This window comes from Sinohyriopsis cumingii, chromosome 12 (genome assembly GCF_028554795.1).
Source record: "Sinohyriopsis cumingii isolate HCF-2022 chromosome 12, ASM2855479v2, whole genome shotgun sequence".
NCBI classification, from domain to species: Eukaryota; Metazoa; Mollusca; class Bivalvia; order Unionida; family Unionidae; genus Sinohyriopsis; species Sinohyriopsis cumingii.
Window position 1 is genome coordinate 43332608 of NC_142972.1, and position 144179 is coordinate 43476786.

At 37.1% G+C, this 144179-nt stretch overlaps 1 protein-coding gene and 1 pseudogene across 1 annotated transcript; one reads left to right on the forward strand and one right to left on the reverse strand.

Moving 5' to 3' along the window:
* The first annotated feature begins 13634 nt into the window (after positions 1-13634).
* LOC149786347 (uncharacterized) lies at positions 13635-92143 on the forward strand. Its single transcript, XM_089976762.1, has 13 exons — positions 13635-13722; positions 29443-29589; positions 32033-32077; positions 34068-34840; positions 40065-40318; positions 46571-46694; positions 47754-47848; positions 49513-49591; positions 50380-50532; positions 53460-53744; positions 60353-60523; positions 66643-66862; positions 80588-92143. The coding sequence occupies exons 2-13, from the start codon at positions 29508-29510 to the stop codon at positions 80785-80787; spliced, it is 2481 nt and encodes an 826-aa protein (XP_089832888.1). The 5' UTR covers positions 13635-13722; positions 29443-29507; the 3' UTR covers positions 80788-92143.
* A 16781-nt stretch (positions 92144-108924) lies between these two features.
* LOC149786348 (uncharacterized) lies at positions 108925-110790 on the reverse strand (annotated as a pseudogene).
* Positions 110791-144179: the final 33389 nt, after the last annotated feature.

Consider the following 144179-nt stretch of genomic DNA (forward strand, 5'->3'; position numbering starts at 1 on the left):
TATTGAAAAACAAAAAATACTGGGTGATGTTACAGTTAGATATTTATATGGACCGGGTGAACTTTAAGGTGGTAAAGCGAGAGCGACTGATCCTATTTGGAGTGTTACCACACATAAGATATCCACCGTGACAAGATCCCCAGGTAGACCCGCAATCTACAGGCTGGATTCAACTGCTCCTCAACGTGGATTTACACGTGAACAACTACAAGTAATTCACGAGGATACACAACTACCACCGCGATCACTTAACTAGCACCCAAGGCGCTGGCGCCTCTACGTCGATTACACTCGAGACAGGTCAACATTACATTCTCTCGTGTATGACCGCGACTACTATCTTTTCTGTCTACGGTAAATTGTCTTGAATCATTATTCGAGTACCTCCACAGCATTATACAATTACAACTTGCGCAATGATTATTCTGCTGCTGTTTTAACTCAATAATAAATTCAACATCAAGATCAAAGTCTCGTTTATTTTTTTTATCAGATTGTTTGTATCCGGTTAATTTTTTTCTTATTATATCACCGTCGATGATGATGCTGGTTTTATGAACGATTTCAGGAATTATAATTCTCCGTAACTGAGATATTTTTCTAACCCTTGATACCGCTAAATAAACTAAATTTGACTATTCGATACGATCCAAACTTGTGTATCAGAAATAGTTAATCCCTGAGACGAGTGGATCCTCATAGCGTATCCTAACACCCATGGAGATTTGTCAGCGCGTAATGCATCTTCGACAACGCTGATATCAACAGCGACAATATCATCTAATACGAGATTTTGTTTCTCAGTCTGCCCTGGAATATCAACATTAATATTCTGTTTTCGTGTATCTGATGGACTATAATATAACGGTACGGGCAATTCTGAGTATTTTTCTTTATGCAGCTTAAATAACTGCTGTTGTAAAGCGTCTTTGATTATTTTTCTGCTTGCTACTATTAAATCGTTGGGTCTCCATAAATTCAAAACATCGTTCATTGAGGTCTCTGAGATCACTCCGCATATTATTTCACACTGAATTTTGTTTGATTGTAATCTGATTAATGTTTTAAACTCCTTTAAATTTGCATCAAGAGCTCTATGATCATCATCTATTTCTTCGTAATAATCAACGAATTTTTCCGATCAATCCTTCAGTTAATCCGTTTCCACGCATCGCGTTTGTAAAGTGTTCTACTACTCGTTCGGCCACACGATTTAACCTTGAAAATTTCATGGGTGCCAATTTATCAACGCTGGGTTTTTTATTTATCTCATAGATTCCATAAATAACTGCTGTTACAGGGTACGCTCGTTCATAATGCGGTTTGTCAATACCGGTCAATAGACCTGGTTTGGAATTTCTACTTAGTATGACAGTTTTTTTATTACCATGGACAGGATCATATTTGTCACGGATAATCCAACTATCTGTTTCTGTTAACACAATAAATTTTATTCTGAAAAGATAACTTCTATAATCGAGCTGTTTAATAATAGCTGCTGCTCTTTTGTCATTCATCGTAGCGTCGACACCTTTGTCATTGTGAATAATCTTGAACGTTGACCAGACATGAAATGCACCATCTGCGTAAAATTCTTTCTTGGCGTCGTGAATTTTTTCCGATCAAACCTTCATTTTTTCCGATCAACCAGATCTCGTATTGGCACGTCAGGAGATATCCTATCAAGGTTGAATTTACTTGTTTTCCAGGGCTTTATTCGGTATAATCTCTCAAACTCATTCATATTATATTTCAGACAAGTATTTAAATGAAAAAGGTATTATATATACAATGTCTCAATGCAAATGGTTGATGATCGGATCATTAACTCGTTGTAATAAACCCTGCAGAAAGGAATTCTGCGGACAACACATGCAAAACGTTCACCGTGGAAGCTTAGGACCAATACCATGTCTGCGATGTGGTGTTGGAGTACGAGGAAAATACAGTTGTGTGCGTGTTGTGGTGGTAAAAGATACAGAGAGCTTAAAAGATATTATGACAAAAAAAAAGTAACGTCAGCGACAACGTTATAAAATCCGTGGAGGATTATCTAACTAAGTTTTCGGACAAATTATGATTTAAACAAATGATATTATTGTATAATGGAGGAAAATATGAACCACGAGTTTATAAAGCATCCTACAATAACAAACTACTTATCAAATATTGATGGTGTGATCAGAAATTGTCAGAAAAAATACCAGTTTGTTATATTAATAATCATGGTTATCTATTGTTTACTGCTGGGAAGAAAAATTATCTCTGTCAACGATTTGTGTATGAATGTCACAAGAGGATGATCAAAGATGGTTTAGTGATCGATCATATTGACGGGAATCCTTAAAATAATAGTTTATACACTCTTCAAACTGTTACACAGAGCAAGAACTCTGCACGGGGAAGACTGGTATATATGACAGAACAATTGTAAGAAGGGCGGTAAAATCCACAAACATAGAAACTGGCGAAGAAATTATATTTCAATCAATGTATTCAGCTGCGAAATACTTTGATATTAACTCGCGTGTGGTAAAATACGTCGCAGAAAATATAACCAAATCCACTCTTTCCAGTAAATATAAACAGAAAATCATGTTCCAATATTGTTAATGAGATAAACTATCACCACTACCTCGAATTATATTTATTAACTATTTATTAACTTTTTTTTGTCAGACATTCCCACTCGTAAACTACTTACCTGAAGGGGGATAACTCCGTTGAGCATACTCATGTAATTGAGTTACTTCCCTTTGACCGTGTTCACGATCGTAAGCGGAAAATTGCTGTAATACATCTATCTCAAACTTCGATGTCTTTTAAAAATCTACGTCGTAATTAATGCTCGTAGAAAGATATTTATGCTTTCTAACTTACATACAGAAAAAATAACTGCAGTTACATTGTATAATAGTAGATCTTTTGCAGAGTTATATATCATTTTGATGATGCCAAAAAAAACCTGAAAAATTCCCCAATTATGGGTTTTTCCCGGTTCCTCCACTATATATACTGGCCTTATACGCTGTGTTTTTGCCTCTAAACTTGCTAGTGTGCGGTGGCAGACTAGGAGTTATGGGGTTTAATGTTGTGTTTTATCTCTAAACTTGCTAGGTTGCGGTGGCAATCTATAAGTTATGGGGTTTAATGTTGTGTTTCGCCTCTAAACTTGCTAGTGTGCCGTGGCAGACTAGGAGTTATGGGGTTGTACTGTCTTTATATGTATCCTTGAACTTGCTCGGCAGCGGTGGCAGACTAGGAGTTATGGGATTTATATGTGTCCTCTAAACTTACTAGAATGCGATGGCAATCTAGGAGTTTATATGGGGATTTATGCCCTTGAACTCGTAGAATGCGGTGGCAAGCTAAGAGTTCTGGGTTGTGCTGTCCTTAATTAAGATATCATTCATTGTATATATTTCATGTCATTCATTGTATGTTTGTGCTGTCCTTAATTAAGATTTCATTCATTGTATATATTTCATGTCCTTCATTGTATGTTTGTGCTGTCCTTAATTAAGATTATATGCTCCATGTATCCTCTGAACATAGTAGAATGCGATGGCAAGCTAAGAGTTTAATAGGGGTTGTCTTCACCCTCTTGGGCCTCTAGACCCTTGTTTGACGGGTTAGGGGCTCTCATAGGGGGTAGTGTTTCGTGTGCCTGTTGAACTTTGGTAGAATGCGGTGGCAAGCTACGAGTTCTGGGTTGTAAATATGTAAATACTATATGTTGTGCTGTGCCCCTTCCTGAACCTGCTAAAAGACTCGAATAGAGGTTCATAGGGGATATATTTTTTCTTTTAAATATATATATATATACTAAATAATGAACCATGAAAATATCAATGATGCAATTGTTGCTATTAAAAAATTAGAAAAAGACAGTATTAATATATCTGTTGAACTGAATCCTGAAAAGATTATTTCTGATTTTGAAATCTTACAAGAACGTAAAAATGATGGTGCTTTTACACTGTCGTCTGAATACAAGTTCATAAAACGAATTCAGGCAGCGATGATCCGGTCATTAGCTGCAGTAAAAGATGATCAGGTCAAGGATTTCGTTCCTCTCTCTGCCGCAGTAGAAAAAATTAGATCAGAGTTATCCCACGAATACGAGGCAAATTAAACGATTAGTACTCGTATAAGACAATTAGAGAAGATCATGTTAGATCGTGAAATGACCGAATAAGTGTAATATTTTTATTTATATTTATTCTGAAATATTTTTATTTATTCTGAAATATTTTATTTTTTTGCAAATCTGATTGATTTGCACGATTTTGAGTACCCATTTACTAGTCAAAATTAACAAACTGATCGATTTGCATGATTTTGAGTAACTATTTACTAATCAAAATTAACAAACTGATCGATTTGCATGATTTTGAGCACTAAACTACCTTACCAATTTAAGATATTTCTGATAGAACAAAATATTTCTGATAAAATAAAAAGTATTTCAGAACAATAATAAAATATTTCTGATAAAATAAAAAATATTTCAGGATAATAATAAAATATTTTTGCAGTATTTTTTGCAAAACTGATTGATTTTGTTAATTTTGAGTACCTAAATACCCATCAGAATTACAAAACTGATTGATTTGTATAATTCTGAGTACCCATTTACTAGTCAAAATTAACAAACTGATAGATTTGTATGATTTTGAGTACCAATCACCATATCAATTTAATATATTTCTGATAAAATAAAAAAATATTTCAGAATAATAATAAAATATTTTTTTGCAGTATTTTTTGGAAAACTGGTTGATTTACACGAATTTGAGTACCAATCACCCCATCAGAATTACAAAACTGATTGATTTGTATAATTTTGAGTACCCATTTACTAGTCAAAATTAACAAACTGATTGATTTGTATGATTTTGAGTACCAATCACCATATCAATTTAATATATTTCTGATAAAATAAAAAAAATATTTCAGAATAATAATAAAATATTTTTTGTAGTATTTTTTGGAAAACTGATTGATTTACACGAATTTGAGTACCAATCACCCCATCAGAATTAAAAAACTGATTGATTTGTATAATTTTGAGTACCAACCACCCCATTAGAATTACAAAACTGATTAATTTGTATAATTTTGAGTACCAACCACCCCATCAGAGGCACAAACTGATCGAATTCATAAAAATAAAATATTTCAGAATAAAAATAAAATATTTCAGAATAATAATAAAATATTTCTTTTCAGAATAAATTGTTTCAGATTATAATAATTATTTACAAAACTGATTGATTTGTATCATTTACCCCATCAGAATCAACAATGTGATTAATTTACACGATTTTAAGTACCAATAACCCTATCAGACACACAATCTGATTAATTTGTATACTTTTTGAGTACCAATCACTATATCAGACACACAATCTGATTATTTTGCATAATTCTAAGTACCAATCACCATATCAATAATAAAAAATATTTTATTTATTTAGAAATATTTTATTTATTTAGAAATATTTTATTTATTTTGAATATTTTTATTTATTTTGAAATATTTTTATTTATTTTGAAATATTTTATTTTGAAATATTATTATTTATTTTGAAATATTTTATTTATTTTGAAATATTATTTTTTTTAAGTTGATCGAGTTTAATACAGGAGTGTGCATAATTTAGAATCTGATCTCTCTCTGTTACGAATGATCGCGACAATATGTTCTCGACGGAGCTCATCTAACTGTTCTTGTGTTAATAAGAAATCCTCGTTTCCGTATTCATCAATAACTAAATTGACGTTAAATTGCTCTATGTTTGGAGGTTGTGAAAACGCTGTCCTGGTGGCTTTTTCAAGTACTTCTTTGTCATGTATAAAACCCCTCACGTGCTGGTACATTATATAATATTTACTTGATTAATTTATGGATCTTTAAGATTTCACGTACATATTTATTACAAGCTCTTCTCCACGTAGGTCAATTAAGCGATTAAGGTGGTCAGTTAGTTTAAAATTTATTCGTGTTAACATATTATTGTGACACCGCAGATACACAGGATTAGTTGGTTCTTGCACGATTAAACTTCCAGGGGATACTTGTGGTGTAAATGTATATAAAATATATCCCTGTTGAGCCTGATTTGATTTTCCGAGATCTATTTGATAGCTACCATCAATTACGTCACAAACCAAATTGACGACGATCGTGCTGGTTATATTAACGATTCCCGGAGATACGTGTCTACTGCCTCCGTGTGGATCGTTATTGTATCTGAGAACAGTTGGAGGTGGTGCTAGTTTTCTCCATGCATCATGTATTTTAGGATAAAACTCATTGATGATGTCAATGAGGGATTTTCTTAATTTATCTGGATTATAATCAGGGAACTTAAACGTTGCAATATCAGCTTCGGGTATTTTGTATTTGGCTGCGAAGGATTTTTTTGTAATTGCTTGATGACTTAAGAACCATATCTCTTATTCTATTATAGATAATTTCAGAAGAATCAACTATAAAATTTAAAACTTCTATGTACCTAATGATATTATCGCGCGCAGATGTCAAATCAAATAAATACTCTTGAAAACTATCACGTAAACTATTTAACTGTATTTTATAGTCTGAGTTTATTGAAGAAAATATAGAATCAATATTCAAAGCAATAACACGTCTATTAAGATTATAAAAAATAGATCCAGGATCATAATAAAGTTCTCCCCTTTTCACCTCTGGTTTTACTTCTATGTAATCTAACCAATCTGAGTTCATTGTAACTTCGTGACGAGAGCTATTTGTTGACGTAAAATCAGCTCGTTTTGGTTCTGGTGGTCCTTCATGAACTGGGGGAACATCCGGCCAACCTAGTACGGATCTTATCGTGGACTGATAAATATCAACGGCATAATCAGGATAATGTATCTCAACCGTAGAAGATAGCGTCGGTTCATGAACGTTAATTGATATTTTCGCTTCTTTTCCTGTTATTGATTTTATTCTACGTTGAAATTCTTCATTGATTTGTTCTATCTCATAACAACCAGTGGGTATTCCAACATTTATCCAGTCAGGAGTACCATCTGGTTTGTTCTTGTTAGCAAATACAAATGAATTATTTGCTGGTGTACTATTAAATGATTTTGATCTGAAATTTGGCCAGCTGTAATATACCCGTAATTGAGCCAGTGCTATTTCCTTTACTGGAATTGCAGTAGGAAAGTTAATACTAAATTCAGGATTAGTTGAACTTACCGAGATCATCGTTATCTTTTGCGGAGTTGTATTAGTCACGATCTGCTGGAGTCATTCTGTCATTATTAGTACTTGTATCTTTAATACCGATACCTTCGTGATATATTTTAGTCATCATTGAAAACTCAAAATCAGATATAATTCCATCACTGAGACTCACTGATAACAACGAAGACAATTTCGAGTATGCTACCGTCGTTGTAATTTTATTATGTAATCGGATAATTTTTCATTCATGCAGGTGCATATTTTTTGTGATGATATTGAAAACACCTGTAATTGTTGTTGCTGCTGAAATACATATTGTTACGGCTACTGGTGCCATCATTGTCACCGCTGATAATATAACACCTGTTCCAGCAACAATAGCGGATACTGAATAAACAATCACATCAACGATAACTAATCGTCGTAAATATTTCTTTACTTTTACCGTGTATTGTTCGACTCGATCTTTTAACGTTGCCTGCCATTCACGCGCTTGATTGTACCTGTATTGTGCACCGTCCATATATTTTTATGCAGTAACCAATTGAGGTGTTTCAGCTACAAATTCCAAACACCACCAGTAAGATGTTGCGGTTAATTTCTTATCAGCTGCTTCCAGAATAAAAATTTCTTCGGTTCCGCTATTTAATATAACAGATACAACCCCGGAAAACTTGTCAGTTGAATGGCGCCATGGATGCGTTGTAAATATTTCAAATTTTGCAGCACTGAACACAGATAGCCTGTACACGCCAGTGACTGTTACGCTATATTTGATAGTTTTATGTTGCTGCGACCATGTTGCATATCCCGATGATACAGTGTATACGATGTTGGTAATATGCCCGGGAGTTATTCTGGTTGGAATTTTAATCAAATTGCTTTTATTAACGATCTCAGGAATCCCCGCTACGATGTTTTGCTGTGTTTGTTTGATCGTGTCTAGGTTAGTTTTGATATCAACGAGTTTTACGTCAGCGACCAACGGATTACCAAAAAATTCCTCTGCGGTTTCATTAATTTTTCTAAAATTTCTACGAAGATTTGTGAATGCGTTTACGTGAACGTCATACTCGGCCAGCAACGTGGATAGTTTACCATCTACGGTGTTGTAGTTGACGTCGACGTATTTTTTTGTTGCTGCGTCTTCGTAGGATGTTGGATCTCTTAAAACTACTATCTTATTCCCGTTCATGCTGAGTTCACTCGTCATTGTGTCACCGGTATTTTTTACGCGATTAGCAACACTTTTTGCAATTTCATCTCTGATGGTTGTAAACGATATACTTGAATCCCTGATTTTGCCGCTGTCAGTAAACACAGGGATATTATCCGTAACTGCACCGAGTACTCGTCGAACTATATCATTCCATCTGACTTGCTCGTTTTTAGTTTTCCGTATCGATCCTGAAAAATAACAACCTCATCTGGGTCAACTCCAGCAAGATTCATGATATCAGCGAGTTCATCTTTAGTCGCGTACTTTGACAGATCAACGTCGCTGGTTTTTTTTCTTAACGCGTGAAGATCTTCTTCCGTAAATATCAACCATCATATTTTAAGATTTGTTTAAAACGAATCGGTTGCTTGTATAATCATGCACGACTTTATGTGGCAGTTTGGATATTTTGATATAGCGCTAAGTACATTAATTGCCTCACGGCCACATATTGTCGGATCTGTCATTGTTTGTGTTGGTAGCGTTGAATACCAAACTTGCACGTGAAGTGGTGCACATACTTCATAAATTCAACTGGTGGAGCTAACCCGTATGAATTGAAATAAACGATTCCACGTGGATCAACCGCGTATGATACCCAATGAGTACCGGGTCCTGAATTCGAGTCGAGATTAATAATACCTGTTTCGAGTTTGTTCGGTTGTTTAGGTAATTGATCTCGCATAAAAACACCTCTAAAGGCTTTTATTTTTAATTTTTTGCAGCTTTTATCAAATCAAAATTTGATGCTGGAGAGTCTAACGTGGAAGGCTCAGACCTCTTCCCCAACGAGATCCCGGTAATCTTAGGCCGCGTCCCCTTTTTTTGTATCCCTTTCCTGTTGCTTTTTTTTAGAGCCATTCCAGGAGCTGTTCCAACAGCACCTAATGCGGCTGCTTTTACTACGGATGGAGCATCAGCAGCTATTAACGCTGGAATAGCCGCAAGAAGTGGAAATATACCACCTGTTTTAACCATGTCCTTGATGGCGCTCGGAGAAAGATGGAATTGAACTCCGGTTTTTGATTCTCGGGCTTTATTGAAATGTTTAATCTCATTATTTGTCAACGATAATTTGTTTGGACCACCACCAATCTGATCTCGTTTTAGTGATATTTTAGTTCCGCATTTGTTGGCGTTTTTTGATTGTAATTTGTTTACCTGACCGGGGGTCAGATCAACATTAACATGACTATACGACATTTTTATATAAATATATTTTTCTAAATAACATGATTAACGATTTTCCACTAGTGCATCAACGACTCTCATTCGACCACTACCACCTTCAAGTAACATCGCTTTGTCACTAAGTATAACCGCGATTGTTCTGTAGGTTCCGCGAATAAGGGGTGGACCAGCTATATCAGGAGGAGGGTCAGTAACACGAGCTCGAAAGTGTATATCAACGACAGATTGTTTGGATAAATCAAGATGTTCTAGTGAAAAATAATAAATCGGATATAATGTTGTAAAATCTAACTGTGATATTTGCAGCCCAGTATCCACGTTCTGATCACGTCCCATGAATGACATCAAACGATGATATACACGCGCTACATGATTTTGATCAAAATTTAGTTGTATATTCTCTACTGGTTCTTGTTGTCCGTTTATCCGCAAGAAAACTTCATTAACTCCAAGTTTGTCAAATATCATATGTGAACGTTCTTGATTATTCGTCCGAGCATTATCTTGCAGCGCAATAAAAATATGCCGTGGTGCAGAAACACCTTGTTGTACTGCTATATGCCATGTAAATAAACCATTAATAGAACTTTGAACAGCATCTGTGGTTACAGTCAACCATGATAACAATGATTTACCGCCTTGATCCATAAAAGAGAGCAATTTTTGTTCTTCAGCAATAGATGGAATCATTACTGGCATCCACAATGAAAGCTTCGTTATATTTACTTTACCAGCATCAGCAACACCAACACCTCGCCAGATTGTATCATTATCATCACCTTTTCTTGCAAGCACAACTCTGTGTTTAGCTCCAAAGATGACCTTTCTAACATTTCTGCAAAATTCAAAGATGTGAGATAATGGAATCGCACATGAGAAACTTCTATTATTTCCTGACAACGCTGCTCGGCGTGTTGCAAACCCTAAGTTGTAAGTCGCATTAACACTTCCTATAACATCAAAAGCAGCAACTGGTCTGGCTGCGTGTTCAAAATCAACCGGCTGTGGATCAGATGCAGTATCTTGTGGTGTCTGTATTTTAATATACTGAACATGATCAGCGTTGTTGGTAATATCTTTAGCAAACATCATTGTTGGACCAGCTGATCTTGTGTAATCATCAGAATATCTCGCTAGGCCAATTATTGTTGTAGCAACATCAACATCATTCTGAATTGATTCAATATTTTTTCCATCAATCATGTATGTGGCGCTACTAAACAGTGCTATAATCCCATTGTTGACAAAACCACCTCGGTCATTGATGCCGTAGTTAGTATCATCCACCTTTACAAGTTCACCTTCTACTTCAATAAACGCCTCAGCGGGCAAGAAATATCTACTTGTATCCTGAACCTGTAATTCGATTCTCCCCCGCTGATTTGGTTGTCTTGCGTCATAGGAATAAAACTGATAATCACGTACCGATTCATCTTTGAGGATCGGTTCATCCATTTTAAAAGCTGAGTCGGATATACGCTTAAACATTTTTATTATAATTACTATTTTTCCAAATGGTGATCTAAATTATCATCGTCGACGAAGACCGCTTCCTTCTATTAAATTTGCTGTTATATTTCTTTCTGCTTCTTCAGATAATTCCGTTAGTTTTTGATTTGCAGCCTGATTTATTATTTTGCTGACATTTGCTGGCATCACTTCAGTACTTGGTAATTTTACTGGTCGTGATCTTCGTCGCATTAGCATTGCTAGTCTATCTTTGATCGCCGAGAACGCCTTACCAGCACCATTGACAATTGCACCAGGAGCTTTTTCACGAACAATATCAATAGCTTTCATCGATAATTGTTTTGCAACAGGTGCTACTTTTGGAGCTATCCTTGTGAATAATCCCCGTACAACATCACCAAGTCCATCTCCGTAAATTGCTTCATAAATTGGTAATCGTGAGTTTACCGCTCTGACCGATACGGATTTACGATGATTATTGTGTACTATCATCTTATTTAATTTGTTATTTATCTAACAACTAGTCACTGTAATCATCAACAAGTTCATCGATAAGTTCTCGGTAAACGCCGATATCCATGATACCACCTTGAAATAATCGCCGACAAATATCAGCTGCTTCATTAATTATTTCTGGTGAATTATTCCCGGCACGTTTTCCTCCTATGAGAACTTCTAACCATGACACATCATTGAGGATAGCATCGGGACAAACAAAATTATTTCCCAGACCACTCCCCATTGCTCCTTCTTCTGTTGTTTTCTTAAATAGTCTTAAGGGTGATCTTTCTTCTTTTGATTTTTTAAGTAGCTCTTCAGACCTTTTAACTTCCGACAGAGGTGAAGAAGACTGTTTTTGTTTTGTTCGTTGCAGAGGTGGAGGAAGTTGATACTGGGAGAGTTGTTCCAGTCTCTCTCTATAAAGTCTTTTTACTTCTTCATAAAGATTTCTGTATTCCAAATCATTACCTCTAACTTGTCTTTTGTTTGCATATATGCGATGTATCCATTTAACAAGATTATCATCATTTGTCTTTTCATGAGGAGGGTTTAAAAAATCAGATTTGTTAAATATACAATATGATATTTTTTCATGTAATTTTTCTCTTTTAGTATTTCTAATATCTTCGACAAACCCTTCCTTAAATCTTGCAATCAATTTTATATTTTCTTTTACTAGTTCGGGTTCAGGTGTATGTTCTTCTCTCACGTCGGCGACTTCAGTACGAAGTTTTCCAATACCTTCAAGTATTTCTTCACCAACAGGTGGAGGTTGAGCCGCAGCTAAATCAGTTGGAAGATCTCGTAAAATCTTCTTTGTCTGTTTAGTTCTTCTTGCTATTTTTTTAGTCTGCGCTGCAGTTTCCTCTAATACCGGAAAAATACCTTTTTTTTGTCTTCTCATCTTCCTCCGCAATATCTCCCCATATAGTTTTTTCAACAGCCGCTGAAGCTTTCTCAGTAGCTGCAGTGACGGGTTTAAACAGTTTTTTAGTGTCTTCTTCGTACTCAACTTGTGATTGTTGCTGCGCTTGTAAGTTTTTTCTAAATGAGTCTCTGACAGGAAGAAATGTTTTGATTGCTTCTAATCGTTCTCGAGCTATCCTTCAAGTATGAGATTCCGGATGTACCATTATTTTGATAATATAATGATTTAATTAATAGCAGCAGAGAGGGCGCGACCTCAATAAAGTGTTCACGTGATAAAATAAACCATTCTACGAACAAAAAAAGACAACGACGGTAAAGTAACACCAATCTGAGAAATCTTTTTGGAAGATTTATTTTTGCTTCAATTTGTGTCGATGCTTTTGGTTAAATTTGTGTCGATGCTTTTTTTTTTTTGTTCGTAGGAAGGGTTATTTTTAGTTTTTCGACGCTTTTCGATCTTGGTCTGTTCGCCCTCTCTGCTGCTTAGGTATTGTCTAATGTTGTAAAGCGCTTAGAGCTTTTAAAGATATGGCGCTATACAAAGTCCTCATTATTATTATTATTATTATTATCTCTCCAGAACCAAACTCCATATCTCTAAACTGATATAAGGCAGACGCTGATTACAAGTACCAGTTACAATAAATCTGATTATTATATAATACACAGTGCTACTTTCATCCTTTCATTTCAAAGGTTCCACTTGAAATCGTATTTTATTTAACTACAACAGGCGCACCAAGTTAAAATAAATTAGGCAATTACAGTTTCATCTTTTGTGCGAAAATAAAGATACTTTTCTAAACAAATAAATTAATACATAATCAGTAAGGTTCGCAAATCAGGTACGTTAAGGTAGCGTGTCTTAAAGCTCACATGGCTCGATAAAGGTGAAGAGCAAGAAACGCGAATTAGTCCACAATTTTTCAATATGCACAGAATTTCGTATTTTTCATATTCTATTATAACAACATCAAGCAGAGCACCACTTTCAAAATCTTTTTAAGTCATTAGAAGGCAGCCGTACAAATTATCGGCGAGATATCCTCAGGCCTTATTTCGAGAACATTGAAGAGTTATCTACCCTCACCGGAAAGGCGATTAACCACCATGAATAGCAAGTTTTTGTCAGTAAAAACAAGTCTCTGATCCACTTATGCAATTATTTACGCTTCATGGCGCTGGTAAGGTAAGGTATTTTTAAAGTACTCAGTTAGTATTTATGTAATATTTGAGGATAATCTCTTTAATTTAAAAACTCGCTTATAGTCGAGAAAGTAGATTTCGCGTCTGAAAATAAAATAGATGATTTGATTTCCGAAATCATTTCGATGGTAACGAAAGTTACTTTCTTGAGCGGTTTTTACTGTGGTGTGGAGTCTCAAATTCTAATAAACGTTGTATAGTTAAAATAAGCTCTCAAACTGCGCTATTTTAGCTACAAGTTACAACAGTAACGTAGAAATTGTTTGAATTATTGAGAACGTTCTAAATCTATAATATATGCAGTAATATGTTTTCGAGGACACTTCCAATAGTTCACTGAAATGCATACGTAGAAGCAATCCTCGAATCATATGATCTTTCTACATATAAATGCATTGACGCAGACACACTTGACTATTAAGCGACGGGTGGTGCGTGGTCAAAGATAAAGTAAAGACGGAAGTGATAGGACAGTCAGAAGAGTAATAATAGGAAAGGCAGAAATAAGTAAAAGAGTGTCAGTGTACGTTTTCGTCCCTTCATACTCAGACCAATCCGGCCACCGTAGCGGCGATGGGATATGGAACCTCTAACGGCATAGCCCTGAGAATAACTAGGTCTTACTTGTAGCTGACTACTTCATTAGAATGTGATATTAATGCACCAGAAAGATGCTATAATAAAAAATAAACATATTATTTAATAAATAACCACGAAATAATGTAATTTATAACGTATTGTATATGAAATTACATAGTCCTACATGTAAGACCTCGATGCTGATATTTATGTTTTGGGCGTCAGGGTCTTACTGCCTAACTAACAGCGTTGTGTAGTGTGTTTTATATGTGGACTAATATCGTAATGAAAGTCAAGTGTTCAGGAATATCTCACACAACTGGCAACTAAAATAATAACACTTTTCTACAAAGTAAAGTCATAATGATTTAGTCAGACTTTACTTACTCTGATGTCTTTTCTCTAATAAATTCAAATCTTCACAAAAGAAATGGACCTGTTTTCAAGTTTTGTTGGACTGCATTTCATTTTGTTGGAAAGCAATGAAAGTCGGGAATGCCGAAATCGAGTTAACTTGAAACATTTTTCTTTAACGAAATGAATAAAAATATATTATGCCTATTGGAACTGTAAGCAATGTTTCATTTCCTTCAAGAAAAATATCCCCCACATGAACCTGCTTGAATATACTTCATCATACCTTGACTACCAATGAATTTCAACAAATTCAAATGTATGTCAATGGAACATGAAAATGCGTCCATTTGCTAGTGTCATATTTTGATTCCACCAGGACAAAAACGGCACATTAAGCATATTAATTACATATCAATTTGTGGAAGAGTGTTGATATGGGCTGCCAAGTGTGTGAGATATTTCTGAAACCTTGACTACTAGTTCCAATGTCAACTGACATACAAGCCCATTACTCAGGTAGTAAGACATGGCACTAGAACAAAAATAACATGTGCTATGTCTTACATTGTAGGACTTAGAAATTACAGTGTCATCCTCAAACCTGCCTAGCTTTCAAACTGACCATGGGGATGAGCCTCAAAAAGGTTTTTGTGTTCCCAAAGGAGGGGTTAGTGTATGTTACCTGAAAGAAAGGCATACAGAGTTCAGAAAAAGTATCTCAAGCTCTTGACCCTGGGACAAATTAGATGGAAGAGATACTCATCCCTGTCCTCATTTAGACCAAGTTGTTTTTGGCCTTTTCTTTTTTCCTCATATTGCCGGTGCAGAGACCAACTATCCAAGGCACAATTTGTGCCGGACCATCAAAAATTTAAATTACTGATGCATGCATGGAAGGCAACATCACTCCAAAGTAAGAGTAATGTAAATAAACTATCTTGAGAGAAAGGACTATGTCATTGTGAACTGGCTGATGCTTGGGATGGAGCTCATGTTTCTCTTACCTTGGGACAGTTGGTCTCGGCTAGCATTGGTATGTGAGAAAGCTTGCCGGTAGCTTCTCGTGGGTCAGTGGTTCTTCCCGAGGTTTTCCAGGGTTCTTCCTCCACCAGTTATACTGGCCGCCATGTATAGCCTATCCTGTGCTGAAAAATTGCGTTAAACCCTACAACAACAACCACCTTGGGACAGTGCTCAAAGACAGTTGTTTTAGACACAAACCCAGGGCTGGTGACTTTAAACAAACATGACAGTCCGTGTCTCAAATTCCTTAGGCCCTCCATATGCCCAAAATTTACTGAGTTTTAATATTAATTTGGCACACAACATTGCAATTGCTACACTTGAAATATAAATTCAGCAGGGTTTTTGAAGGTAATGCAAGTGTCTTTAGCATACATTACTACACTCGCCAGAGACCAGATGGTAGTGGTGTTCAGACTTTTCTGCTGGATTCTCTGAGCGAATGATGATCAGAACCAAGTTAATCTGGATGACCATGATATTAATAGGGGTGAAACGATTCATCGATATATCGATGCATCAATAATTTTGCTGTAACGAAACACCTATCGATACAAGAGAAGAAGAATCGATACAAAACAATACTTACCATATGTAAGTTAATTTTGTCTTCAGGAGTCATGAATAATTATTATTAGTTTGCCTTGTTATTTTATAAATTTAGAATTTACCTGAAACAGAATTTGCTGTCCTGGGCATTCATTTTTATCATTAAAAAACAAAAAAGACTATTGAGAATCCTTGCTGACTGCAAATTAAATAAAGTGGCAGGGTTTGTAATCTGCCCCAACCCATGCTAATTATCTTAATCCATTTGCATGTTCAGCATATAGGATACATTGAAAATGTGTTCCACGGGTATATGAAGTACTTTGCTCATCATATAATAACCACTTTTATACCAAAGTTTTTCCATCAAATTTTATTTTGTTAGCTTTGGTCAGTTTGAAAGCTACACTGTGACTAAAGGTGTGTCACGCGGTGAAATATGTTGCATTGAAATCTCACTGGTAGTTATTGCTTGTTCTGGTCCAGGTAAAATAATAATTGCCAATCAGGAACTAGCGTATCTTATTCCCAGCATGACAAACAGAAAGTACCAGCAAAGAAACAGAAACTTTAAGCTAAAACCATTGATATGTAGTATTTAAACAGATACTGTCAGGGTTGCAATTGCATGAATTGCGCAAAATTTGTACGAATTCATACACTTTGGAGAACAATGATGCACAAAAACTCCTGCAAATTAGTTGAAAGTCCTGCATATGAGAATGTGGTCGGTGAAGTAACAAGTTTTATGTGGGTTTTTTTAAACAAGTATTTTGGCATAGTTTGAACTTTCCATGATGGATGTTTTAGAAATGCATGTTTAAATTATGAGCTATATAGAAAACCCAAAATGTCTTATTCTCAGCATGGTGTTCATTGCGTTTTTGTTTGTCAGATACTGACTGGTGATTGTGAAGATGACAACAATTTTTAAAGTAGAAGTATATTGAATTATTGGAGCTGGGAAATTGGTAATGGAGATACCAGTTCAATACAATACATGTTGGAAGATCAAAAAACGATGGCATCATGGTTAATCTCCCTTTCTTTCAGAGCTATTTCTAAATTAAATTTCGAAAGGTCAGAATACCGAGCGTATTTAAACTACAGACAATTTAAAAAGTAGAATGCAAGTTTCATTTATTGATCAGTCAATTTAGCCCTGCGGATCATATGCTACAAAACCATATATCCATATCAGGGTTACAATAAACTGAAAAAAATAAGGATGAAAAAGTGAAATTAAGAAGTAAAGATGTTTATTTGAATAACTCTGTCTGTACAAGCACACTATGGCATTGATGGACTTAAAACCCTAATACAGCGTTATGGAACAGATAATAAATCTGGCATGGTAGTCAGTAAACTACTGATTCAAGAAAGTTTATGTTAGTGAAAAATTCTATTAATATCTGTGAACTCTAGAACATTTTAAGCCACAAAGATCAATGCCCCAACATCTTCAAGCTGACAAAGCAGATATGCATATGCCCTTTCAGCAGGAAGCAAAGAAGTATATTCATATACAGATAAGGAACAGAGTATGCTCAGAAATAAAACAGATTAATACTTATACAACTAGATTTTCAAGATTTCTGATTTCATTAGAGCTCAGAAAAAGTGGAGCAGGAAGAAATATAGACAAATATTGAAGTGTTAGGTAAATATTGAACAATGGCTGTTTCCTCCCCCTTCATTTCTACTCACCCCCTTCTTTCTGTGACAAAGGGTGAAGTCCTCCTTTAGATAAAATCTTGTGATATTTAACCTGTGAATGAAGGTGCTGATGGTATAAATAAAATTAGCACAGAATCAGCAAGGAGGCAGATTTTAAACTGCTCAAGTTTATCACCTTGTGTTTTAAAAAAGTTAAAATTATTGGATAAGGTGTAAATTTTTTTCTTCACTAACAGATACAAGTACTTTTGCCCACAGCAGTCTTTTACATTTACAGGAAGTACAATGTGACAGATTTTATTGGTATTCATTCTCATTCCCTTGCCTGGATTTATTCTAGATGAGGTTTTCTTTGCATGAGGAAATTGCTTTATTTCTTATGTTTTGAAGATAAGTTCCTAATGTCTTCCAAGTTTAAGTGAGACATGAAATTGGTAATAAGATGTTTCAGAGCAATTATGTCATGTAAAATTAAGGCCTGGTGGCTAAAGTGAGTTAAATGGAGCACCATCAAATAGCCCAAAACACTGAATAAAACTGACAACCAACATGTAGTCTGTTTTAAGGTGTTTTTGTTTTGCTGTCATTTATGAGAATTTCATGTATATATATATGATAAATTTATTTCTTTCTGTAATCTGCATACTGGAATTACAACCAGCATGCCAACATACATAAAGGGGCACCACATACCTTTCAAAGATGGAAAAGCCATCAAGTTCATACATGCATCGTATTGCAGGCTGTGTATCATGAATCGTATCGATACACAGCACATGTGTTATCATTTCAGCCCTAAGTATAAGCATTGCTAAAACTATCTGATGCTTGTCATTATAAAAAAATGAATATACATCACATTTGGTATTGACCATTAATTGGAGAACTGTTTGGGGGGACATAATATTTTCATGTGTAATTGTGTGTGGGTGGGTGGGTGGGGGGGGCTTTACAACCAAGACAGTAGTAATAACTGCTCAGTCCAATATGGATGGTACTGCTTTTTCAACACAAATCAACTTCAAACACAAGCATGTGCTTATTATTGTCTTTCAATCAATCTGTTTCATGGCAAAAATCATGCAGAAAAGTATAAGTCAGTTATTAGTTAGCATTTTAACAAGATTAAGATAGTGAATAACTATAAAAGGAGCTAATCAGAATGTACACAACAGAATGATGTACATCGATATATGTTTGCAGTATGTGCAAAGAATTGAATGGCTCTGGCCTCACTGTTTCACAAAGAAAAACTCAGTCAGCCAGGAGTTCTGAAATTTATTTTGCTTCCAAAATCACTTAAAAAAAATAATCAAACTTGAACATTATTACAACAATTGAAATAGTCATGCTTTGTGTTTTATATATGAAATAAAATTTCCAAATATGGCTATTTACTGTTTATATATGCTGCATGTAACAGGCACATAAAAGGTCACAAGCACTGACTCCATTTTCCATGTGCCCAAAATTGTCGGGTTTTAAAAAAAAAATTATTATATAACATTACAGTTGTGTTTGTGTGTGTGTGATTTGGATTTTTAACGTTTAACAATTTTTCAGTCATATCGCTACGATGTCTGCAGTGTGGCAGTTTATCGTTTTGTCTAGCACTGTGGCATCATGTCACAGACATGTAGCATGTTGTCCCACCCAGTCACATTATCCTGACACCAGGCCGACCAGTCCTAAACACTAACCCCTTAATGCTGAGTGCCAAGCGAGGTAGCCGCTGGTACCATTTTTATGTCTTTGGTATGACTCTGCTGGGGTACAAACCCATGACCTCTCACATCTGAGGCAGATGCTCTAACCACTAGGCCACTGGAGTGGTGCTGCATTGCAGTTGGTGAACTTCAATTATGAAATGAAATAAACAAAATCGTATTAAGTAAACCTGAGTGTTTTTATTGAAATCTTAAAATTTGTCACATAAAGCAATGTTTTTCTCATGGTTCTGATGTCAACCATTGTCCATTTGCTCTATCAGTGTCCTCCCATTGGATTGCAGTGTTGATGTTCATTAGCATCTGACGCATGTCTTGCTCTTTAAAGTTTATCTTTACACTGTTGATATTGTTCATAGGAACCACTTAATATGTTAAATCAGTGTTGCATTACACTTGCGTAAGCATGAGCAAGGGACACCTCAGTTATCATTAATTATACTATAACTTCAAACATCTTGAACAACACAATATTAATTTAAGGAGGCCAAATAGTTTGAAACAATGAAGTGTTTTCTCACATTATATTGGTTTTTCCTTTTTATCTTACCTTTGTCAAATGACAGCCAATTTTTAATCAAAGACTTAAAACCATTATGGACTGTATTTTCATCCCTTTCTTGCTTTTAGTCCCTCAAAAAAGTCCAGCATTATCCTCTAAATGACTGGCATTATGATGTTGTACATGTCTGATAATTACACATGCATGGAAATTGTTTTGATCAAAGAACTTGGCAGTGTTTTGTTAATTTGTGCCAGGTTCATTCTTTTATAACTGTTGGATGACCATAAAATTCTAAAACAAAACAGGTCCTTTTCCTATACTTCATTAAAGTAAACAATCATTAACATAAACTATGTCAATCGTGCTTTCTGTGAGGGTAATTTGTTATTGTTACTGTGTATTTATATAATAATAGGAGCACTAATTGTACATACCTTTTCATTTCACAGTATGGCTAGCTAAATACATTCTCTTCCTATATAGGCATAATAAATTTGGATATATTTGCATCATACAAATGAAGTCTTCTTTATTCAGACCTACAGTAGAGTGTGCATTACTATGCTTGATATTCTCTACCTGTGTTTTAGTTATAAAGAGTTAATGGAAGTATGGGCATATGCAAAAATCACAGTCACTGCATGCAATTCATATATACAATACATATTTCAAACCACATATATGTTTTAGTTGGCCTTGACAAAACTGCTGCTATTGTGCAAAGTCATGGGTCAGTTACTAACTTGAAACTACAACTTTTGTTCTGTTGTGCTTTGTAAATAGTTTTCAATCTAAACACTTTTGAGCATCAGCCTTTAAACTTCAAAGAATAACAAGGACTGGAGTGTACTGAAAATATACTGGTTGGAATTCAGATGTTTTGCTCGTCTCTTCTGTAATGGGTAGGTGCAGTATGTTGTATATTTTACTGTTTAGTGTTCATTTCAAATTAATTATGTCATTTGGAGGGAGGGACTTTATTTTTCATCTTAGCAATGGAAAGTTACTTCTATTGCACCTGTAGGGAACATAAAAAAATGTCCTAAGGAAATTAAGATAAAAGATAATTTTGGTAGATTTTACATTAGTTGAATCAAGTATGCCCCAAGTTGGGGTACTGAATAGAATGTGCTCATTGCCAAAGAAGAAGCATCTGATGAATGGTTTCATTGGCTGACATATGTATTGCTGATCTTATTAGCTTGGTACAAATTCGGAACACATGCTTAATTACAATGCATAGAAAACATAAAGGAGAAAATAATAAATCTTAAGCAAAAGTACCATACTGATGCATTTATTTTCAAAGTAATCATACAGTTTAGGAAGAAGTGTAGACTCAAGAGTCCATGTCAAGTGTAGCAGATTTGAATAATCAAAAGCATGTTGTGCACTGCATTTTTTTTGTTTAAAATTTAAGTATCTTCTATCAGCACAGACAAGTACTCCTGTAATTTATAATTGATATAATCATGTTTTTCATTTTTTTTAAAACGTCTGAGTAAAAATTTATTTTGGGACTCTCTATTGCTAAACATTTTTTTAAGTCAAGACACCCCTACCCCAAAGCAAATATTGAAGAAGAAGAGTTATTTGATGTTTTTTTAAATTTAGATTAACATCGCAGTCTTGCTTTTTGTCATATTAAAAGCCAAGAACAATTACTGTAAAATCTCCCAAAATATGTTATATTTTCAGAATTAAATTTTGGGATGAAAAAATGGAGACTCTTTCTTGGACAAATGCCATTAAGTTAGGTGTTGTCCTTTCAGTCAGTGCATATTTTTGCCATATCTTTGACAGTCATTGTTACTGACTTACATAAAGGCAGATTTAAGATTTTATGTTCAAGGTTGTGTTAAAGCTTGTACAAGTCGGATAGAGTAAGGTTAGGCCACAGCATTATCATGTGCAGGTAAGACACATTTATTTATATCTCATTTTGTTCAATGTTATCACTTGCTGCCTTAAATTCTCAAGCATTGAGAGCTTTTCAACAACACCATTTCTACATTGCTCCAAACAATTAGCTGATAGAAAAAAGCTGATAAAGACCTCTTGATAAGGTCTCTATTGGTGTAAGGTATAATTGTGAAACTACATAACATTCTTAACCTGTGTACCCTAAACACTTTGGTATGCTTCAAAGTAAGATTTAATACCATTATATTGCTCTGTAGTATTGATCCATGTCAAAAGTTACCTTTGGAACTATTTGACTTGTGGACAAAAGCCTAACAAAAGAAATACAAGTCAGTTTTAGTAAGTTATAATGCCTCCCCCAGAATGAAATTGTTAATTCAGATGGACCTGATAAAATGATAATTGAGTACTCAGACTTATTGACTGTCCTGTGACAGTTTGTGTGAGATTCAGTTACTTAATTGATCCGTTCTGAAAACATCTTAATTTCATTTCAATAAAGCATGGACTGTCTTGAAATTAAAAAAAATTGTGGTTAGATTACAATGTCTGTAGTGGCCATGTCATTAGATATGTATATAATCTGTCTACAGTCATAGGCCGTGAGCTTAGATACATTATACAATATATGTCTATAATACTGTAACCATGTGCTTGGATATAAATATAATCTTCTACAGTCATGGGCCATGAGCTTTAGATACATTATACAATATGTCTACAGTACTGTAACCATGTGCTTGGATTTAAATATAATCTTGTCTACAGTCATGGGCCATGAACTTAGATACAATATACAATATATGTCTACAGTACTGTAACCATGTGCTTGGATATAAATATAATCTTTCTACAGTCACAGGCCATGAGCTTAGATACATTATACAATATATGTCTATAATACTGTAACCATGTGCTTGGATTTAAATATAATCTGTCTACAGTCACAGGCCATGAGCTTAGATACATTATACAATATATGTCTACAGTACTGTAACCATGTGCTTGGATATAAATATAATCTTGTCTACAGTCATGGGCCATGAGCTTTAGATACATTATACAATATATGTCTACAGTACTGTAACCATGTGCTTGGATTTAAATATAATCTTGTCTACAGTCACAGGTCATGAGCTTAGATACATTATACAATATATGTCTACAGTACTGTAACCATGTGCTTGGATATAAATATAATCTTGTCTACAGTCACAGGCCATGAGCTTAGATACATTATACAATATATGTCTACAGTACTGTAACCATGTGCTTGGATATAAATATAATCTTGTCTACAGTCACAGGCCATGAGCTTAGATACATTATACAATAAATGTCTACAGTACTGTAACCATGTGCTTGGATATAAATATAATCTGTCTACAGTCACAGGCCATGAGCTTAGATACATTATACAATAAATGTCTACAGTACTGTAACCATGTGCTTGGATTTAAATATAATATGTCTATAGTCATGGGCCATGAGCTTAGATACATTATACAATATATGTCTACAGTACTGTAACCATGTGCTTGGATATAAATATAATCTGTCTACAGTCACAGGCCATGAGCTTAGATACATTATACAATATATGTCTACAGTACTGTAACCATGTGCTTGGATATAAATATAATCTGTCTACAGTCACAGGCCATGAGCTTAGATACATTATACAATAAATGTCTACAGTACTGTAACCATGTGCTTGGATTTAAATATAATATGTCTATAGTCATGGGCCATGAGCTTAGATACATTATACAATATATGTCTACAGTACTGTAACCATGTGCTTGGATATAAATATAATCTGTCTACAGTCACAGGCCATGAGCTTAGATACATTATACAATATATGTCTACAGTACTGTAACCATGTGCTTGGATATAAATATAATCTGTCTACAGTCACAGGCCATGAGCTTAGATACATTATACAATAAATGTCTACAGTACTGTAACCATGTGCTTGGATTTAAATATAATCTTGTCTACAGTCATGGGCCATGAGCTTAGATACAATATACAATATATGTCTACAGTACTGTAACCATGTGCTTGGATATAAATATAATCTTTCTACAGTCACAGGCCATGAGCTTAGATACATTATACAATATATGTCTATAATACTGTAACCATGTGCTTGGATTTAAATATAATCTGTCTACAGTCACAGGCCATGAGCTTAGATACATTATACAATATATGTCTACAGTACTGTAACCATGTGCTTGGATATAAATATAATCTTGTCTACAGTCATGGGCCATGAGCTTTAGATACATTATACAATATATGTCTACAGTACTGTAACCATGTGCTTGGATTTAAATATAATCTTGTCTACAGTCACAGGTCATGAGCTTAGATACATTATACAATATATGTCTACAGTACTGTAACCATGTGCTTGGATATAAATATAATCTGTCTACAGTCACAGGCCATGAGCTTAGATACATTATACAATAAATGTCTACAGTACTGTAACCATGTGCTTGGATTTAAATATAATATGTCTATAGTCATGGGCCATGAGCTTAGATACATTATACAATATATGTCTACAGTACTGTAACCATGTGCTTGGATATAAATATAATCTGTCTACAGTCACAGGCCATGAGCTTAGATACATTATACAATAAATGTCTACAGTACTGTAACCATGTGCTTGGATTTAAATATAATATGTCTATAGTCATGGGCCATGAGCTTAGATACATTATACAATATATGTCTACAGTACTGTAACCATGTGCTTGGATATAAATATAATCTGTCTACAGTCACAGGCCATGAGCTTAGATACATTATACAATATATGTCTACAGTACTGTAACCATGTGCTTGGATATAAATATAATCTGTCTACAGTCACAGGCCATGAGCTTAGATACATTATACAATAAATGTCTACAGTACTGTAACCATGTGCTTGGATTTAAATATAATATGTCTATAGTCATGGGCCATGAGCTTAGATACATTATACAATATATGTCTACAGTACTGTAACCATGTGCTTGGATATAAATATAATCTGTCTACAGTCACAGGCCATGAGCTTAGATACATTATACAATATATGTCTACAGTACTGTAACCATGTGCTTGGATATAAATATAATCTTGTCTACAGTCATGGGCCATGAGCTTTAGATACATTATACAATATATGTCTACAGTACTGTAACCATGTGCTTGGATTTAAATATAATCTTGTCTACAGTCACAGGTCATGAGCTTAGATACATTATACAATATATGTCTACAGTACTGTAACCATGTGCTTGGATATAAATATAATCTTGTCTACAGTCACAGGCCATGAGCTTAGATACATTATACAATAATCTATGTCAACAGTGGACATGAGCTTTGATGCAGTATTCAAATAATATATGTCTACAGTACCTTAACCATGTGCTTTAAGTTATACATACAATATATGTTTAATGTGGCCATGTCCTCAGATGTACATGTAATCAAGGCTTTCCTTATCAGCTGGAAGCCAGGTGTATAATTTACTTGGCTATTTTTACTTTACACATGGCTACTTTAAAAAGCCAAAAAGTAGTAATCATGTTTTTTTTTATTTTTTAAAGTGGCACAATTTTTTTCAGCTGAAATGAGAGCAATAGAAATTGCTCTGCAATATATTGAAAACATACGTATTTTAAACAGCATCATCTTCTCCGGCTCCCTATCAGAACTTCAGTTACAACACAGTAGAAAGCTGGAGAACCCATTATTAACCAATATTCTCGTCAAAAATACTTAGCTGAGTACCTCCCACAATATAGTATACTGTTGGTTACCTAGCCATATTGGTATTAAAGGTAATGAAAAAGCAGATCGCAGTGCTAAAATGACCCTATCCCAAGAACCATCTGATTTTAAAATACCATATACTCATTTTAAACCTAGCATCAAAGATACTTTATGTCAGAAGTGACAGGCATTGTGGAATGATGCAGTGAATAATAAACTTCATGCCATCAAGCCATCCATAGGAGAATGGACTCCATCCTTCAGAACCATGCGTAGGGAGGAGGTAGTCACTGCAAGAATTTGAATTGATCATACGCATATAACCCACTTCCACATACTAAAAGGCAAAGACCCACCAGAGTGCATTTCTTACAATGAACCATTCACTGTTAAGCACTTTATGAATGAATGTTTCGACCTGCAACCTATGCATGATCAGTATTATAATGTGCATGACATAAAGGAACTTTTTTGATACAATACATATCACTTGTATTATAGAATTCCTGAAAGAAGTAAACATTTACTTTAAGCTATAACTTTTATGCCATCACCATGAGCATTTTTATGTAATGTTTTTACTGACCCTTATTTCCAACAACTTTTTATCTGTCATTATTAACATATGCCATTTACATTCCCTGTTTTTTGGTAAGCTTTATATATTACACTTAACCATCTTATCGTTTTACTTTCAGCTGCTTGGTTTTAATATCGCTGGTTGATATAAAACCTTTTATCATTTTTAAATGATCATACATATAACCTTTTGTACAGTGCTAAATAGCCTAACAGTGCTGGTGCACCATAAAACGAACAATCAATCTTTTAGAAGGTTTGTATGCTCATTGATACTTTTTTGTTATGTAATAGCACATTTATTTGTATCCTGTACATGTACTTGATTATTAGGCACTGTCACTGCTGTATATGGGTGGTATAATGTACAGCATTATAACGAGAATGTACTGTTCCTATTCTTTAACTTTCAAATGACATGATACCAACAGTTGCTGCAGGTGAAATCTGTTGGAAACAATTTCCATCTGTAGTGGATACCTAGCTATGAACACCTACATAATATGATCTTATAAAGCTTTTGCAGATAGGATAGGATCTACATAATTTTTCTTAAAATTGTAAGTAAACCCAACCCCTCCCCCCGGATTCATGATTGTAGAATAGGTCTGATGCATTCTTGGTACATGTCATAAAGGGTCAGTTAGTGGAGGCAACCTGTTGGCAGTGGGTTGTGTCCAGTGTTGTTGGAAAAGAGGGACCTAGTAGTGGAGTAAAGGAGAGACCAATGGTCACCACTCTGGTGCAGCACATTTAGAACTTTGGCATCAGTTTTAGCTATATGGGTGGTCAGAAGGGCCTGAGGCCTGACTAACTGGCTGGTCATGCCAAGCTTTAACGGCTATGTTTAAGGTAGTCAGTCCCTCAACTTTTTGTGCCTACAGTTACATTACATTAGAGTTTAAAAAGAGTGGTGGGCATCAACCACTACTACAGTGCTTAAAAACTTTGATATGCCTTTGCATATACATAGCATCAATGTACCTTGTGATTTTATAATTGTAATGTATGTTCCCTACTCTTATTATGGTCTTCATTATTTATTATTAAGTGAAACAATTCAACTTTTGCTGCAGACTCGCATACTGATGTTCTGCTGTGCCACTTTTCCTGCATTGATCAAAGCGGAATTATTAAATATACCTATTGACCCTTCATTCCTAATCCTTTGTGGTGTTTCACCTGCCAAAAATATGGCCACAACAGCGATGCCTGTATTTAGGAAACCAGTCAGTCCCAGGTGCAGGCAGGAGGGTCACAATTGATTGTCAAGCTCAAAGAAAACATTTTGTTCAAAATGCCAGGCAGTCTGAGACCATTTCTCATACCATAGAGATTATTATGAGTAAAGAGGGAGATCCAGTATCTGAAGCAGGAGAAAGGTATGAGCTTTCCTGAAGTTGCCTAACACGGCTTGCAAATCCTATGCAAGCACGGCTAAAGTGGAAAAGAAACGTCCATAAATAGAGACAGACAATACATGACAAAAAGGTCAATTCAGCCACGACCCATTCTAGGAACTACCTAAACTAGCAGCGGAATCCTCTCATAAATACAAATTTCATCTAGAAAATGATGGTTGAGTAACATGACATATACAGCATTAAATGACATTTTATGGTATAGCATAGCATTTTACAGTATAATATGAAATTTTTCAGTATAACATTTTACAGTATAGCATGACATTTTATAGTATAACATGAAATTTTTCAGTATGACATTTTACAGTATAGCATGACATTTTATAGTATAACATGACATTTTATAGTATAACATGACATTTTTAGTATGACATTTTACAGTATAATGACATTTTAAGTATGACATTTTACAGTATAGCATGACCTTTTACAGTAAACTTGATGTTATGCTATATAACATGACATTAAACAGTATAACATGACATTTTATAGTATAGCATGAAATTTTTCAGTATAACATGACATTAAATAGTATCACATGACATTTTACAGTATGACATGAAATTTTTCAGTATGACATTTTACAGTATAACTTGATGTTATGCTATATAGCATCACATTAAACAGTATAACATGACATTTTATAGTATAGCATGAAATGTTTCAGTATAACATGACATTTTACAGTATAACTTGATGTTATGCTATATAACATGATATTAAACAGTATAACATGAAATTTATAGTATAGCATGAACTGACATTTTATTGTATAGGATGGACTTTTACAGTATAGAGTAATATTTTGCAATATAGAGTAATATTTTACAGTATATTGCTCTTTCAGTGGCTTCTTTGGAAACTGCTTCATCTCCATTGTTATTTATAGAATATTTATATTGCTGACTTGGAGCATGTTATTCAGAACTACTTCTTGTTTTGTTGACAATTCCTGAATTGTTCCTCTCCGGCATTAAGGTCTTTTATGGTTTTTATATTCTAATATTGGTTTTGGTCAGATAATTCCAGGCTAATAATTGTACCAGACAGCAAACACATGGTATAAACACAACAATTGTATGGTTAGCATTAAATGAATTTGCATGTGCAAGGAAATATTTATAAGTATTTTGGAAGCTGCTTCCAGAGTATAAGTATTTAAAACTATAAATGTTGAAGATAATTTCATTTGGATTACTTGCTGTGTTAGAATTTAGGGTTGGCATTCATGCCAATGATGTGAAAATTAATGTCACAATACTGTATCAACTTTTCATCACTCATTTTATCCTAGAGAGCTCCCTAAGTTTGTTTTAACTTCATGGTAAGTTGATTTAAAGTCATTTAGTTGCCCATGCAGTTTTTACTTTAAGGTGCTCCAAGCGTCTGAGCAATGAATTTTTGTTAACTTATAAAAAGGATATAATTCAGAATTAAAATACTGTAAATGAAGTGCTAGCTGTCAGGGTCCCAACAGGCTCATTATAACTATGTTTTACAGCATTGAATTTTGAATGTCAAAAATAAGCTATAATTATGGCATATAATTGACTTTGTATATTTAATATTTTCAGAAAAATGCAGGTGTTTTTAAAAGCTTCTGACTAGCAGACCTGACCTAATAATTAGAGAACAGTTTATGAGAGGTCAGTTGGTGACCAGTAACACTATGTCCTGGAAGAGATCTGGGCAGGGACAGCTTGCAGATGCCAATGTTCCAGGTAATTTGATTACAAATCAGTATAAGATACATGTATTTATACTTTTACCCTGTAGGCTCTAAATGATCATTAGTATAAATCATGGCAGACTCTTAGTCTGTGTTGTTAATCATTAGAAAATGTTTTGCACACTGGCCTTGTTCCTATTGTCCTATCATCGCTGACACCATTGACAGTCTTTACTGTTCGTTGTCACTTTTCAGGCACTGACTGAGCAGATTTGACTAAGTTTATCAGGGTGTCCTGTCATTGATGTCTCTTATAATCATGTCACTGATGCCATTGCACAATCCAGTATGATGATTATGTTAATATAGAAATTTGCATTTTTCTTCCAATGTTGATAAGCTGTAATGGTTCTGCTACAGCTTAATAGCAACTCATAGATTGTCAATACAGCTTCCTATCCCAGCTATACATTTCTAATTGGCCCTGGTACAGCTGTACAAACAGCCATCTACTTTTTGGTACTTTCCCATTCTTATGGGAAGGGTAATGTTTATACTGCCAAGTTAGTGTTTTAGTGCTTCTTCCTACCTCAGGTCTACAACAGCCAGTCAGAAAAGTTCCTTCCTGTTCAATGCAATACTTCATTGTTTCAAAATATACATTACCTCTTGAATGAAAATGTCACAAGATGTTACGAATCTATGGTCTTTAACTAAGTATTAGAAAAGAGAGAAAATCAACAAGTTTTGTTAAATTCAACAATTAATTTATTTCCTTAGAATAAAAAGTTAAAATTCAAAAAGAACTTAGTGATGCGAATAAAATCCCAAATAGTCCAAAAAAGTTCTATCATCAGACCTAATGAATAAAGTTGGGATTAAATTCCAGTGGACGTTTGAAAGAAGATCCAGCACTGAAGGCATTGATGTGCCTGTAGTCTTGAATGTACTAATGTATAGGTAGCCTGAAGTGTGATAATGTACTAACAGTCTTCCAGTTAATTGCGATAACATAGTCCAAGATGTATTTGTTGTCATAATATATTATTTATGTTGGTTATTGTTGTCATGTCTGAATAGTCCAGGTCAGTTGTTCATTTTTGGTAATTGTTAGTATGTCTGAATAGTCCAGATCAGCTCATCATGATGATTGTTATTTTGTCTGAATAGTCCAGGTTTTATTTTTCATGTTGGTAATTATTAGTATGTCAGTATACTGTTCCTGTTGGTAATTCTTAGTATCTCTGAATAGATCTGCTCTTATGTTCATTTTGGTAATTGTTAGTATGCTTAAATAGCCCGAATATATTGTTCATTTTGGTTGTGTAAGGCCTTCATTGCCGCTGTGCCATAAAACATAAATCAATCAATCTATTCATTTTGGTAATTGTTATTATATCTAAATAATCCTGATTTGCAGTTCATTTCGGTAAATGTTAGTTTGTCTGAATAGTCCAGATCAGCTCATCATGGTAATTGTTATTTTGTCTGAATAGACCTGCTCTTATGTTCATTTTGGTAAATTTAGTTTGCCTGAATAGTCCACATATCCTGTTCATTTAAGTAACTATTATTATGTCTGAACAGCCCCAATATACTGTTCAGTTTGGTAATTGGTATTATCCCCAAACTATGAATACTTCCAATCTGCAGTTTATTTTAATAATTGTTACTATCTCCATACAATGAATAGTCCTGATCTACTGTTCATTTTGGTAATTATTATGTTCATGTATGTCTAGTGGTATGTTTTGTCTATCACTTCATGGTTAAGTTATGCATTTAAATTTTATCATTGACTGTGATGGGGTATCCATGTTTCATGAACACATTTTTTGCTGAATTTTTGTTTTACCAAACTTAATAAACACTTTCACCGCTCTGGTGGCATAGTGGTTAGAGTGTCCGCCTTGGATGTGACAGGTTACAGTTTTGGACTCTGGTCGAGTCATAACACAGACTTATAAAATAAATGGTACTAGCAGCTGCTCAGCATTACAGGGTTAGGGTTAGGACTGGTCAGTCTTGTGTCAGGATAATTTGACTGGGTGGGACAAGATGCTATATGTCTGCAGCATGATGTCCCAGTGCTAGACATCACTATAAACTGCTACACTGCAGACATTGTAGTGATGACTGAATTGTTTTTAAAGCTATGTTAAAAATCGAAAGCACACACACACAAACATACAGATAAACACTTTCATTGTTGTGTGATATTTATGAAAACAATTTTAGATGTAATGAATTTTGGGTTTTGGACCTGGTTTGGGGGAGTACATGTAACAAGATAAGGCTGGGTTTTGCAGTGACAAATCTTAGAAGTTGCTCTATGCTGAGATGGGATTGAACACAGCTTTGATGCAAATAACAGTGCCATTCAATCAGTCTTCAGAAGGATATGTCAGATGAGTGATTTTGGTCCACTTAGGTCTTTTGTTTCAGATTGCGTATGCATTTACATTTCATAAATTTATGCATTTTTTCTTCTTCAGATTACGAGAAGATGCTCCACAGTAGGTATGCTGGCTCCTCAACAGGTGAGTCTATGTGTACCTTAAAGGAAAGTAACTTTAATGTATCATATTTACCCATCATAGCAAATACTCAACTGTAAATGCAATAGACCCTCATCTGCTATATCATAATGTGCTGACAGATGAAGGCCAACACTTGTTAGTAATTTGAATGTTTTTCACTTTTTCCGTTACATTGTAGATAAAGACCTCAGATGTCAGTAGTGTCCATTTTGAACTACTCTCTAGCCTGTGGCTGTTGATGCATCATGATAACAGGGACTTGACATGTCATAACCAATAGCATTATAAGCAGGATTTTGCGGCTGTTGAAACTGAATCTTCTTTGCAGTGCTTTCATTACAAAGTTGCAAGAATAACATTACAAATTAAAGGAGTATTTCAGGAATGGCAGAAACATTGACAGGTGTTTGTCTGGATGGTGGAAACATTGACAGGTGTTGTCTGGATGGTGGAAACATTGACAGGTGTTTGTATGGATGGTAGGAACATTGACAGGTGTTTGTATCGATGGTAAACATTGTCAGTTGTTTATATGGATGGTCAAACATTGACAGGTATTTTTATGGATTGTCAAACATTGACGTGTTTGTATGGATCTGTTCAACATGTAACCAGTTCATCTGCCAGATTCGAAGCAATTTTGGGTAGTATCAGATGAGAGATGAGAACATTCCAATTAGAACAAACTAGACAGACTCATACCTTCAGGTGCATTTTGTGACAGCAGATTTTTGAGCTCTTATTCCCAGCTGGTCACATGTTAAACAAAATCTTGTCTCCCTTGAGAACAAAGAAAGATATTCATATATCATTCTGCACCTAGAAATGTTCTTGTTCTGTCTGGGGTAGTAATAGTACAGAAAATTAGGAAGGATTACTGAAATTCCAAAAAAGAACAGCCTGAGTTGTTCTTGATGCTGATTTCCATTTTCAGCAGGGAATTCAGGTTCAAAAAGGTTTACTGATTTATAAGTCCTTACATGGGTTGGCTCCTGATTATCTTAAATCTAATTTTAAGTTTGTTGAAAATTTACATATCTATGAACTAAGATCTATCTCAAACAACAAGTTATATTTGCATAATCAAAATTCAGAATTTTATAAGTTTTGCTTTTTCTGCATCCAAACAATGGAATTCCATATCAGCTTATATGAAGTCACCTGACTCATGCCAAGCTTTCAAAAAGCTTCTTAGTCAACATCTACAGAACAATCATTTGTGTAATTTTGTTTAATTCAGCACTACTACTTTGTAAAACATTGTTATATCATGTACTTACCCATATAGTTTGTGTAAATCCTTTATGTACACTTTCTTGAAACCTTTATTATTGTTATTATTACTATTATTATAAACAAGAGTAAATGCAGTACCTATAGGACTGGTTCAGTCAGTTAGTGTTAAAACTAGTAATTGACATCAGTGTGTTAATTTAAATAACCACAGAAAAGTGGGTTATTCAAAGCAAATTTTACCCATGTTGTAGAACAGTATTAACTTTGCATGACTTAATCAGGCATGTCTTTCTGTATTTTACCATCAGAAGTCTGAACTTAAGTCTACATTCTAGTAATCCAACGGGCTGCATTTATGAGCTTGCTATAAGTTTACCAATCCAATGTCTAGATGTAACTTCTTGATTTATGTTAAAATTTGGGGACAGGTCTGGTGTTTAAGTGTGTGAAATTAAAAGTCATTATGCACTCTGTTTGCTAAGAATACATTTACATAATAAATATATCTAAAACATGCATGCAGAACATTTTATGCAAAGTGGGAAACTTATTGTGTATGTAAACATAATTTGCAACTGCCATTCATTATCACTCGATAATGGGTATTTTATTATGGAATATTTTTATGGATGGCATGAATAAGATATAAAGGTGGCCCAGGGAAGGCACATTAAAATTTAAATAATTGCCAGTAGATGCAGTTTAGATTTTAAATAGTACTGAGTTTGTCATTTTTCTTCTTTTCTTTTTCCAGGTTGGAGCAGCAGCCTTAACTCTCAGTATGGGTATCCCGCATATTCCCCACGGTCTTCTTCCAACAGTTACATGAGCCCCTCTCCACATAGGGGTGCATATGGAGAACCACGACCTCGCAGTGCATATTTGCAATACCAGCCATCAAAATATGGTCTGTCGTCAGAGTCATCACGATATGGTTCATTATCTCACCTTGGTGCTGACTTCCGACAACTTGGATTGGAGTCCAACTCCATTGATCGTGTCCCTGAAAATGGATATGAAAGCGAGTCAGCATATCGGCCCAAACCTAGATCTGGAGTCCTTAGTGAAATAAGTTATGATCTCACTAACCAGACAAGACCTGGTACAGACAATAGAGGTTATGCAAGTGACTCTGGATCATATCATCATCAGAGATTTAGGCAGAATTCTAGGGAGCAAGATTCTGGTGAATTTGATCTCGAAACACCAAATTTGTTGGGTAACTCACCCCCTAAATCACCTATAGGAGATAGATCTCTTGATAAATCTAACTCTGATATGTACATGTCTCCCACCAAAAGTCAAGTACCTATGTCAGACTTTTATAGGTATAGAAATGATAGTGCCAATTCTACAGACTCAGCAAATTTGAACACAGTTTCACATGATGATTACTTCAAGTCACCACCAATAGCCAAGGAGAGGTCTGTGTCCTCAAACATTTCTTCCCATAATTCCATAGGGGATCTGACTCGCTGGCAGCAGCATCAGAAGCAAAGGATGAATCCTGATGAACCGGAGTCAGAGGTATGCTATTACCAAATACTGTACATACAAATGTCACAGCCGTGGACTGCTGTAATTTCAATATAGCTTTCATTGAAAATTCCAAAAATATATGGTTCAGGGTACAGGATTACCACAGAATAAGGTCCATCACAACTCACTGAGGGTAATGTGTTTCATAAAATTGTTATGTTCGTAAACTGCAGAGATCTTTGTTTCAACAGCTCACAGCAGTGTGACCACTCACTGAACAGCATTTGAGAATAACAAACTTATTGATAAAAGCATCGTTGCTAAAAGTGCATTAAAGGTGCCCTCTCTGTACTGAAGGGGCCCTTTGTGTACTAAAGGGGTCTTCTGTTTATGGAAAGGGTCCTCTGTACTGTAGGTTCCCTCTGTGTGCTAAAGGGGCCCTCTCGAGACAGTGATTGCCATGCCTTGTACATATTTTGTAGGAAACACTATACTGTAAGGTCTCACTGTGGTGATATGCTCATGGCTTGTAGGGACATCAATATGATGAGGGAGATATTATGGGCAAAGTTAGTTTGTGCAAAATGCATTGTGCCAGTGATCTTTTTGTTGACATTCTTCAGCTCTATCATGGAAGTGCTTGAGAATGCTCCATTATATTCAGTCATCTGTACAATTTGAGTCTGTTGTCAGATATTATGAACAAATGACAGTTATTTTAAGCATTGGGATCTATGATTACTTGGATTATCAGATGTGATGGTCTTATTTGAAATAAAGATAAGCACCAAGCCAGACCATGCATCCTATAGCTGGTATCTGGTATAGAGGTAGCTCTCATTGAAGAATCAACTGTTATAAAAATAGCCATATGCATCCTTTGTGAAGTTTTTAACATGTTGATGATAAACCAGCTGACACTGTAAAGATGACAGACTACGGATAAGTTGCTATAATTACAGACAAGTCATTGACTAATTACTGATGGATGACAGACTATTGATAAGTTGCTATAATTACAGATAAGTCATTGTCTCATTACTGATGGACATCTGCCCTGTACAAGTCATACACAGCTGCAAACTCTATAGATCTGCCATTGTATAAAGTACTGAATGATCCGGCAAACTCTATAGATCTGCCATTGTATAAAGCACTGAATGATCCGGCAAACTCTATAGATCTGCCATTGTATAAAGCACTGAATGATCCGGCAAACTCTATAGATCTGCCATTGTATAAAGTACTGAATGATCTGGCAAACTCTATAGATCTGCCATCGTATAAAGCATTGAATGATCCGGCAAACTCTATAGATCTGCCATCATATAAAGCATTGAACGATCCGGCAAACTCTATAGATCTGCCAAAGTATAAAGCACTGAATGATCCGGCAAACTCTATAGATCTGCCATCATATAAAGCATTGAATGATCCGGCAAACTCTATAGATCTGCCAAAGTATAAAGCACTGAATGATCTGGCAAACTCTATAGATCTGCCATCATATAAAGCATTGAATGATCTGGCGAACTCTATAGATCTGCCAAAGTATAAAGCATTGAATGATCTGGCAAACTCTATAGATCTGCCAAAGTATAAAGCACAAAATGATCTGGTAATTTGGTGTTTCATTTTAAGATCTTCACTGAATAGTGTAGACATTTTTCTGTGTCACATTATGAGTTCACACCCAGGATTATGTGCAGCCTACACAGTTGATTAGGCAATATCCCAGAGGTTTTCCCAAGGATATATAAGGGCCAAAAAATGGATTAAAAATGGGTTATTACACATGTGAGTGTGATGGATGCAGCTTCTGGAAATTGTTGATATTTATACTGAGCATGACATTAAATGGCTTTAATGCTGTATTGGGTAATGATTTGTCCAGCCCTCCTTTGTGGAAACTGGACATGGCTGTCACTTTGGGATCCTTGTGCATGTTAATTGTTAATCAGCCTGTACTTCCATCCACACCCAAGATTATGGTATGCATTGCAAGTTTTTGATTATGCATAGTGATTTTTTTTCTCTTTTTAGCTCTGCTCTTCATAGACCAGAACAGCTTATGGAATGTCTGTTGTCTGTCATATGTTTGCCTTCTTCATTTTATGTCCATTTGTCCATTAGCACAAGTTTGTTATCTCAAGTACATTATTTGGAGGGATTGTCATGATGGTTTACACACACCTTCATCCTAAGGTCTAGTTGGTCCAAGATGCAAATGGTGCTGGTCAAACACCACTGACATATAACTCTTGCTTGTCTATTAGAATGAGGCTGAATTTTGTCAATTCAAGGAAAGGCCTTATTCCAAACACTAAGCCAGGCATCACATGTTTTATTACACTTGGCTACTGTTCCATCCAAACCATCAGTTCTAGCAACTTTTGTGTTCTTCAGAAACCCATTACAGTCTTCATCAATTTGCCCTTTAACCCCAAAATACTTAATATCCAAATTTGCAAAGGGCATTTTCTTAAAGTCTTGACATGTCTTGATTTTGAGGTCATATGCACTACTTATTCAGCTACACTAGGAAATGAACAAGATAATGAAAGCTACAGTCAGAGGTCTCGCTAGGATTTTAAAACAAGGAGTCCAGGAATCCCATTTTGGCAAAAATAGGAGTCCCACCATCAAAAGTTGCAGTCCCTTCTTTCCTACAGAATCAACACAGATGTGAGTGCATCTGTTTTTAGATGGAGAGGTTTTTGTAATGTAACCACTCACTTTAATATAGCTTCATTACAACAGTCCATTGACAGGATTGCAAATTTATTGTTTATTTATTTGTCTACATCCTTGTAGTAATTTTAGGCAATGGTTAAATAGTATCTGATTTGCTGTTGTTTTTTTTTCCCTGTATTTTCGCAAATACATGTCAAGTCAGAAAACAGCTTAGACCTTAAAGCGCATCTCGCGAATTCCACAACATAGCATTGTCCCATACGTTTCTGACCTACATAATTTGCATTTTAAAGTTAAATCTTTAATAAAATAATACCTTGGCTTTGTTTTTAATGATTTGTATATTTTTCTGAAAATATTTGCCCGATGATTTACGAAAAGAGACAATCTAATAAACTGGTACATCCCAGACTTAGCGAAGTCCGCCATTATTTCCCGTTAGGCCTTACAGTTTCAAACTAATTTTATGACGAAATAGTGTACAAGAGGCAGTTAATATATATCCAGATCGCAGATTCTGATCTTAAAACACGTCTGTATGTTTTATCATCAAACGATATCATGCTGGAAATTGATAATTGCTACCTTACTCGGAAAAGGGTTAATGGTCAGTCAGCTATCAAAACATGTGCTTGTGAATGGACAAGAGTTTGTTTATCAACATAACTGATACCAAAACTAGGCCTAGCTACTGATGTATTGTTGAATACATTTCATTACAACACTAGAACTAACCGGGCTAAGGCGAGGGGCATTTGAAAAAAAGTATGGTCAGTCAATGTACTTCTTAAATAGCTCTAGTACATCCATCAGAGTGATACTGAATTCTGTCAATCCAAGTAAGGACTTATTCCAAACACTAAGCTAGGCATCACACACTTTCTTACACATAGCTACTGTCCTATCCGAACTATCAATTTTAGCAGCTTTAGCACTCTTCTGAATCTCGTTACAATCTTCGTTAAGTTTGCCGTTGAACCCCAAAATACTTATCCAAATTTACGAATGGCATTTTGTCTAAGTCTCAACATGTCTTGATTCTCGTGCACTACTTATTCCAATACATTCGGAAATGAACACAATAACGAAAGCTAAAGTTGTTTATTTGATGTACTGTTATAAATGACCACATGTACATCTATGGGTCTTTTTGAATTTGAATTCAATCACTGTAAATATCAGTGTATTCTTCACCCGGCCGCCAGTCAAAGCTTTTGAACTTGCCGCCCAGCTATTGCATCATGTTCTTTTTGATGTACTCTTATAATGGCAACATGTATGTACATCAAGGGGTGAATTCTGTCATTGTAAATATCAGCACAGCTAACTGATCAACACATTTTCCCACAAAGCAGGTGGTTGAAGCAGGACTGGCAAGTCTTTGAATTTTGCGGCACACCTATTACATACGTACGGAGGACTCCCGCCTCCGTGATTTTCTGCGCCCCAGATCAAAAATTGGCATCCAAATACGCGTAATTAGGTGTTTCTGAGATCTCTGACAGTGTTTCACTTGATGTACTCTTATAATGGCCACATGTAAATCTCTGGGTCTTTCTGCCCCAGAATTCAGTCACTGTAAATATCAGCACATTTTCTCACCACTTCGCATCTAGTCTAAGTTTTTGAACTTGCCACCCAGCTGTTGGGTTCTGTTCTTTTGATGTACGCTTACAATGACAACATGTGCATCTGGGGTCCTTTCAGCCACTGCCATTGTAAATATCAGCATAGCTAAAATTAATCAACACATTTTCCCACCCAACAGGTGGTTCAAGCAGGACTGGCAAGCCATTGAATTTGCCTCCCTGCTGTTATGTACATATGGAGGACTCCTATAAAAGTGATTTTCTGTGTCTCAGATAAAACATTTGTATCCAAATGCATGTGATTAAGCAATTCTGAGACCTCTACAACTTAAACCATTGTTTTGCAAAATTATATGTAGTTTGGCCCAATTTGACATAGAACTCTGCTCTTCAGTTATATTTCAGCTCAGTAATTTTTGAAGGTTTGATGGGTTGAAATCATATTTGGTATTATGCTCAAACATTAAGATCTGTATTAGGTTTGACTTTCTAGGAACAACTTAATGAGTTTTGGCATTGGTTTGACTTGAAAATTTTGCATTTCTATCTTTTTGCTGAGTAACCTGTGAAGGACTTCATGGAATGAAATCAGATTTGGGATGAGGCATACATTAAGAACGACAAGTTTGAATTTTACCATTTTTGGATCAATGTTATGGAGTTTTGATCCAATTTGAGTTACTGTAGAAGTTGGTCCATTGAATGTTCTCTTATTAGCTGCAGCATCCATGGTATATGGGCACATTTCAAGTTTTCACATAGTCCATACTTGAACGTACATACGTGCACCTTTTATTTGCAAGAGATCTTCAATGCATTTAAGAAAAACTGCATTTTACGCAAGCTAATTGAGAAACACTTACCTTTCTACATACTTTCCCAGGGTCTTCCACTGAATAACTTTTAGCCAGGTGAAAAGGTGTACTTTTGGGCTTTTTGTTCTCAAGATGAATATTGTTTCAACTTTATTCTTTTCGAAATTATTTTAGGCTGATGTTTCAAGGGAGGTAATTGAGAAAAGCAGTGATCTGCCCAGCAATAGGTTATCTGTCTCACATCAGAACAAAGCTTTAAATAGCCATGTTGTACCACAAAGAGAAAGAAAAGTGACAGTCAGTCAACCCTACATGCTACAGGAGAGTCAGGACACATATGATCTTCAGGAGAGAAAAAGTGACCAACTAGAGACATTCAAAAATGCTGCCAATGCCATCATTCAGGATAAAGATTCAATTATAGAAAAGTGAGTATGAACAGATTGATTATATAGACTATTAACGAGACAGATTTTGTTGAGATAAGAACGATTTTTTTCTATTAAGGAGACAGATTTTGTTGGGATAAGATTGATTATATAGACTATTATAGAGACAGATTTTGTTGGGATAAGATTGATTATATAGACTATTATAGAGACAGATTTTGTTGGGATAAGACTGATTATATAAGACTATTATAGAGACAGATTTTGTTGGGATAAGACTGATTATATAGACTATTATAGAGACAGATTTTGTTGGGATAAGACTGATTATATAAGACTATTAAGGAGACAGATTTTGTTGGGATAAGACCGATTATATAGACTATTATAGAGACAGATTTTGTTGGGATAAGAATGATTTTTTTCTATTAAGGAGACAGATTTTGTTGGGATAAGACTGATTATATAGACTATTATAGAGACAGATTTTGTTCAGATAAGACTGAGTATATAAGACTATTAAGGAGACAGATTTTGTTGGGATAAGATTAATATATGTAGATTATTAAGGAGACAGATTTTGTTCAGATAAGACTGATTATATAGACTATTAAGGAGACAGATTTTGTTGGGATAAGACTGATTATATAGACTATTAAGGAGACAGATTTTGTTGGGATAAGACTGATTATATAGACTATTATAGAGACAGATTTTGTTCAGATAAGACTGATTATATAGACTATTAAGGAGACAGATTTTATTGTGATAAGACTGATTATATAGAATATAAAGGAGACAGATTTTGTTGGGATAAGACTGATTATAGAGACAGATTTTGTTGTGATAAGACTGATTATATAAGACTATTAGGAGACTGATTTTGTTAAGATAAGACTGATTATATAGACTATAAAGGAGACAGATTTTGTTGGAATATGACACTGATGCCAACTTGATTGAGTATTTCATGCAGGAATAAATTTTAAACATCAAAAGTTGTATGTACACAATACATGTAAATTCACACATGAAAATTTATTATCATGCATACTGTATTTAATATGAAATCCACAAGTGTAAAAACAGTCTCAGCAGAAGATGGGAAAAAGAAATGTTTAAATTTTCATTCAGGTGAATGCAAGAAGAATCCTGGACTAGTATGAAGGAACTATTGAGGACAGTCCAAAGTTATTGTTCCAGTCCTCTGACATGACCTAGGTGTTTCATTTTTCAGCTTTCAGTGCCACCTGTCGATCAGCAGGCTCAAAATTGTCCAGAAATATGCCGTCTCACAAACAACTTTAAGGCATTTATTTATCAGAATTATAAGATCCACAGCTAGTAAGAAGAGTGAACTGAGTTGCAGCATAAAGATGCATGATATAATGGCATGTATTGAAATGACTATATTGTTGCACAAGTTGACAGTAGCATGCTAATAACCACCCTCTTGACGTTTGGAATAGTGTCCTTAAATTGGCTGCTTATAATGGTGATATGTATCAAATGAGATATGCAGGTCCAATCTGGATGCAAGCATAAACAATACAAATAAATGAATAAATACATAAGTACAAATAAATAAATCAGCAAATAATTAAATCAAGCAGCTGCATACTGTAAGTTAATACTAAACCCTAAAATATTACAATACTCACCATGTTTGCACCAAATCGATAGAAATACAAAAAAATTTGATGAGGAAAATGAGGAAAAAGAGATGCTATTACTGTATTCAACATAATACCACATATACCTTAATAAATGCACCACCTTCCTTTTAGTTGTTGTTGTTGTTGTTGTGGGGTTTAACGCCATTTTTCAGCACACGATAGGCTATATATGGCGGCCAGTATTAATGGTGGAGGAAGAACCCGGGAAAACCCCAGAAAGAACCACCGACCCACGAGAAGCTACTGGCATGCTTTCTCACATACCTACATTGGCTGAATCTGAGACTCGAACCGGTGCAGACAGAGGTGAGATGGCAGTGATCCGTAACGGAGAACGCTTTAGACCACTCGGCGACTCGGGGTCCCCCCTTCCTTTTAGTCAAAGCATATATACATATATATTCCTTAATAACAACATATGCCATCCAGGCATGGCATGTTGAAGGGAAGTAACTGCTAAAATCTGCCTTGACCACTATGATTTTTGGGAACCTACCATCATGTATGTCTGATAACTTGTTTCCATTTAACATTGTGAGTTAAATAAATGTAACAAAACTTATTTTGCTTGTACTTTATTCAGCATTACAGTATTAAAAGAGGGAAGACAGAAGTAGAGTCTTCCTAACATGATGAAAGGGACTAAATTCTTCTATTATATACATGCACGTGATTGAGATATTTTTTGGACATTGTCAGGGTTCGCATATTATGATTAACATTATTTTGCCAGAACATTTTTTGTAAAAGTAATTTGTGCAAATATTATCTCAAACACAGTAAAATAGATGCAAAAAATTATTTTCAAAGACTGTTTTCACTCAGCCAAGGAAAAAGTCATGTAGTACCAAAATTAATTGCACTTCTCCTTGACTACTGTTTCTACTTTTGCACTAAATGAAGAACTTATACTCTACCTCTGGTGTTACAATGTTGTTGGCATTGACGTTTGCAAATGTACACATTTTATGTTAAAATAAGTGCATGCCACGTTTTGATACCCAGGTTGATTGGGAAAGTTGAGTTGGAATTTTTTTCTAATTTGTGGCAATATCAATGTAGGATTAAGTAGTTATAAGATAGTTATTATTTGTCCCTACCCTTAAATTTGGAAAGTTATCACTTCTTGATTATATTTTTTTTTTACTTTCATGATACAGATGTTCATCCTCAAAGTTTCCAGATTAACCCCATTTTTGTTGTTGTTGTAGGGTTTAACGCTATTTTTCAGCACACGATAGGCTATACATGGCGGCCAGTATTAATGGTGGAGGAAGAACCCGGAGAGAACCACCAACCCTTGAGAAGCTACTGGCAAGCTTTCTCACATACCTACATTGGCCGAATCCATGACTCGAACATATGCAGACAGATGTGAGATGGCAGTGATCCGTAATGGAGAGCGCTTTAGACCACTTGGCCACTCGGGGCCCCTCCCAGTTTTTGTCCACCAGGGCTATTTAACTCTTGTTCTGAAATCACTGGAGAAGACAGACAGATGATCACAGAATAGCATTTAGTCTAGAGAACATTCAGTCAGTTTTATTGTAATTCCTCCAAACATATCAATATCTTGTATTGGTTTTTGTCAATCATCTATGGGTATTTTTGCATTAAAGTTCTCCTAAGACCATGTGTTAAAGACCCTCTAAGGAACTCAAGGAGCAATGGTTGAAGAATCTTTTCAGTACTCTAAGGCCATTGGTTGTAGACATGTTTAAGTACTCCCAAGACAAATTGGTTGAAGATATTTACACGTGCTGGAAGACACAGGATTTCATAAAGCCATCACTGTTACATTATGTTCATGAAAATGATTGCAATACATGTCTAATTATTGGTATTGTATATAATTGTTTTATTTCTGATAAACAGTTATTAGTACTCTGGCATCTCATGGCACATTAGTGTGAATGTATTTTATCTGTCTACCATAAGGTGGAGCATATTACCGTATTTTCCCGCATATATCCCGCAGACGCAGATAATCCGCACCCTCATATAGCCCGCGGGTTTTGGGGTTTTGTGTAAAAAATCGTTGGCATAACCCGCACCTTTGTATAACCCGCAACCATAGATTGATGAACTTTTTTGTGTATGTTCACATTGTCTACCATTACTGTTTTTAGAAGGACCGAATTCGTCAATGCTCACACGTGGATGACGAACGATACTACAACTACTACATTTTCACTCACCTGCCCAACATGCAAATTTGTATTTACGCTATCAGTTCAGTCGGCCCCGGTCCATATTCATCCCTCTGCATCAGTTCAAGTTAGTCACCCTGCTTCCACTATATTCCGGCCGGCAGCCGGCAGATTTGAATTTTGAAGCCAGGTACTTGTGAGCCGGATATGCAATGGTGTGAGGTCCTGAGGCTGAATGCCACAATTGTCAATTTCGAATGTAGCTCGCATGACGTCAATTAACTACCGGTATTCAGGCTCGGTAACATAATGCTTGTGCGCATAGGATGTCTATAGGGGCTGTGCCTCAACTACAGGCTACATAAACGCGGACATTTCTAAATAATCTTGTATTCTTTTTAATTGTAGATTTGAGTTTAAATAATTTCTTTCTGTTTAATTTAAAAAATGCCGAAACGAAAGTCTTACACAACCGACTTCAAGCTAACTGCGATTGCATATGCTGAAGTGCATGGCAATAGAGCCACAGGCAGAAAATTTGATATTGATGAGAGTGTAATCCGAGGTTGGAGAAAAGAAAAAGGAGCGTTGGAGAAGATGAATCCACGAAAACGTGCTCGTCGCGGACCTAAAGCAAAATGGCCTCACCTTGAAGCTGACCTGAATCAGTGGATCGTGGCCCAGCGGGAAAACAACCGACCAGTCTCGACAGTTGCCATCAAACTGAAGGCCAAACTCATGGCGGCAGAGAAGCACATTGATGATTTTAAAGGAGGAGTGCATTGGGTATATAAATTTATGAAGAGGAACCAATTGTCAGTCAGAACACGAACGACCGTCGGCCAACGTCTACCCGAGAATTGGGAGAAGAAGATGGATGATTTTCGTGAATTCGTTGCCAGGGAAATTCAGAAGCTTGACCTTCCCCATTCTGCCATTATTAATATGGACGAAGTACGTGTAAAAAATTTGTGATATAGCCCGCACCCTTATATAACCCGCCCCCCCCCCCCCCCGCGGGGTTTGTAAAATCTGGTATAACCCGCGGGATATATGCGGGAAAATACGGTACATTATAATGTCCATCCAGCTGTCTGTTACCAATCTCATTTCCACACAATAACTCCCGTTTTACACAATCTACAGGAACCAAATTGTGTGGATGTCTTCCACTTGGGGTAAGGAAGTACCCTGTCAATTTCAGGATCAGAGACTTAAAGATCAGGATTTTAAATGGCTTGCTATCAGGGTAAGGAAGAACCCTATTGAATTTAAGGTCCAAATTCAGGGTTACTTCAACAAACGGTTTATACACTGTAACTTCTTTTCACTATCATCTATGGTCACAAACTTTGTGGATAGTTCGCACCTGGGGTAAGAAAGAATCATATTAATTTTGGAATAAACATGTCAAAGATCAAGGTCACTGACCAAAACAATAAAATGTTTGTTGGACAGTGACATTCAATCAGCATGACATACCTCAACCAAAACTATACGTATAGTTTGTACATGAGGTAAGGAAGAACTCCATCAAATTTGGAGCTTAAAGTTCGAGGTCACTGACTAATAATAATTGGTTTCTGTACAATAAAAATTCTACATTACAATCTTAGAACAGACTTTTTATTTGGCTTGCACTTTGGGTTTGGAAGAAGCCTTTCAATGCTGGGGTCAAAAGATCAAAGGTCATGATCACTGGCTGATTACCTGATGGGAAAACTCAGAGTGCATGTGAAAAAAAAGAACTGATCCAACTTTATAATGGTAGTCATAAAAGTGAAAGAACCTTATACTTTGGGATATTCAAACAAGGTTGTATCATAAGTCCATGAAAACACAAATATACACTATTTAATAAGGCAGAATTACATTTTTAAATTATTCTCATTAAGTCGAGAACTAAGTTTGAGTGAAACCGGTTAAGTAGCATTGAAGATAAAACCAGTTTAATAGGAGGGGATTCTATTAAACTGGTTTTGTCTTTAATGCTACTTAACCTGTTTCACTCAATCGGGGAGGCCATACCAGTGTTGTAAGAGGGGAAGTAGTATGCTGAAAGAATTTATTTTGAGGGGAAGTTTGCAGCCAAAATGGACAAGGATCCTGAATACATACGTGGTTGTAGCAGCTTCCTGTATCTATACTGAATTAAGGTAACTTGGATCAGCAGTGCCACTGCAAACTTTGGTTTGGAATACTGTGGGATTTATTACAGATGTTCTGTCCTTGAGCAAGGTATTGGGGATTACTTGTAACAATAAAGTTGGCATCCGTTTCCACTACAGGACTAAAGTTTTATGGACTGGTTCCGATTTAGAAGCAGTCATCCAATCCAGTCAAGGGTATTTCACACCATGTAAACAATATGAGGTTGAGTAAGACATAATTTTGTAACAAGTATATATTAATAGAGTCACGGGAGAGTATCCTGCCTCAAGACTAATACCACCTGTGTATTTCAGACAGAAGCTTAGGATTATGGATTTGGAGGAGACCACCAAGGAGTATGAGATGAGGCTGAGGAGAACGTTACAGTACTCTACTGTTCCTGAGACCGGGGATAGTAACAGTTTCACTAAGTTGCAGGTTGGTATTTGTACAGTATGTTAAACTTGCATCTGCCATAAAAAAAATTCAAGAATGCATTAGTACAAAAAAATTAATCTGTAACAGCTACATTTTCCTCAGCAATGATGGAGATGGAGAGACCTAACTTTGTACATACATGTACATTGGCTGTTGTTGTAGGGTTTGATGTCATTTTTCAGCACAAGATAGGCTATAACTGGTGGAGGAAGAACCCTGGAAAACCCCGGGAAGAACCACCGACCTACGAGAAGCTACTGGCAGGCTTTCTCTCATATGTACGTTAGCCGAGCTTGAAACTTGAACCCTCACAGACAGAGATGAGGTGGCAGTGATCTGGAATGGTGAGCACTTTAGACCACTCAGCAACTCGGGGCCATTGTGTGTTTTTGATTAAGTTTTTGCATTTAGCTCAGTTTTATTGTGTCCTGTCAATATGCTTAGGCCTAAAATCATTACATTTAATGAAGGAATGTATCTTGGCAAGTGCGACACCATTATCACAAAATTATGTCACTGAAACCCATATTTCATGCTTCACTGAACTGGGTCAGGTTTGTGTGTTTTAAGTTTATTTCTCAAGCTGTGTTCATTATAGAATTATTAAAAGTGCTAGATGATTGTGTACATCTTTTGATACCACACACAGGAAGAGAATGTCACTGCTCTACATTTCACATTTTACTGCTTAGGTCAATTGTTTGTTAGCTGATGGCCACATTTGTTGGGGTGCCTTGTACATATACTGTCATACCTAGATTCAAGAACCTTGGTGAGGGGATTCCTCTTGATAGGTACTACACTCTCATCACAAAATAGGTCACTGTGACCCATATTTATCACTTCACTGACTTGAGTTCAGTGTTGTAAACTGTTCATGCCAGATTCAACCAGCTAGATGATTTTATTCATCTCTGTTCGTACCACATCCATAAAATAAAAGAAAGTCACTGTGACCTGAGTTGGTTTCAATGGTTAGCAGTTTTGTAACACAATAAATCACTCATGAAACCAATGCTTATTTACATGGAATCTTGCTTTTTTGTGTTTCCACACCAGGATCTGGAATACAAGAATGCAGCATTAAGGACAGAACTGAAAGAACTAAAAACAAGAAAAGATGAAGAAGTGGAGGCTCTTGAAATCAAACTTGGGTAAGTAAATTGTGCTTCAGTTTGATATGGTTATATGAGTGTACAGAAGTCTGCCAGACATGAAAGGTACATGTATTATTGAGTCAGTATCTACAATTATTAGATAATTGCAGGCCTTTAATTTGTCCTTTATGGAGCAAATTAGTCCACAAGAGCTTGCCTTGCTGTGGTGACCGTTCCAGTGTCCTAGTGGTTAGAGTGTCTGCCTCAGAAGTATGACGTCATGGGTTCAATCCCTGGCCGAATCATAGCAAAGACTTATAAAAATGGTACTAACAGCTGCCTCGCTTGGCACTCAGTATTAAGAGGTTAGTATTAGGACTGGTCGGCCTGGTGTCAGGATAATGTGACTGGGTGGGACATCATGCTACATGTCTGCGGCATGATGCCCCCGTGCTAGACATCACTATAAACTGCCACACTGCAGACATCATAGTGATATGACTGAAAAATTGTTAAAGCTACGTTAAAAATCCAAATCACACACACAATCACACTCTGCTGTGGTGTACCAGTGTTTTAAGACCAGGCACTCATACCATTGTGATATTGCCACAGTTTTGTCATCTATAAAGTATTGCCAGTCATTCTTATATAAATTCCATGCAGTATCCATTATTTGGTGAAAGCTTGATAGATTCATGCACTAGTTAGGAGAGCCATTAAAATGTAAATCTAGCTGAACCATTCACTCTTATAAATAACAGTGATGTTGCAAAGGAACATTCTACATGTGCATTTCCTGGGTTCCAAAACCTTTTTGATATATGTTGAACCACAAAATCTCTTTTTACACAGCATGGTGAAATTGCTACAACTTTGATAGTGAAATTGCAGCATTTCAGTCTTATGAAGTTGTACTTTTGGGATTTTAAGATATTTTTTTTCTGCCTATTTTACCAATGTGCTGAAACAGAGAGTACCTGATCAAGCAAGTCATTGTTTGATGCATGGAAAGGTGGTAACAGTGCAAAAAAAGACAAGAATGTAAGGAAGAAGTGACAAGAAATAAGAAAAATATTGTCTAAGAAATGAGCTTGAATGGAATATTTTTCTTCATAAGATTTGATCTATCTGCTTGATCAGTATTCTGTACTTTATGAGAATGCAGGGTGTCATTGGATAACAGCAAATAAATGTGACTAGTTGAAAATAAGAAATACAAGATATTTAAGAAACATGAGATCACAGATTCATTGAGAGTGCTAAGGCTACACATGATCACATAGGAAGTGCTACTCTTAAAGCTATAATAAAAAAATATGTCAATAGATTTTGTAAGTTTTCTACTAAGGTTTTGGTTTTTATTTTACTTGCATTTCTTAAACACCTTCATACAGTTTCTTCATACTCTGCTGGAATCATCATGAAGCTAAGTTGATTAAATATGCAAAATGCTCACTCAACATTTTGCCCATGGGTCAAGGTAACATGTTATACAGCAGTGCTTTTATTGTGGGTCCTGGCTTTTTTGTTACTATTTACTGAAAACAATCCAACTTGTCTTAAGTCTTGTCTGGGAAGAAAGAAATGTGGACTCTGAAGACATTTGATTGTTTAATGGAGGTTTATTCCTTTTCAAATTTGGTTTACAAATTCTTGTAAAAGATGTTGTTTAGGAAAGCTGATTGGTGTTTATAATAGTTGTACATATTTAATTGCAGTGGTGTTGAACATGAATTAGTACAGATGCAAACAGTATTGCGTAACAATCAACCAGACATGGAGAAAATAGGAGCCAAGGTAAGACCATATTAACTAATACAGTGAAAAATGTTGTTGTGCCATTTACCTTAGAGGTTATATTCAAGTGTTGATTTGGTGTTAAATGCAAGCAACAAGTTGAATAATATATAATGAAACATCCTATAAACTGACATTTTAGTATACCAGAATCTCATCCTGACTGAAATTTTTTCGGGGAGTTCCAAATTTGTTCTTTTTTATTATCATGAATATTTTCCCAATAGAAACCAAACGCCCACACATCCATATGATGGAGGCAATATTGAATCATTGAACCATGATAAACACAAGATAGAACCATCATCTCAAGTCAAGAACTTGGCATTATTCAGTATGTCTCTATTTGTACCTCAAGTGAAAAGGATAGATTTACATGGAAAGAAAAAAAACAGTTTCTGTCAGACCAATGTTCATTATTAATAGAAAGATGCTGAAAGAATTTGTGGTAAGATTGACACAGCCAGAGCAAATATTTGTAAGAAAGAGTGTACAAAGAATATTAAGTTTGAAAAACATTCCATAAAAACTATTTTAATCAGTGATTAAAATAGGCTTCACTGAAAAAAAATGATTTACATAGACTTTCACACTCCAGTTTATGCTTTTGCACAGTTCATGCCAGATGCCATTTTTAATTATGAGGAATAAACTGTGATTACGTTTTCTTTGTGCACAAGTTGGTACTGCCTTATTTTTTAATCACCTATACATATATCAACAATCTGTGTGTGTAGTGTTGAATTTTAAGATGATCTAAGCTCTATGATTATTTTCTATTTCTCTAGCTGCATGAGAAGGAACTGGAGGCAGAGGAATGGAAAAACAAGTTTCTGGAGATGAAACAGAGTCACCATGGATTGAAACAGAAGTTAGATGGAGTTGAGCGATATTTGGCTGATCTACCCACAGCAGAGGAATTCTCAAAAAATGCTGAAGAAATATCCTTTTGGGGCCAAAAGCAACTAGTTTTATATATTCAATGCATAATCTGACACAGTTGGTAATTAACATGCATTGACAGTAGAGCATGCAGCATTTACCTCATTTTGATATTGTCATTTAAATGTTATTGTGACTTTGATGTTTTCGTGTCAGTTGTGGTAATGTTGACAAGCCAATAGTAATATCATTCTTGTGAGAAGGAATAGTGGTAATTGTGTACTCAAACATTCCATTACTCTGGCACCTGCTGGGTTTTACTGATAAAATTTCCTCCTGTTCTGGTGAAAGGTTAGTTTCTCAGTATTAATGTACTAAAAAAGTTGCAAATGTGTTTGAAGTTGTGAAGTTCTCTCAACTTCGATGCAAGTTGGAAGCAAACTTCATTTTGTTCACCACTACAGTTTTGATCCACAATGTGTGGAGTGTTGATGGTGGTTTCATCTTCATCATCAGCACTTGTACTGGAAACTGGCATAGAGTCTTAAATATTATATTTAGAGAACAATAAACTGTGCGTGCCATGATTACAGATCAGTCAGCACAAATGGAAAGAAGCAAATAGATGTGAGCTTTAATTTTAAATTGTTTTGTGCATCTGCAATTAGTCATTTGCAGCCAGTTAGTGATTGACAGGAACAATACAAAAGGAGAGTCAGCTTATTGCTAATGATGAATATATGCCGTTCAAAATGCAACTACTGCAAATGCAGATGAACATCCTAATTTTAAGGGTGACTCTTCAAACATTTTCTCTACTTCTTTGGAATATGTTTCAAATCAATGTGCGGAGAAATCATTAACTTCAAAGAAATTGAGATTTAAGAAGTACAAGGAAACAGCATAGAAGACTTTCCATAGCAGAGAAATGAAGAACCTGAAGGAAAAACTATTATTTTGCACACTTGCAGAAATACAAAGTAAATTGATTCACAAAAGGATCTATAAACTATCAATGATTGGTGCTGGCTGAACATCAGAACTGTTCTAACCAATTAATAATAATAATAATAAGGACTTTGTATAACACCTAATCTTTAGAAGCTCTAAGTGCTTTACAACACCTATAACTGAAAAAAAATAAAAAAACATGTATGATGATATTATTACAGAAAACAAACACCATGAAATTAGAAAATGTAAAAACATGCTGTAAATATTTAAGGTAGGGAACATTATTAGGTCTTTGGTTTGTTCTTGCAGTCAAAATAAGTGAGTTTTAAGAGCACTTTTGAATGGGATCACTGTCTTTGTGTCTAAGTTCAGTGGGCAATTCATTTCACGTTGCTTGGCCCTGGTATGCAAAAGAATGTTGTCCATATGACTTTGTTTTTGTAGTGGGAATAATGAGTATACGATTGTCAGAAGAGGAGTGTGAGTATCTTGCTGGTGTGTACACATGGGTGAGGTCGGATCGGTATGTTGGACTGGAGTCCATCAATGAGACAAACTTTGTTGCTTGTGTGGCTGCCATTTCAACCAAAGGGCCTGTTGTGCATGGTGTATTTGATGGCACACAGGGACGAAATGACTACCTCATCCATGACACTGGTATGATTTGTGAAGAACTGGAAACAATGCCTATTGATGTCGGAAAAACTTCAGTCAACTTGCTTACTCGAATCCCACCATGGAGCTGTTTGTGTTGAGCTTCAAAGATGCCAGTGGATTTTTACCACCCTTGGAGTGTTCACTGACGCCATCTTCTAGCAAAGTCTTAATTGTTGTCCTTTCAGTAGATATGGAAGATGAGGATGAACATCCCTCCTTCCATCTGCAGCTTCAGTTGGTGTAGATCAAAAAGATCTCAAATTGTCTGTTGGGAACGATCTGGGGCCTGCTGAATTCCAGGATTTTCTTTTCTGAAAGCCAGTTACCAGTATCATTTTTCTCCCCCTGGTATTATGTGCACTTGAGCATGTACAGTATTAACTTGCTGAGCTTGGATATAAACACCGCAGGGTGAACATGTCAATCATACTGTTTTATAATGAGGATTGGCAGCCTTTCTACTCCACATCCTCTGACATTTAGGCCACAGTGATATCAACCACAGCAGAGAGTCAATTGTAGGCAAAAAGAGAATTTCAAACATTGCCCAGCAGCAGCAGTTTCAGACTAATTTCAGACTGTAACATGCCCCATAATTTCAGAGCTAGTTTTAAAAAAGTAATAGAAGTTTCCTCCTTTCTCCAGCATTCCGACAATGACCAGTGACTTGCCACCTCAGCTGCTTGTGAACAACCAACCTGTGAGCTATCCAAGTTGTCGCAGAGGGGCTTTGCAATTTTTTACCCTCGGGGTCCACTTTAATGTATCACTCCAGGGATGGAAATTCCATCTGCAATTCAGAGAAGTCAGAAATTTGATGCAATATGGCTTTAGAGCTAGGAATAGGTTGCCATGAGCAAGCAGTGAAAAAGTGTTCATTTGCTCCCTCTCTTCAACTGATATGTCACGAGAGGCAACTGTACAAACCCCAGTCCATGCTAAATTTTGTAGCAAATTATGTAACACAAAGAATGCCTTCCTGATCTCATTACTATTTTAAATTCACCTGCACCTGATCAATGTATCCCTGGACCAAAACTGATAAACAGGCAATGGATGGGTATCCACCTAATGTTGGTAAGGGGAGGTAATGGATAAGAGTTTTTCCCCTTTGTCATTCATTATAATGTTTCAGGAGGTCTGGATTAAAGAGGTACCAGAATTTATTTTCTGGTATTATTTTGATCAGGTTATTATTCTTTATGAAGCATAATTTACTTAAATAATTTCAATTTCTTACTCTATTTTTAAAAACTTTAAATAATTCTTGGTTCTAAATACCTGCATGACCATATTCCAAAAAGTCATTTCTTGTAAAACCAACATAAATATACATGTATAACCTTTAAAAGGTTTGTTTCCTTAACAAGTGAACGTTTTAGCTTTACGAGAAGAGAATGACTTACAGAAGGACCAGATTGAAGATTTGACTGAAAAACTTACTGAATCCCAGCAGTTTCTTACAGAGAAGGAAATCACAATACAAGAACTGGAGAGTAAACAGCAGAAACTGGCTGAAAAAGTTGTTGCAGTCACAAAAGAAATCCAGCGTATCAAGTCAGAGGGGGAGGGGAAAGCCCTCCAGCAGACTCAAGAAGAACTTGAGCAGATCAGGGAAGAAAAGGAAAGATTAGCTTTGGATCTTGAGAAGGCCAAAAAGGTAGTGCAGTTTATGTGTCACTTAAAATAATATCTTAGTTATTTAGTTTTGTGGAAACAGGATATCCTGTCTTTCCGTGGACCTGTGACAGATTGTAGAACCTGTCTCACTGTATGTTTTATTTGTGGTTTCATTTCTTCAGGACATTCAGAAGTAAATTGCATTAAGGAAATACTGTAATTATATTTTAAAAAATTGCACAGTTGTTAGCTAGTCATGTATAGCCAACCTGTCAATGCAGGTTCACCTTTCAGACTTGGTTCTTGGATAAATACCATGCACTGATATTATTATTATTAATAAGCAGAAAAGGAACCTCTCAGCTACTGAGAAATATTAACATGTATGCCCCTATTTTCAAGCACTTTAATGAAGAGTGTTGTCTCAACTGTGGAGAAACTGGGCACATGACACAGGTATGCCATCATGGCAAACAGATCGAGTGTTTTAGGTGCCATAAATATGGACACAAACAAAGACTTTGTCCATCAATGTATACATATTAGGAAGCTGGCAAAGAGGAGAATGCCAACGCTACATTTACAAAAAAACTAAATGTACCCAGTGGGACTCTTGACTCTAACTATTCAATGGACACTATTGTAGATGCAAATGTAAATGGATTTTCAGGGTTTGTATGTGACTTTGAAGATTCTAATATATATGAACATTTAAATATAGAAATAGGATGTCAGATTGATAAAAGTAGTATGGAGACAATCTCAGTGAGTACCCCATTGCATGATGACATACATGTAATTGATATGAAACTAAATACAAAAGGTTTTAACATAGGTCACTTAAATGTACAAGGTATAGTGGGAAAGATAGACCAGATTAAGTTAATGTTGTCTTCCATGGAAAATAATATACATGTTTTAGGACTCACTGAAACCAAATTAAATGCTAACCACAATGATGATCTATTTCACTGTCAAGGCTACAATAAACCATTTCGTAGGGACAGAGAGACAGCAGGGGGGGGTCTTGTTGTATACATTAGGGAAGATGTAAATGTAAAAAGGCGACTTGACTTGGAGTCACATGAAATTGAGAGTATCTGGGTGGAAATTTTTCAAAATAATGCAAAATCTTTCCTAGCTGGTTTCATTTATAGACCACCTTCCTCCAAAGCATTTTGGAATGATAACTTTTTGAAACAAATAGAAAATGTTCTAGCACAGGAGAAAGAAACATATATACTCGGAGATATAAATAAGGACCTTCTCAATACTCAAATAAGGAACAACTGGATGGAATTTATTGAATCATTAGGCCTAGACCAGCTGGTAAATGAGCCTACAAGGGTAACAGAAAAATCAAGCACTCTTATTGATCACATTTATACTAACCTACCAGACAATGTGGCTTGTGTTAATGTACCAAATGTTGGTCTTAGTGATCACTATCCTACTTTTTTGACAAGAAAGGTTAAATGCAAGAAAAATAAGAAAAATACACATAAAACGATCACTTACAGATCGTTCAAAACTTTTAATGAAGAACAATTTCTCAATGACCTATATAAAGTTCCATGGAGTATGATCCAAAATTTGGATGACATAGATGAAGCCATGAGGGTGTGGACTGACTTATTTATGGATGTAGTATCTAAGCATGCACCACTGAAAGTACATCGAGTAAAGACTGATATTCAACCTAATTGGCTTACTACTGAAATCCTAGATGCTATGAAAACACGAGACAAATTCAAGGCTATGGAAAACCATGCACAATATAAAGTATGGAGAAATAAAATAACAAGTATGATCAAAAAAGCTAAAAAAACTTATTATCAATCATTGCTTGAAAACAAAAAGAGCAACACAAACTCCATTTGGAAAGTCTTCAATGAACTCACTGGAGGAACGCACAAAAAACAGACAAATAAAATTCACTCACTTCTGGTAAATGACACCATAGTCACTGATGAAACTGACATTGCAAATGTTTTCAATGATTTTTTCATCAACATTACCACAAAGTTAAAAGAGCCAGTGATAGAAAACAACTTTAATGAACTGAAAAAGTTCTGCAGCAGTAAAATCTCAAAGGAGGTATGTTTCTCTATCCCACCAGTGTCAAAAACCTTTGTTAAAAAATGTCTCAGTGAACTTGATACCAAGAAAGCTACAGGACTTGATCAGATTGGTCCACGACTCATTAAATCTTCTGCCTTTGCTATTGTAGATAGCATAACATTCATAATTAATTTAAGTATTGCAACCTCATCTGTCCCCAAAATATGGAAAACTGCAAAAGTAACTCCTATTCACAAATCTGGTTCTAAGGATGATGCTGATAACTACCGACCAATTTCAATACTACCAAACTTGTCAAAATTGATTGAAAAACATGTCCATGACTCATTCATGTCATATTTAACCAAACACTTGCTGTTACACCCTAATCAATCAGGCTTTAGACAGAACCATTCCTGTGAGACTGCCTTGATCTCCCTAACTGATAAATGGCTTCAAGCACTTGACCAAGGTAGAATAATAGGAACTGTATTTGTAGATTTCAGGAAAGCTTTTGACATGGTGGATCATGAAATCCTTTTGAAGAAACTGAAAATCTACCAGTGTGATGAAAGAACAATTAGATGGTTTACTTCGTACTTAAATGAGAGAACACAACATGTTTACATAAATAATGTTCTGTCTGAACCTGAAACAATTAGATATGGAGTACCACAAGGCTCAATTCTAGGTCCACTACTATTCATTTTATTTATTAATGACCTACCACTTTTACTAAGAGACTCAATAACATCTACAGATCTCTATGCAGATGACACAACATTGTCAGACATCCAAAACACAAAGCATGAGCTCGAAATTTCTTTACAGAATGCACTAAACAAACTGGAAAACTGGTGCACATGTAATGGCATGGTGGTAAATACTGGTAAAACTAAAATATTACTTATCTCAACACGGCAAAGAAGGACAAATCTTGATAGTGATGAACTATGTCTGACATGGAAGGATACAAATCTGCAAATAGTCTGTCATGATAGGCTACTTGGTGTTCTGGTAGATAATAACCTATCATGGACTGAACATATCAAACATACCAGTAAAAAAGTCAATTCAAGTTTATGGCTTCTCAGTAGGATAAGACATTTTCTCCCTGAAAGGCACAGGAAACTATTTTATAACAGTTACATACAACCCTATTTGGACTACTGTAGTACAGTATGGGGTAATTCAAATGATAAAAACATAGCAAAGCTGGCACATCTTCAAAAAAGAGCATTTGGGCTAATATCAATCCAGAAAGAAAGCAAGGAATGTTTAGCTGGTAGGTTAAAAATATTACCTATTAAAGACCGAATCTGTTTGAGAAAAGCCAAATTAATGTACAGGATATCTCAGAATAGTGCTCCTGAATATTTACAATCACTATTCCAGTATAGGTTACCTGGTAATACTCCCCACCTGCGATCCATGTCAACCAAACAGTATAAAATTCCCAAACCAAATAAGGAGTTATTTAAAAAAAGTTTCCACTACTCTGGAACTCTGCTCTGGAATAGTATTCCAGTTGAGATTAGAAATGCCCACTCTATTTCCTTCTTCCAAACCCAATATATCCAGTGGCTTCAGAGATGCAGCTTAAATAAATGAATTCCTTTGTATGAGGGCCTCAAGGTAGATTAGTTTTTAGCTAATTGTGTTACCCTCTTCAAATAAGGTCATTATTATTATTATTATTATTATTACATGTAAACCGCATGATTTTCCGGCACCTAATTGTTCCAGAGTATTGTCGAATTAACAGTTTTGCCAGACCAATAGAGGTCACGTAATAATAATTCAATAATACAGGTATAAATGAAACAGGTTTATTAATTACTGTACTTGCAAAGAATGTTGCTGTACTACCACTCCCAAAGTGGCAAATATTAGAATTTTACTGGAACTGTAGAGTTAATCACAAAGGTCTGGAAGTTGAGGGCTCTCAGGATTACTGTCTAGTACATATTAAGTTGCTTCACCATGGATTTCTGATGCTGCAGGTGGGACATCCAGGGTACTTGAAGTTGAAGCCACTGGAATTTCAGATGTATTGCTCTGATTACATGTTCTTCTTGGCTATTTTTTTGAACATTTCCTTCCATGTGAAGTTGTTTCATATGTTTTGATCTTTCCATAGATCAAGGAAACGCTTAATTGCGTGTATTTTGATGCAATTTTTTATCTGGAATGCAGAAAATCACCCACTCAGGTGTCCTCTGTATGCACTTTTGTTGTAAACAGGAAAGTTGTAGCTAGTCATTTGCATGGCTATTTTTGTTATATTACAGCATAAAGTACCAAGACCAGACATCAGCATAAGCAGATTATGATATAACAATGTACTATTAGGGTGGTTTGTCTAGATGAAACATGCATTTGTTTATGTAACAATTGATTCCAGTGCATTTTTTATCCACAATGGCAGCTTCCTGTCATGGTGCCTTTGAATTTCTCCACTCCGAACCCAAGACTGAATATACAGCTTTTATCAGCCAAAAGTGTTGTTGCAAAAAATATCGCCAGATGGTATATTTTGTCACTAACAAGGAAAAGAATCACAATTTGTGACATTGGCAAAGCCCAGTGCGATCCCTGTTATTGTGTTCATTTCTGATTAAAGCCGTATAGATATTGCATGCAGCCTCGAAATCAAGACATGTCGAGATATATATATATCTGTGTGTGTGTGTGTGTGTGTGATAAAGAGGTAGCTAACTCAACTGATTGCAGATTCTTAGCTGTCTTAGAAATAGCAGTCCTAAGCCAAATAGTGAAAGTGTCAACCTAACGAATGACAAGTCACCTTGGTTCAAAGATTTTCTTGATACCTTTTACACTGAAACATGTTTGGGTTTGGCCTTATGGAGTTTTATATCACTTTTGAGCACTTGACAGGCTATACCTGGCAGCCATTATATTTGGGGGGGGAAAAAACCTGGCAAAATCCCAGGAAGAACCACTTACCTCAAAAAATCTACTGGCAAGCATTCTTGTATACCCAAGTTGGTTGAGCCAAGTCACAAACTCGTGCAGACGGATCTAAGATGTTTGAGCGAACTGTAAACCATGGGACCTTCCCATCATGTATTTACTATCAAATGTGATGAGCTTTCATCGTTGATTCTGTTTTCTTGCAGCATTTGGTATAGCATTCCTTGAAATATTTAAACCAGCAGAATATCGTACATAAAGTAGTCACTGTTGTGTTGGTCCATTTTCTATTCATGTATTAAAGACTGCAAATTAATGATTACATGCATTAACATTTTCATCTCAAACATGGATTGATATTTAATAAAGAACAGGTATGTACATTGTGTCTTTCAGTTTGTTGAGAGGTTGGGGGGGGGGATAATAATACATTTTGTGCATAGACTTATGTCTCCTTTTCCATAATGTTACATGACTAAAGCTGGTTTTTGTTTTTGTTTTCATTTCAATAGTTACAACCCAATTATTTGACAGGAATGAGCAGTGTTTGAATCTGAATTGATTTACATTATAAACAATTCATAGAAAGAACTTACCACAATCTTTAGCATCCAAACTATTATGCAATAAATATTGACATCAATTGTTTACTACATCAAATTTAATAAACTAAAGTGAATTAGGTAAAAATAGTTATATATTAGTCTTTGCTGATGGATATATTTACTAATGTAATCAGTACACACACATCCCCCCACATGCATACAAAGTAGGGGGGTGCAATAAGAATTAAGCTTTTCCTCACGTATTTATCATAACAGTTAGTTTTCAAATAATGTGGGTTGGCAAAATACTATAAATAGTAAATGGAGAGATGAACCAATTTAAAATTGCACTGACAAATTGACTTGAGTAAGGTTAATATAAGAAAAATACAGCATGTTTATATGATGTACCTTCTGCCTAAATATTGTCTTTTTAGTAAAACAAACACTTCATTTGCATAGTTATTATGTAGAGTGACCATTTTAAGCAGTAAGGAACCACTGTTGGCTTAGGAATCTATCTTGCTATTGAATACAGCATTAAAATAGAACTCTTGTTAAGATCTCAGTCTAATGGGGGGCTTTATGATAAGCATTCATGTTAAGATATGAGTATAATATAATAACATTTTGTATCTTGATCAACATGTATGATGCTTGTAATGGCTGTCGAATTCTCCTTACTGATAGCAATAATATCTAGGCTTAATATATACTTGTTTAATTATTTTTGTGCTTGTTTAAAAAGCCTTAAAGACTTTGAGTTATTCTCCAGCTGTCCACCTGTCCATCCATTGCCACATCTTCTTAACAGTTGGATGTAACTGTGTGCAAGTAGGATGTCATCTTTATTGTCATCACTGGCATCCAGAGGAGGTCATAGGTCAAATGGGCAAACATTTAAAATTGTAATACTATTTTCAAGTATTTTATGACCAAATGTCATATATTAAGTTGTGGCAGATAGATGTATCATATTTATAATACATTTCACTATATGGATTTGGAATGAATGAGTGTGGGAGTGTTAGAATATGATGTAACAAAATGGGGGTGTTTGCAGTGGGGAGCTGATGCAGATGCTCTAGTTCTTTGTTGCCTTTGTCAGTTGTTAGAGACAAATCACAGACGATTGCGGCAACTGGAGTTGAAGCACCAGAATGATTTCCATCAGCTGGAGGAGAGATTGTTGCAAGAAGAAGAGGCAGTCCATGCTTTAAGAGAGGAGGCACGACTCAAAGATGAACAAATACAGAAACTCAAAAAGAATATCAAGGAGGTAACAAATCCAGGGGTATATTACATAAGTCTAGCAAAAACTTTAAGATTGTTTGGATTTTCGAAATGTGTTTTGAATAGACTTACTGCAGATAGCAGATTTAAAACATACAGGAGTTATGTTCCCTTATTACCTGTCCTCCTGACTTTGGCTTCTGCTGCAAAAAACTGTTGCAGACCGCTCTGGTGGCCTAGTGGTTAGAGCATCTGCCTCAGATGCGGGAGGTCACGGGTTCGAACTTTGGCCAAGTCATACCAAAGACTTAAAAAATGGTACTAACAGCTTCCTCACTTGGTGCTCAGCAGTAAGAGGTTAGTGTTAGGACTGGTCGGCCTGATGACAGGATAATGTGACTGGGTAGGGCATCATGCTACTTGTCTGTGGCATGATGCCCCAGTGCTAGACATCACTATAAACTGTCACACTGCAGACATCATAGCGATATGACTGAAAAATTGTTAAAGCTATGTTAAAAATCTAAATCACACACACACACATCAAACTACACCGCTCCCTCGATAACTCGTGCCCGGATAACTCGCGATCCCGCTTATAACGCGGTGTCCATCTTGGCTCCCGATTTTTTCCAGAGAAAATGTATTTGAAATATCTTTAAAATATGCTGAACATGAAAAAATTACGATAAGAATTGATAAATTAAACCTTGATACATTGCTCGTTTTATCATCGAAAATGGTGATTAATGCCCGTAAAAATATAATCCATATTTTGAAATTTGCAAGTTCTAAAGAAGAATTAATTTCAGAGATCTCGAAATCGCTTAATTACGCGTATTTGGACGCCAATTTTTGATCTGGGACGCAGAAAATCACTGAGGCGGGAGTCCTCTGTCCGCATGTAATAGGTGCGCAGGAAAATTCAAAAATTTGCTGGTCCTGTTTCAGCCACCTGCTTTGTGGGAAAATGTGTTGATCAGTTAACGGTGCTGATATTCACAATGACAGAATTCAGTGACTGAAAGACTCTTTGATGAACTGTTGCCATTTTATAAGAGTACATTAAAAAAAAAAAAAAGAACATAATGCAACAGCTAGGCGGCTAGTTCAAAGGCTTTGACTGGCGGCCGAGTAAAAAAATGTACTGATATTTAGTGATTGAATTCAGAGGCAGAAAGACCCAGTTTTAAAATCCCAGCGAGACCTCTGTAAAGATATTATATATTATGTAAGTTTTTATGATAAATAGTTGTCAGTATACTGTAAATAAACAGTCTGGTGAAATAGCGATCAATGAAAACTTCTGGTAAATGCTAACAGGTGGCAACAGAGAATGAAATAAACACCAATTAAACTTCTTCCTGTGTGAAAGTCACGTTCTAATCCTTTAATTCCATTTCATTGTAAACATTATAATCACGACATATTCTGTTCATTGAAAACATGAAAAGAGTCAATCGACCGTCACATCGAAACCCGTGAGTACTTCTGTGAGAACCTAATTACATGCCGGCTTTGTTTTGATCAACAACTTGGGGAAGTGTTTGTTGCATTAAAAAAAAAATCGATTACAAGAGACCTGGGGTGCTGGATTAAGGATCTTGGAGCTGCCTTTGACGTAAAGCAAAACAGTAACCGAGACAGCGACGATGATAGTGACTTCAAATGTTTCAGTGAAACTGATATCATTAATGCCGAGGCTGTTTGGGAGAAATTCATACAGACTCATGGTCCTGAGATGGGCGTTTCTCTTGATGATATGGAGGAGTGGATTTGTGCTGACAATGATTGCCCCACAGCCGAATACATGTCAGATGAAACTATAATTAATTCTATAACGAACAAATTTGCAGCAGAAGACGATTCTAACTGGAGTAACAGAAGTGTTGAAAGTGATGCAGATGCAGATGTTGCACCCCCCACCCCCCTGCACAGGAAGCAATCAAATATTTTGATATTGCCATAAGGTGGCTGGACACCCAAAATGTTGACTACGTAAAGCTCATGCAGTTGAGAAATCTGAGGGATTTTGCTCGGCAGCAGAGAAACCAAGGAGTAACACACAAAAACAAAATTAACTGATTTTTTCAAAAAGTGAATTGATATTTGTCAAGCGTGGCACAAACAGCAAGTATTAACTTGTTCTAATTTACGTTGTTTTAAATTTGTAGACCAATTAAATATGTTAGTACTGATTAACCCTTTTTTTTTGTTTTCCATTTTACTTCTATCACATTCAGATCTATCTATCTATCACAGGAGTCTGACGTTTTATCAATAAAGTATGGCAAAATCTCTGACAATATGAAATCCCCTTATCAGTAATATAAATAAACACAAGGAGTGCAAGCATGACCACAACCCTAGCAAAATCGGCTAGATGGAAGTAGCACATTCTACCAGTTTCTACCCTGCAGTAAATATGCGTTAGGGTCTAATAATTGTACCGAACACGACGCAGAATTTGGGTTATCTTTGAATATTAGGGAAATTTATGATGGTTGATGACATCATCAGATGTTATTTCTACTATCAATACTTTGACTACATATTTCTGTTCTGGAAATTTAAATAAAATTATAACATGATACAATCTGAAATACAAAGCAAGATAAACATTTTATCTTGTGAAATTATTTCATCATGTTATTCAGCATATTTACTGCAGGGTAGAAACTGGTAGAATGTGCTACTTCCATCTAGCCGATTTTGCTAGGGTTGTGGTCACGCTTGCACTCCTTGTGTTTATTTATATTACCGATAAGGGGATTTCATATTGTCAGAGATTTTGCCGTACTTTATTGATAAAACGTCAGACTCCTGTACTATCTATCTATCGTTCGATCGACACTGTTTCTCTAAAAGAGTTGATCTTTTGTATATAGAAAAACGTCTAATTTGGATCAAACAATAAAACTAGAATGTATCCAATTCAGCGTAAAAATTAGTGATGTAGTACACAATGTGTGAAGTGGTACACATGTTAAGCGAATGGAAACCACGTGGAATAATGTTTTTGATGATCACCTATATATACTGTAATTTATCCTGAAATTAATGTTGTCCTATGAGGAAATAATAAAGTACACCGTTACGAAGAGATATTTATTCACAGTCAATCTCAGAACGATTATAAAGTGAGTATTCAACAGTATAATATGCCTACCCACCCCCCACCCCCTTATTTTTCTGTTATGTCGTCAATCACTTTATTGGTTTTGGACTTATTTTATAGGTCCCTCGATAACTCGCGCCTCACTTATAGTGCGGTCGATGTTTCTGGACCCCGATGTGCACGAGTTATCGAGGGAGTGGTGTAGCAAGTTTTTTTTGATTTCAATCGATTTCAGTCAGTTTTGGTATGCACAGTTTTATTGATGATAGCCAGAATCTATTTGATTCCTAATATTCCATTTTATCATTTAGAAATATGGAATATTATATCATTTAGAAAATCGAATTTTATTTATTCTATCATTTAGAAATATTTATTTATTTTATCATTTAAAGATATGGAATATAATATGATTCCATCTTCTGTTTTCTCTTTAAACTTTGTTGCCCTATGGGTTGCATCCCTGAATGGTGCTATATAACACCTTGTACCATCCCTGCTCTTGGATTATGTGCTGTTATGGGTAAGAAAAGTATGAATATTTGCTGGTCAGGGCTTGGCAAGATGACTGAAACATTTAACTTGCCCATGAAGAATTTGAGATTGCTCCAAATACGTAGTAAAAAAATATTCCAACTAAAGTGAAACACAGTGGTAAAGTCAAATGTTGGATGTTTTAAAGAAATCATGATATATGTACATAGTACATGTAGGTATGTTAATGAAGAAGGAATGAGGAAGGTTGATAATGCTTATATAGTTACAAGAGCAATGATACATATACATGTATAAAAATAGTCAACTAAGATAAGGGTTTTGAAAATGGCTAACTTTGTACAAGTGATGTTTAGGTAAAAGATGTTAAACTGAAAAATCTATGGAGGAAGAACAGAGCTATGTTAATTTAATTTGAATCATACTTTAATATATCATAACACTTTTGTCTTTGTTTCCACTTAAATTGATTATGCAGAGTTAAATATCCATCCAGTAAGAAAACAAAAAAAAATAAGTTTGTCACTGAAATATTTTATGCTATCAGATAACTGATGTTTTACTTTTTTTATGGGGAGATGTCACTACTCCCATGTCTGTTTAGTGTTATCTAGTTTTTACCTTGAAATCAATGACATACATCTTTGACAAGCTGACTTTTGAATATGATTTGAAAACACTTCATACATTTTTTTGCCCAAGGGTAATTATCAATCAGTCTGCAGTGACGTTCATGTAATAAATAGATGAGAAGCACTACTCATGGGTACTTGATTTTCTAGAAATGAGTTGAATGCCTTATACTTCCAAACACACCTGTAAAATAAATCTTATATTAAACAATTATTGCCAAGACATCTAAAATAGGCAACATGAATCAAAACAATCTATAACAAGGTGATTGTTTAGAGTTGGCAATCTATGCCCAATTAGAGCTCATGAAATGTCTCTCTGTGTTAGGACTTGAAAGTCAGTGAATCCTATACAAATATTATGATTAAAATACAGCTGATTCATTAAAATATAAATACTTTATTTCCTCTTTGTCAAAACTTGCTTTAAATAAAAAATATTCATATTATCATGCCTGCATGAGAAAATGCAAGACTGTACTTGACATTAACTGTGAGATAGAAATGACAGACTTTTCTTATGTGTTGAGGCTCAAATAAACAGTAACACATGAAAGAGTGAAAACAACAAGCTTTGAAAAATATAATAATTTATTTCCCTGTTAAAATTCTGTAAATATGAAAAAATATGAACTTACTGGTTTTAAGAATCAAATCTAAAAATGATCCATGTATAATATTTTAGTAGTCCTAATAATAAAATATTCTGATGATTTCAAGTTTGAGTCCGGACGAAGAATCCAAGATGGAAGACGATGACGTATGCTGTAACCTGTAGTGTTGAAGTCTACAGTTCCTTGTAGAAACAAGAAATATTACTCCAGTTTTGGAAATCTGAATAAATTTTATAAGAGCTGCCTTTGTTTAAGAATTTCACATGAGCACACGTATTTTCCGGGGAAAAAAAGAATTAATCCTTTTGAATCCAAGTAATTTGAAATAACTCCAAACAGCACAACATACAGCTTCCAGTGTAAACACAGGTTATCTCGTATTCTAAAATGCAAAAAAGGGGTCACGTGATCATTTTCGAGAACCTCGTCAAAATTATTTACTTGTTAAAGATCACGTACACCCAGAGTGGCCCTGATGAAAACCAATCATTTTACCCGTTAGAAAAAACAAAAAAAACATTTACATCTTAAATCAGTAGTCCCATCATAACCTCGACAAGAACAAATCATTTTAAAATAGAAATAGAACTTATTTACGAGGTTGTTACTAATTTTGAATCAAGGTCAGTTGCTTGGTCAAACCCTGATGTTTACTAAAACGAACAGTCAAGGTCAGATTATTTTCTGGAAAAAGTATCATCTCTAGTGAATAGATTTACATTACAATAGCATGTAATGAAAAATAATAAAAAATAATGAAATTGAAATAAATATATATCTCAAACCAGATATAATTAAATCAAATATACATGACACTTTGTAAATCATGTGAAATAAAGGATTGATAGATTAAAAGAACTTTTGTGTGGTTTTGACATTGAAATATTGGGGGCTATAATGCATAGTAAAGGTGCTGATGTATGTATTATGGCAAGATCAAAGAGTATCAAACTTGCAGTACATAAAGCACTGTGAACTGATCATAGCCCCAGTCTCCCTCTACTTATTTGGATTTGCCTGGAAGCGGGTACCGTGCAAACTTGAACTCATCCAAACCAGATTTAAGCTTGTCTTGGGAGTTGGGCCTCCTGTTAAGTCATTACCCTGGTTTGTGTCCTTTGATGTCGTAGGATTATACTATATGATATACTGTCAGGTCATCTTAGGGTGATATCAAGTGTTTTTGTAAAACCCTGCTTTTGTTTATATATGTATAATTCTGACTTGAATTTATTTAAGTTTGTGAAAGGAGCATAATTTGTCAAAGTTTATGTTGTCAGTTTTCCTGTATATTTCATACAAACAGCTGGCATCTAAAAACCAAGACTTGATGGACCAGAATCTGATCCTAAAGGAACAAATAAAGCACATAGAGCAGCAGACTACAGATGATAACCAGAGAATCCAGCGACAACTTGTCCATGAAATGGGTATATGTTTCGCTGAGCTTCAGAGTCTCATACAGATTTGTTTGGAGAGGGCTGAGGGCAAAGACCCTAACATGTCCTTGCTTCTAGGCGTCAGAAGTAAGTTTGATAGAAAATAGAAATGGATAAACCTTGGGTGTATTTTCTTCAGCAGAAATTGAATAACTTCAGTGATCAATGGGTTATTTATACTCATAGGACAGGCCCCAAAAATTTGGATAGTTTCTGTCCAAGGTAATATGACACCCCAGCTGAATGGCCCTCTGCTATTAACATCCCAAGCCCATGCCAGTGTGAGCCTGATGAGTTCTTCCAGGTTGGTGTAAACTACTGTATGCACCCGGTTATTAGTTCACAGAACCTCCAAATATTGCAATTGAAGCAAGTGTTTGGACAATATAATGAGTGTCGTTTTATATGCATTTCATTACTATAAAGGCTTATTACTTCATATGTTATTTTTCTTCCAGCCACATAGAAACATTCTATATGGTTTTATGAATAGTCCATATAAATGTTGTTACATCCCACATTGTAATTTGTCGGTCTCAAAGAATAATGCACCTGCTTTTTTAATTTCAATGAATGTGCATTTTAAAAACAAAAAAATATATATAATACTTTTAGAAGTTCTAAGATGTTAAACACATGAACTTATGAAAAAATTATTTGCTACGCCCCATTTTTACATATGACTCTTCTACTGTAACACTTTTGTACAAAATATGTTAAACATCTATTGCAGACTGCACTGTAAATTTATAAAGTCCAGTGAACGAACTTGATATTTATTTTCCAAATGATGACATGTAAATTAAAAGTATTGTCAAAGTTTACATAAACATTTCGTACATCCGAACCAGAACACATCAGAGGTAACATCTGTGGTAAAATATCAACTATGCGTCTATCCATGCTTATTACAAGATCCTAGAATTATTTGAGCATAGTATTTACAACTGTTCCAAATGCTGCCCTATGGGGTGCACTGTCCACATTGTGTGTTATTTCCATTTCAAATGAATTCCTTTTTAAGGTACGAGTTGCTATCATATCTGAATTGCATTGGACTTTAATGGCCATTCGATATTTTCATCATTCCTTTCTAAGTCCTGTAGTACATTATTGGTTGTGTTTTACAACATCTGGTTGCTGATCACCAGGAAAACTTCATCTGTCTGGAAAAGAACACAAATTCATCCAAGTACACTGCTGTATGGTAAACAGTGAAACTTAGATTCAAAAATAGATCTTGATGGAATGCGATTTATGGGTTCCTCAAAACTGCATATATAGATGCACCACGGTAAGGTATGTAAATCAGTTTAATATGGATAATTAACACATAGATGCATGCAAATTTTTTGTCCCAAGAAGAATGTATCTAATGAGGAAAATAAGTAATGATGTTGACAAAATGTAAATTGGTCTACAATTGGCCATTTGATATGTGACGTTTGACCAAAACAGTCCAGTACAAATGTTCCCCATATTTAGCTGCTAAGTTAACAGTTTTTCTTTCAAAGATGTTGCCAGGAAAAATGAGAAGCAGAAATCTATGAAAAGTAGCTATACATTTAAAATGGTCTAAAATAATTTTGTTTATTTTATGAATAGCTATCTGATAAACCTTACTGAAGCATTTTTTGATTAAATAGAATAATTTTAACTGTGTATAACGGCAATGTACATGTATACATGTGTGGTATGCTTAATTACAATTCGAATTCAACTGCACAGCTTGTTCATAGAGAACCCAAAAAGAAAGAGAGAGAGAAAAAAAAATGAAATTTGTTGAGTTAAAAATGTTTGCATGCTTACCTTGGAGTTGACATTAGAGGCTGTCGTTTTCTCAGATTCTGTTTGCATGGTGTATCATGCAAGGCACATTTCTTTGATGTTCGTACTCTAGTTTGTTTTGCGCAATTAATTTTCTCCTGGAGTAGCTCCTTTGATATTGATAATAATTGTTCTTTGTCAGATACATGAACATCATCTCCAAAACTGTAATAAACTTCACCGTTTGGACACATGGAAATACAACAGTATCGAAGACGATCTGGCAAAGCGGCCTTGTGACACCACATAGTCAATAAATAATCTATCTGAACTTGAATAAGGCTTCCTAAATTCCTTAGGGCACTTTCCGGGGGCATCCATGTTTGTGGATGTCGGAATTCTTTCCCAGGCATTTTGATTGTCATTTGCCTTACTTCTTCAAAGGACAATGCAGCTGCATTGTAGATCTTTGGACAGTACAAATCCTTTAAAAAGGAAATGTATGCATCAATATTTAGCATTATGGATGAAACTGACTCATCTGTCTCATGGATTTCCATGTGAAAGAGTTTGAAAAGCTCAAGACCTTGATTGTCAATGGCTTTCATTAAAATCTTTTCGTGTGAAATTCCATAACGTCGTGGCAAAAAGTCATTTCTTCCCATGCACAAAATGATGGCAATCAGAGCCGCCGAATACTTCTTACTGAAGTATCTTTCAATACTTTCTATGATTTTGGAGATGTTGTACAGCTCATGCTTTTGTTTCTGTAACCAAACACAAACAGGGCGTGTAAAGGTTCCAGTTTGGTTTCTTTTCCAGTGGAGACTGATACCAAATAGGTGAATTAGGACTGTGTCGATATCAGCTGATGATACAAAGTTGACAAGAGAATCTCCATCAGACAACTCAGTATCAAGCTCCTTCATCCAATCAAGCTGAGCCATTTCTGCTTCTCCCTTTCTCTGCCTGATGTTAGACAGCTTCTCCGTACCAACAATTCCTGATTCGGAAGTAAATCGAACTCTCAGTGGTGTTGTGAAAGGACAACATGTGCAGGGGACCTCTTGGCAATGACATGCTGTCAGCAGAGCTTCACTGTCTATATCCAGTATAATATTTTGCTTAAGAAGAAGCTGATCAATGTGATTGCCTAAATAGGAACTTACAAGTTTCTTGCCAGTCGCTGTTCCCACGACAGAGGGCTTGTGAAATTTATCTTCACCTCTTTTTCTTCCTTCAAATGTAAGATAGATATTTTTCCTTTATAATCCCGCATTTTTCTTGTATGTGCTTTTAGTGTGTCTGGTGTGAAGGAATATTTTTCCTCACATATAACAATGTGACGTAAATTTTGAAGGTGTCCTATCAGCTTGTGAAGAATTGCCTTTGATACGTACTCTAAGTACTGGTCTCCAGTCGAAGCTGATGTCTTGAACTTCACACCGGCAAATTCTACAACTGAAGCTTTCGTTTGTTCCTTTATGGTTGGTGGAACAGCTTCGAAATCTGTTAGGATGAACTCATCTAAGTCTGGCAGATCTTCCTTTTGCTCACTTGTAGCTCGAGTATCAGATATTTTCTTTATCAGCTGGAGAAGAGCTCTTTTCACACCAGCTGATTTATTAGTGGATGATAATGTCCCATCTGGCTTAAAGATTGACTGACAAGTATTCATGGAAGAGCTTAGACAGTCCACAATTGTTGTCATCATCTTTACTGTCCTTTTTCTTTTCTCCTCGCTTTTTTCTTTCATGCTCTTACATGATGTATTTTTTTGTATGCCTTTAGTCCTCTTGATTGTTGACCCTTTTGATCTTTTTATTCTGTTAATGAGATGTTTGGGTCCGTTTATCAATTCAATATTAGGACAATCACTAAGTGTCATACCCAGTAGACACTCTCTTGCTGCATATCTGTGAATCATGAATGTTCCTATCTCTTCTGTGGTTGAATCTAACATCTCTTGCTGAACCTCTGGATTCTCCTTGTGATATACATTTCTTAGAATGGGATCAAAACTTGATGACATTCCCTTTCTTCGATGTATCAGACCAACTGTTCTTACAAAATGGCCCAAGTCATTATCACTGGCTTTTCTTCCCATGTACCTTTCTGAAATTTTGGATGCTATCTCTTAGTCTTTTGTCTCATCTTGCTTAATCTTCGAAGCATCCTCTCCTGAGATGACAGACTGGATTACTTTATGGACTTGTCTCTGCTTGTCTACTGTGGACATCCTTATCATTACATTGCTTAGTGTGGCCCCTGGTCGAATACATTTCTTTGCATCTCTGTGGTCAATCTCTTGAGCAGTGTCTAATCCAAACCTGACAATACTACCATTGTGAGAGGTACTAAATAGAGTATGTTTCATTTGTCTGTGAAAGTGACTTGATTTGTAATGTTCTATCAAAAGCCGTGTGCAAAATCCAGCATAACTGGAAGCTCCATTTAAGAATGAGAATGGAAGTGAAGACTTCACACCGGCCAGTAGTAAGTTGTATCCATCTTTTCCTCATAGTCTTTCAGCAACAGCGATGGGTACAATTTCGTCACAATGCCTCATTATATCAATATGCAGGGAAAACGTTTTATTCTCAGTGGATGTTTTCTTAATGAATTCTTTCAACATTTGTCCCCATCTCAATTCAAGCTGGCTGATGGATAACTCCTGATCACACAAATTTTTTTCCAGCTCCTCTGCATGTGAATATGGTAGCGAGTTGATAAACGTGATGATAACCGAGATATGCAAAGCTGCTGACAATCGCCAAACATTTCGTGTGGCTGTCTCGATGTTCTCGATACTTACCAATTTACTGCAGTCTTTTTCAATATCATCATCTCTCATATATTTCAGTATATGAATGAGGCCTGATGTTTCATAAGCTGATATTAAATTCAAGATTTTAGACTTTCTCAAGTGCAGTACTGGAAATTCTGGAAGAAATGTTGCATACTTTTTGTTCCCATCTATAAGCTTAAAAAGATTTCTGGCAATCGTGTAGTCAGGTGCAAACAGAACCTTATCATTTGTTTCACTCAGCTCAGCCTTCTCCAAAAAATCATCGAGAACCACTTTCAATGTGGTTATGTCGTCATCTCTACCACTGGAGGGTGGAGGATGGCGGCATAATAGTGGCGGTGATGGTGTGTTGTTTAGATCCTGATACTCTAGTATGCTACCTTCAGTACTGCAGACAACAGTTTCATCTTTGTTTGTCATAAATGGTATCTGTATGTCTTCAAGAAGGGCTTGAACATCTTGGAGAATATCTTTATTAGCACCAACTTTCATCCTAATATTTGAATATTCTTCCTCCTCCTCTTCCTCTTCTTTTCCTCTTTTTTCATTCATTTTATCTTTATACATAAGATGTACATCCTCCTCATCTATATCACTGACATCAATATATGGTAACAAAGCACAAGATACATTTGGATCATCCTGGATGTTTTTCATATCCTCGATTGTATCCCCATTACTGTCAACTGATGTAATGGAGGTAATGGCTCCATTAATGCTCTCTATATCTTCACTGGAGATGTTTAGTGGGAAGTTTTTTTTTCTATCATTATTACTAATTTTATCCATGTTATCCAAATCATGAATGGCCAAGGATGAAAAGCTTTCATCTAGATCCATGTTTTCTTCTTGAAATTCTGAAATTTCCATCGAAGCTGCTTTGTCTAGAATGTTTGTGAAGGGCTGTGATGATGTAAGTCTTGTCCATATGTATTTCAGGCCCCATTTGGCTTGCTGCTGAAAACGTTCAAAAGCACACTCTTCATCAGAGGTCATCTTTAGTAGAACCCATTCTAGATCTTCTTTTTTTAGCGGTGGTGCTTCCTTGCATGCACAATCTTCTTTTTCTTCACACAGTGGAAGATGCCATGTTAATACATCCTTTGAATCCTTTGGAATGCCTTTGATTGTAATGGGCAGGGTGCATAGTTGATTTATTCTCCTTTCACCAGGTTGTGGGTCAGTTTTCATGGTGAGCTGGACCAGATTGTCCATGAAAAATATAAGATGGCAGTCTCTGAGGCAAACCAAATGTTCAGAAGATGAGACATCACTTGCTTTTATATAGCAAAGTGGATATGGTTTCAGATACGTTTTAAAGTGACCAAGTTCTGGATCTGCAGCTTTCTTGAAACGTCTGTCTCCATTTCGCAGACTTTGACTCATATTGGTAGCTGATGTGATGGAAAAAACAGATGTGATGTTATAGTAGTTGATGAACAACTCATCTGTGACAATATTTTGTATGAGACCACTGTAATTTCTGTTAAGTATGTTCAGTGAAGAATCGAAATGGCAATATAAAGAGGATAGTTTTGTTGTGTAGAAATCATCTGATGATCGACGCCTGAGACTGTCTTTGTTCAGTAGTGTTTGTTCTAATAAACACTGGAATGGTAAAGGAACATGCAAGCGCCATTCTCTCGTTATTTGAAAGTGGTTCATATCTAAGGGATCAGCAAGCCAATGTTTCTCCTCTTTAAAACACTGAAAGCAAAAGGAGTTGAGAATTCTGTATTCCTCTGGGAGATCTTGGTCATCCAGACAAGATGAAAGTGACACATAATGGGGTTGGAGTTTTCCAGATTTTAGATGACTTCTTGCAAGAAAACGCTCATCAGGCGGAAGGCAGCCTTTGGGAAAGAAGAGTATGACAGGTACATAAACATTGTGACTTTTCTTCAGAGAGGCACGAACTATCAGAGACATATCATCATACATTTCAACATTATGTTGCAATTCCTGCAATTCGATACCAATGTGTACTCCTGCTTTATGTGCACACACATTTGTGCACTGAAAACATATGATATTTTGAAACGGAGGAGCAGGTATGTCTCTAAGAGCATTTTCTGTGTCGGTTTCTATTTTCTCAGGTCGATGGATACTTTCAAGATGGATAGTAATTCCATTTATTGCGTCAGCAGCAAACTTTGGAGCAACATTCCGTTGACATACCTTCAAGCACAACTGATTGAGTTCTTGTCCTTTTTCTGCCAACTCTTTACATAATCTAAAGAATTTCCATTTACTTTCCTGCTCATCTTCATAGTCTGACGCTTCTTTCTTACAAAAGGAACTATAATGCCATTCAAACAATTGAATTTTATTCCATTTGCTGTCGGTGAACTGTGTTTTATAATCAATAATTAAAGATGGAATCTTCAGCCCTTCAAGTTGTAGCTTATTAATTGTTTCGTCATACAGACCCAAACTTAAAATTTCAACAGACGCTAGTTGTTGAAAAAGGTTCCATGTTGATTTATTCCATTTGTTTGAAGATATAGACTGTGTTTGTTTTTCTAAGAGTTCATCACGTACCACTTTGCAAACCTGGAAGTCATCATAGTGATGGAACATATATAGAAAGAAAGACGACAAAGAAACCAAATTCTTTTCTTCTCTCTGGATTATACCAGTATCATGTCTCTGTAATTCTTGTACAATATTTTCTTTCTTCACAATTTTCTTCTTGTCATGAATCGAATGGTTAGATTTAAGGAACTTTACAAGATCATCTATGGCTATGAAAGTTCCATCTTCGATTTTATTGAAAGATAGAGACTCGAGTAATGGTATACAGATGGAAACCTGTTGAAGAATGAAATTATTTAACTATCTGATGTCAACAATTCGTTCAAACTCGATAATAAAATATAAAGTTAGAATTTTGGTACTAGATTTTATGTATTGGAAGATAAAAGATTACAAGTATGACTGATCAGTGATATGAGAGATGGATAGAAATATAAACTACAAACACATATGACCATTATATCAAATGCTTCAGTTTGTTGCCTGAATGCTATTTACACAAGCCTGGTGTCAGTTATGATCCAATGTATGATTAAATGCTTTATAAACTTCCATGATCATTTACAAACATATATGCTAATTACCATAGTCTCTATATATGCTACTTATAATATACATTGGGCCAAAAAGTACTACTATCTAATGATGATACACTTCCAATATACCGACATAGACAATGTTATGCCTTAATTACTTCTTGCTGCAATTAGACAAATAAATGACCAACATGAGAATTAAAGCGACATGAACTCTGGGTTTCTTGATTTGTGGATTTTGGGGAGAGCACAGTTATTGAACTTAACTTATTATTATTGAACTGTCAATGAACTTAAACTGAATTGATAATTAATTCTATAAACATTTGCAAATGACTGTGGTATAAGGCTATTATATTTCTCCAATTCCATATATATATATATATATATATATATATATATAAAGTATCTCAAATGCTCAGATAGAAACTCACAATAGAAAGTGTATGTATGTGATACACTAACTGATAATACAAATTACTGAATGCAAGTAATATAAAATTCTTACCATTTCTTCCTCTTCAAATTCTTGATGATATTACATACTCTGTGTCTTCAAGATAAAACTATAAGTAGTCTTGTAAAAAGTCACAAAACTATTTAGACAATGTATTTGAAGCATCTGTCAATCAAATACATCACAACAACAGTCAGCTAATCTTATTTTGGTCAAAATGTAGACCTACCATCTATTATGCCCAATACAATAAATATAGAAATCCCATATTTAAAGCTAGCTTTCAAACACAGGTAACTGAAACAGGGGCATTATAACTGGACAGTTAGCTGGGAGTCTAAAAGCAATTATATTTGACATGAGTGAAAGTCACACTTGCTGATAACAAGGTGATGAGAGATAAAGCAAACACTGGCAGGCAAGCAACAGAATTTAGAGATATTCAGACCTGGGGCCTGTCCTAGGAGTATTTAGTGAAAGTTGCAATTATGTGGACTTCAATCAGTGGGTTTAGTTTCACTGCACAGTATACTGCTGATATTAGAATCATGGATAAATAAAATGGAATACAGTGAATGCCATTAATTTGGGAGAGCAACATAACAGCAGTGCAGACAGAACAAGACCATTGAATATTGTAGGCATAGCAGCAGGGATGGCAGCATACAGTAGAAATATAATATAATGTCACTTAAAACACCAGTTAAGAATTGTTGAATAAAGATGCTGCACATATCAGCTGGAAATGTTTTGATTGGTTGGCAAGTGATGCAATAATATATTCAATCCATTTTATGCAGACTATGTTTTTAAATGGGAATAGTAATGAGTTGGTTGTCTACTGCTGTATATAAGTTATGCTTAAGCAATCACATAAGAACAATTATCAAATTTTGGAAAATGAAATTTTTATGGAATAAACTCTTGAACAGGAATTTTCTTTGTGAATGTAGGGAGAACTTAGACTGGTATTCTTAATGTAAAAAGCAAATGTAAATGATAAGAAACCAGTTGAATAGACTGTAAATTGGATAAAAGATGGTGGCAGAGAAGAAGGGGAAAAAAGATGTAGTTAATTTATCAGGAAATTTTTTAATGCTTATGGTTATTTGTTTTGCCATAATGTTGGAAGAATTCAGTGCACTGGAATGCACCATATTTACAGTTCTACTAGCCTATATTGAAATTACTTTTGTTGCCAGACCACCAGTGTTGACAAAAATGACAAAAGTCCTGGGCCCTTGGTCTATTGTTACTACCAAATTGTTCATGCTTATGTTGACATTGAGATAACAAAATACATGTATATGTTGACAGAAGCCCTAGATCCCAACTTGAACCAACTTGTAATTGTTAATGTCATCAAACTGCCAGTTCCAACAAATAAACTTTGTTGTACAGTTACTGGTTGAAGCTGCCAGGATTTAATGTTGGTATCGCATTAACAAACAGAGGAGGTCAGCACCAAACTTGAAAGCAATGGAATTTTATTGGTTGCAGCATTTTCCAAAGTGATTAATAATTGGAACATGTTGATTTTGCCTTGAAAGTTTCCTTTTCTGCAGGGAAAAAAATTTAAGCTTACAATGGTAACTAACGGCAGCATAAAAGGCAAATTAAATTTATTGACCCTTATTACTAAATATTAGGCCATTAAGGATGTTGAGTATAAGGCATCTCGCAAACATGTTTGTGACAATGTTTTACTTAAACATAATGCTATGTCTGGATGGATGAAAGGTACTGAGTCTATAAATAAAAACTACACGTAACCTGCACTCCCTAAAAGGAGAAGCAGAAGACCACTACATTTGAAGATTTAGAGAAGGCCCAGCAGAAATGGTTTCATTGAAACCTGCATTGCAAATTCCATGTTATCAGTAGATCATGATATAATTATTACAAAATTGAATAAATTTGCTTTAAAAAAAACATGGTGTGGAGAACTTGATTGCTACAAGTGGTTGGTTTAGTACTTTAAAGTTCATTATATGAATGATTACAAATTGATTTATGGAGAAGCCTGGTAAGCGGACACATCAATGCTTGGTGGCTGGAAATCTAATCATAAAGATATCTTGCAGAATTATAAGGCTGAGGATATATGTAATGCAGATGAAACTAATCTGCCCTCTGATTATACTCCAGACAAGTTACACAGCATCAAAGGTGAACTATGCACTGGTGGCAAACAGCCTTAAGACTTCCTCTCAATTGTCATCACATTAACCATGATTGGCGGTGACAAAATGCCACTTTTTATTGGCAAGTCTAAGGGGTCTTGCTGTTTTAAAAAAATGTACACCATTTGTTTATGGAGTGGATAAGGAAAGTCAACAGAAAATTTGAAAGGACAAAGAAGAAAAATTGCCTTGTTCGTGGATACTATTCACAATATGACCAGCTAATTTTTCTCCCAACTAATACATCACTCATACAATTGATGGATCAAGGAATCATCCAGAAACTTAAACTGCACTAATGAAAACTTCTTGACCACAAAACGCTGGCAGCAATTGATCAGCAAGAAGTATTTAAGGAAGATTTGCATGTGACTCTGTACAATGAGGAAAGCATGGGAGTTAGTGAAACCAGAGACCATACAAACTGCTTTATGCATGCCATCTTACCAGAATGTAATGGATTATGCCCCTAAGTTATCACATGTAGTCTTGATGAAGATTTATATGAAGTTATTGGAATTCAGAAGGATGCGTTCACTTGAATGGCTGTTGAAACAGATGCCACAGAATAGTGCTGAGCAGCTGTAGCAGGTGATGAAACTTTTGTTCATGTCCACAAATAAATTTTGCTTCAGGAGAATTCATAGAAGATGGCACACTTGATAACAATACTGCTGCTGATGAATCTAAACCAATGCTTTTGCCATGTGTTTCATGCAGAGAAACCTTTCCTTTATGTGATAGTTTCACCAGATTTACAGTCAAGGTCATTGGTCATATCAGAAGAAGCACATGGTCACTTGGAAAGGTCTTATCCAGAGAGAACAGCTGACAAGGATAAAACAGTAAAAGCTTGCATTAAATTCAGAAATACTTTCATCATCCCCCATACCCACCCATTTTATGAACAATATTTAATTCAGTTTGTTAAGTTTGCTCAAATAGATAGTGAATTAGTTTTATTTCTGGCATGTAGCAAGGAATTATGTATTAGCTTTTGCTTCTGTGTTAAATAGCTTGTGTGAGACAGAGTTCAGTACTTGTTTATCCAATTTTACTGATTATTGTCAGATCCATATTACTGAAAAGGAAGACATAGCATTCACTGTTTTACCAGCAGTGGCAGTAGCATCATTGCCAGCAAGATTGCTAAGGTCTTTGTTAAAGTATTTGGTTTGCATATTTTTCCTAAACCTTTGATAGATTTTCATGACAGTTGGCATGAATCAATATGAAATTAATACAGATCATTCTACAGTATGTTCTCATGCCTTTTATACCTTAAGGTCAAGGTCTTTGTCATGGAAAATTTGTGTTCAGGTTTTAGGTAATGTATTTTCATTAACTCCTTTCTAAGATTTTTATTTTTGCAGGCATGAATCATCATGAAGCCAAGATATATCATTTTATGACACATGTACTTGCATCTTTGATGTTGGGCTAGGTCACAGTCATAGAAAACTTGCATTTAGGTTTGGTTTAAAAAAATTGTTTATATTAGCTAAACCCTGTGATTAATTTTCTACATACATGGTATTATATATTATGGTGCTAAGACAGTTCATTCTATGACATGCATGCTCACCCTTTGATCTTTTAGGTCAAGGTCATGGTCATAGAAAATTTATGTTAGTATTTCTATTAGCTTATATTTTCTAAACCCACTGATGGATTTTCTACATATTTCAGATGAATCATTATGAAGCAAAATTGATTCATTCTGTGACATGCTTGATCACAGAGTCCAAGCACTAGTTGTAGGCTCAACATGCAACCTGTAGTATTCTTGTTGTTGTTGTTGTTGTTGTAGGGTTTAACGCCATTTTTCAGCACAAGATATGCTATACATGGCAGCCAGTATTAATGGTGGAGGAAGAACCCAGAAAGAACCACCGACTAACAAGAAGCTACTGGCAAGCTTTCTCACATAACCACATTAGCCGAATCCAAGACTAGAACCGATGCAGACAGAGGTGAGATGGCAGTGATCCGTAACAGTGAGCGCTTTAGACCACTCGGACACTCAATATTCTTGTTTTGCAATTTATGAGAAGAAGATTGTGTTTAAGATTTTGTTTATTGCTTTGTGAAGAAACTACAGTTTTAGTTCACTTTATTGTGTTTAATAGCATGTACTTGACCTATTTAATTCTTTTACTCAATTTTACAAAAAAATATATTTCTGACCATTTACATGAAGCAGTTTGCGTTTTAGATTTTTCTATTTACACAGAAGATTTGTTTTGATCTATATAGCTAAATTTCACTCTGTGTAAACATTTTCCAGTTTTATTTTGGTTAGTTTTTAATACAGGTTTTACTTATTTTAGGTACAATTTATACTGAAAAGTCAGAGATTAAATTTGTTTTATTTGTATTCAGTCAGGTCAAAGTTTTAAAATCCCAATTCTTGTTAACTTGAGCAAACTTTTTGATTACTCTTAGTGGACAAACGTTTGTATGATACATTATAAATGTGAAATGGACATTTAGTGTTATCTCATCTGCCTAGACCCATTTTTTCATCTGTCCTTCTCTCCACACCATTGGTTTAGTTTTGCAGGCAAATTTTTCAGCTAATGTCATGGAGAAAATTAAATTGCCAGGTCTCCATGATGTACATTTTATGTTTTAGTGTCTTCTTGCGTATACGGTCATTGTTTCATTCAACTTTGAGTATTCTCAGGTATCTTGGGATCCATTATACTGAATATGAGATCATCATATCAAAAATAGGCCACTTTGACCTACATTTCATACACATACAACTTTAAAATTATTTTCTCTAGCAATCTTGTAGGGTTATGGAACTTTATGTGGTATTTTGATCCCATTGTCTAAGTGTAGGTCACAGTCAGCAGTGCAATAGACAATCAGAAAAGTAAATTTAGCATGAAATATAGGTTTGTGACCTACTTTTGATACAGTGTATATCTACATATCTTTATTGATCTTGGTGAATAGAAATCGTATGAATCCTGAATTTTAGAGTGTTTTGTTTCTATTGCCCTATTTACCTGCTTCTAATGTTTTCTAAAATTCATATTAAAAATACATTGCTAATTGTGCCCCCAAGTCAAGTTATTAGGAGGGATTGACTTTTGAAATTAGTAGGGATTATTGTCATAACATTAATGTGATTGGGTGAAGAATTGTTGGAGAAATATCATTTACAGAAAAATATGCTTGTTTTTTTGTGCGCACACAATGGGAAACCTTTTAGTTACAACATTGTTGTTGTTGTTGTTCTAGGGTTTAACGCCATTTTTCAGCACAAGATAGGCTATACATGGCGGCCAGTATAACTGGTGGAGGAAGAACCCTGGAAAACCCAGGGAAGAACCACCGACCCACGAGAAGCTACTGGCAGGCTTTCCCACGTACCCACGCTAGCCGAGCCTTGGACTCGAACCCACGCAGACAGAGTTACAACATTACATGAATTTACAGTGATTAACAATTTTGTGTTTAATATGTTGCGGAATATGGGTGATATATGTATATGTGTTAATATTTCTTCTGTAGGTAGTGTCATGGAAGACGATGAAGGTGAGACGGGGGCAGTGGGAGGGGATGGTAGACGAAGCCAGAGGGAGGGGCAAACACTGAAGCAATGGTTGAGCAAAGTGAAAGAGCTCAGGGAGGAAGTCGACAGGCTGAGGTCAATGATCTGCAATAAGTATGCAGAGGACCTGGGAGAAAATATAAACTGTGTTGTCCAGTAATCTTAAGAGTGTTGGTTGGAGCTCTTAGAGTTAACCAGTTTTGGTAGGTTTAGTAAGGATTTGCAAGTGCATTAAAACCAAAACAATTTTGCCATTTTTGGGACTTGCTGATTTAGTGCCAAATTAAGTGTTCATATGAGTGTGTGATTTCAGATAATAATGTTGATAAAGTGACTAAATGTTTTTTTTTATGGTGTCATCTTTTTCAGCAGTCTGGGAACAGAGATTCTGCCTTTGGTAGAACAGATGTATTCGAGGGAATTATAAAAGAAAGTGATTGTTTTATTTACCAGAGAGAAATTTATGTCAATAGTAGAAACCTGAATACCACCCCCCAGAATTGTGCTTCAGTAGTTTGCCTGCCTCAAAAGTGATTTTCGGTAGCCACAAAGAAACCATAGCTCAGACCTTACAGATTCCTTAGTAATTGTTCTTGTCCATAGTTCCATAATTTGAGAGTGTTTTCTGTAAGAATTATGGGCAAATCATAATGATAGGCAGGTCTGAAATTAAATGTTTTCTGTTGTGTCCCAGTGGAGATAATAGTGATATTTTTAAAGCAATGATCAAAGAAAGTGTTTGTTCCTTGCATGAATGAAATTCAGCCAGTCCAGCTTCCTGTATTTCTTTAAACAGAACATCAGGAACTTGCACACAGTCTAAAAAGAGAAGAAGAAAAAATTATTTTTACTGCCATTTATGCTTAACTTGTATCGGGTAATTTGATTCTTTTTATGGATCTGATCTGTTTTCTATATCTTGTACTCAATGCAGTAAAAATTTCACAAATAAGTCATTTGTCAGATTTGTACTGATTGCAGTAAAACTTTCACAAGGTAGCTATTTATAAGACTTGTGACATTTTTCCTCATAGAATTGAAAAAAGTTACTTTTATATGCAGGGTAATTTCCCAGAGATATTTTGTTTTGAACAATGGTTTGCCTCTTTAGTTATTCCTGTGGATATGTGGTCTTTATAATCACATTGAACATTATACAAGATTTTGGCATTGAATACTTTATATGATAATTTCCCCTTGACTGGATCTGTATGGTCGTTGCAGTCATTTTATGATCATAGAAATATGATAGCGCAGTGGTTAGCATGCCAGACTGGTGACTAGAACAGTGCAAGTTTGAATCCTGCCATTGGGTCAACCCATGTTGGTTAGCACGGTGCCTCCCTGGGCAAGGCTCTTTATTCCTTTTGTCTTGGCACTGTGTAACCTGTTTATTTAGCTGTGCTGCAAAACACTAAATGAAATAAAATTAATTTTTGTTCTGTTTAAATTCATCTCTGGACAAGAGGCCTCACTTTTTGAAAGTTTTACCACCCTGATAGATTAAGCTTGTAATATTTACTGGTATGTTAATGTAAAGTACGTATTACAATTATATTTCAGAGTGAAGGTGTTTAGTGGTCTTAATCTATGACTTACTGTGGCAGATTATACCTTTCTGTGATGGTCTCTTGCAGAATTAAAATAGAATATTTTTTTTTAAATTTAAGCCCAGATGATTCATACAAGTAGAATAATTGTGTTGACATTTCCATCACTTAATTTGCATTTGTTTAAGCCAGTGATGCACTGAAATTTTTACTAGAGAGAAATTCTAAGGTTGTACATATAATGTAAAATTTAACTCCAAAAATGATTATTAACTGGCTTTTTGCACTACTGGTCACCCTCACAGTGGCCATCTTGAAAATATTATTTCTTATCATCCTGAATGGATGGTCAAATCAACATTTTTTTTAAAACTAAAGAACTTTTGTTGTCTGGTCCTAAATTAAAATGGTACTGCTGAGATATCTAGTATGGCCAACACTGGCCATCTCGAAAGTCATGTTATCACTGCTTTTGAATGAATGGTCATAATTGCATGGGTCTTTCATTGGCAGATTTTATATGCTGTCTGGTTGATTGTAAATGAAAATGGTGCCAGTCTGATATACAGTATGGCTGCCACAATGACCATCTTGAAAGTCTTATATGACTACTTCTCTTAGATGGCTGGTTATGAATATTGTGACTTCTTATGATGTCTAGTTTTTCCTATATTGAAATGGTGCCAATCTGACATCAAATATGGCCACAGTGGCAGCCATCTTAAAACTCTTGTTATCATTTCTCCTCCAACACAGAAAGACAACATCATGGGGTTTCCATCAGAAGACTTGTGATGTCATGTTAGGCCAATATGAATATGGTGCCAAACTGACATCCACTATGTCTGACACACCAGCTAATTTGAAAATCCAGTATGTCTGACACACCAGCTAATTTGAAAATCCAGTATGTCTGACACACCAGCTAATTTGAAAATCCAGTATGTCTGACACACCAGCTAATTTGAAAATCCAGTATGTCTGACACAACAGCTAATTTGAAAATCCAGTATGTCTGACACAACAGCTAATTTGAAAATCCAGTATGTCTGACACAACAGCTAATTTGAAAATCCAGTATGTCTGACACACCAGCTAATTTGAAAATCCAGTATGTCTGACACACCAGCTAATTTGAAAATCCAGTATGTCTGACACAACAGCTAATTTGAAAATCCAGTATGTCTGACACAACAGCTAATTTTGAAAATCTTGTCGTTGTTGAAGAAAATTGTAGATAGTTCAATACTCAGCAGTTAAATGACTGAAATGATCTAATCTTGCATATCTGGAAATTCCTTTTGGCCGGTAGAGTATCAGTCTTTTCAAGGGACTCTGATTTCATATTTGTGGTAAAGATGTATTTTCAGTATTTAATTTGTGTATGATTTTTTTAAGATGGTACAAGTGCTTGCATGTGCAAAACACATATTGTGAAATACGATCTTCAGTTTTCTTTGTCATACCAATTTTTCACCCATATATTAAAGAAAGGGACAACAACTAATATTTTATGTACATGTGTGTATACATATATATATATATATATATATATATATATATATATATATATATATATATATATATATATATATATATATATAATTAATTAGTGGTTGGAAGTGCATAGTGCAGTATCAGTTGGAAATTATTCCTTGTAAAATTGAAGCCTAATTCATATGAATTCTTACACAGACATAGTTAATACATTTAAAGTATGCAGTATCAGACACTTCCCCTGTATTCTTTGCCAAAATATTTTAGTCAGCCTTTGTGTTTGTGGATGAAAATTTGTATGGAAGTTCTTAGGTTTTCATACTGAAATATGTACCTACTTTTCAGTGAAACCAATTCAGTAGCTGTGTCTTCTTTCTATAATGTTTAATTTTCCCCAAACTAAGCACTCAGCCTTATTTCAAGGCATATTGTCATAACTATATTTACTGGTCTATAATGTTTCTCTTGTGCGTCCCATTTACTTGGGAACTGCTTGATGTCCATTCATGATGGAATTGTCAGCTAAGTTATTCTACCCCCAGTGGGCTTGGGGATACGGAATAATCCTTCCACCTGAATTGCATTAAAGGCAACTAATGAAGGCAGAAACCATGCTGGCTCAATGGTTAGCATGCTGGACTCCAGCATGAAATGATGCAGGCTTGAATCCTACCATTTGATCAGCCCAGGTCAGCTGCCATGTTGTGTCCTTGGGCAAGGCACTTTACTCCAGTTGCTTCCACACTAAATAACCTACATGTATTGTTGTGCAATAAAGCACCATACCAAATGAGTTCTTCTTTATTATAAAGTGTAGATATATATTTTCCTCTTAGGTAATTGAAGATGACTGTTTATAGTTGATTGAATCACATTATTCATCCCTTTAGGTTTTTCTTCTGTATTATCATCAACCCAGTCATTCCATTGTGAAAGTGTCTTTTGCTCTTTTAGTGTACAGTCAGTTCTGTGCAAATTGGTATGTAGATATTGTATGTAGGAAAATATTTATATGTATTTTGCAGTATTCAATTTCATGCCAAACTTTGCAAATGTGATAAGGACTATTCCAGTAAAACATACATGAGACCCAGAGAAGCCACTTTTAATGTGGAGCAGTCACCCATTGATGCAGTTAAGAATTTTGTATCATCATTTTATTATTGTTTATTTGAATATAAGAATATTGTGGCATATATTTTTTTATAAAACTGCAATCCCTGGGCAACATGTATGTTTAAATGGATCAGCCCCAAATCTGTTCAAAATGTATTTTAACTATTATATGAGGGTAGATAAGGATTTAAATTAGTTTCGTGTAAGATTATGACTTGTATTTTGTTTTTAATTAATTTCATTATCATTTAACTGCACCCTTGTAAATTTGGTTGTTAGTGTATTTTACATTTATTAAATCGTTGACTATTTCATTTAAAAGTCAAATAATTTTCTAGATGAATAAAATGTATGAGAGAGAAATGTCACTCAGATTTTAACATGTATCTTTACAATTTGTGTTTCTGTTTTGGCTCAAGTTTCTCTGAATGTCTCAAATATTTCCTCAGATTAAGAGTCTGTATTATCTTATAATACTTCCAACAGTACTGGGATTTTCGTAGGACGTAGATGTGATACATGGGATGAAGTTGAACTCATTATGTTGAAAAATTGTTCACTCCTGGAATCGTTTGATTCTTAAAAAAACAAATGAGGAATTCCTTATATTTGAAGAAATCCTCAATTTTGTTATCTGAAATAAAATGAGGCTACTTCTAGAATAAATTAAGATTGTATTTTAATATCTGATAAATGCTTAATGTTCAGTGACAAGTTCATAATTCTGAATCAAGCAGTAAGAAAGAAATGGACAAATCTCAATTTAAGGATTAAAATTTGAGATGTATAGGAAAACTGAGGTCAGGAATAGAGCACTTGAGTATTGTTGATGTCATTTGTCACCTGTCTGCCAGTGTATAAATTCATCATCTGTTTATTGTGTGTTCAGTTTTGTTCCGTTTTGTCAGGATAGCTCAGGATTTTCATAGTTTCAGTTTTTGTCGTCTTTTTGTACATAGAGATGTATATTTACATACAGTTTGTGGCAGCTAAAGAACTGAATTTGACAAAGCTTTAGATATTGACAAGTCATACATCTCCCTTACATCTGGATCATATATTGTATATAATACAGTGCTCCCACATTGTCATTCATTAGAATGATAAAAGCTGTTTCATTTTGACACTTAATATAGTGTGGTATTTTCCACCATAACTATGTCACATTGGTATGTAAAACATTTAATATAGTGTGTTCAATGATGTGAAACAAAATTTCTTTCTTTTTTAATGGCCCTAGAATGTTTAAACCAAATTATATTTAGTTTTCTGTACCTCCAGAGTGTTTAAACCACATTATTTTTTGTTGTCAGTGGTAGTAGATTGTTTAACAGTTTATATTGACTTTCTACAGCTCATGGATCAATTAATTGGTTCAGTTATAGTCTATTATTGCCACTTAATGGTCTTAGCCCACAGAAAACCAAATACAATGTGGTTTAAACATGTTTAGGCAACTGAAAACCAAAAGTAGTTTAAACACTCTTGGGCCGTTGAAAACCAAATATAAGGTGGTTTACACATTCAGATGTCAATGAAACCAAACATAATGTTGTTTAAACACTGTTAGAATAATAGAAAGCCAAATATAATGTGGTTTAATCAATCTAGGGTGAATGAAACTAAGCATAACATGGTTTAAATGATCTAGGGCAACTGAAAACCGAGTATTGTGTGGAGGGTTTGGAGTATCTTTTTACACAAAGGCTTAATCAGAAAGAATGTTATCTTGCTATTTACAGTGGTTTCTCACTATGTAGACTCTGTATACATCTGCCCCCTCCAGTAACCAGGGGGATCTGTAGTGAGGGGCCACAGTTATAATAGTGAGATATTCTTACTGATTATTCCAGCTTTCAATAACTTGCAATTATTTTAAATTTCACCAATATGGTTATTGCTATCATGAATAAGATTGTATGTGTTAAAGTTTTTTTTGTGAAGTTCTTTAAAATTATTTTACCATATTCGATCTTATATCATGCCTTAATACATAAGTGCATGTCTCTTTTTTAGATTGTTTTTAAAAAAAATCATTTTCCACAGTGAGCACCTGCTTCTCAATCCCATCATGCCTCATGGGATAGAAGAATCCCATCATGCCTCATGGGATGGAAGTGGTATTATCTAAATTTGGTATAGTTAGGATATATCCTAATACAATGTACATTTAGTACATACCAACTCTTTAATGTAGTAACATTCTTTAATACTAAATAAAGGATAAAGAAGCTTCAAGTACATAAAGAGAATTCTGGGATCTAGTTTGAACAGTGTGCAAATGAATAGAGCACTTTATATATATGTGCATTAAGAGTGTAAAGGTACGATTGAATCATACACGATCCAGAAAGTATGTTGATATACAGGTGATATGATACATATCATGATATTGTACTCCACTAAATGTTCACGTATAGCTATGAGAAAATATACTGTATTTATTCGCTTATAAGACAAGTCAGACTGCACTACACATACCCAGAAATGCTGTCACATAATGCGCAATACCTTGCAGATCTGGTTCTATGCAGCTTGGTAGAAGTAATCAGTAGAACAAACAATATAGACCCTAATCTGAAGGTGCATTATGCAATGGCAGATCACGATCTTTGTTTTGCAGTTTGACTTGACTTTTTAGTGTATATGCTGTGCTTCATAGAAAAATCAACTTGCTATTTTTATGAAACAGAATTTATTTTCAACAATAGTAAAGATTTAATAGCATTTTTTCTGTTATACACTTAGAAATTTAAAAATAATGAATACTAGAAATTAACTTCACTATGAAAAAAATTCTTAATGTTTTCCACACTTAGTGGTGTCTTAATGTCCTACAATCCAAGCCTTAATTCACAAGCAGAGATTGGTAATGCAGGCACACTGTAAAAGAAGTACAAGTAGATTTGAATTCCTTTGTAAGTCATGTTTGCTCCCTCTAAAATTATTTTGGACCAATTTTCTTCATGTGGTTCCAGGAATATTGGCTTGATTGTTTCATTGAAGATCTTACTGGATTGTGTTTATGATCTTTGGACTTTTAGCTCTTTTATTTTGTATCACTCTGTATTCCATATATGATCTTCTCCTTTACTGACTGTATTTATTTTCAAGACTCTTGAAAAATCCTTGAATTTCCAGAGTGGATTTTTACAAATCCTGTTACTGACAAGGTCACAAGATAAATGTAATTCCCAGAAATCATTTTAAAACACTGAATTCCATGATTTATCTGCAAAGATAGCAGTAGTCACTTAAATTTTGGTGAATTTCCAGTTTCCTTTAATCACTGATTGGCATTTTAGGATTCATCAACTACATGTAATGTGACATCATATAAACATGCAGAAAGCCTGTTTTTTATTACCATGAATATTCTCATCTTGAGGCAGTAAGAGTTGACCATTCAAACTTCAGTTTTATCTCAAGGGCATCAGAATCAGTTTACATAAAAATGTACTTGCATACAAGGTAGTCATCTATGAGAAAGGGTTAATAGCGCAGGTCACTCATCAGAATTGACCCCAAACATGGAGACATGCAGTCAGAATTTTGTACGCATAATTTTCATCCTGTCAAGACTTTGTTGGCTGTAGGCAGACAGTGCTAGCGATGTGAACATGATGAAGAGACCATTATGGATTAAATAAGTCAGAAAATATCATTTTTAAAGGTATGTTTGAAGCTTAGAAATAATGTGATATGGGACACACATCATTGCATCAGTGGATTGTTACATTCCAAATGTACATGTGTATATTAAGAAAGTCACACCATCCTGACAAAACAGTATTTGAAATAGACGGGTAGACATGGTTTTCATTTTCTTTAGAATAAGTACAGGGTAATACAGGACAATGAAACCAGCCTAAAGCAGCCATCCCAGGGAACATAGAAAATTGGTCTATAAAGATGGTTGTTTACTTGAAATTTATCACTACAGTAGTTTACATGACCTTGAAAAAGTCAGTCTGATGATTGCAGAAATATGTGACCTTTAAGGCATGGTTAATCTTTGATAAAGTGGCATTGTTCAAAGTTTTATGGCATTTTAATAAAGGGTAACTGTGAGTTTTACATAAGAAAAAAATCATAATGTCCATCACTAAACTATCACTTGTATAGACATGCAATCCAGTACCTTTCAAAGAAGTAAACTTGTATGGACAATAGTATGGATTGTGTTCACATAAAGCATTCCAAACAATGTTATGGAATGCATTTTCTTAGAAACAATTTTTTTGCTCACTAATTGCAGTGGGGGCAGCTTCTTTGCTCATGTCTGACTCTCCATATATTTGTTAGCAAGACTGCACAAAACCACTCAATTTAGACAAATGAACTTGTGTAAACACGTAAGCATATTTATATCCGTATGTAGATGACCAGATAAAATTTTCATACTTTCGCAGCAATTTTTCCATTTTGTACAAAAAATTTAAGTTTTGGAAATTGGATGCTTTTTAAAAACTTTGCAGATGACTAGCACTTGGGGTAAGGATGGACCCTATCAGTTTCAGGGTCAAAGATCAAGGTAACTGTGACTGAAAGAAGAAAAATGTATTTTACATGGTAGGTTGAGTTGTCCACCAACAAAAGTAACCAGACTGATGGCTTGCACTTGAGGTAAGGAAGAACCCAGTTGATTTCAAGGTCAAAGATCAAAGCCACTTTGAATGAAATAAGACAGATTATTAATGTACAATAACTTGAGTTCTCCAGGATCAACAGCTGCAACCTTTGTGAATTGTACTTGGCATAAGAACATAGCCTATTGATTTTGTGGTCTGGGGTCAAGGTCACTGACTGAAAGAACAAAAATGGTTTGTCAATAATTTAGTACACTACAATTTAAAGTTAACAAACTTTACATATTGTTTGCATTTGGGCCAAGGAAGCAGCATGTTTTTATGTTCAAAAGGTTACAGATCAAGGTTATCATGACTAAAAGAGCAAAAATGGCTTATGCATAGTAACATTAGTTTTACATCACAGATCAGGACCAAACCTTTTGAATTGCCTGCACTTTGCGGTAAGAAAGAATTCTTATCAATTTTGGGGTCAAAAGGTCCAAGGTCAAGGTCTATAGTAATAAAAGAAGAAAAATGGTTTCTGCACTAAAATGAAAGTTATCGACCATGCACCTTTAGCAGAGTTTGTTGATGACTTGCATACAAAGATTTGTATTGATTTAGGGTCTAAAACCAGGGTCAGTGTGACTAAAAGAAGTTTAGTGGTCTTCACACAAGAACTTTACTCTAGATCATATACCTTGACCAAAGTTTTTGGAGGGCTTGCACATAAGGTATGGACAAAGCTTGTTGATTTTGGGGCAGACAAATTAAAGGTCATCATCATTGTGACTCAAAGAAAAATGAGTTTTGCTGATAAATTTGGTTCTATAATAAGTTCCATGACCAAACTTTGTGGATGGCTTGCACTGAGGATAATAAATAAATCTATCATTCTGAAGTCTAAGGGTCAGAGGTCAGAGGCATAGTAAGGCTAATAAGAAATTAATGATTTCTGCACAATAAGTTTTATTCAAGACTGAATACCTGGACCAGTGGTCAGTGTTACTGAGTCATTGTTTGGTAATCTACATAGTCAGCTGTATCCTTCAGGTGTCTAAATAGAGGACTATTAAACACTGAAGGGGCATAATAATGTTCCATTAACAGTACTTGTGTTTATTTTGTTATTTTTAAATTTGTATATAGTCAAAGGAAAGCAATAATGTACACGTATTGTACATACTCATTTCTTTCTGGTAGTTTGCAATACCATCTATTATGTTTATGTGAAGCATTTCTTGGAGTTTATTTTCTTTGCTTTCGTCACATGATTGTTAGATTTTGGTCAGAATATAGTCTTGTAAAATAATATACCTTGAATTCATAAACAAAGCCATGTAAATATGCATAAAGCTGCTTTACTAGGTACTATATACTTTAAGCAAACCTTCATGTTAATATAGAATTTCTTAAATCATATTTAAGATTCATAGTCTTTGTTCTGGCTAAGGTGATCACCTTTACTGATCACTGACATCTCACCACTGTCCCTGTGGGTTTAGGTCTATGCTCAGCCAACATAATTTTGCGAGAAAGCATGCCAGTAGCCTCCTGTGGATTGGTGGTTCTTCATGGAACTTACCCATGTTATTCCTCCACTAGCTTTACTGGCCGCCATGTATAGCCTATCAGGTACTGAATAATGGTGTCAAACCCACCAAACAAATCTAAACCAGTCCTAGTTTTAGTTCTGTCTTCAAACCATGATTGAATGCAGATATTCTGTGATAACATTTAGTGTTTTGTCTTGCACTAAAAAATCTTTGTTCTGAACATGTATATCACAAAACGTCTCTTAAATTTAAAATTCATTTCTTAGTTACCTTATTTAAAAGTTAAAAGAACTGGTATGGTGATAAACCAAAGTCCATGAAATCCAAAGAATTCTGTGAATCCATTTCTTCCTTGAATAGTGAGGTTACAAAATGTAAAAACAAATTTTGTCATCAAACTTAGCTTGATATTTCAGTAATGTTCACATCTGTGTGCATCTCCATCTATAAGTCCTAATTTCTGTCCACGCTCAAGATTAACCACAAGGTTAAAGTATTTTACTTTCATAAACAAAAAGCAGGTTTGATAAAAAGAGTGCCTCTTGTTTTGTGTGCTCTAGAATGCTATGGCAGGACAAGAAAGACCGTATTGTCTTATGCGTAACAATGGTCCAACAACAAACAACATGGAGACAGATCTGTCTTTACCTAATTTGCTGGCGGGATAGGACTTGCTGGTAATGTTAATCAGGCTATGTAGACCCTAATTTCCCAGCCCATTTATGAACAGTTGGTGTTGTTTAGTGTTGGATATGCTTTGTATGCTGGCCAATGTGGTTTTGGTTCAAGGCATGTCCAGACCAGGCCATTTAAGAATGCACACCATAACATCCTAACACAGAGAGGGAATAAAAGTAATAGAAGATTTTGGTGATGTATGGGAGATCACTTTGTTTGCTTTTGTGGAGATTATATAAAACATTTTCCATATATTTCTAAGATCTGTCTCATTTTATTCATGAGATCTCAGTAACTAGTCCAGGCTTGTCTTCAGCCTATATTTTTAAAGATAGTTCACTGCCAGTTTTCTTGTATTGACATAGAGATAGAGATTTAGATATTCATTTAATTATTTGATTTAGAATTTTTGTTGTTATGTAATACAGTAATTGATAGGTGATCTATGCAGTGTTTCGTTATCCAAGACATTGTTTACACAAGAATTAATTTCATGACAGAAATTAGTGTTGTCAGTAACTAATTAAATAAATATAACAAGAATTGTATTTCATATATGTTTTACTTTTTTCATATCCCTCTCCATTATATATATATATATATATATATATATATATATATATATATATATATATATATATATATATATATATATATATATATATGTATGAGCTTTGGTCAGATAATAATTCTTTAGAGAGCAGTTGTGGTAAATCCTGCATAGCATCATTCCACATTTGGTCTTTAATTCAGGTTTTGAAGTTATTGTATAGATGTGGAACTACAAATATGCCTAAAATTATACAGAAACCTTCATTTTCTTAAAATGCAGTCTGTAATGCAGATTTCACCTTTGTATCACTAAGATGCGCATGGACCAGTTGATATTGTATGTAAAATCGGGTGCATATGAGCCAGTTGATATTGTATTTTAAATTCAGATGTACATGGGGGGGTTGTTATTGCATTTGCAACTCATGTGCATGAGGAAGTTGATATTATAATTTAAACTCAGAAGTACATGTCCCAGTTGACATTGTATTTAAACTTGGATTTACATGGACCAGTTGATATTACCCAGATGTACATGTCCCAGTTGACATTGTATTTAAACTTGGATTTACATGGACCAGTTGATATTACTCAGATGTACATGTCCCCGTTGACATTGTATTTACATGTCCCAGTTGATATTACTCAGATGTACATGTCCCAGTTGACATTGTATTTAAACTTGGATTTACATGGACCAGTTGATATTACCCAGATGTACATGTCCCAGTTGACATTGTATTTAAACTTGGATTTACATGGACCAGTTGATATTACTCAGATGTACATGTCCCAGTTGACATTGTATTTAAACTTGGATTTACATGGACCAGTTGATATTACCCAGATGTACATGTCCCAGTTGACATTGTATTTACATGTCCCAGTTGATATTACTCAGATGTACATGTCCCAGTTGACATTTATTTAAACTTGGATTTACATGGACCAGTTGATATTACCCAGATGTACATGTCCCAGTTAATATTGTATTTAAACTTGGATGTACATGGACCAGTTGATATTACTCAGATGTACATGTCCCAGTTGACATTGTATTTAAACTTGGATTTACATGGACCAGTTGATATTACCCAGATGTACATGTCCCAGTTAATATTGTATTTAAACTTGGATGTACATGGACCAGTTGATATTACTCAGATGTACATGTCCCAATTGACATTGTATTTAAACTTAGATTTACATGGACCAGTTGATATTACCCAGATGTACATGTCCCAGTTGACATTGTATTTTAACTTGGATGTGCATGGACCAGTTGATATTACTCAGATGTACATGTCCCAGTTGACATTGTATTTAAACTTGGATTTACATGGACCAGTTGATATTACCCAGATGTACATGGACCAGTTGACATTGTATTTAAACTTGGATGTACATGGACCAGTTGATATTACTCAGATGTACATGTCCCAGTTGACATTGTATTTAAACTTGGATTTACATGGACCAGTTTATATTACTCAGATGTACATGTCCCAGTTGACATTGTATTTAAACTTGGATTTACATGGACCAGTTGATATTACCCAGTTGTACATGGACCAGTTGACATTGTATTTACATGGACCAGTTGATATTGTATTTAAACTTGGATTTACATGGACCAGTTGATATTACTCAGATGTACATGGACCAGTTGACATTGTATTTAAACTTGTATGTACATGGACCGGTTGATACTGTATTTTCAAGTAAGATGAACATGGGCCGGCTGATATTGTATTTAAACTTGGATACACACAGGACAGTTCATACTGTATTTTAAAGTAAGATGAACATGGGCTGGCTGATATTGTATTTAAACTCGGATTCAATTGGGACAGTTGATATTGTATCTTACGATGAGATGTGCATGGACCTGTAAACATTATCTTCAAAATTTGCTACATTATGTTTGTTGGCTGTAACAGTAGACCAGTAAAGTTTACCCATCTGATTTTCATCAGATTTCTGTACAAAAGGTGTGTGTGTGTGTGTGTGTGTGTGTGTGCATGATTTTAGCAAAACTTATTTATGTCCCTAACATTGATCACCATGTGGCTAATTTTGTAATGTGTTACTTAAATGTTCATATTTCTTCAAGAGTATTACCTTTATTTTGTAGATATTGATGCCTGTTTCAATATCCCCTCCACTTCCTGACCACTGACATCAAATTAATAGAGAACCAGTCCATTTATTCTAACAATTACAGCCTAACAGAAAACCAGTTAATTTGTGCAAGCAGTCATAAGGTAGACTACTCAGGATCTTAGCATCAACATATGTAAGCAAGGTAGTTTCTTTATGAAGCACAAAGATTTTACAGTGTTTCTCCAGTAAGTTTGAGATGTTTTCAGCAAGGTCAAATTTATTGCTAATAATGTCAGCTTATGACAGCTCTAAATCGAATGGTCAATAGTGGCATGAGCAACTTGTGTTGAACGTCATATAATCAGAAGGCTATTACTGTCATCTTGGATGTCAAATGTACCCAAACTACTCTGGAAAGTTCCCCTGTTGTGAATTGTTCCATCAACAGTTTTTCAGTCTAGGCACATATTCATATAGCTGATTTGATGGGTCATGATAGTTTTTGGAGTGGAAACAAATTGCAGTTGTTGTCAGCAGATGTGATGCTTGGCAGGGTGACATGTGCAAGCCATGTTGAGGTCTGCACTCATGGTATATCCAGACTTCAACAGCTTGGTGGCTACTTCGGTGTCATCTAAATATTTTAGCATAGTCTTGCTACTCATTCAAAGACACACTATGTATTTTGTTTTGCCAGCACGGTTCCCCTGTTGTGAATTGTTTCATCTTGCAGTCACTGAAACTGAGGGTGTGGGTATTGGGCAGTTTTGGCAATATCAGACTTGAGCAGATGTAGAAATAATTCTTAGTAGGTATGAGGGCGTGCTATTGATAGCATTGTTGTGGAACATTGGTCCAGGTTGATAAAGACAGCTTTTTGCACAGTAAAATCAGCTAGCCTGTCTCTAGCATAACACCCTTTACCAAATCAAACCTCATCATCTAATCCCAAGAGGGATCGCAAACCAGGGCTAATGTATTGAGACCACCATCGCTATCAGCTCTTTGGCTTACGACACCAAGAGACAGATCTGAAAGAGCCTGTTATTAATTTTACAAGTATGTCAAAGCCATAGAAGCTATCTTGGATAATTGATTTACTTGCTGAACAAGCATGGTACAGGATGAAATCAAAAGTATTTAACTTTCAAAGTAGATGCCATATACCAAGTAGGAATGGTATACAAGATGGTGCTGGGTGATTAGTGAATGATAAAAATTACGATACATAATATTAGTATTCTAAAAGTCAGAGATTAACGAATTGATGGTCAGTTTGACTTTTTGTATTTACTTTGAAGAAGAATAAAAAACTAAAAGCATGCCTATGAACAGGTACAAGACAGTAAACCTGATTTACCATGTAGATCAAACGTCTTTAAGTATAGTATACTGAAACGGTCAACCTTTTAGGTTACAGAATGAATTGCTTTCAGCTTTTGGGGGTCAATTAATGACACTGTTATGAAGTATGGAAATATTTTTTTTTCAAACATGAATGAGTATCAGATTCTACACTCTGAAGAATGAAACACTACTAAGAATGGATGCATACAAATTAAAAGGTCATGGTTCCAAGTTTTGCTTGATTGTGTGTTGCTAAAATCACACCAACATCAACGCAAGTAAGACAAGGCAATATATGCTTCTAGCTGGTCACACCACAGTGTACAGTTGTAAAAAAACATTAACATATCATCCAATCATTTCTCTTATCTACATAATCAAAACGAGAGACATGCACATTTTTTTCAGCAGCGTTGACATCATCTTCAACAATGGTAAGATTATATATTAAAGTCATGCAGGAAAGATTTCAATAAACGCATACAGCTAAAGTAAATCTAGGACAGTCAGCAGGAAATACACCATGTTCCACGCAGTCTAACAAAACACTTTTTATGACTCAATGGGTGGACAGAGAATATATAGCATTATTTTATGCTGGCAACCAATAATAAAGCTCACAAAAGGTATGAATATATATATATATATATATATATATATATATATATATATATATATATATATATATATATATATATATATAAGCAGCAACAGTATAAGTTGGTGTAGTTTTGTTGGATTTTTTTGCTCTTGTAAATAGAATATTTCTGGTTTGTTGTATACCGTATAATGTACTTCATTATAAGGTTGTCTCCAGTGCGGTAGCTCATGGTGTCACACCCATGGTCCTCCTTCCGTAACAGACCATACAGAATCCTTAGTAATGTCATTTTGGTGTCACCCCTCTGATGGTGTCACCCGGTGCAGTCCGCACCCCCCGCATCCCCCTAGCGACGCCACTGCAGTGCCTGCTAGTCATGTATTTAACTATGATCGGTTATCCGCTTATGAAATCCGACTAGACCGATCAGTGTGTGCTCTGTAAAATGTGCAATTTTTAATTTTGGTGTCACCCCTCTGAGATGGTGTCACCCGATGCGGTCCGCACTCCCCGCACCCCCTAGCGACGCTACTGCAAGTTGTCTCAATATAAGTCAGTATAATCCATTTTTATGGAAAATATGGGCAAGTTTTTTGGGGGGATTACTACTGCATGACCTTTGAGGGTGAAGTATTCATCGGAGAAAACGAGTTCATATTTTCCCATACAAATGCAGTGTGTGTGTGTGTGTGTGCTTTAAATTTTTAACGTAGCTTTAACAATTTTTCAGTCATATCGCTTCGATGTCTGAAGTGTGACAGTTACATAGTGATGTCTAGCAGTGGGGCATCATGCCGCAGACATGTAGCATGATGTCCCACCCAGACACATTATCCTGACACCAGGCCGACCACTCCTAGCACTAACCTCTTAATGCTGAGCGCCAAGCGAGGCGGCTGTTAGTACCATTTTTGTAAGTCTTTGGTATGACTCTGCCGGGGTTTAAACCCGCGACCTTCCACATCCGAGGCGGACGCTCTAACCACTAGGCCACCGGAGCGGTCCACAAATGCATTAACCTTTTTGTTATATACTCATTTTTGTTATTCTACCAAAGGCTTAATTATAAAAAATACACTACAAGAAACAAAGTAATTGACTTTATGCTGTATTAAAAATAAATACACAACTGTTATTTATCAATACACAGTAACAATGTTAATGTGCATTTAGCACCGCCCAGCGACCTTTGAAAGTCTTCACGCCCTCAAAAATAGTTTTAAAAAGAATTATCATTTTGGTCTAATTAAAATAGAAATTTAGAGTCATATTGTGAATGAATGCGCATTGCAGCAACTTTTCCATTTGGTCAGGATTGGATGGATTTTGTTTTTATGTTGATCCAACTCAGTTCTGCTTTTCTGATTATGATGGACTACATTATTGGGTCAATTCATCGTCGATTTCAGTTGGACATGTGCTCGAAATTCCAGTAGTTTTGGTGAGTATCAGGTTTTGCAGGACATGTCATTAAGATTTGCAAAACTAAGAAAGTACATTTTGAGGAAATTCAAACTGCATAAATGTAAATGCTAAAAAAAAGATATGTTTATTCCCTGTCACTTGCATCTCGTTGTTGGAGGGAACCCAGATATGACCTGTATCATACCGTGTGTCTTCTATCGAAATCCTAACATTGTATCAAAATAGTTACATGGGGAAAATTTCAAACGAGCCGTTGAATGACGGTCCATATAGCCAGCGGAAATATTAATTTCTGGTTCGTCTTGGCTCTGAGATTCTGAGGCTCTTAGTTTCCTTCCAAAATCTTCAGCTGCATTTGTATCTCGAATCTATTATTTTGAGAAGCTTGTAAAATGGTACGTCTCTGATAGATATGCGATAGCCCTTGGCCTAAATATGTTTTTCTATGCTATATTTTTATAGACCCTAAAGAATACTAGTCATTGTCTGAACCATTCTATCTGCGAAAATAATATGAATATTTCTCCTAAATAACTGTTTCAGTGATCATAACGGTATTTTCAATTACTGCGTCTCTCACTTCTGTTGTTGACACTGCGAATATCACGTTCATTCATTGCTTGTTTGAAAGTTTCGTTTCTGACTCTGTGAACTCATTCACATCGTCAACTTTATCATCTATACTTTCAGATTCAAATGGACGAAACGGCCTGGTTAGTTCATTCACAAACAAATCTAATCAACCAAAAAACCTAAAGCATCTAGTACATGAGCATACATGGTTTGTTTGCTAAGTAGTTCCTACTGTACTACACTATTTTTAGGCATACGTTTTGTGAATGTGCGTGCAATAGCAGGATTTTCAGTGTCGTGAAATACTGCACGATTTTGACATTGTAAGTTAACGGAGAGAAAACTGAACATATAACAATAACTTTTCCAATTCTTGATGCCAAAGCTGACAGACTGGAATGCCACGTGTTTCCTTGTTTCAGATGAAACGATGTATAATTGTGTCTGTCTTTTTTTTTCTTTGTCTATTTCCTCCTCAATTTTAAAACTTTTAATCTTCATACAGTCTTTTTTTCACAGGTGCAAGTAGCGGATAAGTACAGTTAAATGGAGTCAATCTCGGTTAAAACCGTTATAATATCTGAATACTATATATTTCTTGCTCTAAGCTATTCAAATCACGTGTCTTGAATGCAGCGTATCGTGATAATTATCACTGAGTTTAATTCGTTTCATTTAATTCAAGAAAAAATATTTGGTTACGTATATCAGAAACTTAAAACTTGCAAGAAGCCCTAATGCACTTTAAGTTGCTTACCACGCAGGCATCTGTCTAAAAGCATACGGGCATTTTGCCGAGAAATCTGGTTCGTGTGATGCATTCTGATGATTGGAGGTTTTTATATACTTACAGCAATGGCGGGAATGTTAAATACCGGATAAATATTAATTATCTTTTCTTGAAAGCAGGTATTATCTGAGAAATTTTGGTCAGATTCTGTCGACCTGCTCTATTTTAGCCATAGTAGCCATAGTTTATGACAGATCGGTATCATTTATACACATCTGTCATGCTTTTATACCAATATACTTTGTCTCACATTTGGTGAAATGCTTTAAAGAATCGACGAGAAGTCATTGAAAGGTTTTTATACTTTGGTAATTGCATCCTTATTTGACAGCGGATTTGAATAAATTTTGCAAATGTAAACGACTTTTCTGCCATGATGTTTTGTTAATGGTTTCTTTCCTTCTGTTAAATCTGGTTAGTGGCATTCTAGAAGTAGTGTTTTAAATATTTTTTCTATTTTTAGTAACAGTGACCATATTGAATAGTGGGTCGGCATCGTTTGCATAAATTGGTAGGGCTTTATGCCATGGAGTTTCGTAAAATTTGATCGTACTTTGTTCAACAGTTGTTGATAATACATCATTATCAGTTTTGTTATATATTGTCAGTAATGCGACCAAATGTAATGTCATATCGACATCATTCGTCCAGTATTTAAAAGGCCCTTCTGACCAGGATATGTTCCTTAAACATTTGTTTAAATTCTGTTTAGCAGTTTTGGATAAAAATAGAAGCTGCTTAAAGCGCTTTTATTCTGTTTCTTTTTTATTTCCTTCTGTTTGAGTAAATGATGTTATATTTCATAGAATTAGTTGTACAAATTTAAAAGGATTTTATGCCATATTATTTGTGGGCTCTTTTCAGTCCTTTAGTTGTGTTTAGCTATCTGCATTTGAAATCACACCCCCCCCCCCAAGCCTCTGAAAGTTTTAAAGGCTTTTATTTGTCGTTGTATCTCCAGCGATGTGTATGTTTGTTTTTCTGCAAAATAAAATCCGAAAGAATTTTGCCTAACAAGAATTTATTTAAGTAATCTCATCTTTGTATTTGGGGATTTCTTCTTAAGATCTTTCTTATATTTTGGTTTGGGTGGGCTGTACTCGTAGGGTTTCTGTGAGTCAGGTCCTCTATTTTCCACCCATTATGAGTCGAAGGGTTATGTATTTGTTATGACTTTCACTTCTGCCCGCCAACACAACAGCCTTTGGACAGTTTCAATGTAATTGTCCCTATTTTTGTTTTCTATCCTGGCTGGGGATCTTCCAAATTGTCCTATGTCTGCTCTATGTATTTGAATGTTGTGGTATTGCTTTATATTTCTTCATGTTAAGACTGGCATATGCACAGTGATATTCTCGTCTTGTTTTGGTGGTTTTTGGTTTTATATTTATTATATAGTAAGAGAATAAACTAAATGTCAGGTTGCTTCGTGATACAATTTGGTTAAAGTTGTTCTTGAAAGCAAAACGTTAGTAAAGATAATAATTGATAACTATCAGTCAATTTCTTAAAGTAATGGAACAACTTGATTACGATAGTTTAACGCTCCCGAAAATATGGAAGCAGTTCAATCCATTCATGCTTTAATAAGTCCACGAAAAAGGAAACGCTCTACCGTCACACTCTGAAAATGGAATTACTCGTCAGTCGTATGTAATAGGCCAAACGTGATACAGTGCTATTTATTCGCGCATGAGTGATTTTGAAAATGTAAACTGCAGTCATCCCAGTGTAGTTAAAATGTCATTTAATCACACATGAGTGGGTATAACCTCTCCACAGTTCTAGACAAAGTAGTCATGATGATATAAATGGTCAAACTGTAAGCGATTGAAAACAGTATGCGTCACCGGTCAATGGTCGTCACAATAAAATCATCATTGAAACAGAACTCTTGTCGCTATATGCATAATCTATCCATCTGTCTATCTATCTATCTATCTATCTATCTATCTATCTATCTATCTATCTATCGATCGATCGATCGATCGATCGATCGATCGAGAATGTCCATGCATTATTAATAACTCCACTACTAACGTTTATATGTTTTTGTTTCTTTGGCTTGGAGTGGGTGGGTGTGCAGTTGTTTTTTAAATAGCAGCGGCCACAGGACATGGCGGATCAGAATTATTCATTTTAAATCTTTAAAGTTTTTGTGCTTAATTCAGCTGAGTTTTAGAAATGATTCCAGTTAAGTTAAGAATGAAATGTCTTCTGTCAGAACGCTTCTATTAACGTTAGTAACATTTTATTTAGCGGATTCGACAAGTCGTTTAAATGTTGTTGTTGTTTTGTTGTTTTTTTTTTTTTGGTTTTTTTTTTGGGGGGGCAATTATTTTCGCAACGAATCATTTTTATGTCATATTGGCATTATTTGGGCAAACTTAAAATTATTGTTTGACTGATTTGGTTAAAATTCGTGTTCTGATTTATTTTATTTATAGAAAGAATTGAAAATAGCAATAGCTGACGCGCGACTCAGTATGATAAGACAGCACCCAGAACTGTGCTGATACTAATTGACGGATTTTAGGTAAAATCTCGCCTATGTTTTTGTAAATCGTGCATTTGCTGCAATCATTCAAATAAGCACAAGTAGCATCTGATCTGGTTACTGAGCAACCGTTATAACCTGAAATTTATAATGGTGGCAGGTGGTGCGATTGTGTTATTCAAAGTGAATTTACAAGTTGTCAAACATAGAATTTGATCCGAAAATATTTTTCTTCATATCGCCGAAAGGACTATTCAACCAACTGGTGCAAACGAACCGCGAGAAACACCGGTAAGTGTCTAAAATGTAAACCGATGTGTTGCGGACACATTATTCTGCATCGATTGCACAGTTTAATGAACAGATTATATCAGATGTCAATCATTCCGTGAGAATCAGTAAAGGTTGTGGAGCTGATTTTTTTGACTGGATCGGCATCATTTGCCCGACATCGAAAAGACCCTTCTTACTGGAATATGTTCCTTAAACATGTTTAAATTATATTAAGCAGTTTTAATAAAAAGCTACTAAAAGCGTTTTTTTAATAATTCTTTTTCTTTTTTCTTTTCTTCTATTTGAGTAAACGAGGTTATATTTCATAGAATTAGTTGTACAAATTTTTAAAAATTTTTTTATTTGTGGGCATTTCCAGTCCTTTAGCTGTATTTAGCTAATGGCCTTTGAAATGCTCCCACCCCCATGGCGTATGAACATTTATAATGGCTTTCAAGTGTCATTGTATCTCCAGCGATGTAAGTTTGTTTTTCTGTATATAAAAAAATGCATAGAATTTTGCCTAACAAACATTTATTTAAATAGTCTCATTTTTGTGTTTAGGGATTTCGCTTAAGATCTCTCTTTTATTTTGATTTCGGTGGGTCGTGCTTGTAGGATTTCTGTGAATCAAGTTTCTCTATTTTCCTCTCCATATGAGTCGAAAGGTTCTGTAGTTTTGATGAATTTTACTTCTGTCCGCCAACACAAGAGTCTTTGGACAGTTTTAATGTCATTGTCCCAACATGTCCTCTCCACAGTCCTAGACAAAGCAGTCATATGACATAAATGATCGAACTGTTAGCGATTGAAAACAGTATGCGTCACCGGTGAATGGTCGTCACAATAAATCATAATTGAAACATAACTCTTGTCGCTATGTGCAAAATCTATATATCTATCTAGCTATCTATCTATCTTATCTATCTATCTATGTATCTATGTATCTATCTATCTGTCTGTCTGTATGTCTGTCTATCTATCTATCTATCTATCTATCTATATGTCTGTCTGTCTGTCTATCTATCTATCTATCGATCTGTATGTCTGTCTCTCTGTCTAGATTTCCAGCAGGTACAGATAATGTCCAGGCATTATTAATAACTCCACTGCTAACTTTAATATGCTTTTCTTTGTTTGGTTTGGGAGGTTGGGGGAGCAGTTGTTGATTTTTTTATTAGCAGCGGTCACGGGTGATGGCGGATCGGAATTATATCTTTCAATTTTTAAGGTTATTGTGCTTAATTTAGCTGATTTTTTAAAGAAATAATTACAATTAAGATGAGAATGAAAGGTCTTTATGTCAACATGTTTCTGTTAACGTTAGTAACATTCTATTTAGCGATTTCGCGAAGTCGTTAAAATGTTTTTTTTTTCTTTTTTCTACTACCTTTTTAGCAACGACAGTCATGTTTTTATGTCATATTTGCACTATTTGGGCAAATTAAAATTAATGTCTGGCTAATTTGGTTTAAATCTGCATTTTTATTTTTTGAAAAAGTATTGAAAATAATTACTGACGGACGACTCTCGACGGATACTGATATGATAAATCAGCCCCCAAACCTGTACTGATACTGATAGACGGATTTTAGGTATAATCGCGCCTATTTGTTTAAATCGTGCTTCGATGAGATCATGCGTCAAATCCGTCAATGAATATCAGTAAAGGTTGTGGGGCTGATTTATCTGACTGGACGAACGCTTTAGATCACTTGGTTGTACAGCCAGGTTTGCTAAAAAGGTCGCAACGACTGCACACGTTTCCCGGTTTGATGCATAAGATCCGTCATTCGTGTCCTAATTGCATTATTTATAAAAAGTATATATTTACATAATTATATCATATTTTGTAGGTATACAAATTCACAACGATATTGGTATATTATGACTACCCCAGATCTAATTTGCTTCTGAATTCAGGGGCCCCGAGTGGCCGAGTGGTCTAACGCGCTCTCCGTTACGGATCACTACCATCTCACCTCTGTCTGCGTGGGTTCGAGTCTCGGATTCGGCTAATGTGGGTATGTGAGAAAGCTTGCCAGTAGCTTCTCGTGGGTCGGTGGTTCTTTCCGGGGTTTTCGCGGGTTCTTCCTCCACCATTAATACTGGCCGCCATGTATAGCCTATCGTGTGCTGAAAAATGGCGTTAAACCCTACAACAACAACTTCTGAATTGACTTATTTTAAACCTCACTGGTATTACCTGGACCAGCCTTCTGCTATTGAAGAAAATGAAGAAAAGAAGAAAAAATCATTCTAGTCTCCAATGCAATAAGAAGATTGCCTCGTAGTGATTAGACTATATGTTTAAAATGTGGATTGCGATAATATACATTATCTGTTTCTTCCAAATCAAGTGCCAATAATTTAAGGAGATGAGCATAATTTCGAAATTCGGTCAATTACTTCATTGAAGACAGTCGAGTCTGTTGGTACTGTGTTTGGTATATCATTATCTTCTATTATATTTGTGACATTTACGCCGTATAAACGTCTAAGTATGATACAAAAAACAAGGACGAAATGTATTGTTTGTAGCATAGTAACAACAGCAGTAATGTCAAGATGTATGTACAAAGAAACTTGGTCAAGAGTTGGGTCATTGTTTTTCGGAGGGTAGGGTGGACGGGTAGGAACTAACGTTCACCAATGGATAGGTAAATCCGATAAACCAGATAAAGAATTATTCATTTCAGGTCCATTAAACTTTTCAGCACATCTAAAAGACCTTTGTCAAGCCAGGTATTCATTATTTCACATTTATGTTTGCTTCTATTGAAACTCAATGGCATGTGAATTCATTTAATTTTCGACAAAATCGAAGTAAGACGTTTTGTTAAAACAATTAGTTATTTCTTGATAGCCTAAAGTCTAAATCATGATAGAGATTATCAATAAATTTAATACTTCTTACTGTTAAAGATATAAGTTGACATTATTTAATGTAAGAACAAACAAGACAAAATTACTGTTGTGTCCTATTTACTTGTTTGTTCGGGGCACCGAGTGGTCTAAAGCGCTCACTGTTACGGATCATTGCCATCTCAACTCTGTCTACGTGGATTCGAGTCTCGGGTTCGGTTTATGTGGGTATGTGAGAAAGCTTGCCAGTAGCTTCTCGTGGGTCGGTGGTTCTTTCCGGGGTTTTCTCGGGTTCTTCCTTCACCATTACTATTGGCCGCCATGTATAGCCCATCTTGTGCTGAAAAATGGCGTTAAACTCCACAACAACAACAACAACTTGTTTTGATTCAAATCTGCGCCACTTTTAGTTTCAAACGTCGACTTTATCATGCGCCATTAAATATTGTTCTTAGTGCAAAACGGAATACTGTTTCCTTTATGCTTTTTCACTTACTCCTTGTCTGAGATAATTGTAATGTGTATAGAAATCAGACTCCAGTTTCATCATTGCTCGTGGCTGCAAAGCTTTCCAATGACTACTATCCCTGGTAAATTAAGCATATGATTTTAGATGACAAAATATTATTCTCGAAACTCTCACGAGGGATCGTGCATCGTTTGCTAAGAAATAATTCATGGTTTCAACTTTGAACAATGCATTGATTCCATCCTTACTTTATTCTCTATGTCCAAAAGGGATCAAGAAAAATACACGTTTGATGGAATAGGTGCCATATATCTGTGATAGCCTCCTTTTGACCAGGATTTGGTCCTTTTATAAAGGAAATATACTGTATATTAATATTAAATGTGTTTGAAGCTTCCCATTCTTTACCGGTGTAGGCATAATTGCCCCTAATAAAGCCTTACCATCCGCACTATGTGTGCGTCCAACAGCTGGAAGTGAAGAGAAAACGTAGAGTACGTACATTTAGTTAATAGCATTGTTATAAATTCAACTAAAATTAACTCGACATGACGTTATATTCATCCATATCAATATAAAATATGTCAACGATTACTTAGACAAGTGCAATGAACGGTTAGATACACGTGGAAAAGATCAGTATTAAATATGTCTATGAGTACTAAACAAGCGCAATTAACGGTTAAATGCACGAGAAAAAGATCGTTATGAAATATGTATACGAGTACTTAGACAAGTGCAAGTAACGGTTAAATACACGTGGAAAAGATCAGTATGAAATATATCTACAAATACTTAGACAAGTGCGATTATTGGTTAAATGTGCGAGGAAAAGATTGGCATGAAATATGTTTACAAGTACTTAGACAAGTGCAATTATTGGTTAAATACAAGTGGAAAAGATCAGTATGAAATATGCCTCAGAATACTAAACAAGTGTAATTAACGGTTAAATACACGTGGAAAAGATCGATATGAAATATGTCTACGAGTACTTAGACAAGTGCGATTATTGGTTAAATATACGTGGAAAAGATCAGTATGAAATATGTGTCAGAGTAATAAACAAGTGTAATTAACGGTTAAATACACGTGGAAAAGATCAGTATAAACTATGTCTACAAATACTTAGACAAGTGCAATTATTGGTTAAATACACGTGGAAAAGATCAGTATGAAATATGTCTACAAATACTTAGACAAGTGCGATTATTGGTTAAATACACGTGGAAAAGATCAGTATGAAATACGTCTCAGAGTACTAAACAAGTGTAATTAACGGTTAAATACACGTGGAAAAGATCGGTATGAAATATGTTGCCAACTTCGTCAGTAAGTGAGGATATAAAATAAACATTTATATATAAATTTGCTCAGACAATTAGATTAAAATTGTGATCAAAACACAGCATCTCTTTTTTCAGAGTCTTGCCCAACTTGCATAAAATACCACGAACTCAGAGAATATATAAAATTTCAGACATCGTCATTCGGAAGGAGCCAGCATAGATAAATCCCACTTAAAATGTATTTTAAAATAGTGCAGTCGATGTTGCATTTTGTTTCAGGAAATTAATATTACGTATGTCTTTCTAATTAATTCGTCATAGGCTAAAGGTTTGAGTTGCATTAGTTCTCTGGTAGAAACGTTTTAAGAAAGATAGGTGGGGTGGAGTGAAGAACAGGTGTGTAGCTGTTTAGGTATATGACGCCATTTTCTAACCAGCCAAGCTGGTCAGGACCTTTAAGTTTAGTGGTATGTGCGACTGACAGTGATATAGACGAACCTTCTTCAATTCCTGACTGGTATACGTTGACTTTATTTCTCTAACGGTTGTATCATATATTCTCTAATGGTTGTATCATATATTCTCTAATGGTTGTATCATATATTCTCTAACGGTTGTATCATATATTCTCTAACGGTTGTATCATATATTCTCTAATGGTTGTATCATATATTCTCACTTAAAGAATTATATTTTAGATCCTCACTTATTGAAGAAGACGACAACTTTGATAGCATAACGTATCTGAATGGCGGTAATAACACGATAAATGACGTTGTGTCTATTTATATGTTGCACTTTCAACAATTGTGCAGATTGATTTAGAAGTTTGGGAATATATGATCAGATTTGTCAATAAGGACAGTCTTAATCGCCCGCATGCTACTCCATTCAGCCTAGATATTTGCTTTTTAAGAAATAATCCGATCAGGAAAAAACAATAGGTACAGCAATAAATCATATTTGTTACAAAAGACAAAACTACAATGATTTATTAGCTCCTTTTTCAATGTACAAAGTCATGCATTCACTCTCAGAAGCTTTTGTGACGATCTATTCCTTATTACTGGAATTGAAGATATGTTACATACACAACAGAGGCCCCGAGTGGCCGAGTGGTCTAAAGCGCTCACCGTTCTGGATCACTGCCATCTCACCTCTGTCTGCTTGGGTTCGAGTCTCTGGCCCGGCTAACGTGGGTATGTGAAAAAGCCTGCCAGTAGCTTCTCCTCGTGTGTCGGTGGTTCTTCCCGGGTTTTCCAGGGTTCAACCTCCACCACTTATACTGTCCGCCATGTATGGCCTATCTTGTGCTTGTAAAATGGCGTTAAATAAAACGACAACAACAACAATATCTCACCTGCGAGAGAAAAATTACGGTTCAAAGATGCTAATTTAGATATGTACGTGCAATCAATTAAAGCTTGATTCAATCATAGCTTGATAAAGATATATAAATGAGACAATTATATATACTGTATAATAATTGATCGTAATTATATGACAAGAACTAGTATGTGTTTGGTAACATTGGTAGAGGTTTAATAACAGAGATTAGAAATATAATATGATGTACAGAAAACAGACTTAATATCGATTCGGACTGTGAGTAGCTGTTAAGCTAGCGTTTCGTCGTTTTCAAAAGGTGCTCTTTGCGGTATTGTATGTTGCTGAAACCAGATAAAAGAGCATGACATGTAACTTGCAGATCTCTCTGACATGACGTAGTGACAGTTTGTGTTCTATTCCTGCTCAGTTGAAATCAGTTCACAGAGTGAAGCAGAAAGTATGCCATCGTGTTTTGGTAGTTTAGCAGCAACAAAAAGAAATAAGTATATATGAATGCATAACCGACAGTTAATTTTAATATCTTCATTTATAACTTGTTATCCCAAACCTTGTCTAATACACACTGGTTGTCGTCCATTCGTTTGTCTGGTTTCCACGTTTCTCGTCAAGCGATGGTTAAAGTCTGCATATTTTGACATTGTACTACACATCTGTGCAATAGGTATCATCACTGACACCTGCCTAGGGTTTCTTTGAAAGGGTCAAGGGTCAAATACACAAAAATGTCAATCACTGATTTTTAAAATATTTTCTGCAGTCAAAGCATATATATATATATATATATATATATATATATATATATATATATATATATATATATATATATATATATATATATATATATATCACGTATTTTCCATTTTTATCTCACTTTTTATCATTTTGGATGGGGTTGAGTACATGGTGTTTGGGGGTGGGGGTGTGCGCGCGTGTGTGTGTAAAATATGCTGTAAGAAGAGGGGGTATTAACGATGGTGAGCCATTAGAATTGCTCTAATCCCGAGTGAGTTCAATCGTGGGGTTTGAGTATTGTAATCTCTCTCTCTCTCTCTCTCCCTCTCATATGCTATAGTCTCAAGCTGTGTAATGAGTGTCGTCGAGAGTTGTATATTTTGCGTTTAACAAGCAAAACAAACACTGGTCAAGATTAATAAGGTTTAATTTATTGCCATCATTTTAACAAACCCCCCCCCCTTCAAAAACGGCAGGGGCATAGTTTTCTGTACACAAAGTATCTGAACTGAGAATTGAAGAAACCGTAAATAAGGGGATTAAATGCACCATTTATGAAATAAGAACGGTATCCCAATTCCAAGCCGACCAACTGACCATCTGTGAAATGTTCATCTCGTATCCGTCCTGAAATAAACCTTTTATGGCGACACTGAGATAAGGAAGAAAACTTAGAACAAAGACCAGGGCAACGATAAACATCATAACTGTATGTTTTACAACACTGTTGCTGTGTCTTGATCCAGTTCTGAAACGGATGGACTGACTTCCAGGTGTGTCTCTATTAATTTCCAAAGTCATATTGTTCTCGCGCGGGTTAGCTTGTAAACCGGACAAATCCTGTAACGATGAAGTTCCTTTGCAGGGAGGATTACATTGTTCATTACTTCTAACGGTGTATACTGGAACTGCTATCGGTTGCGAATTGCTGTTTGCCTTTGACGTGATCAGTTGTGTAGTACATCCTTCGGACAAAGAATCTTTTGATGGTTGGTTCCCTGAAGAATACATCGAGTGTACCATTGTTTTTTAATCAAATGTGACACTGATTGGTCTGTCGTTCTTCAGTTGTGTAGAATGTTCTTTGTCCTGTTGCTCTGTAAATTGCGCTTGGCAAGGCCATGATGCTCTCCTATTTCTTGATTTCTCAAGCTCGATGGAACTGGTCTTCGATGTATTCGAGCTTGATTTTCTACGAGTTCTCAAAAGTACTAAAGCATCTGTATCCCGTAAAACAACGGATGTACACTTGCTTGACGATGGACCTTGCATACTGCCGTTTCTCTCTTTTTGATTATAAAGTTTTATATCGAGATTTGTATCCACTTTGTGATCCAGAATGGTCTTATGTAATTCTTCAAGTCCATTGACTGGCTGTACAATATCGCTCAAATTAGAATCGTCTCTGGCTCTCTGCAAATCAGCCTCAAGGGTAAAAGCCGAAGATGGCAAAGAAAACATATTTGAGTGTTCTAGTGATGATTCTCTGCTTCTTGTACGTCTCTGATTACTTGTTGCGAAATCCAAGCGTTGTTTCCGGTAGTAGAACAGACGTCTTGCAATGATACCATACAAGACGGCAAGTAATATGGTCAGAGCCACAAACCCGATAAAATGAAATACATGAAACGTCAGTACGTAAGGGGTGTACCATTTCGACTTTGTAAGAGTGCAATAGCACCCCGTTATATTCACTTGATGCGTTGTGTCATTAGGGTCGGTGTAAATGACAGGTACTGGTTCGATTACAAAAAATATTGAAGCTAGCCATGATAAAAGTACAGAAGCGGAGGTGCAAAAAATACCACATATAATCTTCACTTGTTTTTTTGAAAGTTGATTTTTATGCGGTTTACATATTCTTCTGTACCTGTCGATGGCAATGCTCGCCAAGGTCAAAGCGGATGCAATGTTTGCGAAATAAGTTACAAATCGGAGAATTTTACACGCTACGACATTGTAAAAGGTGATATTCAGTACTAAATCAATAATTTCCATAGGCATGTCCAAAGTACAGGTCAATAGGTCAAATACCGTAAGAACTAAAATAAAGCATATACTTGGCGTTCTCCTTGTCTTCCATCCATAAAAATACAAAAACATGGAGTTTCCGAACAAGCCAAAGATCATCAGTAAGCTGATAAATATAATGACTGGTATAAAGACAACCGTTAATTCACTCGACCTTTTTTGCAACATCGTTCCCTCCTCGGACCTTGACAATGAGGTTAACATTGTATGGAGATGACTAAATTTCGTCAAATCTCGGTCTTTCGCCTCGCTTGTAGTGACATTTACCTTCAAACCTTTACGTAAGAACCCTCCGTAAATGTTGTTTTTATGTTTTGAAAAATTTACCTGCAAAAGAAAAATAAAAACACATATTTACAAAGTTTATCATTTCAATTCATAATCTTTAAGGATCATTCAAAGGGGTCCAAAAGTTACTGTTCAGGACGCTGTTTAAATTGCCTTCAATTTAGTTTTACGTATTAGTTATTTAAGTGTCTTTACATTTCTTAATCTTACTTTTATTGGGATAAGTTGTGCTTATTTGAAAAACTGGTTAAGTAAACATTTGGAAATTACGTTTTATATTGTCCTTCTGGATTGACGAGATGAAGTTATTTTGAATCACATGAATATATTTTGTGTAGTTTCGACAGCACATCTGAAGAAACGCACAGAAAATTTATATATATACGGCGAGGTTTTGAACATAAAAAGCTTATGTGGTGGATTTTAGCTGTGCCAACGACTCAGTCCATTTTCGATGAAAGAAGAAAATGTTGCTTTAGAATATTTCCTTTTATACACCTGTTTGTTTGATACGTTTCATTTCAACTGTAAATATGTAGTCTTCTTTTGCCGGTTTGCCATTTAATGCGTAGTGATTTAGTTTATTGACATTTAGCTTTATCCAATGTCGTACTTTCGGGGTAATTTGTTGAACGTCCCTACATGAATAAAATAAATGTTTAAATAATTAACATAGGTGGATGTTGTTTATTTAATTTTGTTTTAAGAAGAATCTTGTGGCTAACATTTCATGTGCAATCTTCTACTGAAATTCCTTTAATTTTATATCAAAGATTACTTTTAAATAGAAATAAAATATTACTCAGTTTCTTAAACGTACTGATCCCGTTGTATTTGTAGGTGTCTAATGTAATTAAACAGTGTTTACACAAAGAATGGATTCTAGCCAACACCATTGTTATCAAATATCAACCAATTAGAGACAAGGTGTATGTGCTGAGTTAGCCAGGTAGTAGGCATTCATTAACAAGTGATCAGTGTTAAGAGCGAACTGGTTTTCTTTGCCTTATATCGTCTTATCCATTTTTCAAAACACTTTTCTTTTATTGGATGTTTGAGTCTTTTCAGGACTCGTCTAAAAGCTATACTGTTCAGCAGCAGGACGGCGTGATCCGACCCCCAAAAGATGGCGGCCGACAAATTTGTGTTACTCATCAATAAAATCTTCATTGTGGAATCAGACGCTTTTATGAACAAGAGATAAACAATTTTTTTTTGTGAATGACCTAAATTTATACGAATATCTCAGAGCCACCATACTGTAAACTGACATAAAAAAATAGCGAGGGAAGGGGGTGGGATGAACAGAGAAAATAGCGGACGGAGGTGGGGTGAAAAAATGACGCAAAAATACATGGAACCGTTGGAATGACTAACGAATAGTAACATATATGACACATCATGTGCTATTTTATTTCATTTTTTAGTCAGAATATGAACAACATAGCAAGGGGGGGGGGCAGAGGGGGATGAAAATGAGGCCAAAAATTACAAGACCTTGTTTCAGTAACCAATCTTTGTGAGAAAAACTTGTATAAAGTTAATTGTCATATTATTTTAAGCAGCAAAAATGAAAAATATACTAGAGGCTGAGCTTTTTGTGTGTGCCAGTTTAGTTGCCAATTTATTGCCAGTTATTTTTGTTTGTGTCAGTTTATATCCATTCATGCGGTCCCTTAATGGGGTACCCTTCAATGAGGTTTCTCATTTTTTCCAATTTCTGCCTTCATGGGGGACCCTTCAATGTAGTTTTTTTTTTACTTTTGGATTTTCCATGTATTTCTGGCTATATCGTTCATGTATTTCTGACTATATTTATTTCTGGTTATTTTGGGCTCTTTACCTCTACTGTCTATTTTTACCCAAATGGGGTGGGGGACGGTGTTTCCCTTTCTTGGTTACATGGACATCACCCCCGGTGAATTCCTAGATACGAAACGAAATGCTAGATATTCAGAAGATTGTGCATCAATTTCACGCAGCCCATGGTTCTACGAGCAACAAGATACGCACTGATTTCTGACAATGTTTTGCATACCCACCCCCAGGCGAAACCGAGGTGGTGCAAAACCGCACCATCACCAATTTCGACTGGTGATGATATGCGCAAATTGTCAGCTATCAGTACGTTTTCCGTACTGAAGAAGAAGGAGCAACAGGAAATGGCTTTGTCACTCGACATCGTAGGAAACAAGGTCGTAACATGATCGCTGAATTGCCGGTAATTCGAGATGAACGTTGTCTCAATAACATCCTCGCTGATGTTGATCGACTGTAAATTCTAATTGGTGGAAGTCGAGCCGGCAACAATTCCCACGAAATCATCAATGAAGCAGCTGTAATTTGTCAGCTTTTATTTACCGGTGGCATCATGGACAATGGCATTTTAGGGACGCTGATCGATAAAATTAACGACGATTACTACAGTGAGTGATCAATAGATCGGCGATAACAAAATAACATGAATATACACAATGTCAAACGCGGACCGAAAACGTCAGGGTGATAAACACACGATTACCGGTTTATAAAATGATCTGCGGAGATGGACTCGGCGATGTTGTTCAAGGTTTATTTAGAAGGATAGCCCCAAAAGCTATCCCGATTACAAATCAATTAGGTATGAACGCCATCGAATTTGTTCGTGATAAGGCTATTGGCATTGTTGGTAATCTTGCTGGTAAAGCATTCTCGGCGGTCAAAGACAGGACTCGCACTATTAGTACGACGAAAACCACAGCCAGTAAAACTGCCCAACGCCAAAGTAAGTATTCCAGTAAAACTACCCAGCACCGAAGTGATTCCACCAATTGTCAGCGAAATAAGAAATCAATCTGCAAATGAGCGGTTGAAATAATTAGCTGGAGTGCCGTCGAAACAAGCCGCCGCCGAGAGAGAAAAAAATATAACAGCAAGTTTAATATCGGGAAGTGGTCTGGCTCGACGGTCGTTTTAAACAAAAGGGAATGTAAAAAAAAATGTTTAAGCGTGTATCTGATCCCGCATTTGACATGGGCGCACTAGTCCTCAAAGATGAATCAGTGCCTGGTTATCAATATTATTCTTATGATGTACGTGTACCTGACGCACGTGGACGAATCTAGCTACAAGTGCAGGATACACGCTGATATTTTCTGTCCGCCGAAGGATTCACTGAGATCAAAGAAAGACTTCTGAAAACAGATGATACACCATATGCAGCTAAAGTTCGAGTTAATTTTGTTAATAATGGTGTTATGGAGTTGTTTAACAGTGCCACGTATATTATTGATGGAAAAAACACTGAATCATGTATCAAAAATGTCGAAGTTGCAAGGACAATACTAGGTCTGGCAAGATATTCCGATAATTATTCAAGGTCCGCTGGTCCGTCAATGATTTTCGTGAAGGATACCACTGATCATCCCAAGGTGATAACAGAGAATTTTCAAGTGTAATTCCACTGTCTCATATATATTCATAGCGTTTTAGGATAACGCCAGAGCAGACACGCAGGTGAGAAACCCAAATGTGTTTGACCTGCTTGGAGTTTCTGAAATCTCTCTGAGGATAAATGATTATCAAGAACCATCCGAAAAAGTGTTATTGAATTTTAAGAATAATCAAGTTGCACGTTTGTATCATTGTTTGATGGCGTTTATTGGTCGTGATCAGAATTTGATTCTGGTTTGCAGATATCTCAGAGAGATTTTACGTCGTTGTTTCCGATCTATTATTTCTCGCTCGAACACCTAGATTTGCTTAGGCAATCAGTCGTTGATATACATTTTCGGGCTCGCTTTGCACCTGGTGTTATTTCTAATTACAGAGCAATCGCTGTTATTCTGTCAGAATAAACAATGTTGCTTGAAGGTGTTGGTCTACGAATGAGTCATTCATGCGCCCGTAGAAAATATGTACCGTTAATTAGCTCATTCATGATGTCATAATGTCATATCATCACGTCAATGTTACTCTGACATGTGGTCAGATTAAAAAATCGCAATCCGCATCGAAGAAGAAATCTGGGACAAACATAACTATGAAATCAGTGGCTTTGCAGGGCCCAAATAAAATATGATTGACTGAACGTCAGCTCAAACACTACAATGACGTCAAGAAATCACAAACTGTCATTGGATCTGGTCTTTCTTCGAATGCGATCAGCGACACAACAAAAACCGGCGTGATATTGCCGTTTCTAGTGGCGTTACCAGCACTTATTGCTCCAGCGGCTCCAGCTGTTAAAAAGCATCTGAACTTGGTGCTGTTGGAACAGCTGCCGGTATGGCACTGGAAAAGCAGCAGGACACTGTCTGCAGACCTCGAGAAAAGGGACACCGTCTAATATTACCAGGAACGAGGTATGGTCATGGTCTGAGACTGCCGGGGGGCGTTTCGCTAAAGCTCCCCATGTCCAATTTTGATTTACTTGATGCCGCTCGGCGATTAAAGAAACACAACTTCAGAGGTGTTTTCATCAGTTACCGGAAAAACCAAACCATGTTGAAACCGGTATCATTAATCTCGATAGACGTTCTGGTCCAGGTACTCTTTGGGTTTCATACGCGATTGATCCACGTGGAGTTGTTTATTTAGATTGGTATGGATTGGCGCCACCAAAAGAATTTTTACGATATACTGGTTCAGCCGGTGACCTACCAATCTGGTATTCCACATTATCAACACAGACAACAACGGATTCATCAGCATGTTGTTCAGAAGTACTTGCTATATTTAATGATGTGTAACGGTCACCAGCGCCGCCGCATAAAGTCGTGCATGAGTATACCACCCGTCGTTTTAAACAGGTTGATAGTTTATAATGGTAGATATTTGCGAAAGATCTGCTAAATGGAAGTCCCAGGGTGACATTGATTTATCAAAATATGCAACACGAGATGAACTTGTTGATCTTTTGCGTCTCGCCAATGTTGACCAAAATGAAGTTGTTGTTTTTCAGGATCAGCAAGGACGGTTAAAGACGAACACTATCCCCTTGGCAGCAATTATTATGCGAGTCCCAGGCGCGACCGAAGATAACCTAGTGAATTTTGCTAAAATAGGTAAGATTAAAGACTCGAAGGAATCACTTCTAACAATCATGGTAGAGTTTACTGGAAGTATTAGAAGAACTGGAGATATAAGGTATGGCGATCTCAACATGAGCAGAAATATAATTATCAATACTAGAGAACCAAAATCAGACGATGACGTGGCAAGAAACAAATACATGGACAACAACAACAACACGAGCCGAACTGAAATCAGTATAAAAGTTGCTAAAGTCGATGTTACAATGACTGGCGATCTCAACATGCGAGGAAATAGCATTGCTAATTTGAGCGAACTAGAATCAAACGATGACGCTGCAACGAAGAAATACTTGGATAACAGTAACATCCCAATGATGACCAGGTCAATGACAGTCAATGATGGAATGACCATGTTCAGATCTGAATATACATATCATGTAACCGCGTTTGAAAATTTTCGCAGAAATATAAATAGAACCATCGACAATTTCTTTGGAAATCCAACTGTCATCAAACCAAGCCCTCTGAAATTCACACACAATTTGTTTATCTAGACAACGTTAAAACAACAATCGAAATTATTAACACTTAGCTCAACAACATCAAAATCAAGAATCAATTCGATAAACGCTGAACTCGATAAACTCAAAAAGATTGCCGATGGTGTAATTCACATGACTCTGCTCATCAACATGGTGTACACAGTAGCGGCTGGATCAGCAACATGGACACCGATGTGTACAGGTTCTCCATGTTCAACGACGATAAACTTAATATAATTGCGATACATATATTGCGTCATTCCGTCGACTTTCTCGCAAGAGGCTGTACGCCGATTGCCACTAGTTGTAACACCACACGATTTGATTAGGTGAACAATCGATCAAATTATGTTTATGCTCGATCAAACGTTTGACAAATTCGGTTTTGCCTGAACCGCTAGCTCCAGCAATTAACATGTTAAAGGGATGACGAAGATACAAGGCCTCCCAACTGGTACAATCTAAGTGTTCATCGATGACTTTGAAAGTGAAAGAAGAGGGAGTACAGACAGCAGAGGTGGCCATAGTGCAAGGAATGTCACTTTTGACACGAAGACAGACAAGATAAGAATTTTTATACTTTTTCAGGACACGTTTATAAAATGGAACAACACGAAAGACAAAAATATATCAAATCCAAATGGTTAAGTTCAACGCTAAAATACACATCAAAACGATCAACGTGGAATATAAACAAGTCTCTGTACAACATGTGTTTGGTAAACAAGATGTCCTAAGGACAGTCAAATGTTCTTCCAGTCTCTACATGGGCTAATGTCGCACAGGTGTCTTCCCGGAATGGTCTTTCGGGAATGTCCATGGCAGTCCTGTCATGAAAAGAGCGCTTGTCCTCAGTGACAGGTTCTTCTAGCACTGTCACTAACACAGGTTAAAAAGTGACTTTTTCCTTGGACGTCTTAATGGAGGATCACAACTCTTGAGCATAATGGGCCACTTCTCGGGTCCAAGCCTCAAAACCCCAATTTTTCCAGTCGCGTACATCTGTCAAGTAAGGGTGTAAGTCGCAAGATCCACACATACATCGTCATACACGTCTTCGGTACCTAAAAGTTGACGCATTTTTTTTTCTCCGTAGAGGACGATAAGTATTGAGATGAAAACGCAAAGCTTTAACAAAATGAGTCTCTCGTGGACATTTAAAGGAACCACTTGCATGTTTTATTTTGGTGGAAAGTACTGTTCGTAAAGAGTCCACAAGGAATCGGCTGGTAAACGAAATCCCAGAAAACAAGTCACTAAGACAAACACCACACGGAGACCCAAATTGAATGGGCACAGTTCTCGTAATAAGTGTTACTAATCTTTTACTGTTTTAATACTCTTATTGATTTCCTTCCACGAAATTTGTTGAATCACGAGTGATAAAGGTTGTAGCGTGGTAGCCTGTTTTTACACCTCATTTTGTCGGAGGCAATGAGTGTACTTTCTGCACAGAGATGATTTTACTCCAGTGGCGAACCTAAATAGTTTAGTTACTAACTTGCACATCATAAGACACCGTTCAGAAGCTTCCTCTTCAACTAAGTTTACGTTGAGTAAAAGATTTTGGTAACTCTCTAACTCTTGCTCTGGAATTCTTTACAGTAAGTCTACCTTGTAGTAAGAAGAACGAGACACAATAATCCGATCCTTCTCCCCCACGTCCAGTTTAACAATATCTGACCACTTGAACACTTTCATCTGAATCAGTCCTTTTATAACATTCAGGTACCAGTGGTTTAAACATCGGTGACGTGGCGGATGCAATTGTTCTTTGCATTTCACTTGTATTTTGACCAGCTCTCGGTAAATGCGTTCTCTCAACTCCACAGGCAAACCACGCGTGTTCTCTTGTAAAGTATCCATGATCATGTCAGTCGAGCTTATTTTATTTAAAATCTTCTCCTAGAGCGACGGTAATGAACATAGTGAGTAATTTCTGACCACTGCCTTTCAGGGTGACGGTCAAGAATGTCAATAAAATCTTCTGATGTAAACGGTCTAAAGCAGAATAATAGGACGAACGGATACTTGATCCATATAAATCTAACACGTTTGTTAACTTTTTTCACTTTCCTCTTGTGATTTCCTCGACACAAAAGTTTTGCAGTTACCCATTGAGATTTTGCTCTGGCAAGTCCCTGTCAAACGTCCTTGTAGATCTTTTCTTGCAGTTTGTTTGGTAATGATTGAATATTATTTTTTAAATGGAGTTTAAATACTGGTCTCGGTGGTGTCTAACGTTTGACCCCTAGCCAATCTGGTTTCTTAAACGACATGGTATGTCACTTCAATGACTCGGTCCCACTAAAGGTAGGTAGTGACAATTCGGAGACCATCAAGCATGGTCCAGATATGCTGAATCTTGTTGTTCCCACTGGTGTAGTTACACACCACAACTGAAGCACTTGACTTTATCCCCTTCGCCCAAGAAGAAAAATCCGACTCTGGCTAATTCTTCGGAGGTAGGTCCTCCCAGATATTTAGGCCATTTTCCTTGGAAGGTTTGACGACGATTTTCAAAGTCTCTGTATTCAGACAAACGCACAGGGAACGAATATTCGTCTTTCACAGGTTCGTTTCGATGAGGGCAGTGTGACATCGACAGTAGTTTGCTCAGTTTTGGATGACATCCGTAAGGTGGTAGACGCATGGTCTCACTTGACAGTTGACATTGACATTGACAATGAAAACCAGTAAAGAGTCCACGATAACAAGTGGCATCACTTTTGCACCCGTCAGGTTTGACACACACAGCATCTCTTTCTATGATAGGTGTAGTGGTAGTAGTAGTAGTGATAACAAAGTTCACATGATGATTTATTGCACCGCTCTCATCGCAAGGGACAGCATCGCACTCCACTTGAGAGTCCCCAAACTTGAATTATGTCTGTTTGAAAGGATTCATCTTTCTCGCTTGGTCTAGGTTGTGACAATGAACAATAGATCTTGGACGTTGTCCCTTTTTATGTGTTGACAATTATCGATGTGACCCTACGGCAAAGTGAGTGGTTGGGAAGACACACTCGATTCTGGTACACGATTTGATACATTCTTTCCAAGGGTCGATTGACGATTTGGTAAGTGAGTAAACGTACAATCTTGTGCGGTCCGTAGGTGGTCACTTTAAAGTTTCCATCCTGTCCAGACTGCAATGCATCTTTCAATACGCCAAAGCTCATCACTTGACTGTTGCGATAATTGAGAGTCAATCCTTCCAATTTACACTCCGTGTGCACTTCTCCTTATTGGTCCCGGTATTTGTAGCCGTAACTTTTAGGACCGCCACTAGGAAAACTTAAAATCTTCTCGTCGGGGTGTTCGTCTATCCAGGCTCCTAAACGATCTCCTTCGATGTCAGGGTGACGTTGACCCGGGAGATCGATGTAGATGTAACTGTCCGTGTCAAAGTACAGGACGCTATCTCTTAACAGTTCTAAAGCTTCGTACAATTTTAAGCAAGCATGGGCTGTTACGTAAGCTGCAATGATGACATTTCCAAATTCGTCGGCTTGTACAAAGTCCCGATCTTGTTCGTTATTGACTATGCTCAAATCATCCCGAACGACGTCAACGTGTTTCATGTATTTGGTTTTGTCGTGAATCATCTGGAAGTAGCGGGAAGGTCCTGTTAAATACTCCGTTTTAGGTAAACATGGGCGTTGTGCCATTTTGCCCCGCAAGCGATTTAACATGACTTTGGTAAACGATTGCCTTCCTTCGTTTTTCTCGATGTGGTCTAAAGTGATACCTTCCTGCTTCCAGCATTTCTCTTTGAATTTCTTTTGATCATCGGGAGTGTGGCACCAGGAAGGATAGCCGATGGCATTTTGTTTCAGTTTCAAAAAGGCATCTACGTAGTCTGCGAAAATGCCTTTCTGAGTCTCGTAGCCATTGTGGTATTTTTGTGTCTTGGGAAAGTGGTAAATTTCGTACACTTCTAACAGCTGGTATCCCATGTCCAGGGCTTTGAACAATTCTACGCTGACCCATGTTTCCGTCAAGGCGCGTTCTTCCTGGGAGTGTTGACAAGGTCGGTCTTGATTGCATGTTTCGGCACAAGTACGGCACAAGGGAAATCAGTTTTCCTTGGCAATGGTGAGGTAACACGGGATGGTACAAGTCCGTGGGAGGAAAAACTTTGCACTTGATCAAGCCTTCCTATTGTTGAATGTGGTCCAGGTCGATGTGTTCTGTCATCAATTGCGGGTACCCTGCAGGAAAGCGACATTATTTGCACACGTAAGGATACAGTAAGCACACATCCAAGTATTTGATTTCTTCTCCTTTCTCAGTGGGTCCACCAGCTTTAAGCTTTCCACGATGCGTTTAAACTCGGGATCGGTTTTCAAGCGGTGATCGTATTGGTGTTACCACATTTCCACTACTTGGTATCCTTGTTGTTCAAACTTAATGTGTCGCTGACAAGTGGCCTGGTACAAGTTTTCTACGGTCCGTTGTAAAACTGATTTTCAGTGTCACGTTGAGGGTAACAGATGGGACATCCATGTAATAAGTAACCGTTAAACTTATACAGTCTTGGTTTTTTTATGTCCAGCCATCAACTGAATACGTTCCGATGGTCTTTTCGCCTCCTCTGTTGCGGACGTGCAGGATCCATTTGTCTTTCTTGTCGCACAAGTAATGTAGCCATTGTTGGGCTGTGACCAAGTACTGATGTTTGACACAGTTCGTCGTTGTACAGCCAGGGTGTTTTCGTGCATGCATCGTTGACGGTACACTAAGGAACACGCTTTGGCAATGGTGCATGATTCTTTCAAATGATCGATCCCTCCATGATCCATGAACAGTTCTCGAAATTTTCCACAGCAACGCCGTAAAATGTCCACGTAGGAACGACAATACTTTAACATTTCTTCCTGAAAGTTGAAGGTGTCCGAGGCGTGAGCCTGGTACCAAGCGTAGAAAGCTTCTCTTTGTTCGGTACGCCTCAGGCAAATGGGGTAGTACGACATGTTGATTTGCTTCGCTATTGAAAAAGTGAGGAAAATAACCTTTGACCATGTCTGTCATTCCCAACATTTTAGGCATTCGACTCAAAGGCATTGCCAAGTAACTCGTTGAATCTTTAAACTGTACTTATCCCACTTGCACGGAAGTGATTTTGGCTCCGTTCAAAGTCACTTTCGGACGTTTGGTACTTTGTCCCGTATACTATCTGAGAAGAAACTGCCCATTGGATCCCGAGAAATTGTGAGCTGTTACCGTGGCATGGCGATGTCGATCACCGTAACGTTCGATGTCCTCTTGGCTCCACATCTCGTCAATGGGGTCAGAGATCCATTGGGAGAAATTGGTCAGCGTGTTAGGTCCCCGAAAGATTTGTTCACGTCCTCTAGGAATCTTGCTTCAGTGAGGGCATTGACTAAAGACAGGCTCTTGGATGCACTTCTCGCACGCTCGATGAGCCACGCAGAAATTAGGAATATGAATGCCAGTCTCTTGCATGCACTCGAAATGGAAGAAAAAGATGAAATTGCCTTTCTTCTGGTCATCTTCCTCCTCTTGTTTGGAATGGTATATTTGAATGTAACATAGGTGTTCCAAATCCACGATTTGGTGACAAATGTGACATCGTTTCTTTCCTGAACATACGTGTGCCTTGACATTATTGCTGCGTATGTCTTGTCCACAAGTAAGGCACAATCTCAGCAGTTGACAAGCACTTCAGATGTTATTGGTGACAGGTAGGGCTGACAAACGTACGCTGACAAGCAGGGCAATGTACTCGTGGTTGTCCTTCGTCCAGACAGGGTTGAGAGGCCAAACATCCTGAGCATTTAGATCCACAATGCTTGTGTTGCTCTCGGCTGTTATAACCATGGTCACATTTCTCACAGTAATAACCGTATCCGATACTGGTGATGGTATCGAAATGTTCATCGTGATGATAGAGCGTGAATATATTTTCCGTCTTTGAAATCTTTGCATCGAAACAACAGAGGTCCGCGCACTTCTTGAGGGTGCACTTTCAAGGTGTAACGTGGAGCTAGAACATCTTTCAAGTTTTGTAGTTCAGGAATGCCACAGGGGGTGTCTTTGGATAGTCCCGCTTGCTGTAACAGGAGTTCTGCTTCTCTTCGTTGTTTGATTCGGTCCGATCGTTGAACAGTTTTTCAAGCTCTTTTCCATTCTAACCTGTCGCTCTTGTTGGCATACATTCTTTCCACCACGATGGCACAAGCTAAACACATCTGGTTTTGAGGGTTGTTAATTCGGACGAGGCTCTATTTGGTGCTACGAAGATCGTCCACCAATAACACCTTTTTGCGTCCTGTCCCTTGGGGAAGAGACACGTGGGTCATGAATAGTGTCGCTTTACCATCAATGATGTGAAACATGTCGTTGGATTGTTTCATGTGTTGAATCTTGTCGATGACTTTGGAAGGTGTCAGCTCTGATGGGCTGCTAAACTCGATCCAAACTGGGGAATTTAAACTGTTGTGATGAATGGAAAGTCTCAAGCGATTGTCATTTTTGGCTTCACATTGTCGTTTTAGTGTGGTTAACAAAGAATCTCACACCTCGGTGATGAAGCCCTCTGCTTTCTTCATCGTTACGTCAGACTTTAAGTATTAAAACGTCACCGTGTACTTGTAAACCGTAGTTCTAAATTTTCTAGTGGAACGCTTTTCTGTCTCTCGAAAGTAATAGCAGTTTTCAGGGGTTACAAATGGTGGTGAACTTTGGTTGTGTGTAGAATCTCTGGGTCTGGATTCTGGTTCAATCATGTCATCTTCAAAATCACTGGCATGAATTTGTGCTAAGACTTCAGCTACTTAATCACGTTTTTGCCTCTTACTTTCTTCTCCTTTCTCTGCGATATGATGCGATCGTTTCATCTTGATTGCAAAAAGTCAAATTACTACATTATAAACGCCATGGATCACTGGTTCCGTGTTGTGACTGAATTTTGTAACGCGTGTTTGGAGTGGTGAATAAACTCAATCCGTATCGATCCGCCCTTCCCCTTTAAGTAACCGCTGTTCACGGAATTCCTTCACCTGCTCTCGTCAATGCTGTTCCGTACGGACGTACCCATGTATGTGAAATCATCTTAGACAATTATCCGGATCACCGATACGAATGTTTGGAAAAGAAGAATTTATGTGGAAAGACAAGACTGTTTGAAAAGAGTCCTTATCTACGGACCAGCAGTCAGAATAAGTTTGAGGAAAAGAAGAAGACCTACGCGATGCCCTCTATGTTAACGGAATTATGTTAACATAAACCCAAGGGCCCTTGTCAGGGCCACTCATATGCCTGGAAAAGATTTGCTTTCTTGCCTCAAATTTTTTTTATAGTGTATTCATAGCTGTTTATCTGCTGTCTGTGTTATCTCTGTCTTTGTCCCTCTATGAATGGTAAGTCCCCTTTGTCCTTAAATAACTCCTATTCCCATGATTGATTTTCATTGTCGCTAGACAGTCCCGTACCCTTGTCGCTAGACAGTCCCATTATTTTTTGTCGCTCTATAGTCCCATCCATGTTAAATTTCCCCATGTTAAATTCCCCTTGTCGCTAGGGTAGAACCCCCTTATTTTAACATTAAAGACCCCTTGTCGCCAAAGTATCCCTCTTCACTACTGATAATTTCGTTTTTGATCATATTAATTCTGATAAACAAGATAATAGGTTAGATAACATACAAGCTGTCACACAAAGTGAGAATAGTAAATGTGGAAAAACCTGCAAATACAACAAAAACAAAAATCTACCACGAACAGTTATGTCAATAAATTTACAGACACGAGAGATAAAAGATTTTCATCATTATATTCCGATGAAAAATAGTTCGATGTAAGTCACAAATCAATACAATTTACAGCAGACAATATACAAAATACAGCCATGTCAAAAAGACATAGCCAGAAAATAAAATTTGAGTATATCACACAATAACTATCCCTGCTACCGGGCCCGCATAAAAGTCAGTCTATCAGTAACGTATTTTTTTGGGGCGTCATTTTCATCCCCTCTGCCCCCCCCCACCCCCCCGCCCGCTATGTTATTCAAATTCTGACTAAAATATAAAATGAAATAGCACTTGAAAAAAGTACACCATGATATGTCACATGTATTTTCCTTTGGCGTCACACCCCCCCCCCTTTCCCTCGCTATTATCTTTTTTATGTCAGATTACAGTATGGTGGCTCTGTGAGTGCTGAAATCACAAGTCATGACGGTAGAACTTTGATTCATCCTGATTATTACACCTCAACAAGAGTAATTTGCCCCATTCTGTCAGGTGGATTTCATGCCGTGCTACTCTATTTCACAAACTATAATGTTCTGCTGGTGAACTGCTGACTCTGAGGCAAGCCGTTGTGTTCAGTTTCTTTTATATCATCGATAAACCGTCTCACCTTACCCCTTGGTGTAAACAGTACTTATTTACAGAAGTCATTAAGCACACTACATAAAATCAAGCATAGACTTATCCAGGTTCTCTCCTGGCTAATAATAATATTTACTTAGATAATGTGGTTGCGATTAATGAAGGTATAATATTGCAAACATTGAATCAATACAATGAAATATGAAAAGAAAATTATACATTCATTATTGTTATAATGTCGGTCAACAGCTAGTGAGTATTTACAGCAGAAACATTTCGCTGTATATTTGCAATTCAACAAGTGTGAAAGAAGTCAGCACAGATTGTGTGTCGGGTGGTGGTAAATGGACTTTTAACTGCGGCTCGGGCGATATACTGTGAAAATTCTGCCTTTCAGTAACACTGACAATTCCGCCTCATAGATAATGCATACTTCTCTACCATCGTACCACAACTAAACTCATACTGCAGAAGATGAGAAAAAAAGAATTCCAAAGATATATGAATTTGTTCTGTTTAATAATCGTATATTAGTTGTTTAATTTAAAACATTATTGACTACGTCTCTATTATTTCTTCTTATGCGATATTGTATGTTATGTGCAGTTAACCAGTCTGTAAATGTAGGGTTATTGTATGAATTGGCGGTTTCAGTTCTTTGTCCACCTGCCCATCATTCCTTATATATTAGATGGTGTAAATTAGAAGGTTTAGAACATATATGTATGCCACTAAACAGTATATTTTAAAAATAATTTTATATTTTCTTGGTTGCAACTCAACATATTCAACCATTCTCTAGAAATTCTGGCTTTTAATGCTTCATAAGTAGTGAAGGGGGGCACTTTACCGTCAATGGGAATTAGCATTAAAAACACCCCTGCGCAAGATTACCGTCAAGGGAAATTTAACATGGAGAAAAATCGTGGGTCAGATTACCGTCAAGGGAAATTAACATGGAGAAAAAAAAAAATCGTGGGGCAGTTTAGCGTCAAAGGAAATTAAACAGGGTGGGCCTTTATAGCGTCAAGGGCCTTCACTAAAGTGGGCCTTTATAGCGTCAAGGGGAATTGAACATGGGATTTTTTTATATTATTTTTTAAAAAATTAAAAAATAAAAAAGGGGTAGACAATGGAAAGGCTATCTCTTTTCGAGAAATATGGCTGGCCCTGAAAAGGGCCTTTGGGTTTATGTTAATGTATTCATTAACATAAAGGGCACCGTATTGGTCTTCTTCTTGTCCTTAGGCTGAGTCTCACTGTTGGTCCGTAAACCAGCACTCTTTTCAGGCATCCTTGTCTTTCAACGTAGATCCTACGTATCCACAGGCTGGTGTTTGTCCTGTGGACAACGGTCCACTTGGATCGGACATACATGAGCAAGTCTGTCCGAAACATCATGGAAGACACAAGGGTGGATGACTCAACTGTGGTCCACATCTTGAAGCGACGAGAACAGGTGAATCAATGCAGTGAACTGCGCTTATTTATAGGTACAGGTAGGATTGAAACGGATTGAGTTCATTCACCAATCCGAACACGCGTTACAAAATTCAGTCAGCCCGCATCCAATCCGAAGAGAGCAGTCTGTGACGTCTGTTGGTCTATATAGATTCGCTAGCGCTTGTGTGCAGTCAATCTATGCGACAGTGATTCAACATGACGGAAACTCAGAAAACGATCCATTGGGCTGCAATAACAGGGGAGACTGCCCAAGGGAACCCGGACTTACTTTCAGAAGAGGTGAATTGGGATTTTGTGGATTTTCTCTCCTCGCAAGAATTTGTTCCGGAACCTGCGTTACCTTCTTCATTACCGCAAGTGGAGAATTTTAGACAGAGACAGAAAGAAGAATTGGAGAAATTTATACAACGACAAAAGGAAGCGGAACAAGCTTTTCTCCTACAGCAAGAAGAAGAGGTAAGAAAAAAACAACAGCAGCAACAGCAAGAAGAAGTAGCAGCAAAGAAACAAGAGGGTGAAAATCAAACGGTCACGGTACTGTTGGACATTTTAGCGGAGTTAAGAAGTCTGAAACAAATGTATCAGACTTCTTTATTACGACCGAAGAGAATACGACCTTCCCGAGCTAAACACGTCAACCCTGTGACTAAGCCTACCGTACCACCCTTAGTGATTTCAACCCAATCATTATCATCATCATCATCAACATTACGCAGTCCAGAAGTAGGCCTTGGCCGTGGCAAAGGCTTACGACAGTTAAAGTTGATTGCTTTAACTCACCCCTACACCAAAAAAGGCCCTTTTCAGGGCTACCCACATTTCTCGAAAAGAGATACAATTTCATTTGCCAATAACTCAAAAAAAAAAAAACATTTTACCCCTATAGTACGTGTCTGTGTATGAGTGCGTGAGTGTACGTTCTTATTTTAAAATCAAAACTCAAAGACACTTACCTTATATCATTAATTTATTCTTTTATCCATTTTTTACAATCCAATTCACAATTCACAACACAACACTTTAATAAAAAGTTCATTGACTTCTTCTTTCTCCTTGTTTAGTCTCTCTGTTTTTTAAATTTCTTCACCGTCTTTTCCTCATTTTCTTCCCTTCTTCTTTTCTTCTTCTCCTGTTTCTTTGCCTCTTGTAAATAGAATTGTCTTCTTTCTTCATCTTCTTCCTCTGAAGAATCCCTCTCTTCTTCCGAAGAATCCCTCTCTTCTTCTGAAGAATCCCTCTTTTCTTCTGACTCCTCTTGTTTCTTTTTTGGGCAATCTGGAGACCAATGTCCTTTTTCTTTACAATAATAACAGGTATCTTGACTTTTGTCTTTTTTAGTCCCTGTTTTTGTTCTTTTTTGACGGTCTGGACACTCTGAAGACCAATGCCCTTTCTTCTGACAGATATAGCAAGTATCTTGACTTTTATCTCTAAAGGAAGGAGAGTAGTCAGTAGGCTGGTCTGAAGAGAATTTTCTAATGACCCCTCGCAAAGCTCTGACGAAACGTTCCATCTGGTTAGTCTCTTCCATCGTTGTGGTCGGCTTGAGAGTGAAATGAATAGTGAAAGGACAAGACACACACCCTTTTATATACGCTGGTCTGCTATGACTATGAAGTAGCTCATGGTGTTTGAACTTGAGTCATTTGACTTTTTGCTTTCAAGATGAAACGATCTAATTCATTCGAGAAGAAAGAAGAAGAAGAAAGTAAGAGGCAGAAACGTGATCTATCGCCTCGTACCAGGGCTGAAATCTTGGCACAAATTCATGCCAGTGATTTTGAAGAGGACATGAGTGAACCAGAATCAGAACCCTCTAAACCAAGTTCACAACCCTTAGTCAACCATGAAAAATACTATTCCATTCGAGAGACGGAAAAGCGCTCCTCTAGAAAATTTAGAACCACGGCTTACAAATACACGGTGAAGTTTAAAGATTTCAAGGCTGAAGTGCCGTTAGAGAAAGCAGAAGTGTTTATCACTGGGGTGTGGGATTCTTTGCTCACTGCACTCAAGCAACAATGTCAACCCAAAGAAGACGATCGCTTGAGACTTTCCATACAACACGACGGTTTGAAATCCCCTGTTTGGATCGAGTTTAGCACCCCTGCAGAATTGACTGCTTCCAAAGTCATGGACAAGATTCAACACGTACAACAATCTAATGACCAGTTTGACATCACCGATGGTAAAGCCACACTGGACATGACCCACGTCTCTCCTCCTCAAGGGACGGGACGCAAAAAGATGTTATTGGTGGACGACCTTCGCAACACCAAAAAGAGTCTCGTCCGAATTCGCAACCCTCATGACCAGATGTGTTTAGCCCGTGCCATCGTGGTGGGACGAACCTATGCCAACAAGAACGACACGGCAGAATGGAAAGGAACCTGGAACACTATTCAACAATCGGACCGAGCCAAACAACGAAACGAAGCAGAACTCCTGTTGCAACAAGCTGGCCTGTCCAAAGACACACCCTGTGGCATTCCTGAGATGCAAAAATTGCAAGATGTCCTAGCTCCACGATACACCTTGAAAGTGCACCCTCAAGAAGTGCGCGGACCTCTATTGTTTCGAGGGCAAGACTTTAAGGACGGAAAATACATTCATGTCTATTATCACGATGACCATTTCGATACGATTACCACTATCACTGGATTCCTGGGATACAGTTATTGCTGTGAGAAATGTGACCATGGTTATAACAATCGAGAGCAACACAAGCATTGTGGATCGAAATGCACAGGATGTTTGGCCTCTTCACCCTGTCTGAGCGAAGAACCAGTGCCTTGTTCAACTTGTCTGCGCACGTTTGTCAGCCCTACCTGTTACCAACAACATTTGAAGACGCAAGGTTCACAGAAGAAATGCGCTTGTCAACTGCTGAGATTGTGCTCTACGTGTGAACAAGTCATACGTACAATAATACCAAGGCACACGTATGTTCAGGAAAGAAAAAATGTCACATTTGTCACCACATCGTGGACTTGGAACACCAATGTTACGTGCAAAAATACCAACCCCCACCAGAGAAAGAGGACGGTCACAAGAAGAAAGGCAATTTCATCTTTTTCGATTTCGAATGCATGCAAGAAACCGGCATTCACATTCCTAATTTCTGCGTGGCTCATCGAGCGTGCGAGAAGTGCATTCAAGAACCTATCTTCAGTCATTGCCCTCACTGCAGCAGGATTCCCGGAGGGCGTGAAAAAATCTTTCGGGGACCGAACACGTTAGCCGATTTTGCCCAATGGGTCTTAGACCCCGTCGACAAGACGTGGAGCCAAGAGGACATCGAACGTTACGGAGATTGTCATCGTCATGCCACGGTGATGGCTCACAATTTCTCCGGATACGATGGACAGTTTCTTTTGAGGTACTATACGGAACAAGGCACCGAGCGTCCTAAAGTGACTTTGAACGGAGCCAAAATCATTTTCATGCAAGTGGGACAAGTACAGTTTAAAGATTCGATGAGTTACTTGGCCATGCCTTTGAGTCGAACGCCTAAAACGTTTGGAATGACAGAAATGGCTAAAGGGTACTTTCCACACTTTTTCAATACGGAAGCCAATCAACACGCCGTTCTACCCCATTTACCTGAGGCTCACTATTACGACCCCGACAACATGCGTACCGAACAACGAGAAGCTTTCTACGCTTGGTACCAGGCTCACGCCTCGGACCCTTTCGACTTTCAGGAAGAAATGCTAAAGTATTGTCGTTCCGACGTGGACATTTTACGGCGTTGCTGTGGAAAATTTCGAGAACTGTTCATGGAACACGGAGGGGTCGATCCTTTGAAAGAAGCTTGCACCATTGCCAAAGCGTGTTCCTTAGTGTATCGACAACGATTCATGCCTGAAAACACCGTGGCTGTCATCAGCCCTCAAACGACCAACTTTGTCAAACGTCAATATTCGGTCAAAGCCCTACGCTGGTTACATTACTTGTGCGACAAGGAAGACAAGTGGATTCAGCATGCCCGCAACGGAGGGGGCGAAAAGACCATCGGAACGTATTCGGTCGATGGCTGGGACTTAGAAAACACCAAGATCGTGTACGAGTTTAACGGTTGCTTATTTCACGGATGTCCCGTCTGTTATCCTGACCGTGGCACTAAAAATCAGTTTTTGCAACGAACCATGGAAGACTTGTACCAGGACACTTGTCAGCGGCGCCTAAAGTTAGAACAGCAAGGATACCAAGTGGTGGAAATGTGAGAACACGAGTACGATCACCGTATGAAAACCGATCCCGAGTTTAAACGCCTCGTGGAAAGTTACCAGTTCATGGACCCGCTGAACCCGAGGGATGGTTTGTACGGAGGAAGGACCAATGCCACCTGTTTGCTGTACCAAGCCGACGAAGAGAAAGGAGAAGAAATCAAATACTTGGACGTGTGTTCGCTGTATCCCTACGTGTGCAAATATTGTCGCTTTCCTGTAGGGCACCCGCAATTGCTGACGGAACACATCGACCTGAAAAACATTCGACAATACGAAGGCTTGATCAAGTGTAAAGTTTTGCCTCCCACGAACCTATACCATCCCGTCTTACCTCACCATTGTCAAGGCAAACTGATGTTTCCCTTGTGCCGTACTTGTGCCGAAACGTGCAACCAAGACCAACCTTGTCAGCACACCCAGGAAGAACGGGCCTTGACGGGAACCTGGGTCAGCGTAGAATTGTTCAAAGCTCTGGACATGGGATACCAACTGTTAGAAGTGTACGAAATTTGCCACTTTCCCAAGACACAACAATACCGCAAGGGTGACCCTACTCAGAAAGGCATTTTCGCAGACTACGTGGATGCCTTTTTGAAACTGAAGCAAGTAGCCAGCGGCTATCCGTCCTGGTGTCACACTCCCGAAGACCAAATACAATTCAAAGAGAAATACTACGAACAAGAAGGCATCACTTTAGACCACATCGAGAAAAACGAAGGCAGGCGATCGTTTGCCAAAGTGATGTTAAATTGCTTGTGGGGTAAAATTGCACAACGACCGTGTTTACCCAAGACGGAATATTTGACAGAACCTTCCCGCTACTTTCAGATGATTCACGACAAAACCAAATACATGAAACACGTGGACGTCGTTCGAGAGAATTTGATCTTGGTCAATTACGAAGAAGATCTGGACTTTGTACAAGACGACCCTTTTGGAAATGTCATCATTGCGGCTTACGTGACAGCCCATGCTCGCTTAAAATTGTACGAAGCTTTAGAACTGTTAGAAGAACGCGTCCTGTACTTTGACACGGACTGTTGCATTTACATCCATCACCCGATTCAACATCGCCCTGACATCGAAGGAGACCGTTTAGGAGCCTGGACAGACGAGCATCCCGACGACAAGATTCTAAGTTTCGTCAGTGGCGGTCCCAAAAATTACGGCTACGAATACCGGGACAAACAAGGAGAAGTGCACACGACGTGCAAAGTGAAAGGACTGACTCTGAATTATCGTACCAGTCGAGTGGTCAACTTTGGGGTATTGAAAGAAGCCTTGCAATCGGGAGAGGATGCAAACTTTAAAGTGACCACCTATCAACCGAACAAGATTGTACGTTTACCCACTCACCACATCGTCAGTCGACCCTTGGAAAAAGTCTATCAAATCGTGTACCAGAAGCGAGTGCGACTTCCCAATCATTTCACCTTACCGTATGGACACGTTGGTATAAAACATTGGTTGTAAGAGGATAGTCACCCACCAGAAAGATGACTTCGCCACAGCAAGAATCGAGTGAGAAACCTGATAAGAACTCCAAGTTCAAACCCTACCATTTTCCAGTCTTCTTACCTGACTATTGTGATTGTGCCCGTCGATTGGACACGTTTCAGAAATGGCCTACGGATAGGGAAGGATTACCTTCTTCGCATGTTTTAGCTAGAACAGGATTTGTCTACTTGGGACCTGAGTCAGGATTGGGATACGAGGTACAGTGTTTCGCTTGCGGACTGAAGTTACGAATGGATCTATGTATCTATAAAGATTCAGCTATTCTGGAGCATACTCGATGGTCTCCGCATTGCCCTTACCTTTCTATGGCCTTTCCACCCATCACACTACGGTACAATGTTGACGGTACCTTAGAGACGGTACCTTCCAAAACAGGACATAAAAAACGTAAAAAAGGAAAGATGTACAAGCTGGAGACTGCATTGCGACTAGTATAAAAAGGGGCTATGGTCAAGATCGATAGTTCATTGTGACTACCAAGACCAAGCGAACAAGATGAATACTTTGAAAGAGACATCGTTCCAGTTTGGGGATTGTAAAAAAGTTGTATCTTCCTCTAGTGTGACTAATACTGGATGGATAAGACCCATGCATTGCGACGGAAAATGTCCGGAAGGAAACTGCGATTGTCCATGTGGTTACCATTGTAACTGCGTAACGGAGTTTGCAGACGAGTGCGATTGTGAGCCTTGCGATGGGTACGATGCTGTACGTTGTGACCTGAGCGATGCCGTAAAGCATCATGGGAACTTTAGTGTCCCTACCCCTATCATGGAAAGTGATGTTGTGCGTGTCAAACCTGAGGGATGCGAAAGTGATGCCGCTCGTCCTCTTAGACATTTTACTGGGTTTCGTTTTAAAGGGGAATGTTCACCTTCACGTCTACCCCCCTACGGATGTCATCCAGCCTTGAGCAAACTCCTGCCCATGTCACTCAACCCTCATCGCAACGAACCTGTGAAAAACGAATATTCGTTTCCTGTGCGTTTGTCGGAATACTGCGACTTTGAAAATCGTCTTCAATCGTTCAAAGGAAAATGGCCTAAGTATCTGGGAGGACCGACCCCCGAAGAATTAGCCAGAGCCGGATTTTTCTACTTGGGCGAAGGAGATAAAGTCAAGTGCTTCAGTTGCGGTGTGTCACTTCACCACTGGGAACCGCAAGATTCGGCCTACGTAGAACATGCTCGATGGTCACCGAATTGTCATTACTTACCCTTAGTGGGACCAAGACATTGAAGTAACTTACCATGTCGTTGACAAAGAAGAAACCAGACTGGCTAGGAGTCAAATGTTGGACATCACCGAGACCATTATTTAAACTTCATTTCAAAAACGATATTGAATCATTACCTAAAGAACTGCAAGAGAAGATTTACAAGGAAGTTTGGCAGGGGTTTGCCAGAGTGAAATCTCAATGGGTCACTGTAGAACTTTTGTGTCGAGAAATTCATAAGAGGAAAGTGAAAAAAGTCAACCAGTGTGTTAGATTTCTTTGGGTCAAGGGTGCATTCCTCCTATTGTATCGCTTTAGACCGTTTACATCAAAAGAGTTCAGTGACATTCTTGGACGTTACCCTGAATGGCAGTGGTCAGAAATTACTCACTATGTGGATTACTTTTGTGAATTGTACGGACTGACCTATTCATGAATACTTTACAAGAGAACATTCGTGCTTTGCCTGTGGAGTTGAGAGAAAGGATTTACCGAGAGCTGGTCAAAATACAAGTGAAACGTAAAGAACAATTGCATCCGTTACGTCACCGGTGTTTGAACCACTGGTACCTGAATGCTATACAAGGACTGATTGAGTTGAAACTGTTCCATTGGACAGACATTGATGAACGACCTCCTGGTTATAAAAAGGAATGGTTTGGTATTGACGATTCTATCTACTACATTGTAAACGTACTGCATCGAATTCCAGAGGAAGAGTTAACGAATTACCAACATCTTTCACGCAATGTCAACTTGGTGAAAGAGGAAACTTCTGAACGAATTGTAATGTGTAGATTAGTGGTGAAACGATTTAGATTCAACAATGAATTAAAACCATGTTTGTGCAAACAGTACATTTCTTGTGTCAGACCAAAGAGGATTTAGTATGACCTATTCATGGATACTTTGCTAGAGAACATTCGTGCCTTGCCTGTGGAATTGAGAGAATGCATTTACCAAGAGCTGGTCAAAATACAAGTCAAACGTAAAAAACAATTGCATCCGATACGTCACCAGATCTTTAACCACTGGTACCTGAATGGTATAAGAGAACTGATTCGTCAGAAATTCTTTCAATGGTCAGACATTGTTCAAAACTTTGAGGTCGCTAATGATCGACATGTTCATGATTATGGTTACTTCGAGATTCACCTAGTGCAACGCATTGAGGAAGACAAGTTAAAGGATTACAAACATATTTTACGTGGAATCTACTTAGAGGAAGAGGAAACACCTAAACGAACTCTGACGTTTCGGTTACAGTATGCAAGATTTAGATTCCCTACTGGAGAACGAAGATCTCTGGCTAGAAAGTACGTGTATTGCATCCGAAAAAAAGAGAATATAAAAACAGGCTGCCATGCCACGGTTTATGTCACATGTCATCCAACAGATTCCGTGGAAGGTACTCAATGACCATATTCAAACCGTGGATCATTACCATCGATTATTACAAGAACTGTATCCATTCAATTTGGGACGACAAGTGGTGTGTGTCTTAGTGACTTGTTTTCTGGGATTTCGTTTACCAGCCGATTCTTTGTGGACTCTTTACGATCAGTACTTACCACCTCAATGGCCTTAAATGGTCACGAAAAACTCCTTTTGCTCAAAGCCTTGCGGTTTCATCTGGATACTTCTCGACCTCAACAGGAAAAAAAGATTCGTCAACTTTTAGCTACCCAAGACGTGTATGACGATGTGTGTGTAGCTTGTGACTTACATCCCCATTGGACAGATGTCCGTGCCTGGAAAGAATGGGGTTTTGAGGCTTGGACCCAAGAAGTGGCCCAGTATGCACGAGAGTTGTTCAAGGAAAAAAGTTACTTTTCAACCCGTGTTAGTGACGGTGCCAGAAGAACCCGTCACCCAGGACAGGACTGTCGTGGACAGGCCTGAAAGACCCTTTCGGGAGGACACTTGTGTGACCTTACCCCTACTATAGAACTGGTTAGAACATTACCCAAAACATGTGGTTGTTGTACAGACACTTGTGTTTATTCCACGTTCATAGTTATCATGTGCCTTTTATCCTTGTACTTAAGCCTTTGGCTTTTATGTATTTTTGTCTTTCGTATTCATGTTTGAAAAAAAACATTCAATAAACGTGTTCTGAAAAAGTATATAAACTCTTGTCTTGTTTGTTTTTTGTGTCACAAGTGACATTTCTCACACCATGGCTACCTCTACTATCTCTGCTCCCTCTTCCTCCACTGTCAAAGTCATCGACGAATACTTAGATCGTGCCAGTTGGGAGGCTTTGTATCTTCGCCATCCCTTTAACATGCTCATTGCTGGACCTAGCGGTTCAGGCAAAACCGAATTCGTCAAACGTTTGATCGAACATAAACATCATTTGATCCATCGGCCACCTCAGCGGATCGTGTGGTGTTACAAAGAGTGGCAATCGGCGTACAGCCTCTTGCGAGAAAGTCAAGGCGATTCCATCGTGTTTTTGGAAGGCATTCCTAAAGAAGACGACGGCATCGTCTCTGACTCCCGTCAACCCCATTTGGTCATTTTCGACGACATGTTAGGAGAAGACGAAGAAGAAATTAAACTGTGGTTCACGCGCAAAGGGCATCACCGTAATGCCAGTGTCGTTTACATTACCCAAAATTTGTTTCAACAAAGTAAAGCCCATCGCACCATCAGTCTCAATGCGCATTACGTGGTCTTGTTTAAAAGCCCTCGAGATAAATCGCAAGTGCAAGTCTTAGCCAAACAGTTAGGAACGCCTTGGCTGACTCAGGCGTACGACGATGCCACTCAAACACCACACGCCTATTTACTCGTCGATTTGAAACCTACGACCCCCGAGGATTTGCGATTTCGTACCCACTTGTTTCACCACTGGTGCCAAGATGGAGGGCCTGTCCTGTACACGTCTCCGTCCTCGACTTCATTTCACTCCCCATAAAAAAATCTATAAAAACCTCAGACCCTTTTTCGTCTGTCTCACACAGTGTGAACATGACGTCCCTTCAGTCGCATCTTAACGTCAAATTGATTCGTGCCTTGTATGGCATCAGTCGAGAAAAAGATCCACAAACACGAGCTCGTGTCTTAGAAGCTAGTCTCAAAGAAGTCTTACGATGGTTCACGGTGACGGCACGTCAATTACTCCAAGGAATCATTCAGATTCCTCATCAAACCAAACGCTTTTTCGATCGAAACAAAGTTGCTTTGGTCCAACTGGCCGATCCCCGCATCGACACTCAAACCAAAAAACAAATCATTTTGAAACCTGGAGGGAGCGGTACTCTAGGAGGGGTCATCATTCGCTCTCTCTTAAGATGGGATCCTAATGCCCCCAAAGTTATCCCCAAGAAGAAAAAGAAAAAGACCAGGTCCCCAAGAAGAACTTCTCCAGTGGCAGGACCCTCCTCTTACCAGACACCACCCCGGAAAAAGAAAAAAAGCCCCCAGAAAAAGAAACAGAGAAAAAGTCCCCAGAAAAAGAAAAGTCCACAGAAGAAAACTAGTCGCAAGAGAGGCACTTCGGCTAGGACACAACCTTACACTCGCAAACCACGACCTGCCACAGCGGTGACTGCGTCTCCGGCAGCCTCACGTTTGTCCACTTCTCCGTTGATGTCACCAGGAACTGAAGAGTACTTGGAGACGTTGATCACACCAAGAACTTCTCCGTTGATGACCCCCAAAAGAACTTCCCCAGTGGCAGGACCCTCCAATTTAGCGGCAGTGGCTGCTGATCACAAAGTACCTTCTCCCAAAATCAAAGTCCATGAAAGATCGGGTATGTTACAAAGTTTACTGGATTTGTCCAAGCAAGAACTGGCTCGATTTAGTCCGTTGCGTACCCCTGCACGACGTGTCATGCCTGTCCTCAAACCGATACGACGTAAAGACAATCAGTGGCGACGCGTTCCAGTATAAAAAAGGCCTGTGACCAAGTAGGGGTATCAGTGAACTTGTAAAAGATGTCACCTCCAAGAAGCCACAAAAGAAAGACACAAAGGCAGACGCGTCATCCGACAAAGCGCTTAGCCAAGCATCGACGTTACCCTAAGAAAAGACACAGTCGTTCCAAGAAAAAGAGGCGTCAACAAAAGGGAGGATTCCTTGGCGATTTTGGGAAAAACATTGTCACCTTTATGACAAAGCGATAGTCCCAAAAAAAAAAGATAAAAGGGTGTGTGTTAAGTCATCGACGTTAGTGTCTGTTTGGTGAATGTCCCCGGAACCCACAAGCAAAGATGTCACCCTCCAGAAAACCCCAAGGAAAGAAAAGGAAAGGACTACCACCACGTTTAGCCAAACATGGGGACATGTTATCTGTCCTGTCCAAAGCTTCTCCACCCCTACGAAAAAAACTCATTCAAACGGCCTCCAAAGAGGTCATCGATACCGTGTGCGAATGTTGTTTGAACGTTTTGAAAGGCACGATCCCTTTGTCCAAACACCAGAAACAATGCTTAGGCAAACATCGTCACGTTCTTCGGAAAATGGTTCAAAAGAAAATTCCCATTCGTCAAAAAAAGAAGATGTTGGTCCAACGTGGAGGCATTTTACCTCTCTTGTTAGGCCCCATACTGAAAGGAGTCTTGGGAACCATGTTGGGAGGACTGGTGGGAGCAAGATAAAAAGGCCTTCGGAAGTCCCAAGATCTCAGAATCGACCCCTGACAACCCCATGGAAGGACGAAAACTAGCTTTAGTGCCTTACAAACGATGGATGGAATACCATCGTTGGCAAGAACAACGTACCCCGCATTTACCTCCCAATCCCAATTTGAGCGAGATGTCCCAGTTACAACACGAATTGCAGTCCTTGATGGATCGCCAAGATTTGTCCGAAACAGAAAAATCGCAAAAGTACGGTCAACTCTTGCAACGACTGCAACTCTTTCACCAGAAAGCTTTAGACGAAACAGCTCTACCCACTCTGAAAGATTTTAAGACCTTGATGAAAAGTCCAGCACCATCATCATCATTACCACCACCACTACCATCCCCAAGGGTCACCAGAGATGCTACCCCACAAAGACATGAGGAAGAAGAGATGCGCGAAGTGTTTCAAACACCGTCAGCAGCTCCCATTTCGAGTAAGATTGCAGCATCCTTGTTGACCCCGTTCCCCACACCCCAACGAGAAGAAATGAAAGCTTGGGTTAAAAAGATGATGTCCACTCCTCCTTCGACAGAAGTGAAAAAGAAAGAAGGGAAACCAGAAGTGAAAAAAGAAAAGAAAACCAAAGCCATTCCATTGCCACCTCCACCTCCACCACCACAACCTTCGACTTCTACTCCCGTAGCCCATCGGACACGTAAATCCGTTTCCAAACCACCCTTTCGACCCACCCAAAGTAGCATCACCGAAGAGTGGGTGACTTATTAACAAACCAACAAAATGGAAAAAGTCTTAGCCAGCATTTACTACGATCCCTCGCATCCTGCAGGTTACGCAGGAGTTCAAAAATTGTATCGTGCTGCCAAAACGCGACTGAAAAGTCTCCGTTTACCTCAAGTGCAACGATGGTTACAAGAACAAGCTACCTACACTTTACACAAACCCATTCGACGCAAGTTTGCCAGAAGTCGCACCCGAGTGGAAGGCATCGATCATCAATGGCAAGCCGATTTAGCCGATGTCTCTCATTTGGCCAGCTACAATCGTGGCTACAAATATTTGTTTTGTGTCATCGACGTCTTTTCCAAATTTGCCTGGGTCGTGCCCTTGACTTCCAAATCGAGCAGCGAGTTAGTGTGAGCCCTGCAACGGGTGTTGAAACAAAGCGGTCGTCACCCTCTTCGATGGCAAACGGACAAAGGCACCGAATTTCTGAACGAAGCTTTCCAAAAAGAATTAAAGAAACGTGACATTCATTTTTTTACCACCGAGAATCCCGAAACCAAAGCCAGCATCGTGGAACGTTTTCAACGCACTTTGAAAGAACGCATGTGGAAATATTTTACGCATCACCACACTCTGAAGTACATCGACATCTTACCGCACCTGGTGCAAGCGTACAACATATCTTACCATCGATGCATCGGACGTGCCCCGCAAGACGTGACTCCCGACAACGAAGTGCTGGTGTTTGAGCGCCTGTTCGGTACCTCCCCGACGAGGGCTGTCCCCAACAAAAGTGGAATGTTGGCCGTAGGAGATTGGGTGCGCATTGGCAAAACCAAACGCACTTTTGACAAAGGTTACTTACATAACTGGACGACCAAATTGTTTCGCGTCACTGGACGAGTGCATGGCCGTCATCCTGCCGTCTATAAATTGGAAGACATGAACGGAGAAGTGCTCAAAGGAACGTTTTATTTGCCCGAGTTACAACGTGTCACCAAAAAAGAAGACGACGTGTACGACATCGAAAGCATTCTCGAACGCAGAACCCGTAAAGTGGGCAAACGACGTGTCAAAGAAGTCAAAGTACGTTGGAAAGGATATCCCCCCAGTTTCGATTCTTGGATCGACGCTTCGCAAGTCATCGACTATAAAAAGAAGAAGTGACCATCATGCCCTTTCACACAGCAGACGCAGCTACGTCGACCACTCCTTCTTCACCTAGTTCTTCTGTGCAAGATTTACAAAAACAACCCTTGTGGGTGTGGTGTGGAGAACGTGTGCCTAAAACGCAAATCGTCTTTTTCTGCCAAATCTTCGTGGTGTATTGTGTCATCGGGGCAGCCATTGCCAATTTGAGTTTGCAACAAGGAGACAAACAATTGTGGACCATTTTATTGAGCAGTTGCATCGGTTACCTGCTTCCTAATCCCTCCCTAAAATTCTCCTCGAACGGGAACCTTGTGTCCAGTGCCAGTGTCAGTCACCACTCCAACAACAACCACAATCAGAACCCCATTCTAGACGGAGACACGCCTCTGACGTCCAGTAACCCCTCGGACAGCCACAGAACTCTGGAATTATGAGTCACCAAAACCAATTTTACTTAACCTTACCCAGTGACAGTTCCATGGAGGTGTTTCCCAACAACACGTTGTGCTGTTACACGGCCAAATTACCTCAGGCCATCCCCTTAGATCACGAAGCCCATTGGGAAGTGGCTTTAGTAGAAATGATTCACCCGACCCAAGTCCTCAATGTCCTTCCCAATCAAAATATTTTTACGGTGCAAGTTCATGACGTGCAGGTGCAACAGTACTTGGATAAGAATGTCAAATATAACATGAAAAACCCTAACAAAGAAAATCCAAACTGGACCGACTATAACTTGTTCATTCCCCCAGGTTATTATTTTAGTGGTCAGCATTTGGTCAGCACCATAGCCACCAGGTTTAATGTCGTGTTTCTGAAAGCTTTGGAGAGTGTCAAGAAAAGTGTCACCCTGGAGTACCACAAAACAGTTCGTCGCTTTCTGATGAAATTTCCTGAGGGGCCCAAAATCATGTCTTTCTTATTTTGTCCTGAATTGTTTGACATGTTGGGCGGGGACATGAAGATGAGGAAGAAAGTAGAACAAGAAAAAGGCGAATTACTAGTCATTTCTAACAACGAGTCTTTTGCCCAGTATTTTCATACCCCGGTAGAACTGAACCAAGGACTGAATTTGATGTTTGTGTACTCCGATGTGGTGGAATACAACGTGGTGGGACACACCTCCGTGCCGTTACTGCGTGTCATTCCTTTCAAAGTGGATTCTGCCGCAAACACTGACGAGGAAGGTGGAAACACTTACCACGTCCACCGCGAATTTGTCCATCCTCACTATTTGCCTGTCAGCAAGTCGTATTTGGACACGGTCAACATTACTATAAAAGGAGATTTGGGACAAAATATTCCATTCACCAAAGGAAAAGTCACGGTGAAACTCCATTTTCGAAAACGGTTCTCTCACGACTCGTAAATAAGTCATGTATCCAGTGTACCGAGGGGTTGCTCGACAGCGAGGTCACCGTTTAGGAGACATGTTAAAATCGGCCTTTCGTTCGGTGGCCCCGGTGTTGAAACCGATGGTGACACGCGGATTGCACGCCTTGAAAGATGCGGCACTGACGCAAGGCAAAGAATTTCTCCAAAATGTCATCATCGACAAACAAAACCCTAAAGAAGCCTTCATGAGGGCAGGCAAAAATGTCTTGCTGCAAACGGGCAAAGACATTTTGGGCCGACGATAGACACCTATAAATGCCCTGCACGCTACCGAGTCAGGCATTCAGCAAGGACAAGGCAGAAAGAGACGACGCAGAAAACACCCTTTCACCAGACTTCAAGCTAGAAAGGCCAAGAAAAGAAGAACCGTTCGAGACTTAGACGTTTTCGATTATTGAGAAAGAGACAAAAAAATGATGCACCGAGAGTCATGAGCCTGTTTCATGACGGAACTGGATCTGTTTGCCATGCCCCCCACGATGATGACCATGCAAGAATCCCAGTGGGTGGAATTTCACCCCGTCTCCTCACTGACCGATTCCGCTCCCATCGAGTTTGAAATCAAAGGACAGCCCGAAGATTACATCGATCTGAATAGCAGTTACTTGTACTTGAAAGTGCAAGTGAAGGAAGGAACACCCCCCGCTAACATAGACGCTGATGAAGCAGTAGCTCCCGTCAATAATTTCATGCATTCCTTGTTCAGCGAAGTGGACTTCTACTTGAATAACAAACTGGTCAGCAGCAGCATGGATACTTACCCTTATCGAGCGTACCTGGAAAATCTCTTGACGTACGGAAAAGAAGCCAAGAACACTCATCTGGATGCTTGCGTGGTATGGAAACCTGACCAAGCGACTAAGTTCAACGGCATTACACTTGCTGGGGATGCTTCAAATCCAACAGGATTTGTAGAACGACAAAAGAAAATTGCTGGAAGTCGTAGTTTAGAACTGATGGATCGCTTGCATTTGGACATGTGGTTACAAGAAAAGTATTTGTTGAACGGAGTGGATATCCGCCTGAGACTAAATCGCAGTAGTGCTCCTTTCCATTTGATGGCTGCTGATGATGCCACTTACAAAACCATCATCCAAGAAGCCAGGCTCTACGTGCGTCGTGTGGAAGTGTTGCCTAAAGTGGGAAACGACATCAGTCAGACGTTGAGCAAAACGACCGCCAAGTATCCGATCCGACGCGTGGAAGTGAAAACCTTCACCATTCCTGCTGGACAGCGATCCATGATCGAAGATCATCTGTTCCAAGGACAGTTACCCAAACGTTTGATTGTTGGTATCGTCAAGAATTCAGCTTTCAATGGAGTCTACAACGAAAATCCTTTCTACTTTAATCATTACAATGTGTCCAAGATTGAAGTCAGTCGCGACGGCAAGACCTTGTGTACCCGACCTTTTGAGCCTAACTTTGGTGCAGCAGCGAAGAATTATTTGAGATCGTACTTGTCCCTGTACGAAGCTACCGGACAGTTAGGAACCAACACCAGTCACGGCATTACGTACGACGATTATGCGGGAGGCTATGCTTTGTGGGCTTTCGATTTCACTCCAGACCAAGGCAGCGACGAGGGACATTTCCACCCTATAAAATCGGGTCAGATTCGTGTGGAAATTCAGTTTGCGAGTCCACTGGAAGCAGTGAACACAGTGAACGTCATCCTGTATGCAGAATTTGATAATACGATAGAAATCAACAGTTTGAGAGAAGTCATTCTAGATTACTAGAAGCCATGGAAGACTGTTATCCCTCTTTACCTAGTGGAGAAACTTTAGACATGAAATGTGAGGAGACCGTGGAAAAAGAAGAAGTGATCATGATGAAGTCGAGATGGCCAGAACAAGAAGCCCATTTAGTCTGCTGTTTTGCCAAACACTTGGTGGAAAAAATGACGGAATTGATCAAGAAAAATTGTTATGGATGTCAAAACGATCATCCCAGTCAAATTCAACACGATAAATGCCTGATGTTGAGTCAAGAAGAAAAATTGGACGAGTATCTGGACGAAGCTTGGAGTCTCATCTCGGACAAAGACGTGTTGCACCAGTGGTATAAAGACTTGCGTGAACATTCTTGTCCACCATTAACCACTCAAGAGATCCATCGTATCGAAGCTCTCCTGAATCAGAGTGAGGAAACAGAACGAATAACCGTTTATTCGTCAGACATTTTCAAGTAAAAGGTCAGGATCGAATTGACGACTTATTATTACCTGTGAAGAAGAAAAAAAAGCACACACAAAACATGGATACCTGGGAACTTTATTACCTTTTGAATCACAGTTCGTATACGGCTTCTTGGAATCCTGTCGTCTGTGCTAAAGATGAACTCGCTCATCGCAAACCTAAAGACCATCAAGCTTACGTGATCAACACGGACGACAGTCATCTCCCAGGAACCCACTGGGTAGCCGTCTACTTTCCTCAAGAAGGATGTGTGGAATATTTCGATTCGTACGGATTGCCCCCTTTGGAAGACGATATCATCGACTTTATGAGAAGAAATGCTCAAACCACCCGATTCAATAATGTGAAATTACAAGGCACAGATTCCTTGGTGTGTGGACAGTACTGTGTGTATTTTCTGCATCATCGCAGCCTGGGCTATTCCTTAAAACATTTAGTGACTCATTTTGATCCTCGTTCTTCTGCTAGAAACGATGTGAAAGTAGATCGATGGTTTTGTGACCATTATGCTTATCTTTTGTCTCAAGCTAGGAAACGTAGTGTCCATCAATGGCCTAATGATTTCCAACAGTGGAAATCACAATTTCATTCACAACGTTGTCAGCCCTGTTCAAAGTAGGTTGTCAATTGAGAAAAAAAAATGTTTGTGATTTGAAAAGATTGTTTGATGTTATAGTGTTGGATTATTGCTAAAAATGTTAGAGTTGTTTAGTGTTAAGTGATTTTTGAATAAAAAATGTTGTGTTTTGAAAAAAATGCCTTTGTCTTTTGTTTAGCTATAAGAATGTTGGATTGATGCTCTTTCATTTCTTACTATCCCTCTCATGAACGTTGCGGCTCGAAAACCGTGTGGGGGATGTTTTCCTTCACGTCCGCTCTTTGACTTTAAGAACCGGTTTGTTTTCAGTCTAACCATCCATTGTCGACTCATCCTCCTAAGAAGATGTGTTCCAAACTAGCTAAGCTCAACGAAGCCTACGTGA

Coding starts and splice junctions, on each gene's coding strand:
- LOC149786347 (XM_089976762.1), top strand. CDS start 29,508: ATGAGAGGTCAGTTGGTGACCAGTAACACTATGTCCTGGAAGAGATCT. Junction 46,695..47,753: donor ACAGTTTCACTAAGTTGCAG/GTTGGTATTTGT, acceptor TTTCCACACCAG/GATCTGGAATACAAGAATGC. Junction 53,745..60,352: donor ATCTTGAGAAGGCCAAAAAG/GTAGTGCAGTTT, acceptor TGCCTTTGTCAG/TTGTTAGAGACAAATCACAG.